Raw genomic sequence first — 137,057 nt, forward strand, 5'->3', positions numbered from 1 at the left:
AATGCGCCTGAAATTTCATTGTATGTATTTACAATGACAATAAAGTTTATTATTATTATTATTAGACAATGGAAAAGGGCAAGATAATCTCACAGCATAAGCAATGGGGGAACAGTGTAGCATTTTGCCCTTAAGCTTTGGCGGTCCAATAATCTTGCTCTAACTCCTCAGTCCCTATGCTCCATGGACTTTGTGGAAACTGACACCACAGGGAAGTCAGGTGCTCACTTGATACCCTCGGGTTTCATCATATCTTGGGGTTCTTACCAATTGTATTTGGTTCCATATATACTGCCCCACCGGCTGAGTTTCTCCAGCATTTTTTTTTGACTGCCTTAGAGACAGAAGGAACTGCAGACGCTGGTATCGAGCAAAACACAACGTGCTGGAGTAACTCAACAGGCCAGGCAGCATGTGTGGAGGAAATGGACAGGTGACCTTTCAAGTAGGGACCCTTCATCAGACTGATGGAACAACGGGAGCGCAGCAGGAATCATTGAGGGGCGTCAGTGAGAGAGAGTCGCACATAACTCCCTTCAGAGAGAGGGGAGCGTTTTCCAAGTGGGCTTACACTGAGGACATTTTGCAGTGGAGTATTAAAATGGAGACACAGGAGACTGCAGATGCTGTAATCTTGAGCAAAGTACAAATTGCTGGAGTAACCCAGTGGGTTTGACAGCATCTGTAGAGAAATCCTAGACCTAATGAACATTTCACTGGTGACTTTAACGTCACCACGAAATATCAACTGGAACGGGATTTTCAATGGGGATAACATTGGTCAATTATATTGTAAAATTGGGACGAAAATCTGCATGTTTCACACAGGTTCCGTTCTAGAAAGTCGGCATGTTGATATATCATAATGGGCAAACAGACAGGAGAGGTGTTAATTCGTTAAACTGCCCAGATGAAGTGAATTAATCAGTTGTTTGAGTCTGAGAATCGTTTCGTGGATTTCCTGCCACACGCTCTCTCCCTTCTTGGCAACCATCCTTTATTCCCCCAACAAAGTGTGAGAATTCCACACGGCCGGTCGCATTAGCAAAAGAGAACGGTCCTTGCGAAGAGCAATTGGAAACATCGCAGCGTTGTAAAAGCAGGGGAGAGGGGGTAAAAAATGAACGGACAGAAGGGAATGAAAAGGAGAATTCAGCCTCACACCCGCGGTAGCTTTGTCAGATGGGGGCCACAAAGGGTGGTATTGTATGTGTGAGAGCGGAGGAGAACCCCAGCGTCTGCTGGAGTGGTTGAATCCCACTTGATGTCATGCAGCAAAGCTGGTTCGCAGCTGCCCACAGCACAGCTTCTCTGGATTACCAAACAGGGCGAAGGCATGCAATAGCCGAGCGTGACAGCAGCTGACTTTCAGGTCAACAAAATATCCAGAATGCACTAATCCATATGCGTATTTAACCTTTTCAAAGAGAGGTGAGTGAGTTTATAATTATTATTTTTTAAACAGCATTTTTTTTGCTGCCTTTTAACAATTGAATGCAAATACTTTAAAGCGACGGTTGAAAGAAGCAAACCATTCGGCGTGTTTGCATTACATTTTGTCAGGATTTCCTGTTTTGCAAAGGACATCGTTAGTGATATAGGAATTTGGGGGAGAATTTAAAAGGCGTGGTTTTGCAGTAAAACATCTGGCGAGTAGGCTATTGTTTCATAGCACGAGGAGTGTCGATGAATTGCTCTGAGAGAACGCATTTGAGAATTTGGAATAGAAAGGCTTCTCTACTGTGGGAAGCTTGTACGCATCAAGCTTCCCGTGTGTTCTTCCAACACAATTACTTTTTTTTTCTAATGCCAGCAGGGATGGGTATAATACACTTTGATGTTTCCATATTTTCTCATTCTTCTACAAAAATACACAAATCTGAATATTATGTCCTAAAAGCCGGACATGAAGCCATATAACGCTTTCATTAATGCATTTATACCATGTGCTATTGCTCAGAGCAGGTATAACACTAGCAATTCTGTTACATCCCTTCCAACTGGCAACACTGTTCTTCGTCAGATTGGTGAGATCTGCTTTGCCTAATATGAGGCTTATGGTCTTTCAAAATATTCCGTGCAAGAACAAAAGAAGATAAATTGTTAACGGAGATCATATCTTCTAACCCATCGTTTTGCTTTTATTTTAACAATGATGCATTTATTGCGAATGTAAGTGGGATTGGTCTGAACATAATTTGTGATCTCATGGATTTCTATAACTTGTGATTGATAGAATCGTCGGGTTAGCTTTGCTGTAGGATTAAGCTTCCTCAACTGTTTAGCCAGTGTGATGTTTTCCCAACTATTTTCCACCACTGTTCCTTTGTGGTAAAGTCAGTTTATAACAGTTTCTATATGATTATCCTTAAGCAGAACAAAATGTTCTGGAGATGGTGAAGTGACTATCATTTCCAGAACAATAGAGGGCAATAGATGTAGTGCTATTTATTTTTACAAAAGGAGAAACTCTATGTGTATGAACTTGTAAACTTATAAAGCAGATTTTGTCCCCCTATTTGAGGATGGTAGGTCACCGTATGAGAGTCCAGCACTTGTAGAGATTCACACCAAGGAATACCAACCAAGCAATCATCGATACAGATCAACCCAGTTATATGAACACTTGCAAATGCCATTCAATCGCACAATCCTTGGCCTTTCAATGGAATAATGTTTGATGCATATCTTAATTTTGTTGTGTTATCACACTGAGATATGGAGCTGACAGTCTCAAGTCTTATTAATTCCATTTGAACAAACATGCGTACCTTCAGATGCAGTGAATCCCATCTTTTTGTGACGTCTTATGTACAACACTGCTTCCTGAAACCACTCCTAAAATTTATATTTATGTCCTTTTGAACTTCTATTTTCCTTCAGTTCTTCAACCAAAATTGTCCCTTAATCTACAATTTCTGTGAAAATACGCCCAAACTTGTACAACGTGCTCTCACAATTTAACCCCGTTGAGAGCTTTATCTTTCTGTCGAGGATTAAAATGTTTTTAATTGAATATAATTTTAAAGACTCATAGACAAGGCAAAATGGTCTTTTGAGAAAGAAGAGGATAAATATTTGCAAGTTCCTTTGTGGAGACAATTAAATAAGTGCAGGGAGATGCAACTACATACATTTATGTTCATTTTCTAAAAATGAGAAAGTAATCTTGCACTTTTGTAACAAATTAAGTGCCATGATTATTACATAGGCAAATCCTACTGCAAAATAACTGCAACCTGATACACAAACAGTTGGTATGATTTTGCTGGAAGGAATGTTGGCCAGAGCAACATGGGAAATTCCCTTTTAAATAGTGATAAGTGATCATGATGTTTGCCTGAACCATTAGAATAAATAATCTAAGTTGCAATTTGATACCTCATCAAACGATGGATGGAGGATCTCCACTCAGTCCACCTACGTGACCTCCCAGATACTAAATACTTTAACTCTCCCTCCCCATTCCCACACTGACCTTTCTGTCCTGGGCCTCCCCCACTGTCAGAGTGGCCCAACACAATTTGGAGGAACAACACCCCATATTTTGCTTGGGCATTTTACATTATAATCAATGAATACTGATTACTCTAACCAAGTAATCCTTGCTTTCCCTCTCTCTACGTCCCTCCCCCATCCTATTTCTCTGATTCGTTTCACTGTCCTGATTAATTTTACTGATTGTATGCCTCCTTGTCAATAGACAATAGGTGCAGGAGTAGGCCATTTGGCCCTTTGAGCCAGCACCGCCATTCAATGTGTTCATGGCTGATCATCCCAAATCAGTACCCCATTCCTGCCTTCTCCCCATATTCCCTGACTCCGCTATTTTTAAGAGCCCTGTCTAGCTCTCTCTTGAAAGCATCCAGAGAACCTGCCTCCACCAACCTCTGAGGCAGAGAATTCCACAGACTCACCACTCTCTGTGAGAAAAAGTGTTTCCTCATCTCTGTTCTAAATGGCTTGCTCCTTATTCTTAAACTGTGGTCCCTGGTTCAGTCACCTTCCCCTCAGCTAAAAATGTACCATTCTACATTTCCTTAACATTGTCTGCTTTGATCTGTCATTTACACACCTTACCCCTCCATATCTCTAGACACCCTCTCTTCTAACTTTCAGTCTGAAGAAGGTCTCAACCCAAAACGTCACCCATTCTTTTTCTCCAGAGAAGCTACTTGTCCCACTGAGTTACTATACTCCAGCAATTTGTGTTTATCCTCTGGAGGATCTTAAGGGCAGCGGACCTTAATGGTAAATTAACTCTTGCAGCTGGTTTGGCAGTAGAGTGTAATGAGAAAGTAAAATATTGTTTTTGGCCACTGACTTGCAGTGCAACTGTTCCAGAATCCCAGCTGTTAAAAGGTAGGGTATGTTAACTACTCTTGTTGTGCTTGTGATCAATTATTTTGAAGGTGAGCATGAAAAGTATTTCTAAAATCACGTATTTGCTTGTAAAACCAAGCTTCGAGAGGAAGGTCAATACATGCTGAAAGCTAAAAGAAAAACAGAAAATGAACACCCAGTAGGTCGGGCAGCATCCGTGGAGAGAGAAAAAGTTCATGTTTCAGGCGGAAACATTTTCTAGTGTTTTCAGCATTTTCCATTTTTATTTCAGATTGTCAGCATCTGCAATTTTTAAATTTACAGTTTCAATGATAATCTATAAAATGGTGAATATATTTTGACATGTATTTGTTGAAGGCAATATATGCTTAAGCACTGTGCATGTGCATGTGCTTATGCTTCTAGCCACAGGAGCAGAAAATGAAAATAAATATTATTTACTATGAATTGACAGTATTAAATAGTCTTCCAATCAATAGTGTGTTTAACAAGGAACTGCAAATGCTGGAAAATCGAAGGTAGTCTGAAGAAGGGTCTCGACCCGAAACGCTGCCTATTTCCTTCGCTCCATAGATGCTGCGTCACCCGCTGAGTTTCTCCAGCATTTTTGTCTACCTTCCAATTAATAGAGTACTGATTATCAATGTATTATGACACGAAAGGAAGCCATTCAGCCCAACAAATGCATCCAGCTCCATCTGCCCAATTCCCCATCATCTGATTCTCCTGGAGCCCCAAAACTTACTTTCTTATATACCCACAAACTTTGCCCTTTTTGATCTTTCTGATTCCTCTAGTATGTACTTACGATAAGGGGCAACTTCCAGTAACCGGTTAACCTATCAGGGCCTGGAGGAGACCTTTGGACGTGAGAAGAATGTACAAGCTTCAGTCAGACAGCACTGGACATCAGAATTGTCCCTGGGTCGCTGGAGCTGTGAGGCACTGGTGCTCCAGGAGACCAGATTACCTTCCCAAGGCAGTCAGCCAGAACTAGGATACTGCAATCAACTCGACCTCCGCCCTGCCCCCACACCCACACCACCATCTCCGACTCCCAACAGACCAATACTGCCACCTCCAACAAGACCCCTGCACCATGCAGACTTCACACCTACCCCTGCCCCCAAAGGGCTTGTGACAACACCCCAACACCACCACCAGACCACCCTACTGCCAAAGCTCTACGCATCTTTGGAAGACACAAGAACATCCCTCGCCCCATTATTTAGAGACCTAAACAATCTCCACATGCAAAGCTGCAATTAACCCCCCCCCCCCCCTCAATTCAGTGCATGTTACAACACAGCAATGCATTTAATTTTAATTATACTTTAACAGAGGTCACGTTAGCCCTGTACAACTCTATCCTTATCGCATATACAGATTAATGTGTGTAGTTCTGGGCACCCCCTTGTTGTGCATTGGCCTAAAAGTTATTGTATTTCTAAAGGTGTGTTTAGCTGCTAATGTGCATTGTACAGTATAGAGAAATAAATCACATTATTTGTATGTAGTTTCTGCTTCTCCATCCCTCCTCCCCACCCAGGTGCTTGTGGATGTGAACAAGCATAATGTCTTCATGTCTACAAGCTCCAATATTGCAGACCTAGATGATCCTAAGTACTTCATTTTGGAGCAGAAGAGGGGGTGGATATTATTGAAGGTCCTTTTGGGTTGCTGTGGTGGTGGTGGTGAGAGATGGAGAACCTCAGGGTTCAGCTAACAGGGATGGGCAGGGACCTAATGTTCAGATTGGGGAATTATTGGAGATGGAATCAGTTGGAGAGTGGCCAGGACATGATTAGGATGGAGTAAAAGTGAAGATCTGGTAGATAACCTTGAAAGGAATCTCCCAAGAGGAGCACCCATGTTCCGGACTCCATAACCATGGACCAAGTTAGAGAGGTTCCTTTTGAGTAGCACAAAAGCACGGCTTCATGACATCTATTTCCATGTAAATGACCAATGCTTGCAGCCTGACTTCTTCGAGAAAATTAAATTAAAAAGGACACAAAGGGTCCGCAATGACAAACATCATGTTTAAATACAAACAATGCAGGTTATCTCGTGAACTTGTCATACAAAGTTAAAAATAACTTTAATGGAAAGACTGCAAACATCTCAAATCTGGAGGCCAGAAGAAATACCTGTGAAACATACTGTGAAAGTCACTTTAATAACTGTTTAAAAATAGGTGAATAAATAGTTAGCTGTGAATGCATTAGAATATTTACAGGATAAAGTAACGTGTTCAAAAGCAACACAGACATTTACATTTTTTTGCATTGCTGGTTTGATAGATGAAGTCATCTGTGACATGTAGCTGACCAGAGATGAACAAAGTGGGCGGGAAAAAAAATTGGAGGCTACCTCAAATATTTCTTGCTTTTCAAGTTTTATAATCAAGTTTTTTTATGTGCAGCTTACCTTCCTAAGGATCTTGAGTGAATTCACAAAAGGCAATGTCTTTTTAATTAATCAGGTACATCATTGCTGGTTAGGCTAGCAATTGCTGTTTTGCTGATAGGATGTTGACTTGAACTGTTGGTATTGATGCGGTCTAGCCTGTTGAATATTTCTAGCACTATGTTTTATTTCAGATGTTTTGCTTCTTAATTCTTGCCCACTGCTATTTGTGACTTTTGAGGGCAGCCAGCAGCCAATCACATGCAGGTCAGCCTGGGTGAAGATGGGTAAAGATGGCTGAATTTCTGCCCTGAAAGACAATAGTGAATCAGATGGATTACTACAACAATCCAGTAGTTTCATCTTTGCTATAATAAATTTTGGATTTTAATTCTCCAATTGCCCTTCATGGATGGAATTCAAAGACTCGACTCCATATTAGTAGTCAGGGCTCTGGATCCAAAACAGTAAGTTAATCACTATGCTATTGCACCTTAGTTTAGAGATACAGCACGGAAACAGGCCCTTTGGCCCACCGAGTCCGCACCGACCCACACATTAACACCATCCTGCGCATACACTAGGGACAGTTTTATATTTATACCAAACCAGTTAACCTACAAACCTGTACATCTTTGGAGTGTGGGAGAAATCTGAAGATCTCGGAGAAAACCCAGGTGGTCACGGGGAGAATGTATAAACTCCATGCAGAGAGCACCCGTAGTCGAGATCGAACCCGGGTGTCTGGCGCTGTAAGCGCTGTAAGGCAGCAACTCTGCCGCTGTTCCACCATGCCTGTTTATGAATGTTGTCAATAGTTGGTTTTTATGGTCATCTATATTCTATACCTTTAACAATATATATATTTTTTTCTAATATCCTAAATGAAGTGGCGTCATAGCACTACATTTACATTTCCAATGTATACAATGCTGATGCATTTATGTTTTTTATGTCTACTGTATGTCTATGCATATTTGTTGATTTGAATGAATATTTGGTGCAACAGTGATCTCCTGACACCAACCAGAGAATAGAAGTATGGTGGGCACAAGGTGCTGGAGTAACAGCGCGTCAGGCAGCATCTCTGGAGAAAAAGGATGGGTGACATTTCGGGTCGGGACCCTTCTTCAGAATGGTATTCAGTTTAGGGATTACAAAAATCATTTGGATAACAGAAGGATGACATGCATCTCACAACATGAAGTTAGTACCCGTCATTTAAGTCTCTCAACTGTTAATGCATTATAAATGCTAAACTGCATTCGTGCAAGCTAAAATGACTAATGGGTGGCCCAGCATATAGTGCGTCTCCAACACCACTTCAGTCACCCGAGTTTGACTCTGAATTTGGATGCTAGCTGTGTGAAACTTAAGGGCCTGTCCCACTTTGGCGTCATTTGTGCATCATGCAGGTGGCGCGCGAAGATCTTGTGAATGCCACGAGCGACCACACGTCACTGCCTACATCACCATGCAGCATGCGCGCGTAATGCACACCATGCGCTCATCACGCGTGCGTCGTGACGCGTAAATGATGTCGCGTAAATGACGCCCAAGTCGGACAGGCCTTTTACACACACTTCCCATGAGCATTGGTATTTCCCTGATTGCTCTGTCTTTTTTCTCACATTTGAGGGAAGTGCATGTAAGTTAATTGGCTACCATAAATCACCACAATGTAGGTAGGTGGCAGGAGAATTAGCTGCTACCTGTATGAATTACAACAATGTAGTTAAGTGTCAGGAGGATCGGGGAAGTCTATGAGCACATGAGAGAAAACAGATTTTAAAAGATAAGTGGAGGAAATGAGAATAACGGGAACATTCTAAAGAGATGGAATGGACTACACCGGCCGATTGACAATCGTATATGCTAATATGAAAAGGGCAATTCTAATCGCAACACATTGAACTGCAGGTGGTGGAAACTTGAGCAAAATACAAAGTTTTGGCGGAATTCAGTGGGTCAAGCAACGGAGGAAATAGATATACCATGTTTCGGGTCTGGAACCTTTGTCAGGCTGATAGTAGTAGTGGGGAGAAAGCTGGAGAAGAGAGGTGGGAGCAGGACAAAGCTTGGCAAGTGATGGGTAGATACAGATGAGGGCGGTTTTGATTTATATAAGGGTGGAGTTAGTGACGAAGACTAGTCATACACAGCAGATATTTCCTTTGCATCCAGTACCTGCTTTACTTTTCCCAGTTCTGATGAAAGGCCAATCACCTTCTAATTTAGAAAAGATTATTCTGGTGACTATGGAGGGAGTGATAAAAAAGAATCTGATATCCCACATAGAAAGGACTTCAAGATTATGTAATAGGAAACAATATAGAAACGAAACAGAAATGGGAATTGGAAATGAAAATATTATTATTACTGAGTTAACAAACAGCCCCGCCTGGAGGGAGTTTGAATGGAAAACTAGAATGGGAGTATTTAAGACTCTTCTTATGTTAGCAAGATACAGCAACACCTCAGATTTATGCTGGAGACAATGCGGGAAGATTGGTGATCATACCCATATTTTTTGGGATTGTCCCAAATTGTATCAATATTGGAGAGACATTCAGGCGGAGATCAAGCTAATCTTGGGGGTGGATCTACCTCTGGAGCTGCATTCCTCATACTTGGAGAGACTCCAGAAAATATAGATACCAAAAATCAGACATACTTGCTTGGGGTGTTGCTGTTGCTGTTGATTGCAAAGAAGATGATCACAGTGTCATGGAGAAATGTAAAGCCACCAAATGTTCAACAGTGGAGGGAAAGACTGAAAAGTATATATTTAATGGAAAGCATAACAGCTAAACTCCAGTTAAGGACGGATGTGGACACCGGTATTACTACAACTGCCAAGACTGATTAAGGCCACGATTTGTCCATAGCCCCAGTAGAGGGGAGGAGTTCGATTGGTATTGTATATGTGTATTTGGAACCATATGTACAGACATGATTGTGACTGTGTATAAGTGAATACCTAGTGGTGATCAATGACAAAATAAGTTCTTCAAGTTGCATAAAAGTGTCTGGTTTAACATAACGGGTGATTATATATTAAGTAGGATTAAATATGATGAGCTTGCTTGGGTGCCTGTGAATATGATGCTTATGCAACCGAACTCTAAGATGATCTGATGTGATGCTGACAGCCGCTGTGTGATTTGTATATCTTGTTTGTACGTGTACTTTGTCTTGTTAATAAATGTTGAGTGCAAAAAAAAAGGAAGGTCACCAACTGAAGTGATGGTGTTGGTGGGTGTGCCTTATAGGACCAGGGACCATTGTTCTATGGCTTTAAAATAGTTTTGGATAAGGACAGGACTGGTCTGAAGACTGGTCTGCTAAGAGACAAGGCCAACTTTGGTATTAGACAGGAACTTTCTGAAGTTAGACATAAACTGCTAGAGTAACTCAATTGGTCAGGCAGCATCTCTGGAGAAAATTAATGGGTGACTTTTTGGGTTGAGATCCTTCTTTAGATTCTTTTTCAGTTATCCAAGTGATTTTTGTAAACCCTGAACTGAATACCATTCTGAAGAAGGGCCTCGACCTGAAACATCACCCATTCCTATCCAGAGATGTTGCCTGTCCCGCTGAGTTACTCCAGCATTTCATGTTTATCTTCACTGTAAACCAGCATCTGCTGTTCCTTCCTACGCACTTGCTAAAGTTGATTGGAGTAGATTTGTGAACAAAGAGTGGGATGCTTTTTAAAGAATGTGTGATGGTGAGAATTTAAAGCATGCATGCTCTTGTTTGAGTGAAGGAAAAGCAGCTGTGAATAATGAAGATGATAACACAAAGTGAAGCTGAGGAAAAAGAAGGAGATGTGGAACAGGTAGTATAAAATGTATTCCTTGAGAATTTCCACCATCGGAGATGTCCTCATTCTTCAGGGAACGGGGTTCCCCTCTTCTACTATAGATGAGGCTCTCACCAGGGTCTCTTCTCTACCCCGTGACTCTGCTCTCACTCCCCATCCCCCCACTTGTAACAAGGACAGAGTCCCCCTTGTCCTCACCTTCCATCCTACCAGCCGTCACATACAACAAATAATCCTCTGACACCTGCACCTCCTCCAACCTAATCTATTGCATCCGCTGCTTTAAATGTCAGCTGCTTTACATCGGTGAGACCAAGCGTAGGCTTGCCGATTGCTTCGCCGAACACCTCCGCTTGGTTCGCAATAACCAACCTGATCTACTGATTGCTCAGCACTTCAACTTTCCCTCCCACCCCAGCGGTATGAGCATTGACTTCGCTAATTTCAGGTAATCCCTACTTTCTCCTCCCATTCTCAGCCCACTGACTCCACCTCTTCCTTTCTTCTTTCCGCCCCGCCCCCCCCATCCTCACATCAGTCTGAAGAAAGGTTTTGACCCGAAAAGTTGCCTATTTCCTTCGCTCCATAGATGCTGCCTCACCCGCTGAGTTTCTCCAGCATTTTTGTCTTCCTTGAGAAGTTTTGAGCTCTGAGGCGCATACTTAAGAAGGAAATCAGAAGAACAAAAAGGATCAGGATATAGCTCTGCCAGACAGGATTAATGAGAATCCAGAGATTTTACAAGTATATTAAGGAAAAGAGGGTAACTAGAGAGAGAGAAAATAGGGCCGCTCAGAAAGCAAAGTGGTTATCTCTGTGTGGAGCTGCAGGACATGGGCAAGATTCTCAATTAGTATTTTCCATTAGTTTTGTCTGTGGAAAAAGGCATGAAGACCGGGAAAGTTGGGTCAAGCAACAGAGATATTTTGAGGGCAGTCTATATTATGGTCAAGGAGATGCTGAACATCATAAGCTGCATCAAAGTAGATAAATCTCCTTGGCCTGATCAGAGATATCCAAGGAAACTGTGGAAAATGAGAGAAGAAATTGCAGGTGCCTTCCTTGCGTTATATGAATCCTTGCAAGACATGAGTAAGGACAATTGGAGGGTGGCAAATGTGCCTCAATTTAAAAATGGCTGCTAGAAAAATCCTGGGAACTATAGACATGTAGTGATCATAACATCTCTGGTAGATAAGTTACTGGAGAAGATGCTGAGGGATAAGACATACAGTATTTGTATTTGGATAGAAAGAGACTGATTAGGGATAGTCAGCATGGTTTTGCCCATGGGAGGTTGTGTCACACTAATTTGATTGTTTTTGAAGGAATAACCAAGAAGGTTGACAAGGGCTTGGCCATAGGCATTTTTAATACGAATTTAAGCAAGACATTTGATATGTTTCTACACAGTAGGCTGTTGGACCGAGGGGCCTATTTCAGTGCACTTTGACCTAACTAAAATGTTGATACTGGTTTTCCTGCCACAAATGTTGCTTGGCCTGCTGAGAATTTACAGCACTTCTTTTGTTTTAATCACCTGTGATTTAATTTCTGCGTTTATATGGTACCCAAGAAATTAAGTCAACGCCATAAGATACAGCAAAATAACTTTCTTTCCACAAATTTCAAGCACTTCATTGATTAAAAAGCCGATTGCATTAACTCCTCGCTCAGTTTCCTTGGGGAAAGAAACAGATAAGCAATCTCTGACGGTATTCCACTGAAGTGTTGAATTATTGAATATCAATCATGAATCTAAACTTTTTTTTTAATTTATTTTATTAGAAGCGATTGTACAAGGATATGGCGATTGACATAACAGTTATACAATTATTGTACAGCTTGATTTTGAACGTTACATCCTAAATTAAAAAAAAATGAAAAAAAATGAAAAAAGAGAGAAAAAACATGAAGAAAGAGAAGTAAAATAAGAAAAAGCGAGAAAAAGACCCCTAAGCTACCAAAGAAGTGCAAGAGAAAAGAAAATAAATAAGAAAACAGGTGGAGATATACCTTCCCCCCCCCACACCCATCCCTGGCATTGGGTTTAAAATTTTTTAAAAAATTAAGAAACCACTATAATGTCTGACTTTAATCTTGAAAAGTTGAATAAATTAATTGTTCATACTGAAATGTCTTAGGTTATTAATGGGACTGGAAATTCAGCTTGTCACCACAGCAATGTTAAATGCATCAAATAAATGGAATTCACATTCCTAACACAACTAGAATTGTGATAAATGTTTCTTTATCATGGAAAAAAAGAGTTTGAAAGGTAGATGCTGCAGATTGCACTTTTATTGCCGCAGGTTACAAGCAGAAACAATATGTGGAGGATAACAGATATAATCAAACTTTATGGTGATTTCCGTTCCTATTTAACACTCCTTGAATACTAATAAGAATACAAGCATAACACATTGTCCCTATTGGCAACCTTCCTTAGAAATGTCTGATGGATTACTTCATTCTGACAGACCATGGGACTAGGTTGAATAAGTTAAAATCAAGTTTCTGCCTCCTGGCCAAGCTGGTTGATCATGTGTTAATTTGATCCAAGCACTTGAAAAGGAATATCCAAGTCAGTCTGAAGAAGGGTTTCGGCCCGAAACGTTGCCTATTTCCTTCGCTCCATAGATGCTGCTGCACCCGCTGAGTTTCTCCAGCTTTTCTGTGTAACCTTCGATTCTCCAGCATCTGCAGTTCCCTCTTAAACACTGTCTACAATAAAGAATTTGACTCGCCATTGACCAGAAACTTAACATTATGACCTGGGGCTATGAGGGCAGAATGAAGCCTTGGTATCCTGTAGCAAGTGACTTATTGATGTCACACAATCTTTTCAGTACCCACAAGGCACAAGTCATGACAGTTTTTTGTAATGAGTGCAACTTCAACATCGCTCAACAAGCTTGGCTCTGTGCATGAGACTGCACAAAGCATTCACTCCCTCCACCGTCAGTGCAGCATACCCGCAGTGTATTTTGTAATGGTGAACACTGCAGTCAGTCACATGCGCTGTTCTGTCACCACCTCCCAAACTTGAAATCTTTACCGCTAAAAAGAATAAGGGCAGCAGAGTGGAGTAGCTGCAGTAGGCCTGCTGCCTTCCAGTGCCAGAGACCTGGGTTCGATCCTGTCCATGGGTGTTGTCTGTATGGAGATTGTACGTTTTCTCAGTGACCCTGTGGGTTTTCTCTGGGTGCTCCGGTTTTCTCCAATACTCCAAAAACTTACAAGTTTGTTGGTTAATTGGCTTCAGTAAAATTGTAAATTGTCCCTAGTGTGTAGGATAGTGTTAGTGTATGGGGTGATTTCTGGTCGGTGTGGACTCGGTGGGCCATGCTGTACCTCTAAAGTCTAAAAGTTTCAAGATGCATGGGACCTCCACCACCTGCAGGTTCTCCTCCAAGTCACACTCCATCCTGAGATGGAAGTGTCATTGTTGGTGGATCTAAATCCTGGAACTTGCTCCTCCAATAGCACTGTGAGAGCATCTTCACTGCAAGGACTGCAGTGGTTCAATTCGTGGTTACCGCCAAATGTTCAGGGCTTGAAAGGGACGTGAGGGGCAACTTTTGCACACAAAGGGTGATAGATTCATAGAAATGTCCTTCAAATAGTGTTAATTACATTTAGATATTTACATGGATCGTAAAGAATGATTATGGGCCAAACACAGGCAAATGGTACCAGCTCAGATAGATATCTCAGTCAGCATGGCCGAGTTGGCAATGATGGGCCTGTTTCATTGCTCTGTAACACTGAGTCAATGACTGGCAATTTCCTGTCAGCAATTAAAGATGAACAATAAATGCTGGCACCGTCAGTGATGCCAAGATCACTAAAAGCGGAAACCTTTTGTAAATTCATTCTTTCGGGATAAAAAGATCAAGAAAGCACTGTAGAGGTCTTATAAAATGCAGAAAATAATTGACAACAGGATGGTGAAATGACAGAGTAATTATGATGTAAGAGTGGTTAACTTAATAAACGTCTTTTGCTAACCATTCTGATGTCCTTTCCAGAAAGCTAGATGCTTGAGATAGCATGGTGTTACAAGTCCAAATCTTTATTTTATTTAGCTTTATTATTGTACTGAAAAAAAGCTTTGTTTTGTGTGCTACCCGATGAGATTAATTGATACTATACATTAATACAATCTATTCAAACTCAAGTACAATCGATAGAGCAAAGGAGAAGATACAGAGAGCAGAATATTTGAAGGATATTTCTACAGCTTCCTCTCAGCATTGTGGTGCACCCATTCCATAGACAAAGTCTAATGTCCACAAATGGATGAATCAGATGGTACATTAGTTTATGGTAATAACGGAGGGGAATAAGCTGTTCCGGACTCCAGTGGTGTACGCTTTCAAGCTTCTGTATCCTCTGTCCAATGAGAGAACAGAGAAGTAGGCATGATTGGGGTGGGACAAGTCTTTGATTATGTGGGTTGCTTTTCTGAGTGTCAATCGAGTCAATCGAGGCTGGTATTAATCACAAAATTACTCTGGAGATTGGCAAAGGTTCTGCCTTCGCTTAGAAAAACTAATAAATGGGTAAGAGAAATTGTAAAATGTTGATGCCCAAAAAGAAACCTGCCACCTAGATTACTGATTTGAGTTAATGAAACAATGTAAACCAAACGAGAGTTGTGCATGATATTGGAAGGGAAAGATTGGGCTGGTCAAAATTAGTACGGTAGTTTGGCTGCAAGAACAATCTATAAGTATGCAGAATATATTCACATGGACATTTTAAAGGCAGGAGTGTAGATAGAATCAGTGTAACCTTTCTGCATTACATAGACTAGTTAGTAGATAAATTAATGAAATGTTATAGACCAGTTAGCATGACATCGGTGATGGGGAAGATGCTGGAATCAATTATAAAAGATGAGATAGCCGCACATTTGGATAGCAGTAACAGGATCGGTCCGAGTCAGCATGGATTTATGAAGGGGAAATCATGCTTGACTAACCTTCTGGAATGTTTTGAAGATGTAACTAGGAAAATAGACAAAGGAGTGCCAGTGGATGTAGTGTACCTGGACTTTCAGAACGCATTTGATAAGGTCCCACATAGGAGATTAGTGGGCAAAATTAGGGCACATGGTATTGGGGGTAGAGTGCTGACATGGATAGAGATGTGGTTGACAGACAGGAAACAAAGAGTAGGGATTAACAGGTCCCTTTCAGAATGGCAGGCGTGACTAGTGGGGTACCGCAAGGCTCGGTGCTGGGACTGCAGCTATTTACAATATACTTCAAATTCAGATTCAATTTTAATTGTCATTGTCAGTGTACAGTACAGAGACAACGAAATGCATGCTAATTTACTTTGAATCCCTTCATTCAAATCATTGAACGAATCCCTTCATTCAATGATTTGAATGAAGGGATTCAAAGTAAATTAGCAAATTTGCAGATGACACAAAGCTGTGTGGCAGTGTGAACTGTGAGGAGGATGCTATGAGAATGCAGGGTGACTTGGACAGGATGGGGAAGTGGGCAGATGCATGGCAGATGAAGTTTAATGTGGATAAATGTGAGGTTATCCACATTGGTAGCAAAAACAGGAAGGCAGATTACTATCTAAATGGCGTCAAGTTGGGAAAAGGGGAAGTACAATGGGATCTGGGGGTCCTTGTACATCAGTCTATGAAAGTAAGCATGTAGGTACAGCAGGAAGTGAAGAAAGCGAATGGCATGTTGGCCTTTATAACAAGAGGAATCGAATATAGGAGCAAAGAGGTCTATGAAGACCACACCTGGAGTATTGTGTGCAGTTTTGGTCCCCTAATTTGAGGAAGGCCATTTTTGCTATTGAGAGAGTGCAGCGTAGGTTTACAAGGTTAATTCCTGGGATGGCGGGACATATGCTGAGAGAATGGAGCAGCTCGGCTTGTACACTGGAGTTTAGAAGGATGAGAGGGAATCTCATTGAAACATATAAGATTGTTAAGGGCTAGGACACGTTAGAGGCAGGAAACATGTTCTCGATGTTGGGGGAGTCCAGAACCAGGACCACAGTTTAAGAATAAGGAGTAAGCCATTTAGAACCGAGATGAGGAAACACTTTTTCTCACAGAGAGTGGTGAGTCTGTGGAATTCTCTGCCTCAGAGGGCGGTGGAGGCAGGTTGTCTGGATGCTTTCAAGAGAGAGCTAGATAGGGCTCTTAAAAATAGCGGACCCAGGGGATATGGGGAGAAGGCAGGAACGGGGTACTGATTGGGGTGATCAGCCATAATCACATTGAATGGCGATGCTGGCTTGAAGGGCCAAATGACCTACTCCTGCACATATTGTCTATTGTCTACTGTCTATTGTCAGCTGTACAAGTCATTAGATCGACCATGGCTGAGGATTTTTATGGTAGTTTCAGTCACTTAGTTGTGGGATGGATTCCAGAAAGGTTCACCTGCAATGATTCCAGGAATGTGCTCGTTGAGAAAAAATGCTTCAAAAATTCAGATATTGAAAAAATATAATCATCTACTAGAGGGCTCCAAATTTCTAAAATGTATTGATACGATAAATATTGAGATATTATTTTCCATGCTTGATGAAGCTATGTCTGAGGCTAAGCTAAGGCATTTAGCGAAAGCGAGCAGAAGCACTTTCACTTATTTAATATCAAATTTTATCACAAGACAGAATATAATTTAGCAATGCTTTGAAGGGAAAAGAAGAATATGAGAGGGTTTGGGTGGAGTTCTATACCACTATTTCTGTATTTTAAGCAAACAATCATATGGAAAAAGTTTACAAGGCTGCCTGGTATTTCAGGGGAATTTCCCTCATTGTATCTCAGTGGGTTAAAAAGGAGGGGGGAAAAAATGTGATTCTATCATTAATCTACTGTTACTTAAGAATGAATCATTGTGTTGTTTACCAGCCAAGACATATATAATAGCGTCAACGAAGTTCAGACTTTTCAATTTACTTAAAAGGATCCTACCAGGCCTTGATCAATATATATTTTATGTCATGCAATGCTGCTGTGTGAAGAGTGTTTTTGCTACAGGGATTCAATTTCTCTAGCTGCCGTTACATGAAGGAGTTTGTTCATTATCTCATCAATTTATCAATAACGGTGATACACATGATTCCAAAATTCTTTCAGTCGTCAATGAGAAGTCATGCCCTGTTAAAGTGATAAAGTACATCCTGGCATAGAAAAATTAGATGCTCAGAATTGAGTTCTGAAAGTACCAATGATTTTTCTTTCCTGCACTCCGGGGTTTAGTTGTCTCGTGCATATTATTTACACTCGCTCACTCCGTTTCTGGCACACTGAGCAAAATGGAAAGCCAAGTATTCTTCCTTGAGAGTAATTTGTGCTGCATGGTCTTTACTGCATTGAGATTTTGAGATTGGTGTTAGAAGCAAAATAATTAAACTATAATTGTGGCAATCAAAATTATGCAAAATTAAAATAGGGAAAAGGTGACAAGAATATGTTCATGTAGAGGTGTATGAGAATGTGGAATGATTTTTCATTTAATTAAAGATGTTATAATGTAATTATATTATGAATGTTTGAAAAGATAGAATATCAAAGTATGTGGGAGAGAGGACAGGCCAATAGGATTAGCTTATAATAGCTGTTCCGCCTACTCCCCTGACATCAGTCTGAAGAAGGGTCTCGACCCGAAACATCACCCATTCCTTCTCTCCAGAAATGCTGCCTGTCCGGCTGAGTTACTCCAGCTTTTTGTGTCTGCCTTCAATTTAAACCAGCATCTGCAGTTGTTTCCTACATAGGGTTAGCTTATAACTCTAGTATAATCCCTATTTAGTATGGGTACAATAAACTGACTAATTCATTTCTGCCATATTTTCCGTGATTTTAAATTCCATAGAAATATTACCAAGAGCCCCGTGAGATTGGATGTATTATCACCCTGAATTATGCAGATGTCGTAAATTGAACAAATTGTTAATTTAATTTACCACTAGTTTATTAAGACGGGGGGGGGGGGGGGGGGGGGGGGGGGGGGGTTATTTTTGAAAAGTCCTTGTATGAAACAGCTTCAGTGGTGTATTGAATGAGTCATAAAATTTCCATGTTACTTCAATTGAACTCAAACAAAGCGCACCCTTAATGTTTCAATGATTGCATAAGCATTAACTGAATAAAAATTACACCCACAATCTAACTCAAAAGTAAAATTGCATTTAAATGCATGGGTGCCATGTGTTTATTCATTCCAACTGCTAATTCAAAATGCTGGTGCTGCGAAATTTGTTCCTGGTCAGTAATGGTAAATATGTTTTTGAGAAGCAACTGTGCATTTAGTGCTATTATCTTCTCTGGAGTATAATGACGCACATATCATCCTAAAATTCCTGCAATACTCAGAGAAATTGGGAGTAATTAAATCTATAAAGCAGATTGTGTCATAGATAATTTACTCATGCATTCATTTTGTTAGTTTTAATATTTTCAGCTAATCTTAAAATGTATTAATTGCGGAGTTTGCTGTAGATCAGCTGTTCTCTCTCCATTTCCATTTTGTTGCAATGGTACAATGGAGCTTTTAATATTGTTATGAATAAAGCAAATGCAATTTTACAAACAATTAAATGTATAATACTTGTGGCTTGAAATAGATATTCCAAATTTGGTCAGAATTTAAGGTTGAAACGATTAAAAAAAAAATAATAATAACCGATTCACATTTGGCACAAAGATAATATATTTGATATGCATTCAACATTGACATTACTTCATTAATTTTCTCTTCCAGCTAAATTTAAATGATTGTTTGTAATGTAGGTTGGGATTTGATCATGTCTCAGTCTTTTAAAGATTGACAGCAGGCCAATAATAAGACTTAGAAAGGGGTAAACAAGTGGTTAAGGGGTGACAACACGACAACAGTCATCAAGAAGGCTCAGCAGCGGTTGCACTTCCTGAGGGTCCTCAGGAAGCACAACCTGGACTCTAACCTGCTGCTGACCTCCTACCGCTCGTCCATCGAGAGCCTGCTGACATACTGCATTACAGCATGGTACGGCAGCTGCACCATGGCAGACAGGGAGAGGCTTCAGAGGGTAACTAGGACAGCACAGAAGATCATTGGCTGCCCTCTCCCCTCCCTGATGGATATTTACACCTCCCGCTGCCTTAGCAGGGCAAAGAATATCATCAAGGACAACTCCCATCCTGCGTTTGGACTGTTCGACCTGCTGCCCTCTGGAAGGCTCAGGAATAGTTGTTTTCCGAAAATCATAACTACTCTTAATTCACACATGCACTGACTTCACAGCCCAACACCCGGATTTCCATCTATTATATCCACGTACTGAAATTTGGAACTGTAATGTGTATTGTAACTGTAATTTTTAACATTTTTTTAAAACATTTTTATTATTTAATATAATCTTTAAACATCTACCTAAGAATACTACCTATTCATCCTTCACCATTTTGCCTTTCTAGATATGTATATAGCGCCGCAGAATTGTGCACCTATTCCCCCCCCCCTCTCCCTTTTGTTTTTGTTTTCTGTTTCTTGTTTTTTTGTACTAAATTATATGTATGCACTGAGTACGAGCTGCTTTTAATCTCATTGTACATGTATAGTGACAATAAATGGCATATCTATCTATATCTAATTGCTTCCAATGCGAATTAAAGGGCTGATTTTTGCCCTGCATTCTTGATGAAATGCAATATCAAATGGTTAAAATATCAACAACGCAATCATTTCTTTACAATGCCCCAACACACACCCACTCCTCCTCCCATCGATGTTAACACATTTATTTGGGATTTTACCAGAAGTCCATGCCCCAAGTAGCCTCTGACTCAGACATTGGAGCTGATGATATCATTGAGTGATGACATTTTAACATTATTACATATTCAGTATCTGTTGCCAGAGGAAATTAACATGCCAAAAACGGTTGAGAAAATAAGTTAGTTGTGTTTCTACATACTGTGTTGTTGATCCAAGTTCCAGATGCCGCAAGGAAACATTCAATTTTACTTCGGAGTCACGTGAGTGACTACGTGAAGAACCCCGCCAGGACGCATGCGTGTCATCGCTACATGCATTGCAACGAGTCACAGCAGGGGGAACGACGTTCCCCTTAGCGGCAGAATTTAAAAGCCGGGAACCGCAGATAAGGAGACTCTGCGTTCTTTCCACTTACTTTATCACAGGTGGAGGCATGGACAGATCCAAGAGAAACAAGAAGGCTGCGAAAAAGCTGGCGGAGGAGAACTGCGGAGTTGCGGGCAGCCAGCAGCAGCCAACGGCACACCAATCTCCCGTAATGGGAACAGCTGTGCCCAACTTCGCTCCCGCACCGGCCAAATCAACACTACGGCTGGGCGGTAAAGCGAAGCAAAAAACTGACAGAGTCGTTGACTCCGATGAGTCCGACTTTGAACAGCCGCGAGCGGCCAGTGCCCGTGAGCATTGGGGCCGGTTGGAGCGGCTTCAGGAGCAGCCGCGAGCGACCACTGCCCGAGAGCATTGGAGCCAGTTGGAGCGGCTGTTGGAGAAAATACTCCAAAGTGGCAGGCTCCGGGAGATGGAGACCAGTCACAGTGGGCAGCTAGTAAGTCCTACAGCAGTACCTCTTGTAGGGCTGCACAATGTTTCTCCCTCATCAGTGGGGAGAACGGGGGGTCAATTCTGGGCTGTGCATGGGGTGCAGAACATACTCCTAGTGTGCATGGGGTGCAAGAAAACCTATTGGATATGGTGTCCCAGTTCATTCAACCCGGCCAAACTGGCCAAAACCTGGAATGTAAAATAGCTGCAAGTATCGACTACTTGTTATTCAACCAGCTATAAGGACAGGCGTTACTGGACACCACAGCAAGACACTTACCACCAGGGAACTGCAAATCACTGAATGTTCCCGGTGTCAACCAGTGTATTTGGAAACATGTTGGAGCATCAATCAGAGCCAGGGACTTGAAACTACAGAGTTTCTGTAGACTAAGAACGCTTGCAGAGCTCCCAACGCGGGCGGCGCTGACTACAACGCGGGGTCCTGCGACTCTGCCCGGCTTGGCCTGCGGACTCAGGAGCTGCAGACTACGGCAGCGGGAGGCGGCTGACCAGAAGGTCCGGGCCGCTGAGGAGGAAGATGCTCACCGTCGGGGTTCGGCGTCGGCGTTCCACCAGCCCGGCGTGAGGGCCTGAACATCGGGCCACCCGGGGCGGCGACTGCGGGTGCTCGGAAGGCCCCGACCACGGATGAACACGGAGGGGAGGCTGGCTGGACTATGGTGCCTTCCTCACCTGGGTGCCATTTATGTTATGTTGTGGACTTTATGTGTTTGTGCTTTTTAAAATTTTTTAATTCAATTTCAATTTTATTTTTAATATGTTTTATTATTTATTTATTATTTATTATTTATTTTTATTATTTTTCTTGTGATTTTTTTTAACGATACTGCCTGTAAGGAAAATTCATTTCGTTGTCTCAAATTGAGACAATGACAATAAATTGAATACAATACAATACAATACAATACAAAAAGTTCTGAAAGTCCTAACAGCGGGAATTACGGCTTTCACCCGCACAATCAACAAAAAAGACAAGACACAAGATCACCAGGATGCACTGGCTTTATTTTGCAACTCCCAATATGAGTTAAATAGTATTAGGAAGAGTGCCATCCAACCAGCTTTAGATCCCAAATTTGCAGGACTGTGCAAACCTGGAACCTCCAAACCACGAATATTACTATTTGGAGGTGACTTATCCAAACAGGTAAAATAACTTAACGAAGAGGCTAAAACCCTGGGGCTCATTAAAGCAACGTCTAAAAACTACTTCAGCCAGAAACAGCACCCCTACGCACCCACCAGTCGGACAAGACAAACTGGTGAAAGCTTGAAGGCCAGGTACACTCAACATCGGTCTTTTTTAGGCCATGGCCCAGACCGGCCTTCCTGAAAAATGCGCAAACCCTCAACACCGACCCAACTACAGACCCAGACAATGGCGCCTCAACATCCATGGAGGATACCGAAAAAGTAGTAAACCTACCACTGGTAACCATGGAGGTAGGTGGGTCTGGTTCATTATGAATTGAAGGGAGCATGGAGGTTGGTGGGAGATTACACTTCTATCTGGAAGCATGGAATAAGTTAACTACCGACACTTATATTTTAAGCAGTATCCAGGGTTATACCATAGAATTTATACAAAAACATAACCCTCCAGTTCAGCATGTACCAAACCGAATGTTCGTGCTTTCAGGCAAAGAAAAATCAAAAGCGCATGCTGAATTACAGCGGCTATATAAAAAAGGAGTAATTGAGAAAACCCAACACGAATCACAGGAATTTGTGTCCAATATCTTTATCAAAAACAAGAAAGATGGTGGGTGCAGCATCATCATAGATATGACTAATTTGAATACTTTCGTACAATATATTCATTTCAAGATGGAAACCTTTGTTACTACTAAGCAATTGATTTCCTAAGGTTACTACATGGCAAGCATCGATTTAAAAGATGCTTACTATACAGTACCCATCAGAGGTGACCACAGATTGTATTTAAAATTCAACTGGATGGGTCAACCCTGGCAGTACAGGGCACTACCTAATGGGCTAACATCATCCCCAGGCTGTTCACTAAAATTTTTAAACCAGCCCTAGCGTTTCTGCGGAAACAAAAACACATGGTAATGGCATATCTAGATGACATACTTATTGTGGGAAAACTTTGGAATTGGCTAAACAAACGGTAACAGCCACAAAACAATTATTTGGGAAAAAACTGGGGTTTATCATCCATCCAGTTAAATCTAAATTAACGCCTTCAACCACAATGGATTATCTGGGGTTCACCATTAACTCAGTTCACATGTCAGTGACTTTGCCGAAAGGAAAGGTTACAGCCTTAATAGAGGCTTGCAGCAAAATTATTGACATCACTAAACATCACATCCATCAGACTGGTAGCAAGAATAATTGGCAAAATAGTGGCTGCGTTTCCAGCCACACAATTCGGACCTTTACATTATCGAAATTACAGAGGGCTAAAATACGAGCACTCAAAATTAATGGTGGTCATTTTGACAGACAAATGAAGCTACCAACAGAGGCCATAATGGAACTAAAATGGTGGAATGATAACATTAGGCATTGTTCCAATCCAATCATTATCAGCAGACCCTGGGGCAGCGGCAACAGATGCATTTTCGCTGCATTGGGGGAAATTGTTTATTTATGCATTCCCTCCTTTCTGCCTCATCAGTCGGGTATTGAGGAAAATACAGCAAGACTCTGCGTCTGGTATTTTGATAGTACCCGATTGGCCTACTCAACCATGGTTCCCGGTGGTACTCAACATGGTATTAGAACCATGCATCACCATCCATCATAGACCTAATTTACTGGTTCATCCCGTAACAAGGGAAAGTCACCCATGTCATAATTATATAAACGTATTAATTTGTAGAGTTTGAAAGCACCTCTACTACACCTGGGACTGACGGACCGAACAGTGGATATTATTTCAGCGGCCCACAGACAGTCCACCAAAAACAGTACTTGGTGTACATCAAGAAATGGGAAATGTACTGTCACAACAATAACATCACCCACAGATCTATGAACATCCCGTCTGTTCTGGAATTCCTGGCAAGCCTCCATTACGATGAGGGGCTCAGTTATAGTGCCATCAACTGTGCCAGAAGTGCTCTATCAACATACCTGTGGCAAGGAACAGAGCGGCATTCTGTTGGGACACACCCCCTGGTATCTAAACTCATGAGAGGCATTTTTAATGTTAATCCCCCAAGAACCAGGTACTCCCAAATATGGGATGTGAGCATTGTACTGACCATGTTAAGAAACTGGTCTCCAGCTACAGCGCTGTCCCTACAGAAACTGACTATGAAAACAGTCATGCTGATGGCCTTGGTCACGGCACAAAGGGTCCAGTCACTACAGAAACTAAGGCTGGACAACATGACTACTTCATCTGGAAATTTAACTTTTCACATCAATGAATTAGTCAAACAGAACAGACAGGGGTCAGCAGGCCTAAAAATAGAATTCGGGGCCTACCCGACAGATGATCGTCTCTGTATTGTAACACACTTGCTATTATATATGGAGTATACTTGAGGAAATTCAGAGTGTCTCCGAGGATCCTCCAGTGCTTCTACGCAGCGGCGGTGGAAAGCATCTTGTCCGGGAACATTACCATCTGGTTCGGGAATTGCTCTGCCAAGGACAAGAAGGCTCTGCAGAGAGTAGTGCGTTCGGCCGAATGCACTATGGGAACTTCACTCACCCCCCTGCAGGAACTATACAACAGGAGGTGCAACTCCAGAGCAAACAAAATCATGAGAGACCTCTTCCACCCCTGCAACAGACTGTTCCAGCCGCTCGGTCAGGCAAACGCCTCCGTTGCCATGCAGTGAGAACGGAGAGGTTGAGAAGGAGTTTCTTCCCAGAGGCAATTCGGACTGTAAACGCCTTTCTCACCAGGGACTAACTGTACAGAACGTTTTTCCTTCTATTATTTATTATGTAAAATAATATGTGTGTTATGATTGTGTTTATAATTTGTTTGGTTGTTTTGTTGTTCCGCGAGCATTGCCACTTTCATTTCACTGCACATCTCGTATGTGTATGTGACAAATAAACTTGACTTGACTTGACTTGACTACTAAGATCATCAGAGGCAAAGAAATGGCACTTTTAATCAGCTACAAACTGCTATTTCTGGCAAATTATTTATGTCTTCCTTAGTGAAGACGGAACCAAAGTAGTTATTCAATTGGTCCGCCATATCCTTGTTCCCCATGATCAACTCACCCGTTTCTGACTGCAAGGGACCTACATTTGTTTTAACTAATCTCTTTCTTTTCACATATCTAACCAGTATAACAAACCAGTAATTGAACCTGGAATATTTGCAGAAATAATTTTAAGTTCTGTAATATAATTTTACCCCATAAATAGGGGCTATAATTTGGTGTTAATAAATTTATCATTGTTTTTTCAATATCGTATTGATGTCTAATGATGTTAACACTATTCTCCCCATAATCAAGGCAGATGTGATGCATGGACTCGTTTCCATGGCATGGAATCACAGAGCTTTAAAATCTTCACGTAGTCACTCACGTGACTCCGAAGTAAAATAGTAAGATTAAACGAGAACTTACCAGTTTGAAGTTTGATTGTTATTTTATGAGGAGTAACGTTGAGAGAATACATGCACTCGGCTCCCACCCTTGATCATATACTCCACTGGTATCGTCTTCTCTAATCTTACTATGTTTAGTCATTACAGTTATCTGTGATTTCACACTGCTGCTTTGAAAAATGACATGCATACGTCCTGGCGGGGTTCTTCACGTATTCCCTCAATGTTACTCCTCATAAAATAATGATCAAACTTCAAACTGGCAAGTTCTCGTTTAATCTTACTATTTTGTTTGCCCCAAACTCCTGCCCATTTCCCATTTACACCAGCCAGACTCATGCACTTGCCTGACTGCTAAGGACCATTCATGTGTATCCCCACCCTCTTATATCTGCATAGTTCCCTCAGGATTGGAATGTTGGTCAAGCTCAGAATAGATTCATGAACTAATACAGCATGGAAACAAGCCTTTTGGCCCAAATCATCTGTATTGATTTATCTACTCTAGTCCCATTTGTCTTATATTTGGCCCCTACCCTTCCAAACCTCCATTCTGCACTATACAACCAATTCTAGTGTGCCTGCAAACTTGCTAATCATGCCACCTACATTGCCTGCCAAATCGCTAATATATACAATGAACAATAAAGTTACCGGCATTGATCCCCGTGACATACCACTGGCTACAGGTGTCCAATCTGAAAAGTAACTCTACACTTCCTCAAATACAATTCCTCCTAATTTTGTATCCAATCTGCTGTCTCACGCTGCATGCCACAATTTCAACCTTCTTGACCTGCCTACCGTGTAGGACTTTACAAAGGCCTTGCCAAAGTCCAAGTAGACAATGTCCACTGCCCTGCCCTCATCAATCCTTTTGGTCACCACAAAAAATGCAATTACATGTGTGAGACATGATCTCCACTGAGCAAAGTCATGCTGATTATTCCTGAATATTGGGGGAACGGGTGAGTGGTGGAATATTGCGTTGGGGAAAGGGTTGCATTGGGGAACCAGGCCTCCCATGTGACAGGGACCCAACGGGTCCCACTTAGTCTATTTAGAACTTAAATGCATTAAATGTAATAAAAAGGAACTGCAGATGATGATTCATACCAAAGATAGACACAAAATGCTGGCGTAACTCAACAGCTCGGGCAGGTAGCATCTTTAGAGGAAATGGAAAGGTGTTGTTTTGGATCAGTACCCTTCATTAGAACTTACATTTATGTTTGTTCCATTTGAGTTATAGAAATTGAGTAATCTTTTTATAAGGTTGAAGCCAAGAGTTTTAAAAAGAGTGGGAGAGATAAAGTTTTTAAAATATATATATATATATATGTGTTAAATGGTTTATGTCCAGTGAGGCATAATAAAGTTGCTCTTTTGAACGTACAACATATAAATTGACATTTCCTGCAATGATTTGGAGTAAAGTTTGATTTCTGAGTCACTGCAGGATCTACCTGTGAAAGCAGTCAGCAGCTTAGCATGTCCCTCACTGCTGAAAATATTTACTGCAAGTGGCCTTGGACATTGAGTTCCTGTCCTTCAAATAATTAATAATTGCACCCAACATTTTTACTTTTATCCTGAAGATCTTTTGTTAACAAAAAATTATCTAACTCTGGTATGTATTGTAAAACAAATGACCTTGCATTTGCAAAAAAGAACTTCAAATTTCCATCCTCCTCTGAGTTGAAATGTTGCATAACCATAACTGAAAGCTTTGGTTTAACAAGGGTGGATGGAGAGAAAGATAATATTGCAGTTCCCTGCGCAATGGTCTTTTAGAGGGAGGAATTCATCAATGTATTCTAAGATGTCTCTGAGAACCATGCAGGTAAATATCAGAACATGCGGACTTTCTTTATTTGCATTTGCATGAGCTTCAAGAGCATCGCTTTCCGCCTCCATAATCCATTTCTAAAAGAGAGCTTGCTGACCCGGTCCAATGATTGTTTTATGAAATCATCTTAGAAAGATCTCCTTCAATGCATTTACCTCCTTACCTTTCTTGTGTCATGTACAGTGGTAGGTGGTAGTGTTCAATGTTGTTCAGATCACAAGCAGATCATTAGAACGGAGATGAGGAAACACTTTTTCACACAGAGAATTGTGAGTCTGTGGAATTCTCTGCCTCAGAGGGCGGTGGAGGCCGGTTCTCTGGATACTTTCAAGTGAGAGATAGATAGGGCTCTTAAAGATAGAGGGGTCAGGGGAAATGGGGAGAAGTCAGGAACGGGGCACTGATTGGGGATGATCAGCCATGATCACATTGAATGGTGATGCTGGCTCGAAGGGCTGAATGGCCTACTCCTGTCTATTGAAATATCTTCTGTATATTTAAAAAAAAAACATCATGAGGTATTTTACAGACCATAGATGGAGCACCAGAATAATGGCACTTCCAACATGTCCTTGGTACTACATTTCTGTGCCAGCCTAGACAGCAAGTATCTGAAGTCGCAGGACTGCAGGATGCTCGTGCTTTCAGAGTCCTGATTCACAGTAATAATGGAGTCTGAGCAAGGTGCTGGAGTAGTTGACATGCAGCAGGGCTCTCGCTTAACTTTTTTTCCCTGTTGCCAGCCGGGCAACCTCAGCAGCTTTTTAGGTTGCCAAATGACAAATGGTCATATAAGATGGCTTGCATGACGCGTGTGATAATGTGCTCGGACGAAGTGCGTAGTTACCAGTCGGAATTATGGTCAATGAAGCATTCACATATTATTTCTGCTTCAAATAAAGTCACAAACTAAACATATTCACCAATCAAGACATGATATATACCACAATGACATGCAGCAAAATTATAATACAGTATCTCATCTCCTTTTACATATTGCAATAAATGCAATTTCTATTATTTCTTTCCACTTCAAAACAAAATTCAGGTTGGATTATTCAGTGTATGATCAACCTCAATGAGACCAAGTGCAGGCTTGGCGATCGCTTTGCACAGCACCTACACTCAGTTCACAATTACCAACCTCATCTCCCGGTGGATCAGCACTTCAACTCCCCCACCCATTCCGAATCCGACCTTTCTGTCCTGTGCCTCCTCCATGGCCAGAGTGGGGCCCCCGCAAATTGGAGGAACAGCACCTCATATTTTGCTTGGGTAGTTTTCACACCAGTGGTATGAACATTGGCTTCTCCAATTTCAGGTAGTCCTTGCTTTCTCCCTCCTTCTCCTCCCATTCCCAGCTCTCCCACAGCCTACTGTCTCCGCCTCTTCCTTTCTTTCCCCCCCCCCCCCCCACCCCCTCCCGACATCAGTCCCAACAAGGGTCTTGACATGAAACGTCACCTATTTCCTTCGCCCCACAGATGTTGCCTCACCCGCTGAGTTTCTCCAGCATTTTTGTCTCCCCATTCACACAAGTTCTGTTCTCCCAGTTTCCTCACCCACTCCCTACACATTAGGGGCAATTTTACAGAGACAAGTTAACCTACAAAGCCAATGGGATGTGGGAGGAAACCCGCACGATTGCAGGGAGAATGTGCAAATTCAACACAGACAGCGCCCGAGGACAGGATCGAACACAGAACCCTGGCGTGTGAGGCAGCAAGTCCACCAGCTGTGCCACTATATTTTATTTTCCAACACACAAACAATTATACGTTGATAACTTTTGTTACTAAAAAAAAGAAACTATCCATTTTCAGTCTTAAATCTCTAAGTGACACTATGTCCCCCTCTACAGCTACTGTATGTTTTAATTCAGTTCAAGACTATGGGGCAGCACATTGGCCATAAAGTTGCTGCCTAAAATTGCTGGAGGCCTGGAATTGATCCTGAATATGGGTGCTGTCTGATGGAGTTTGTTATTTTTCCCTTTGATCGCATGGGTTTTCTCCGGGTGCTCTTGCTTAATTCCACATTCCAAGGTTGTGCGGGAACTTTTTTCAGACCCATCCTATAACGTAATATTTTCCTTTTGTCCAGAGATTCTGTCGGACCTGTTGAGTTACTCTAGCTTTTTGTATCTATCTTCAGTTTAAACCAGCATCTGCAGTTCCTTCCTTCCTACACACACAATACTATACGATATAACTTCATTAATCCCAGGAGGTAAATTCTATATATATATTTATATACTTATATATTCATATATAAATATACATTGTTTTGTTTTCTCATTTATAACATTGTTTACAGAGTACTATGTTTACATATTCTGTTGTGCTGCTGCAAGTAAGGATTTAATTGTTCTAACTGGGACGTGAAAGAATAAAATACTCTTGACTCTAGACTTACATCGCTAAGGTGTGGGATAGAACTAGTGTACAGGTGATCAGAGGTCGGCGCGGACTCGGTGGGCCAAAGGGCCTGTTTCCACGCTGTATCTTTAAACTAAAGACACTAAAACCAGAGGAAATGGAAAGAAGGGTTTCTAGCTGAAATGTCACCCAATTTTATTCTATCCAGAGATGCTGGCTGCTCCATGGAGTTCCCCCGCACAATTAAAGCATGGAATAGTCTTCACCCTACAATAGTTACCCAACCAGACGCAACTAAATTTAAGGTAGCTCTTTTTTCAGAAAGAACCCTTTTTTGCTTAAGTCCAAGTCAAGAGTCAAGAGTTTTATTGTCATGTGTCCCAGATAGGACAATGAAATTCTTGCTTGCTGCAGCACCACAGAATAAGTAAACATAATAAAGAACAGGAGATAAAAGTTTAGTGTGTCTATATACCATAGACCATATATATTTATACAAAATTAATAAACAGATAAAGCGCAATAGGCTGTTAATTTTCAGAGTTTGGTGGTGGTGGGTTAAATTCCATTTGTAATATTTTTGGAGGACCAAGAAACCAAGAAACAAGAGTTACTCCAGCACCAGGGAGTGATTCTGCATTGGTTTTCAATGGTCACGGCGAGGCGGCGACCAGACAGCAATGGCGGCCAGATCTCCCACAATGCAAAGGTAGGGAGAATGTGGCTGACGTTTTCTTGAACCAGTTTGTTTTAACCAGTACAGGAGCAAGGAGGTCCTACTGCAGTTGTACAGGGCCTGGTGAGATCGCACCTGGAGTATTATGTGCAGTTTTGGTCTCCTAGTTTGCGGAAGGACATTATTGCTATTGCGGGAGTGTAGGTTCACCAGGTTAGTTTCCGGGATGGTAAGACTGACATATGATGAAAGAATGGATCAACTGGGCTTATATTTACAGGAATTTAGAAGGATTAGAGGGTTTTTTATAGAAACATATAAAATTCTTAAGGGATTGGACAGGCTAGATGGAGGAAAAATGGTCCCGATGTTGGGGGATTCCAGAACCAGGGGTAGGCTATTTAGGACTGAGATGATGAAAAACGTTTTCACACTGAGAGTTGTGAATCCATGGAATTCTCTGCCACAGATGATCAGCCATGATCATATTGAATGGCAGTGCTGCCTCAAAGGGTTGAATGGCCTACTCCTGCACCTATTTTCTATGTTTCTATGACACCGACCAGTTATGTGGCAGTATGCATGTGCAGGGCGGCCGATGATTCGCTGGCCATGGTTGTGCGCATGTGCAGGGGAAAGGATGTGCTGGCCGTAGCAGTGTGCATGTGCAATGCGGCCTGCCGTGCCGGCGGATGAGGAGCGGATGGAGAGCGGAGACCCGGTGGCCCGGACACGGATACGGGTGGTGGGCAGAGAAGGAGAATGACGGAGAGAGAGATAGAGAGGGAGCCCGCTCAAAGTTGCTTGCCAAGCCGGGCAAAATGGGACGGCTGTTAGGTTGCCCGACGGCACTTTAGGTTGCCATTGGCAATCGAGCAACCGCTAATTTCGAGCCCTGTGCAGTCAAACAAATGGACGCAAGCAAATGAGGGGAGAAAATTGCCAAGCTAAATGCAGTAGGATGGTGTTTACAGTAACATTAAGGGAACAGGAGGTTGTCAAATATTAGCACTCCAGCAAGGAAGCTCAAAAAACAGGAACTAAAGGAGAAAATTTGAAAATCATTTGGGAAATATCTCTATTGTGTCGTGAAAGCATGCATTTAGATTACCATAGATTAGTCATCCTGATATTTCAATACTAAGAATAGGACAAAAGATGTCACTGTGATTGAGCTATCTTTCAAAACATGTCACCATATTAGTATAAAGAGAACTGCATTTCACAAGGGAGGTAGTACAATGGTGTTCCAAAATATTTATTTTCAGGATATATAATGGAGAACCACATTGATCATGCTTGTGTTTACCAATGGGTAGAAATGTCCTGTGGTACGAAACAGCCAAACATCGCACTAGACTAGAATCTTATCCAGCATCTGTGGCAACTGATTCTTTTAAACTGAGGACTATCTTTGTTCAAAGTTCAAAGTAAACTTTATTGTCAATTCAATAAATTGGATAGAAATTGCGTTTCCCCATACTCCAAATGTGCAAGTAATATTTATAACACAGACAGACAATATACCAATAAGATAGACAATATACATTATTTAAAATATTCACAGTGTGCCAGACTGTAGTAAAATTTTGAGGTATGTTATTAAGGTTATTAAGGTGCAATAATAAAGGTGCAATATAGAAAAGTGCAAATAGCATACTGCAGACATTGAGTTAAAGTTAAATGTTCATTGAATTTTCTTGAGTGTGTTGAGTAGTCTGATGGCCTGAGGTAAAAAGCTGTTTTTGAATCTGGCGGTTTTGCTCCGCATGCTGCGGTAGCGCTTGCCAGATGGTATGAGAGTGAAGAGTTTGTGTGCTGGGTGGGTGGTGTCTTTGATGATATTGGTTGCTCTCTTGCGACAGCGAAATGGGTATAAGTCCTGGATTGCAGGTTGGGGTGATCTGGTGATCTTCTCCGCTGTCCTCACCACTCTCTGTAGTGCCTTCTGGTCAGCAGCAGAGCAACTGCCATACCAGACTGAGAGACTGCTGGTAAGAATGCTCTCAATGACACCCCTGTAAAAAGTGGTGAGGGCAGAAGGGGGGGGGGGTCGTCTCTCCTCATCCGTCGAAGGAAGTGGAGGCGTTGCTGTGCTTTCTTGACTAGGGAGATGGTATTGGTGGACCATGTCTGATCATCTGTGATGTGCACTCCCAGGAACTTGGTGCTTTTCACAGACTCCACTGCACTGCCATTGATGGTGAGTGGGGTGTGTGCTGTCTGTTTCTTCCTGAAGTCCACAGTTATTTATTTTGTTTTATTGACATTGAGTTGAAGGTTATTGATGTCACACCAGCTGATGAGTTGTTGTACCTCCTCTCTGTAGGCAGAGTCGTCATCGTGGCTGATGAGGCCCACCACTGTTGTGTCATCAGCGAACTTGATGATGTGGTTCAAATTGTGTTTGGCACAACAGTCATGTGTCATCAGCGTGAACAACAGAGGGCTCAGCACACATCCCTGTGGGACCCCGGTGTTCATGATGGTGGTCTCTGATGAGTTTTTGCCAACTCTTACCGTCTGTGGTCTGTCAGTGAGGAAGTCCAGTAACCAGTTGCATAGTGGGGTGCTGATGCCTATTTCGCCGAGTTTATTCACCAGGTGTTGGGGGATGACTGTGTTGAAGGCGGAGCTGAAGTCGATAAACAGCATCCGCACGTAACTGTTATTGTTTTCCAGATGAGCCAGGCTTAGGTGGATTGCTGTTGCTATGGCATCATCAGTGGAACGGTTAGGACGGTACGCAAACTGGAATGGGTCAAGTGTAGAGGGGAGACTGGATGTTATGTGGGCCTTGACCAACCTTTCAAAGCACTTCATCATGATGGACATGAGTGCTATGGGCCAGTAGTCGTTCAGTGTTGAGGCTGGGGATTTCTTGGGTAGCGGTATGATGGTGGTGGCTTTGAAGCATGCTGGTATAATGGCTTGGCTCAGAGAGGTGTTGTAGATGTCTGTAAGAATCTCTGTGAGTTGGTCAGCACAGTCTCTGAGCACACACCCCGGTATGTTGTCAGGACCTGCAGCTTTTCTGGAGTTCACCTTGAGTAGGGTCCTCCGCACATCAGCTGGGTCCAGGTGAAGTGCTTCATGGTCTGGGCAGGGAGGGGCTTTTGTTGGTGTGGTGGTGTTGTCCTCCTCAAACCGGTTGAAGATGGTATTAAGTGTGTTGAGGAAGTCTGTGTTGGCCTGTAGCCGGTGACAGACTGGATGCCTTGCCACAGGCGCTTGGGGTCCTTAGTGTCTGTGAAGTGTGCTTGAATTTTCTGTCCATAGGCACGCTTGGCTGTTCTCATGCCCCGGTTCAAGTTGGCTCTAGCAATACTAAGGGCGTCTTTGTCCCCGGACTTGAAAGCAGCATTCCGTGCTCTCAGGAGCTCACGTACCACCCTGGTGAACCACGGTTTGTTGTTGGCCCTCGTGGTGATGTTTTTGATGACGGTCACATCTTCCATGCATTTGAATATATATCCAGTCACAGATTCAGTGTATTCCGTCAAGTTGACATGATGGTTGGTAGTGGCAGCCTCCCTAAAAACGGTCCAATCTGTGCAGTCGAAACAGTCTTTGAGAGCTGAGGTGGCTCCCTCTGGCCATGGTCTGATCTGTTTCACAGACGGCTTGCTCCTGGTCAATAGAGGTCTGTAAGCTGGAATTAGCATAACAGAGAGGTGGTCTGAGTTCCCCAAGTGGGGATGGGGAACAGCTCTGAATGCCTGTCTGATGTTGGTGTAGACTTGGTCGAGTATGTTATTTCCCCTGGTTGCAAAGTTCACAAGTTTGTAATAATGTGGTAGTACTGTCTTCAGTTTGGCCTGATTGAAATCGCCAGCGATTATGTAGACAGAGTCCGCTCCGGGTTAGAGTTCTGCATTGAGCTGATAGACTGATACAATATAGACAGTGCGTCCTTTGTGTTCGCACTGGGTGGAATGTACACAGCTGTGATGTTGATGGCTGTGAATGAAAGAAGGGTTTCTGAAGAAGGTCTGAAGAAGGGTTTCGGCCCGAAACGTTGCCTATTTCCTTCGCTCCATAGATGCTGCTGCACCCGCTGAGTTTCTCCAGTAATTTTGTGTACCTAATGAAATGCCATTGGTGCGATGAAATGCATTCTTGCATATTAATTAAGGTAATTGTGCATTATGAACTCACTGACTTAATTCCTGACAGACATCAAAGAGATGCCAAATAATTGTCATGTCTTTTTTGTGGTTGTCGTTTCTTACAATGGGCAAGTATCTGGTGTTCCATTTTTTAAGGCAACCATCCATTGTTCTATTGCTGACCACATTTGAGAGTATGATAAAGTATATGAACTAGCAAAACTCTTCAATTGACATCTGTCATCTGTGATGCAATGTGTAACTGTTATTGAAATTATAACTAAAATAAATGTTGAATGATCATCTAAAGAAAATCTAGAGAATAGAATGAAACTTATCCTAATATAAAGGTTTGCACAGAATATTGATTTAAAAAATTGGTCTACAAATCATCCCTGGTCTATATAAACACATTAGCGATTCTATTAGTAGACTGATTTTCATGGGCTCTTTGAAAGTACTGTATGATTGGGCCTTGTATCTAGGCTTCCTGCCAGGAGTGATAGACTATAAGAAAACAGATGCTCTTTTTCTTGTGAATCCAGGAATAATTGGATGCCTTAGCAATGGCACACCAAGGCAGTCATTTATTTTTCAATTGGCTTTTGACGTAAGTAAACTGAAAACATAATAAGAGGCAGACCAAGTTCTAATTTTTTAGAGCACACTGACGATCAATTGTAGCATGTGAATTCTCTTTAAGTACATTAATATGCAAATAACTCGTGCAGATAAGTGTGACTGAAGCATTTGGTGAAGTCAAACCAGGGCAGGAACTTCATAGTGAATGGTCAGCCATTGGGGTGTGCTGTAGAGCGGAGGGATTTATGGTCCTGTCCCAATTCAGCGATTTTTTTTTAGGCATCTACAGGTGACTAGTTTGTCGCCACATGTTCGCCGGTGGTCGCCAGGTGTAGTCTCCTCAGTTGCGCAAAAAGTCGTAGCGTCTTTCTGGTCGCCGTTACATTTTCAACATGCTGAAACATTTTCGGTAACAGTGGGTTTGATGCCAATGAGCGTAGCTTGACTTCTCCTGACGTCGGTGCTGTCGTAGGTTGTCGCCAGGGTGACCTAGGTTGTCGCCAGTTTTTCAGCGACCTGCTACGACTATGACCGTCGCTGGCAGTTGCCTAAAAAATCACTAAGAGGAACAGGCCTATAAGGAGTACAGGTACACAGTTCTCTGAACGGTAGATGGGGTAGTTAAATAAATCTTTTGGTACATTGGTCTTCATCGGTCTGGGTACTGAGTATAGAAGTTAGGATGTTAAGTTACAGTAGTCCAAGACATTGATGAGGTTCCATTTGATATATTGTGTTCGGTCTTTTATCACCTTGCTATTAGATGGATATCATTAAGTTGGAAGGAGCACAGAGAAGATCCATGAGGATGTTGCCAGATGTCGAGGCCCTGCGCTTTAGTGAGAGATTGGGCAAGCTACGGATTTATTGCTTGTAGCATGGGAGGCTAATGGCCCTGTCCCACTTAGGAAACCTGAACCGAAACCTCTGGAGACTTTGCGCCCCACCCAAGGTTTTCGGTGCTGTCCGGAGGTTTTGTCAGGTCTTCCTACCTGCTTCCAGTTTCCCTGCAACCTGCGGCAACCACCTGACCTCCGGGAACCGCTGCCTAAAAAATGGGTAAGGGGAACAAAGTCTCTAGAGGTTTCCGTTACACGGTTCCCTGAACGGAGATGGGGCATAAGGGCTCTTTTATAAAGGTGATCAAAATCTGGGAGGGAAATTGATTCTGGTGAACAATCTTTTACCTAGGGTAGGGAATGAAGAGGATATGGGTTTAGTGAGAGGGAAAGATTTAAATGGAACGAGGAGCAACTTATTCACTCAGATATATGGAATGTGCTGCCAGAGGTCATAGTTGATACTGTACAATATCATCATTTAATAGACACTTGGACAGGTAGAAGGTTTAGAGGGAAATGGACTAAATGCAGGCAAATGTGACTAAAGTAGATGGTGTATCTTTGTTGGCATGAATGAGTTGGACCGTAGGGCCAATTTCCATGCTGTATGGTGTTGTAGCAGCACGATGGTGCAGCGGTAGCTTTGCTGCCTTACAGTGCCAGCGGATCGGGTTCAATCCTGACTATGGGTGCTGACTGTTTGGAGTTTGTATATTCTCCCTGTGACCACATGTATTTTCTCTGAGTGCTCCGATTGCATCCCACATACCAAAGATGTACAGGTTTGTAGGTTAATTTGCCTCGGTAAAATTGTACGCTGTCCCTAGTTGGTAGGATAGTGCTAGTATACTGGGTGATTGCTGGTTGGCGTGGACTCAGTGGGCCAAAGGGCCTGTATCTCTAAAAGCAAAACAAGTCTAAAAGTATGGCTCTACAAGGGCATGGAATCACATAAGCAGCATCTACGCAAAATCTCAATGTTTGCACCAGAATTATGACCTTACAAATGCAAAAGTGGTGGTTTTCAATGAGAAAATAGACACAAAATGATGGAGTAACTCAGCAGGTCGGGCAGGATCTCTGGAGAGAAGGATTGGGTGATGTTTTGGGTTGAGACCCTTCTTCAGAATCAATGGGAACTGCTGCAACATTAAGGACTGAAATAGATATTATGCCTCTCACAAATTATTGGATATTGGAATGATAGACGTGGACAGCCTTGGGAATCTTTAGTGTTTATGGATTTATCGACCTCCCTCATCCAACACTTCAGAGTAAGAAGAGTAGGCCATGATCATAGCAGTTGGCTTCAGCTGTGGATTCCCTGGCAACATTTGAGATGAGACTGGGGTCGTTCCAACATTCGCAAGCAGCCTGTATTCCTGTCATTAAGCCTTCTTTTCCATTCAAGACTAACACTTTCTTGCAGCAGTAATATCAAACCTGCATTGCACGTCAATTGTGTAAGAAAGAACTGCAGATGCTGGTTTAATCCGAAGATAGACACATAAAACTGGAGTAACTCGGCGGGGAGACAGCATCTCTGGAGAAAAGGAATAGGTGACGTTTCGAGGCAATTGGCAATTGGTGACACTGCTGGCTCCATGTACAGATGTGTCTCATGCAGCAGGTCTGCATTCCAGTTGTGCATTGTGTACAGTATGCACAGGAGGTTTTTACAATTACATTTGACTTCGTATAAATCCTACAGCTCAAATAAAACGTGCTGAGAGATTGAATTTCTAGGCACTGTGCTTCCTCCCTCAAGCATCTGCTGCCCATTAGAATGACTTCTGGAAACTGCCTCATGTTCTCTGCAACTTGCTGTTGAAGTGAATGATTGTTAAGTCCCCAGGAAAGACCATCGAGAAAAATGATGCATTGACTTGAACAATTCTTTGACTGTGGTCAATGTTGCAGAGAATGTCAATCGTCACATCGTGCCCTGAAATAGTCCTTGCCTAAAATTAGAATCCCTTAGCCATAGAGCTACATTGTATGATGCAGAGGTGAAATAAAAGGTAATGGAAATTGAGGGCTTGCTGTGAATTTGCATGGCGCTTGATTTTTGTTCTGAGGCCTTCTTACCTTGCACATCCAAATGGAGAGTCTTATGTCATGCAAGGGCTACTTAGCAACGCATACTTTAGGCTTGAATGATATTGATATTTCTGGCTGCAGGTTTGTATGTGTTGCATTGACTAGTCCCAGTGGCTACAATTAAATGCACGCTAATGTATGTCAATGAAGACCTGTGTGACCATTGAATAAATCCTTGCCTGGAACGAGACCGCAACAAAACACTTTGAAGAGCATTATCACCTTCACTAGCGCTACCAACAGCACTTTTCTGATGTTGCCACAGATCAGCCCACCATGTCTGCATCGACCAGCACTTTAACACTACCCTACACACACTAGGGACAATTGTACATTTATACCAAGCCAATTAACAGACAAACCTGTATGTCTATGGATTGTGGGAGGAAACCGAAGATCTCTGGGAAAACCCACGCAGGACATGAAGAGAACATACAAACTCTGTACAGATAGGACCCATAGTCAGGATTGAACCCGAGTCTCTGGCACTCTAATGTAATAGCTCTACCGCTGCACCACCGTGCAGCCCAATGTCTGAGGCTTTTGAGAGTGAGAGAGCCTTCTCATGTGGCCATCCTTAATAATGGCAGGTTTGCCGTGCTACATGCTGTGAAGCCTAATCACATGGCCCTATTGGTCCCATGTTTTAAGTGCAAATTGTGCATGAAGATGCTCAATTATAGTTTAAAATAGAAGCGCCAATTTCTGGGTGAATTCCTGCCCATTGAAAGATAGGACTTGGCACTTCATAATCAATTCACCTTGCTCCAGCCATGATTTTCAGTAAATCAGTTTCAGTTTAGTTTATTGTCACATGTACTGAGGTTTTTTTGCATGCTAACCAGTCAGTGGAAAGACAATACACGATTACAATCAACCCATTCACAGTGTACATGATAAGGGAATAACATTTAGTGTAAGATAAAACCAATAAAGTCCAATCAAAGATAGTCCGAGGGTCACCAATGAGGTAGATAGTAGTTCAGGACAGCTGCTGGTTGTGGCAGGATGGTGCGGTTGCCTGTTAACAGCTGGGAAGAACCTGTCTCTGAATCTGGATATGTGTGTTTTCACACCTTTACATTTTGCCTGATGGGAGAGGGGAGAAGAGTGAGTGGCCAGGGTGTGACACATCCTTGGTTATGCGGCTGGCCTTGCCGAGGCCAATTGTGTAAATCAATTACATAAGTCTTGAGATCATCAACAGTTTGAAGTCATCAAAAGCACAACCTATTTTCTTTATCAACAATGGATTTTGGTGCAAGGGGTGGCAATATGGTGCACCCACACCATATTGCCAATGATACATGAATTGAAGTGTCCATGGGACATCAGTGAATTTCATCCTGACTGTGCCAGGCCAACTGATCAGTAACCTGCTTGTGCAGCTGTATGTATGTATATGGGTGCTTGTTAGTGTGGGCGTATGTGTGTGAGAATGCCTGCAGCAGCTTTTCACTACAGCCATCGCTGTTCACATCTGTTTAAGAAAGAACTGCAGATGCTGGAAAAATCGAAGGTAGACAAAAATGCTGGAGAAACTCAGCGGGTGAGCATCTACAGAGCGAAGGAATAGGCAACGTTTCGGGTCGAGACCCTTCTTCAGACTGATGGGGCGGGGAAAAAAGAAAGGAAGAGGCGGAGATAGTAGGCTGTGGGAGAGCTGGGAAGGGGAGGGGAAGGAAGGAGAAAGCAAGAACAACCTGAAATTGGAGAAGTCAATGTTCATACCGCTGGGGTGTAAACTACCCAAGCGAAATATGAGGTGCTGCTCCTGCAATTTGAAGTGGGACTCACTCTGGCCATGCAGAAGGCCCAGGACAGAAAAGTCAGATTGGGAATGGGAGGGGGAGTTGAAGTGTTGAGCCACCGGGACTCAGCACTTCAACGGTGGCTCAGCACTTCAATTCCACCTCCCATTCCAAATTTCCATTTCCACCACCTCCTGTTAGAGGTGGCGGAAATGTTGGAGGATTATGTGTTGTATGTGATGGCTGATGTGGTGGAAGGTAAGGACTAGGGGGACTCTGTCTCTGCTGCGAGGACGGAGCTGCGGGGTACCGAGGAGACACAAGTGAGGGCCTCATCTATGATGGGAGAGGGGAAGCCCCGTTCCCTAAAGAATGAGGACATCTCGGATGTCCTGGTATGGAACTCCTCATCTTGGGCACTGGTGCGGTATAGACGGAGGAATTGGGAGTAGGGAATAGAGTCTTTGCAGGATGCAGGGTGGGAGTTGATGGTCCATGAGTTCTGCATGGATGCAGGAGGTAGCACCAATGCAGTCCTCAATGCAATGGAGATCGAGTATGGGGATAAGGCCAGTGTACGCCTGGAACAGGGATTGTTCAACGTACCCTACAAAGAGTCAGGCATAGCTGGAGCCCATGCGGGTGCCCATAGCTACGTCTTGGACTTGGATGAAGTGGGAGGAGTCAAAGGAGAAGTTGTTGAGGGTGAGGACCGGCTCCGCTCGGCGGAGTAGAGAGGAAAAGTAGAGGGAAATTGGATGGTTTTGCGGTCGAGGAAGAAACGGAGGGCTTTATGTCCTTCCTGGTGGGGGATGAGGTGTTGAGTGACTGAACATCCTTAGTAAAGATGAGGGGGTGAGGGCTCGGAAAGTGGAAGTCATTAAAGAGACGAAGGGTATGTGAGGTATCTTGGACATAGGTCGGGAGAGATTGGGATAGGATGGAGTCGAGATATGTGGAAATCATTTCAGTGGGACAGGAGCAGGCAGAAACAATAGGTTTGCCAGGGCAGTTGTGTTTATGGATTTTGGGAGAAGATATAATCGGGGAGCAGAAAAGGAACTGCTGAAGTTGGTTTATGCCAAAGATAGACAGAAAATGGTGGAGTAACTCAACGGATCAAGCAGCATTTCTAGAGAAAATGGATTGATGACATCTTGGGTCGGGACCTTACTTCAGACTTCAGACTGTACATGAGTTCCGATCCAAAATATCACCTACCCATATTCTCCAGAGATGCTGCCTGACCCATGTATTTACTCCACCATTTTATGTATGTCACCATATCTGGTTTGTACGTGATTTAGGCAATAAGTACTGGACTAGCAATGAGGTAACAAGCAGGTCCAGAACTGAACACATAGGCAGGAGCTTGCAGACAGCAACATATCAACGTATCAGCCAGCCAGGTGGCACAGTGGTGCAGCAGTAGAGCTGCTGCCTCACAGCGCAAGAAACCCTGGTTTGATCCTGACTATGGGTGCTGGCTGCTGGGAATTAGTATGTTCTCCCTGGGACCACATGGGTTTTCTGTGGGTATTCCGGTTTCCTCCCACACTCCAAAGACGTACAGATTTGTAGATTAACAGGACCTAGTCAGCTTTAATAATCTGTGAAGGCTTTCAAATATATTTTCAGAACTTTACTACCTTGTTATAGTGAATCCCCCCCAAAAATCAAAGAATCAATGTTATAGGTCAAGATTCCATCTTTCTCAATTAATATAAAATAGTTGAGCAAAAATACAAAGCGCTGTCGGAAGTCAATGGGTCAGGCAGCATCTGTGTAGTGAATGGACAGGCAATGTTTTTGGTCGGGACCCCTCTTCGAACTCTGTAATTGGCAGAATTCACTGAGATCAAGCCAGTTGATCTATGTTCAGATTCCAGAATCTGAATTTATTTGTGTCAGCATAAAATATTTGTTCAATTAGCTTGATATTTCCCAATACTTTACGCATGTTTTAGAATTCCAAAATGTAGCTTTCACCAGGAGATCACAAATTCAAGTTCCATTTGCTAATGTCTCCCAGCAGTGTACGGTTTCAATCACTGAAAGAATTGCCACATGATCACTTGGTCTAAAGGGGAGACAATGACATATATAATCTGACTTCATGTTCTAAGTGCATTCTGCCAATTACAAAGAAAGTAGCAGATTTAACAGGAGGAAGGATGTATGTGATCACATGTGAAAGACTAATTGTATTTTCTCTAAAAAACATTAATCATATCACTTGTGATAATGTTAATTGAAGTATTATATCTGAGCTGTAATTTATTTACATTTTAACCTTAGAGTTTGAATTACAAATATATTCTATACTACAAGATGCCCACATGGAAAAATTGAGAAAATTGAAAGAAATTAGTTCATACTGTAATTCTTGAGCATTTCATGTGAAGGCTCATTTAATGCCGTGCTGCACTTTAACCAGCTGTTTGAGATTAATCTGACTCATTATACAACTTCCTTTTTCTTCCTGTGGAAAGCACCAGGATGTAACCACTCAGCTGCCGCAAGGAATTCTCACAGCTCAGAAAATGTGAACGCACTCCATGCTCCACCCACTGCAGAAAATATTGGAAAATGAGCCCATGTAGGTTATTTCTAATGAACAGTAAATTTGTGCTTTCACTCTGGAACTTCTTGCTTCTCCTAAATCTTTTGGGCCTTTCTCATCCGGGTCCTGTAATCCCCATTATGCAGCCATGCCATTATTCATTTGTCAGTCTGAAGAAGAATTCAACCAGAAACGTCACCCGTTCCTTCTCTCCAGAAATGCTGCCTGCCCTGCTGAGATGCTCCAGCATCTTGTGTCTTATCTTCCATTGTTCATTTCTCCTATGTTAAATATGTACTGCAAATATTTGCCATTCCTTTGACTTTGTGTTCTCCTGCTATAATCCCGCTATTGATGAGCCTTGGGTAAAGCTGATATAGTGCTGTTTGCTGGACTGTAAAAAGTGAAGTATTATATCTGAGCTGTAATTTATTTACATTTTAACCTTAGAGTTTGAATTACAAATATATTCTATACTACAAGATGCCCACATGGAAAAATTGAGAAAATTGAAAGAAATTAGTTCATACTGTAATTCTTGAGCATTTCATGTGAAGGCTCATTTAATGCCGTGCTGCACTTTAACCAGCTGTTTGAGATTAATCTGACTCATTATACAACTTCCTTTTTCTTCCTGTGGAAAGCACCAGGATGTAACCACTCAGCTGCCGCAAGGAATTCTCACAGCTCAGAAAATGTGAACGCACTCCATGCTCCACCCACTGCAGAAAATATTGGAAAATGAGCCCATGTAGGTTATTTCTAATGAACAGTAAATTTGTGCTTTCACTCTGGAACTTCTTGCTTCTCCTAAATCTTTTGGGCCTTTCTCATCCGGGTCCTGTAATCCCCATTATGCAGCCATGCCATTATTCATTTGTCAGTCTGAAGAAGAATTCAACCAGAAACGTCACCCGTTCCTTCTCTCCAGAAATGCTGCCTGCCCTGCTGAGATGCTCCAGCATCTTGTGTCTTATCTTCCATTGTTCATTTCTCCTATGTTAAATATATACTGCAAATATTTGCCAGTCCTTTGACTTTGTGTTCTCCTGCTATAATCCCGCTATTGATGAGCCTTGGGTAAAGCTGATATAGTGCTGTTGCTGGACTGTAAAAAGCAACTTGAACTAAAAGGCCTTGGGATCATGGGGAATTTAGCAGCTTGGATCCAAAGCTGGCTTGGTAATGGGAGACAGTAATGGGAGATGGTTGAGCGTTGCTTTTGCAATTACAAGCCTGTAACCCATCGTATACCACACGGAGCAATGCTGGAACATTTACTGTTTGTTATATGATCTGAATGTAAACCTAGGAGGTATGATTAGTAAGAATGTAGATACCACAAAAAGTGGCGATGGTGTGAATGGTAAGAAGTGTAAAAGTTGGCAAGAGAATGATATGAGCTGCTAAGGTGGAATTTTAAAAATATGAGATGATACATTTTGGAAGGACTAATAAAATTAGGATGCATCTCTTGGATGTACTGAGGAATAGGGGAACCTTGGTGTACATGCCTAAGGATTGCTATGGGCAACAGCACAAATAGATAAGGTGGTGAAGAAGGCATACAGTATACTTGCCTTCTGAAGAAGTGTCACCAATCCATGTTCTCCAGATATGCTGCCTGATTTGCTGAGTTACTCCAACACTTTGTGTCCTTTCCTGCCTTCATTAGCTGGGACATAGAATACAAGAGCAGGGAGGTTATAGTACAACTTTGGATTATTTTTTGCTGTTCTTGTCACCACATTATAATAAGTCAATTGTATTGTAGAAGGGGCTGAGAGATTTATCCAATCTTTTCCTATTAACCATTTCCAACTCGGAGCACATTATTCCAGAAATTCAACCAGGTATCTCCTGGCTCCTCTCACAAGCTGAGGATGTGAAAGACATAATTCCCTGGGCAAATGTCCCTTTAGAGCAACACAGGATAGCTGGGATCATAGGGCATGGCAATTGCCAGGTACTTCAGGGACCACTTAGATTTACTAACGCATTGCAAACCAGGGCATCTGCCAACTAATTGAGTTAACTGCTAGAGGAACTCAGTGGGTCAGGCAGCATCTGTGGAGGGCAATAAACAGGCAAAGTTTCAGAAGGGTCCCGATCCGAAATGTCGTCTGTCCGTTCCCCTTTACAGATACTGCATGATGAGGTTAAGCAAAGAGCAATGCAATTTGAACAAATAGTGGCAAATCACGACTCATGCCATATCTTCGTTTGTTTGCAAATTGATGTTCTTTCCAGAATGACTAACATTTTTAATGTATTGTTAGTTTCTGAGGAAACTTGGCACCATTTTTCAAATGCAGCTCAATTAAGTTGTACAGGTATATTCAAAGGTAATTTCAAAAGCATTCCCCACGACAAGTAGGACAATGCCAAAGCCACATCATTATCTATCGTAGATGGACGGCTGTTATTTACCGAGCGCATGTGACTAAACTAGAAGGCGGCATGGTGGCATAGTGGTAGAACTACAGCCTTACAGTGCCAGAGACCTAGATTTGATCCTGACTACGGGTGCTTGTCTGTATGGAGTTTATACGTTCTCCCCGTGACCTGCGTGGATTTTCTCCGAGATCTTCGGTTTCCTCCCACACTCCAAAGACGTACAGGTTTGCAGGTTAATTGGCTTGGTATAAGTGTAAAATTGTCCCCCGTGGGTATAGGTTAGTGTTAATGTGCAGGGATCGCTGGTTGATGTGGACTCGGTGGGCCGAAGGGCCTGTTTCCACGCTGTATCTCTAAACTCAGCTTTGACTTATTACTCAACTTGGAGAATGGGGGGTGCAATATTTCAGATTGGAAGGAATTGTGCTTTAAAAATCATCCTTTACTCATATGGAATACCTAATTTACAGAAATGAATTGTAATACAGTGTGGGAAAATTCAAGATTTATTAATATCACATATTTACTATTAATTCAATTAGCTGTTCATACTGACATTTGACTGAGATACCTGGTTGATCTGCAGACATTTTGGCAGTCAAATTATATATCTGAGTGAGTGTTTGGATACCCAATACTGTTGTAAATTTCAAGGATTCTATCCAATAATGCAAAGGTCTTTTAAATTCAATAGAATAACATTTTGCTCAGCTTTATGCATTTGAAAAATGACTAGTAAAATGAAATGTAATAAATGACTAATTCTGGTCATTTGAAATCACATCAGAAATGTGGAAATTTTCCAGACTTCACCCTTCTGCCCTTAACTACTTTTACATACAAATTCCCAGAATGTCTTCCTTTTTGAGCATTGGGGGAAGTCAGATTATCTGCCATGTTGCCCCAGTTGTGACTATCATTGGCCACTTCTGTCACAACTTGGTTTTAATAGACCAGAAAAACCAAAGTACTGGAGGAACTCAGTGGGTCAGTCAGCACCTGTGAGGGGACTGGACAGTTAAGTTTTGGGTCGTAACTCTTGTTCAGTAGGAGGAAGAAAGCTGGAAAGGAAAGGTGGGGGTTTACTCCATTCCCTCCACAAATGTTGCCTTACCCATTGAGTTCTTCCAGCAGTATGTTTTTTGCTGAAGATTCCAGCAAGATGATTTAAAAGGCCATTAAGTTATGGGAATTAAACACTAAATTCCTTCCATTTGGCCTATAAATTCATGACAATAAGATGTAAAAATCATGTTATATTGTGAATTCTTGTGTGAATGTTATTTGGACACAGGCTATTTAAAAATGTTAACCTTTTCTTAAGAAATGAATAGATGTTTAGATCTAGTAATTGATTTTTGTTATTAGCTACAATTAGGTAACTAACCAATTATATGCTTTAATTTCAGGTCATCCAAGTAAGATTGTTTCATATTTGTTTCACAATGCTTCAATCTATAATAACTGAAAATTTCATTCAGTTCTTATGCTATGTTAAGTCAATGGAAAAGCAATAGGGAACAAGATGCTAATTTTAGAGTATGAAAATGGCCATAACATTTTTAATACTGAAGATATGAAAGTGAATTGGGTGTCAAATTAAACTTCTTTTTATGCTTTATTTGATGGGATAAATTGCAGACTTGATTTTTAAAACCTCAAAATTATGTAACATTGCTATTTTCACCGATCTGCATTCAATGTCAGATTTTCAACTATTCCCAGGCCCCTGATCATAGGGCTCAATCCTTACCAGTTTTACTGAGTCCTTCTCCCATCCATTTCATTGCTGGCTTTGATCTTTGATTCAGATGGCCTCATCATCCACACCACTTACTTTGGTTTGCTCCAACTCTCACCTTTCCCATCACCCATCCACCTCGTAGGTCCAGCCTTTGTTTCAGTGGCAATGTTCCACTATATACAAATGCAATGTACTTTTACGGTGTATTCAAGACCATCACACTACTGATGTTCACAGCAGCAGACCTATGATGATGCAATGATTAACATTAGATATTAATGCCCAACGTGCACTTGAATCTCTAGACGTGTTTATCTTCTTTGATAATAATGAAAGGAGACTGTTTTCTTTCTCAGTGGGTTTTTTCCAAATGGATACTGTCAAATTGTAAAACTGTAACCCCACAAACCTGGGAATGCATGCTCTGGGATTCTTCAACCTGTCATGCCGTGAGTCCTTCCCAGAGCTAAATTTCCTAATTTCCAAAGTTGTATCCATTTCATACATGAAACATATTCAGTGCAAATGCCAACTTCAACCAAATGTACAAATTAATAAACAGCATTACCCTGAAGTGTTAATAACCCAGGAAATTAAAAGCTGACTGCCTCACTGGTTTCAGAGCATCCACTGCATCCCAGATGTCTTGTGAATAGTTGATAGTTTATTCAAAATAACTAATTAAAAAGGAGGAAGAAACCCAGCTACTTCCTCTTTAATATTTGAAGCGATAAACCATAATCCTCTTGAAAAGTTTAATATCCTCATGTATGACACTTGGCAATGCTTAAGGTCATACTTGAGAGACTTTAATTAATGTTGCCAAGCAAGACTTTCCACTCCTGGCAGTAACATGGTGTATAATTATTGTCTAAAAATTATGTTATCCATCCAGGACAAAGAAATGTGTTTGATCAGCCTCTATCCACCAAGAAACAGGTATTTAGTGCCACCAATTTACCATGGCTGTTAACTATAAAGTGACTTCTCAAAAATAATTCAACCCCATAGCACACAGTCTTAGAAAAATCCACTGTGGTCTTTCACCAAAGATCATTCATTTCCTTCCATGATGCAGCCTTAAAGAGTTCAATAAAATGTGATAGCTAAAGAAACAAAACCGAATGGCAGAAACGATCGGCTGGGCAAGCGGAGAAACAGGATTAACGTTTGGGTCAGGGACCCTTTCTCAGCAAAATGAAAAGGTGAGAAGTGCATAAAGTTGCAGAAAGGAAGAGATGTGATGGAGAGAAGGGGGTCTGCAGAAGGGTCTAGACCCAAAACATCACCCATTCCTTCTCTCCAGAGATGCTGAGTTACTCCAGCATTTTGTGTCTATTTTTGAAGGAGAGAGGGAATGTCTACACAGATCAATGTTGTCAAGGTAACAATGAATTTAACAATCAGCAGCTGGAACAAGATGAGGCAGAAAGAATTGTACATGTAACAAATCGAAAGAGCATAAATTTTAAATAGAGATTGAGATAACGACATCTGTATACGTTCTCTGCAGTACAAATAATAATAATAATAATAATAATAATAATAATAACTTTATTTATAAAGCACTTTTAGGCAATATCAGTTACCACAAAGTGCTGTACAAGGGAAATCAACAAAAAGTTATCACAAACTATTAAAACCATTAAGACGACAAGACTATAAAAACAGTAAAAAATTAAAAGACATTAAAAGCACTAAAACAGGAACAATGTCTCAGCCAGTGTCGAAAGCCAGTGAATAAAAGTGCGTTTTTAGGGAGGATTTAAAGATGGACAGTGAAGGGGCCTGTCTGATCTGCAGCGGCAAGGTGTTCCAGAGTGCCGGTGCAGCAACAGAAAAGGCTCTATCCCCTCTGAGCTTCCGCTTAGACCTTGGTACCTCAAGGAGCAGCTGATCCGCTGACCTGAGGCACCGGGTAGGAGCATATAGGTGGAGCAGCTCAGAGAGGTAAGGCGGGGCGAGGTCATTCAAAGATTTAAAAACAAATAAAAGAATTTTAAAATGAACTCGAAAGTGCACTGGAAGCCAGTGAAGGGAGGCCAAAATTGGCGTAATGTGCTCCCTCTTTCGAGTGGCAGCATTTTGAAACAGTAATTCACGCCTTTATTACATCTCGGCTGGATTACTGTAATGCGCTCTACACTGGAGTCTCGCGAGCTTCGTTGGCTCGTCTCCAGTTGGTCCAAAATGCTGCCGCTCGAGAATGGGCTTCACCTTTGCCAGCTTCCTTAGGTGAAAGAAGCTGGACTTAACCACTGCGCCTATTTGTTTATCTAATTTAAAATCACTGTCCATCATAAAACCCAGGTTTAAAACTGTTGGCTTTACGAACACTGCAAGTGGACCCAAGTCAACAGAGGGAGGTTCATGGCAGCCATTAGGGCCGAACAAAATCACTTCTGTCTTTTTTTCGTTAAGTCCCAGAAAGTTTAAGGCCATCCAGGACTTAATGTCCTCAAGACAAGACAGAAGTGATTGTAGGGAATAATTATCTTCTTTCCTGAGTGGCATATACAACTGGCTATCATCCGCGTAAAAGTGAAAGGAGATGCCATGCCTTCTTAAAATTGAGCCCAGTGGAAGTAGATAAAGGGAGAAAAGCAGGGGGCCTAAAATTGAGCCCTGTGGAACCCCATATGCCAAGGGAGCAGAGGAGGATTCAAGGCCACCAAGGCTTACACGCATGGTTCTATCTGCCAGATAGGACCTGAACCATCCCAGGGCACAAATAATACCAGGCACATGCTTGTCAATAAGATAAATGATGAGGCATCTCAGAAAAAAAATCTGAATGAATGTACACTTCAAACCATAATGGGTAAATGACGAGGCATTTGATTCCTGATGAGGCATTTGATTTGCTTTGATTCCTGAGAGGTCCCGCTCTCCCTCTAGTTACCCTTTTTCCCCCTTATCATACACTTGTTAAAAGTCTAATCTTGTACGTTTTATATATATATAAATGGAATATTGGGACCTACTTGGTCTAGTTACTGATTAAAAGTCTAAAAAAGTTAAAAGACTTTGAAATTAAAACCACCAGCTTCAAGTGATGATGTCACAATGGCTCTGCTTGCAGTGAACAGCCTCAGTGAAGATTTCATCCTATATTTGCCATGTTATTCACGATTAAAGCTTTAAAAATGCCAACTTTCACAAGATTTCTACATTCTGATTAACATTTTTCCCCTCTAGGCAGGGGTCACTTTCACTGAACATTTTATGCTTTATTTCTCAACATTACTGATTAAAGTTTAAAAAAATCAAAATACTTTGAATTTCAAACCGACCAGCTTCAACTGATGATTTAGGGGTAATATGAGGGGGAACTTCTTTACTCAGAGAGTGGTAGCGGTGTGGAATGAGCTTCCAGTGGAAGTGGTGGAGGCAGGTTCATTGGTATCATTTAAAAATAAATTGGATAGGCGTATGGATGAGAAGGGAATGGAGGGTTATGGTATGAGTGCAGGCAGGTGGGACTAAGGGGAAAAAAAATTTGTTCGGCACGGACTTGTAGGGCCGAGATGGCCTGTTTCCGTGCTGTAATTGTTATATTGTTATATGGTTATATGATGTCACAATGGCTCAATTAGCAGGGGGGGAAGGTAAATTGGGATCATAGGATCATAAGGTCATAAGTGGTAGGAGCAGAATTAGGCCATTTGGCCCATCAAGCCTACTAGGCCATTTATTCAAGGCTGATCTATCTCTCCCTCCTAACCCCATTCTCCTGCCTTCTCCCCATAATCTCCGACACCGTGCTAATCAAGAATCTATCTATCCCCGCCTTAAATATATCCACTGCCTTTGCCTCCACAGCCTTCTGTGGCAATGAATTCCACCGACTCACCATCCTCTGACTAAAGAAATTCCTCCTCATCTCCTTCCGAAAACAACATCCTTTAATTCTGAGGCTACGATCTCTAGTCCTGGACTTTCCCACTAGCGGAAACATCCTCTCCACTATCCAAGGCTTTCACTATTCTGTATGTGTCAATGAGATTCCGCCCCCCCGCCCCCCCCCCCCCGCCTTATTCTTTTAAATTTCAGCGAATACAGGCCCAGTGCCATCAAACGCTCATCATGTGTTAACCTACTCATTCCTAGGATCATTCTTGTATCACGGATTGCTGCAATTTTAAGGATAGACTAAATGAAATGGCCCAAACTTATCTCATTTTAGGCTGAGAAGCCTTGACTGTGACAAATTAAATAAGATTCTGACATCAAATATTATAGGTGAATAAATTGCCAGTTTGGAAACATCTCCAGCTTTGCAGGTACTGAATTGCCTCCAGTGCTATTGAAGTAGTTTAAAACATTTCTTTCAAAATCAATTATACCATTTCATGCAAATGTTAAGCAAATGTTTCCAAAATATGTTACCCAAACTCATGAGGGTTTCATTGGGATTCTTCCTGGTTATAGATTGCAGCTCAATAACCTCTAGTAATATCTAATTTAAAGCAGATTGAAAAAGTAGAAGCAAGAGTGGGCCAGATAGCCATTACCTTCTGCTTTAATGTCATTATGACTGTTCATCTGCCTCATCAATTCTCCTGTCAACTTACTATAGTCTCCTTCTATTGCTGATCAGAAGAATGTCAGTCTCAATGTTGAGAATGCTAAACTCCCCACTATCCAAATTCTCAATACACTATCCATGGTCTACTTCTTTCTTGTTTTGTGGCTGACCTCTTATCTTGAGACCAGGCTATCACATTCTCCATTCCCCGGTGAAGGAAATGCTCTTTCTGTTTCTGCTCTGTGAATTTCTGCCCAGGATCTTGTACATCTCTATGAGAACACCACTAATTCATCTGTTCTCCTGTAATTATACACTAGTGTTATTCACTCTCCTCAAAAAAAATAACCACCCGCATCTCAGAAATTAATCTTGTGAGTTCTTCTTTGATCACCTGACACTGTTTCAAGTATATTAGCTGGTTGAATGGTATGAAGAAAGGTCTTGACCCGAAACGTCACCCATTCCTTCTACCCAGAGATGTTGCCTGTCCAGTTACTCTAGCATTTTGTCTATCTTCGGTGTAAACCAACATGTGCATTTCCTTCCTACACTGAATTTTAGGTTATTTTATCATAGCTAAAAATAATAACAAACCCCCAAGCGTGATCCAAGACAATTATTCTTTACAGCTGTGTCGAGTTTCCTTCAGATATGCGTTCGGGTCACATCTTATTTTGAGCTACACTGGTTTGGTACCAGGGCAATTTTGCAGGTGTGTCAGGATTCCGTGCAGTGTGCTCCTGATACACCCCACGTTTATCATCGTTACGCGCTAATGATACACATTTTGGAATCACGAGGACTCTGTAAAGCAGAAAATAGGCAGATCTTGATCCCAAAGTTGTTCACACTTTTTTTTACCCATTGTATTTGCTGCATCTTGCTACGTAAACCTATTATACATGCTGTAGTAATGCTGCTTTTTTTTTTTTAAACTCCACTGGTAATTTTAAAGTGTGTCTGTCTTGTTATCTTGCATAGAAACTTTGAGAATGGAAAATTTAGTACACATTTTCTCCAGAATCTACCTCTTCAAGTTTAATATTGACCAGAACAATTTTGCCAGGTGACAAAAGCAACATCAAACAGCTTTTTGTAACATTGGTTGAGTATATTTATTTAATCCAGATGTATGTGAACAATTCATGCTAACGCCCCCATTTCCCAGAATGGATTTATCTTGTAGTTCTGTAAAGTAAAGTGAGTAAAAAACATTGGCTCAATTTGCATAGTAACTTATTAAATACAGAGAACGGCAATAGAACATAGTTGGTATCAGATGATTACAATTGTCTACGAGTTGACTATTTTCAGCCTTTCATCATTCATGAATATTTTTGTAGAATTAGTAACAGGAGCTTCAGCAGTTTTGTTTTAATTTCTGTGAAGCAATCTATCTTTTGGATTAAATGGCAGTTTTCAATGTCGAAAGCACCTTTACGAAATGAAGTGAGTCATCCAATGATGCTAATATTTTAGATGAGTGCTGGCAAGTTAGTGGGGCCAGCTGCATCGAATTTAAGGGAAGGCAGTGAGACCTTAATAAATTAAAATAGAACAGCGGCTTCTGGGAAGGATTTGTCTGAAGATAAAAATATTTACACTTGCCTGCAGAACCTCTGCAGTGATCTAGTGACGTCAGCCTCATTTGAAACCTTCTATGCAGCTTCCCTTGATGTTTAGAGGGGGATCTTTGCTTATTCTTAAAGTGGTAACTTCTTGTACTTAATAAATATAGTCAACCTAACTTTAATAGAAACTTTAGTCGGAGGATGATGAATCTGTGGAATTATTTGCCACACAAGGGTGTGGAGGCAGTCAGTGGATATTTTTAAGTCAAAGATAGGTAGATTCGTGATTAGAACGGATGTCAGAGGTTATGGGGAGAAAGCAACAGAATGGGGTTAGGAGGGAGAGATGGGTCAGCCATGATTGAATGGCAGAGAAGACTTGATGGGCCAAATGGATTAATTCTACTCCTTATGACCTTATAACAAAGAATTAATAACCAGCAGATGCTGTTTTATACCAAAGATAGACACAAAGTGTTGGAGCAACTTAGCACAGTCAGGCAGCATCTTTGGAATAAAAGGATGGGCGATGTTTCAGGTAGGGACACTTCTTCAGACTGCACAGTTGCCCATCCTTTTTGGGACCTATTAGACAGTTCCCACAATCTTCTCAATATTTAATAGTAAGATTAAACGAGAACTTACCAGTTTGAAGTTTGATCTGTATTTTATGAGGAGTTACGATGAGGGATTACGTGAAGAAGCCCGCTCAGGGCGCAGGTGCGGCATGCTTCCAAGCAGCGGTGTGGAATCACAGACAGACACGTATTTGAAGTAACATAGTAAAGAATAAAGAGACATCAATTATCAGTTTGATCCATGTAATGAGGGTGGGAGCGGAGGGCACGTAATCCCTCATCGTAACTCCTCATAAAATACAGATCAAACTTCAAACTGGTAAGTTCTCGTTTAATCTTACTATTTTACTTCGGAGTCACGTGAGTGACTTCGTGAAGATTTCAAAGCTCTGTGATTTCAAACCGTGTAACAGTTTTACTCACTCACTACCGAAAGTTCTTGAGGAAGGAAGTGTTATTGTAATCAACCAATGAATCTGTTTTGAAAACAAAACGGTATTTATTAACAATAACAAAAGAAAATAGCTCCCCCGGGCTTTAAATTAAATATTTGCAGTTTCTATAATTCTGGCTGCAAATACGTCAGGTTCCACCAACGGCTTATGATAAAATGTTCGGAATGTGGATTCCCGTGACCATCCTGCTTTGTTGAGGATTATGTCAACAGGCACATCCATCCTTGCTGCCGATGATGTGGATGCTGCCCTGGTGGAATGAGATTTAAATATATTAATGTTTATCCCAGCAGCTTCCAATACCTGTTTCAACCATCTTGAAATGGTTTGGCTTGTTACCCTGCCATGTGGCTTTCTGTGGCTGACCCATAAGGCTCTCTCACTTCCTCGGATATTATGGGTTGTGTCAATGTAAATGTTTATGTGGGTCACCACACACAATCGTGGCTCTGGTGGGTAAGCCCGGAATGCCACTAGCGTGTTGGATGTTCCTGGCCTGGACTGTTTTATCAGACCTTGTATTGTGAAGGTGATCTGATCTGACGTTGTCTCCATGTTGTCCAGTCGAAGTTTATGTAAGGACTGGACCCTCTGAGCAGATACTAGCGCCATCAGCATGAGCGTTTTTAAAGTCAATTGCTCTAAACTGAGAGATCTTGCTGGTGGTCTGTCCCGAAGGTATGCGAGTACAATACTGACATCCCAAATTTGTGTATATCTAGGGTTGGGGGGCTTGCTGTTAAATATGCCCCTCATTAGTTTGACCACCAGCGGATGGGATCCCATGGGCTGATGTCCTGCAGGTTTGAGGTAGTTAGAGAGTGCACTACGTGCTGTGTTGATGGCACTGTAGCTCATATCTTCACGATGATGTAAATGGGCCAGGAACTCCAGAACATCCGCTACTGTGGCTGTTTTGTTAGCAGTCCCCGTTTTCTGGCAGTACGTTTCCCATTTCCTGATGCTGGTTAGGTACTGCCTCTTTGTGGATGTTCTCAGGGATGCTGACATGGTGGCGATGGTTTGTTGCGATAACCCCAGATCCAGGTAAGGTCGGTCTAGAATCTGCAACCCAGGAGATTCATGTCTTTGTGGCATGGGTGGCTGATGCCTGATACTGGGTGAGTCAGTAACCCTGGATGACTGGGGAACACCATAGGTGCTTCCACCACCATGTCATGGAGAATTGGGAACCATGGCTGTGTAGGCCAGTCGGGCACTACCAAAATTCCAGACGCTGAATCCGTCTGGATTTTTCAAAGTACCCGACTAATGAGGCAGAAGGGAGGAAAGGCATAGAAAACAAACTTTCCCCAATCCAGCGTAAATGCGTCTACCGCTGCTGCCTCCGGATCTGGTTCCCACGCGACATAGATAGGTAGTTGGTGATTCAGTCTTGATGCAAATAAATCTATATCTGGCTTCCCATATTGCTTTACAATTTTAGCGAATGTTTTAGGATTTAACATCCATTCGATGTTGTCATTGAATTTGCGTGACCTGGTGTCCGCCACTGTGTTTAGCTGACCTGGTAGATAGGTAGCTGAAAGCCAAATATGTCTTTCGACACACCATTGCCAAATCGTATTGACCAATTTGTCGCATGATAAAGATTTTATGCCGCCCATATGGTTAATATAAGCCACCACCGTTGTATTATCTATTTGTAATCTAAAATGCAAGTGATGCATATTAGATGCATATGCTTTCAAACCATAAAAGGCGCCCAACATTTCCAAAGAGTTAATGCCCAGTGTAGATAGTAATGATGATTCTGAGTTAGTCCATCTACCACCTGTGCTGGATATGGAGTTAGTTGCTCCCCAGCCTTGAGCACTAGCATCTGTTTGGAGTACTAAAGTAGCATTAGTAATAACAATAGGACTATAACTGTGCCAAATATTTTGTATCCACCACTGTAGCTCTGATATTGCTTCAGGGGGTATCGTCATGACCCGGTCATAATGACCTTTGTGCTGTTTTAGTGCCTTTATCTTTGCTCTTTGCAAATTTTGATAGTGCAAAGGTCCAAATTGGATAGCTGGGAATGCTGCTACCATTTTCCCAATTACTGCTGCCACTTGTCGAATAGTTGGTCTTTCCTTTATCTTTAAGTTATTACATGATTGTATCAATGCAATCATCTTTTCCCTTGGCAGGGTAATAGTCATTTGGACTGAGTTAATTGTGAAACCCAGATAGTCCATAATTGTGGATGGATTTAACTTGGATTTATCTGGATGTAAGACAAAGCCTAGAGTCTCTAGGAGCTGTTTAGTAGCTGATACTGCTGCTACAGCCAATTCCATAGTTTTCCCAACTATGAGGATGTCGTCCAAATATGCCATGACTATATGGTTTCGTTTTCTTAACGTTGCCATGGCTGGTTTTAATATTTTAGTGAATAGTCTTGGAGCTGAAGTAAGCCCATTAGGCAGTGCTTTATACTGCCAAAGCTCCCCCATCCAGATAAATTTAAGATATCTGCTATAATCCTTATGTATAGGTACTAGATAGTAAGCATCTTTGAGATCGATGCTGGCCATATAGTATCCTTTGGAAATCAGTTGTCTAGCAGTCACAAATGTTTCCATTTTGAAATGTATATACTTAACAAATACATTCAAGGAAGTCAAGTCAATGATGATGCGACATCCACCACTTTTAGTAAATATGTTGGAAACAAATTCCAAGGGCTCATGAGTAGTTTTTTCTATGACCCCTTTGTTTATAAGCCTCACCAGTTCAGCTTGTCCCTCCTGTTGTTCCTTGTTGGAGAGTACAAATGCCCTCTCGGGCATATGTTGAACTGGCGGTATATTTGAGATAAATTCTATTTTATACCCTCGAATACTATTAAGTATATATTTATCATCTGTGATCCTTCCCCATGCTTCTTTGAACAAGTGTAACCTTCCCCCTGTTAGTAAGTCACCCTTATTCTCGATATGCGGGTAGGAACCAGATCCACCTACCTCCATGGTTATTGGCGGGGTTGTGGTTTTTTCTTTTTGAGTGTTCTTCCCTGTCGACGTGCTGGCGATGTTGGGGGGAGGCGCATTTTCCAGGGGGTCCGCTGCAGGCCCTGACCTAAAAAAGGTTTCTGGGGATAGTGCGGCCCCAAGCTTTGACCAGTCGCATATTCGGGACGCCGACTGGTAGATGCAGTGGTGTGCTGCCGCCTGGGTGGAATGAAGAGCTTTGGTATGTTCGCTGCCGGTGGTGCCCTCATGAGGCTAAAGGTCTTAGACGCCTCCTCCATCTCTTTGAGCTGTTTGTTCAAGTCCTTCCCAAATAAAAATGAGTCGGTCTCTCCTGATGGAGCTTTGCGCAATCCTGCAAATTTAGGATTGAGGGCCGGCCTGATGTTGTCTCTTCTCAGGTTATTCAGCTCATATTGCGTCGTGCACATGAGTGCCAGGACATCCTGTTGGTGAGATGTCATATCTACGGTCTCGACACCCCGCGCATAGGCTGTTATAGCCGCCGTCAGGAGGCGAAGTATGCGCTGGAGTTTGACCTCCTGTGTCCGAATCAGTCCCCCCACGTTGCCCCATATTTGAGGATTGAGGCTCTTGACCTTGAGAGCCTCACAATTATCCGGGGCTATGTGCTCCTCAAGCACTTGGGCGAGCACCTTCTCCTGCAGTGGTTTGTTGGAGAGATGGTTTATGCTGGCAGCCATCCTAGGCTTCAGTGGTGCTCCAACCCGTGGGGTAGCGACGAATCGGCTTACGACCCCCAGCAGCTCTTCCTGCACACCCTGCTCTCTTTCGGCTCCTTCCGCCTGCCCCATACTCAGACCAGCCTGCCCCTGGTCACCGATGCTAACCTCCCATTCCTGGTCCGAGGTCGCAAAGGGAGGTGCCGGACTCAGCACCATGGAGGGGGCGCCTGTCCTGTCTGACCGAGAGCGCTCCTGCTCCCGGTAGACCATCCCCTCCAATAGCTGCTGGATGCAGCTTAGGCGGCTGTCTCTCCCCCGCTTTGGGGTGGACATTTCCTCCTCCGACGAGTCGGAATCGACCGGCCGGTTTGTCTTCCGGGTGGCTTTCCCAGCCCGCCGTGTAGGCTCTGGCGTGACTGGGACCGGCTCGGTCTGAGGAATTTCAAACCGCTGTTCAAGCGGTAGTACCGCCGGTTGCTGCCCCGCTGGAATTGACTCCTCTGGTGGAGTTAAAGCTCGGGCAGGTCTACTAGCGAGTTTTCTACGTTGGGACATGTTTCTTCCAAAAGAACCAACACCAACTCGCTCCGTTTCCCAACGCACCGTTCACTTACCTGATGGTGCGCTTTTAAAGTGCAGCTGGAGAGCCTGACTCCAGCTGCCGCCGCTGTTGCACTTGCTGGCGTAATGCCGCACCTGCGCCCTGAGCGGGCTTCTTCACGAAGTCACTCATGTGACTCCGAAGTAAAATTGTATGGTTGCGCTGTCTGCCAATGATCTCAGCAGTCTCAGGGGGAAGGTTTGTTCTGGTCCATCCATGATCGGATCATGTTGCATAAAGCCATGGGACCATTTGTGGATTGCCAATGGGTCCGTGCCAGCCAGTGATTCTTCAGGCAAGAGTAAGGGATATGTTCTAGCAAGTTGCATTTGTCAGTAGCAAGCGTGAGCAGTTGTTTGCACCCACCTGTGTATACATCCCCCATAGAGCTTCTTTAGACACCCTAGTAGCCCTGTCATTTTGTAATAAGGGTCACAAATAGTTAAGGTCCATGCATTTGATTCTTCAGTACACTAGTCACAACCTCTCTAACTGAAAATTAGATGCTTGTTCCTATTCTGTTTTGTATCTCATAATCATTTTTCAATCCATACTAATGCATTGCTTAAGATCTTAGGAGTTCTAATATTTTTGAAGTATTCTCTTTGGTTCCAATGTCAGATGCTCTCTTTTTTGGTCTTCCTCATCTGTTCCATTGGTTATTACCTCAAAAAAACATTTAGTCTTGTCAAATAGGATTGTGAGTTTTGTGAATCTATTTTGATTTGTTCTATTACTGATTTTTAAAAACTGGTAATGCATTCAATCCTCGTATGTTGCAAAAGATACTTGGCTAATAAAGTAGTTATATGTTCCATATATACACCACTCACTGTGTGAAAAATTACATCTCTGGTTCCTGTTAAATTTTTCCCCTCTGAGCCTATGTCCCCTGGTTGTTGATTCACCTACTCTGGGTAAAAGGCTCTGTGTATTTACCCTATCTATTCCCCTCATCATCTTATAAGGTGACCCCTTATCCTCCTGCGCTGTAAGGAATAAAGTCCTAGTCTGCCCAACCTACCACTTTAGCTCCGGCTCTCAAGTCCAGGCAACACCCTCGCAAATCTTCTCTGGACTCTTTCCTGCTTAACATCCTTCTTATGGCAGGGCGACCAAAACTGAACACAACACTCCAAATGCAGCCTCGCCAATATTTTGTACAACTACAACTGTAGCATTTAAGAAAACTGAATTATTCCAATTTCTTTCCCTCGTTCATCACACAGACTTTTTGCAGCCTTGCTTCAACAGTTGGCCGATCGTAAATCATCTTTGTTTTCTATCTTCCTGTGTGGCCTGTTCCTATATTTAGTATTGGTCTTTAGCATTGCATTACTGGAGATTAGATTCCTTCGCGAGTTGTTCCCTGGGGAATGTGCTGAATTTCCAAAGGTGTCTCCCACCTTGCAGGCTGTATCCGTAATTGAAGGGCCAGGGCATCCATGGGAAAAGGACAGGAGGAGAGTTGATCCCAGTGTTTCCATTTCTGCAGCCTTTCCGCCAACGTTTTCGGAGATGAGTCGGAAAAGTTTCAGATATTCTCCCCACCCTCCTCATGTAGTGACTAGGATCACACTTGAACAGTAACATTATAGCTACATTTTGAACTATGACTTTTTATAACCATATAACCATATAACAATTACAGCACGGAAACAGGCCATCTCGGCCCTACAAGTCCGCGCCGAACAACTTTTTTTCCCTTAGTCCCACCTGCCTGCACTCATACCATAACCCCCCATTCTCTTCTCATCCATATGCCTATCCAATTTATTTTTAAATTATACCAACGAACCTGCCTCCACTACTTCCACTGGAAGCTCATTCCACACCGCTACCACTCTCTGAGTAAAGAAGTTCCCCCTCATATTACCCCTAAACTTCTGTCCCTTAATTCTCAAGTCATGTCCTCTTGTTTGAATCTTCCCTATTCTCAAAGGGAAAAGCTGATCCACATCAACTCTGTCTATCCCTCTCATCATTTTAAAGACCTCTATCAAGTCCCCCCTTAACCTTCTGCGCTCCAGAGAATAAAGACCTAACTTATTCAACCTTTCTCTGTAACTTAGTTGTTGAAACCCAGGCAACATTCTAATAAATCTCCTCTGTACTCTCTCTATTTTGTTGACATCCTTCCTATAATTGGGCGACCAAAATTGTACACCATACTACAGATTTGGTCTCACCAATGCCTTGTAGAATTTTAACATTACATCCCAGCTTCTATACTCAATGCTCTGATTTATAAAGGCAAGCATACCAAATACTTTCTTTACCACCCTATCTATATGAGATTCCACCTTCAAGGAACTATGCACGATTATTCCCAGATCCCTCTGTTCAACTGTATTCTTCAATTCCCTACCATTTACCATGTACGTCCTATTTTGATTTGTCCTGCCAAGGTGTAGCACCTCACATTTATCAGCATTAAACTCCATCTGCCATCTTTCAGCCCGTTCTTCCAAATGGCCTAAATCACTCTGTAGACTTTGGAAATCCTCTTCATTATCCACAACACCCCCTATCTTGGTATCATCTGCATACTTACTAACCCAATTTACCACACTTTAATCCAGATCATTGATGTACATGACAAACAACAAAGGACCCAACACCGATCCCTGAGGCACCCCACTAGTCACCTGCCTTCAACCCGACAAACAACCATCCACCATTACTCTCTGGCTTCTCCCATTCAGCCACTGTTGAATCCATCTTACTACTCCTGCATTTACACCCAACAGTTGAACCTTCTTAACCAACCTTCCATGAGGAACCTTGTCAAAGGCCTTACTAAAGTCCATATAGACAACATCCACTGCTTTACCCTCATCAATTTCCCTAGTAACCTCTTCAAAAAACTTCAAGAAGATTAGTCAAACATGACCTTCCAGGCACAAATCCATGCTGACTGTTCCTAATCAGACCCTGTTTATCCAGATGCTTATATATATTATCTCTAAGTATCTTTTCCATTAATTTGCCCACCACTGAAGTCAAACTAACAGGCCTATAATCGCTAGGTTTACTCTTAGAACCCTATTTAAACAATGGAACAACATGCGCAGTACGCCAATCATCGGGGACTATTCCCGTTTCTAATGACATTTGAAATATTTCTGTCATAGCCCCGGCTATTTCTACACTAACTTCCCTCAATGTCCTAGGGAATATCCTGTCAGGACCTGGAGACTTATCCACTTTAATATTTTTCAAAAGTGTCAGTACTTCTTTTACTTTGAAATTCATAGTATCCATAGCTACTCCACTAGTTTCCATTACCTCACATAATTCAATATCCTTCTCCTTGGTGAATACCGACAAAAATAAATTGTTCAATATCTCCCCCATCTCTTTTGGCTCTGCAGATAGCTGTCCACTCTGTCTCTCCAATGGACCAATTTTATCCCTCGTTATCCTTTTGCTATTAATATAGCTGTAGAAACCCTTTGGATTTATATTCACCTTACTTGCCAAAGCAACCTCATGTCTTTTAGCTTTTCTAATTTCTTTCTTAAGATTCTTTTTACATTCCTTATACTCCTCAAGCACCTCATTTACTTCATGCTGCCTATAATTATTGTAGATCTCCCTCTTTTTCCGAGATGTCCAATTTCCCTTGAAAACCAGGGCTCGTTCCACTTTTTACTGTTTCCTTTCAACCAAACAGCGATGTAACGATTCTGTACTCTTAAAATTTCCCCTTTAAATGTCCTCCATTTCTCCTCTACATACTTCCCATAAAACAAAATGTCCCAGTTCACTCCTTTTAAATCATCTCGCATCTCATCAAAGTTAGCCTTTCTCCAATCAAAAATCTCAACCCTAGGTCCAGTTCTGACCCTCTCCATAATTATATTGAAACTAATGGTATTGTGATCACTGGACCCGAAGTGCTCCCCAACGCCTACCTCTGCCACCTGTCCCGTCTCATTTCCTAACAGGAGGTCCAACACTGCCCCTTCTCTAGTAGGTACCTCTATGTATTGCTGCAAAAAACTATCCTGCACACATTTTACAAACTCCAAACCATCCAGCCCATTTACCGAATGTGTTTCCCAGTCTATGTGTGGAAAGTAGAAATCTCCCACAATCACTACTTTGTGCTTACTACTAATATCTGCTATCTCCTTACATATTTGCTCTTCCAATTCTCGATCCCCATTTGGTGGTCTATAATACACCCCTATAAGTGTTGCTACCCCTTTCCCACTTCTCAGTTCCACCCAGATAGCCTCCCTAGATGAGCCCTCCAATCTATCCTGCCAAAGCACTGCTGTAATATCTTCCCTGACTAGTAATGCAACACCTCCACCTCTTGCCCCTCCAATTCTATCACACCTGAAGCAACAAAATCCAGGAATATTTAGTTTCCAATCACAGCCCTCCTGCAACCATGTTTCACTGATCGCCACAACATCATACTTCCAGGTGTCTATCCAGACTCTAAGCTCATCCACCTTTCTTACAATGCTCCTAGCATTAAAATATGCACATTTAAGAAACCCTCCGCCTCTTATTCTCTGTTTATTTCTTTTTTTTTCTTTCTCCTCTTGTGCCCGAGTGCTTCCCTTTTCTGTTTCCTGCCTCCCATTCTGTCTACTAGCTTTCTCTATTTGAGTCCCTCGCCCCAACCATTCTAGTTTAAAGTCTCCCCAGAAGACTTTGCAAATTTCCCCCGCCAGGATATTGGTCCCCCTCGGGTTCAAGTGCAACCCATCCTTTCTGTAGTCCCACCTTCCCCAAAATAAGTCCCAATGATCAGAAACTTGAATCCCTGCCCCCTGCACCAGTCTTTCAGCCACGCATTTATCCTCCACCTCGCACCATTCCTACTCTCACTGTCGCGTGGCACAGGCAGTAATCCTGAGATTGTTACCTTTTTGGTCCTTTTCCTTAACTCTCCTCCCAACTCCCTAAATCCTCCCTTCAGGACCTCTTCCTTGTTTTTTTACCTATGTCATTGGTACCTATATGTACCACAACCTCGGGTTCCTCTCCCTCTGATTTCAGGATATCTTGGACGCGTTGAGACACGTCCGAGACCTTGGCACCAGGGAGGCAGACCACCATCCTGGTCTCCCGACTGCGTCCACAGAATCGCCTATCCGACCCCCTAACAATAGAGTCCCCGATTACTATTGCCCTCTTCTTTTCGTCCCTACCTTCAGGAGCAACAGGGCCGGTCTCTGTGCTGGAGGCCCGTCCGCCCTCGCTACCCCCGGGTAGGCTGTCATCCCCATCTGTACTCAAACAGGAGTACTTATTTGCAAGGTGTACCGACATTGGAGTACTCACTCGTCCCTGCCTCTGCCCCTTGCCCTTCCTTAGCGTGACCCACATGTCTCTCTCCCGTGGTTTTGAAGTGACCACCTCCCTATAACTCCCCTCTATGACCTCCTCACTCTCCCTGACCAGAGAGAGCTCATCGAGCTGTGGGCAGAGAGTTACCACTGTAAGACTAGCAGTGCCTAAAATCAGAGATATAGAAAATAGGTGCAGGAGGAGGCCATTTGGCCCTTAGAGCCAGCACCGCCATTCATTGTGATCATGGCTGAACATCCACATTCAGTAACCCGTGCCTGCCTTCTCCCCATACCCCTTGATTCCTCTAGCCCCTAGAGCTCTGAATGCCAATTGCTCCTGAGGACTGTAGCGATCATAGGGAAAGTGCTTGGGCAAGGAATCAGTCCTGGACTGCCTTCCTCCGATAGTGGTCCTCGGCACTGAAAGGTGTGAGGGGGGATGTTAGATTGGGCACTGTCGAGGATGGTGTATTGAAACAGCCTGCTAGGAGAGAGCACGATTGCAATTCCCGTGGAGTTTGGTGCAACCTTCTAGGAGCTGCCCAAGAACAATGCCATTTTCTTTACTTTCAGTAAGAAATCCACCCACTCGCCCTTTGCTGCGCACAGAATCTGGAGCTGGTTCCCACTCGTAAGCATTTCAAAAATCTGTTGCCAGGAAGCTGGGACCCACATTTTTAACAGAAGGGCCCTGTGTGTGCATGAATTGGCCGTGAGCCATTCCACTGTCAAGCTGTATGGTTCCAGCTATTTCACGCTTTACAAACCGCTGCCACGCATAGCAATCTCTCCTGCGTCGGCACAGTATGGAGTTGCCAGTGGAGCTGAGCAATGTGAGAAAGAAACACTGTCACCTTGTGCTTCTGCAGATGCAACTGTAGGTTGATATGACGTTGCTTAGCAACCACAGCTAAGCATTGTGACAAATTTGCCCAATATTTGACCTGCCTTTGAGTGGGATTCAGAAGCTCGGATCTGCATTGATTGTAGAAGATACCTCCTCGAATATTGGCATCCTTGTAAGGCATTCATTCAGGTCCCGTTTCATTGTCCTCATGTCCCTGGCAATATTTTCCTCACCGTTTTCCTGCTATCCTTCAATTGTGGTTTATACGTCATGTGTACTGAGGTATAGTGAAATTCTTTTGCATTCAGTTCAGTTAAGTATTATTAAGCATAGCCAGTTTTAGATTAGGTACAAAGTGTATAGAAATAGTCCACTGAGACAATAAACAGAGTCGGGCAGCATCTCTGGAGAAAAGGAATAGGTGACGTATTGGGGAGAGACTCTTCTTCAGCTGTTCCTTCTCTCCAGAGATGCTACCTGACCCGCTGAGTTGCTCCAGCATTTAGTGGTTATCTTTGGCATCTGCAGTTGCTTCCTACACAATATACAAGAGTCACCAGGTTTTGGCACCATTTTCAAAGACCAATTTGCTTTAAGTGCAGCTGACCATAAAGGCCCGTTGTCCTGGCGGTGTTGCAGGGTCGGCCTGGCCAAGCAAAATTGTCGGTGTTCCCACCACTGCTCCACCTCTCTGTACCAATGCAGGCCCCGTCCGGTCTGCACGCTCGGTCCCAGAGCGGTGCTCGATTTTGAGGGTGTGGAAGGTAAGACCCCGGTTCTTACCCGCCCTTTGTTCTTTGCATCTGCTGCCACTGCCGCCATCTTCGCTCTCTCCGCCCTCCTCTACGGTTCTCCAGTCCTCTGGGGCAGGCAGGGCCTGGGCTCAGCGGCTTCCCTCTCGAGGTCAGGCTTCACGACTCCATGGTGGGTGAGTCTGGCCTGGGGTGGGAATAGACGCGGCACCATGGCCTCCCGGGATTCCTTTTTCAATGAAGTGATTAATGGCACTGGACTCGTGCTGAGAGAGCCATGGATAATATTCGAGAGAAGGTATCAAACCGTCCCACCTAACCTATGATTTACTAGCCTTTCTGTGCTACAGGATGCATTTCCACAGGGTCATGAGGAACTGCAGATGCTGGAATCATGAGCAAAACATGATGCTGGAGGAACTCAACAGATCGGGTAGCATCTGGTGGAAGAATGGGTAGATAGACGTTTAGGGACGGGACCCTTCTATAGACCGTTTATAGTAGAGGTCAGAAAAAGAGATGTGTTTAAGCACAGCAAGTGATAGGTGGATGCGGATGAGGAGATCATTGGTAGATGGGTGGAGTAAGTGATAAAGACTAGAGGTGACCAAGGGGTGTCAGATGAGAGGAGAGGAGTGAAATGTAAAGCCACAGCTGGGGATATAGGTGGAAGGGGAAGGGCGAGGAGTAGAGGGCGGGTGGAGGGAGTGGAAAAAGAGGGGCAGGATTGCAGGAGAGGGGAGCAGAAAAGGTGTCACAGGAAAAGGAAAGGGAGTATGGGAAGTATTACATAAAATTGAGAATTCAATGTTCATACCATTAGGTTGTAAGCTACCCAAGTGGAATGTGAGGTGCTGCTCCTCCAGTTTGCGTGTGGCCTCATTCGGGCAATGGAGGAGCCCGGGGATGGAAAGGTCAGTATGGGAGTGGGAAGGGGAGCTAACATGAATTCCCACATATTCCTTGAGAATTGTGCAAAATGCTGGAACTGTTTTTCCTGCATTCCCATTTTCTTCAACCAGAAGTGCAGGAACTGACCAGGAGGAGTGATCTAGTGCATGGCCTTGGATGCCGGTTTACCCAAAAGATAGACACAAAAAGCTGGTGTAACTCAACGGGTCAGGCAGCATTTCTGGAGAAAATAAAAGGTGACGTTCCGGGTCGAAACCCTTCAAAACCGAAACGTCTCCTGATCCTTTTCTCTGGAGATGGTGTCCGACCTGTTGGGTTATTCCAGCTTTTTGTGTCTAGCTTTGGTTTAAACCAGCATCTGCAGTTCTTCCTACATAGTACATGACCTTCTTATGCAAGATGCTGGGAACGTGAAATGGAGGGAAGCAGTTCTGAGGAACAAGTTGATGTAACAGCTGGCAGTGTCCAGATTAATACCAGACGCCACCCTGAATGTAGTTTTAGTTGTTTGCCCATGTTGCTGTCTCACAAGGACATGATTTTTATCACAGCGCAGGGGGAGTGGTTAGGAAGTTGATCTCCTGTATCATTCTGATTTCTCAGCGTTGGCGTTAAGAAACTTCCAAGTTGGATTCTGCATCCTCAAGCATGAAGATGTATGGCACAGCTCTGAGATTTACAGTTGAGTCAGGTTGGCTGTGAGAAAGAGATACATGGAAAATATGCCGGAGAATTAAATAGGTTCAAACATGGCGGAGGAAATTCGGTGTTGGGAAATGAGAGGAAATCGTGTAACTTGGGTACAGTATAGAAACAGGCCCTTCAGCTCCCAATGTTTGTGTCGAACATGATGCTAAGATAAATTAATCTCTTCCCACACACGATGCACATTCCTCCTTTAACCTATATATCCATGTGCCTATTGAAAAGCCTCAAATGCCACTATTGTGTCTGCTTCCACCACCACACCTGGCAGTGCACACCCCGGCATCCACCACTCTGGAAAAATAACGCCCACACTGGGGCAGTGCCAGCAGTAGAGTTGTTACATTACAGTAGAGTTGTTACATTACAGAGCCAGAGATTCGGGTTCAATCCAGACTGCAGGTGCTGTCTGTACAGAGTTTCTACATTCTCCCTGTGATCTGCATGGGTTTTCTCCGGGTGCTCTGGTTTCCTCCCATGCTCCAAAAATGTACAAGTTTGTAGGTTAATTGGCTTCGGTAAAATTGTACATTTTCCCTAGTGTGTGTAGGACAGTGTTAGGGTGCAGGGATCACAGGTCAGCGCAGACTCGGTGGGCCAAAGAGCCTGTTTCCGTGCTGTACCGCAATCTAACTAAACATATCTCCTTTGCCCCTCTGTCCATAAATCTATACCCTCCGGTCTTTGACTTTTCCATGCCGAAGGGGAGGGGGGGGAAAAAATGTTTCTGCCTATTTACCCAATCTATTCCACTCATATTTCTATATACCTGGGGTAAAAAGGAGCGGAGAGACAATGCGTGATAGGATATGATTTAAAAACTGATGGCAATTACCTTGGTAGGTTAACAAAAATGCTGGAGAAACTCAGCGGGTGAGGCAGCATCTACAGAGAGAAGGAATAGGTGACGTTTCAGGTTGAGACCCTTCTTCAGAACCTTGGGGTCACTGAGCACAGATATGTGAACTTGTTAAGACTGGTAAATGCAGAATCTAAAGCAGTGAATACTGTTGAGGTGCAACTTAAATATTTTGAATATTTCTGGGCACTGAGCACCAGAGGCAAGATCTTGGACAGAATCGAGAAGCAATTTGCCAGAATCGTTTAGCGATGCACACTACATAGTTACGTGCATTGATTAGGGAAGCTAGGGCAGTGGTTGGATTTTAGATAGAGAAGGCTAAGATTCAATTCAATTGAGGTGCTTAACTTTATAAAAGATTCTGATGGTAGACACAAAATTCTGGAATAATCTGTGTCAAAACCACCCAAAACCTATTCCTTTTCTCCAGAGATGCTGCCTGACCCACTGAGTTACTCTAGCATTTGTGCCTACCTTCAGTGTAAACCAGCATCTACAGGTCTATCTTACGCAAGGATTCTGGTAGCTTTTCTTTACCAATCTCTGGAGCGTTGATAACCAAAAGAATCACCTGATTTAAGGTAAGTGACCAAAACATAAGGATAAAGCTGTGTACAATTAGTATTTAGGGTTTATATGCTCAGCCTGAATTAGGATCGATCCTGAATTCGGAATTAGGATCGATCCGAAAGGCAGTAAGATGAACACATAAAGATAATTTACAGGGTGATTGGGCAGTAATGCCCCTGCCCCACTTAGGAAACCTGAACGGGAACCTCTGGAGACTTTGTGCCCCACCCAAGGTTTCCGTGCGGTTCCCGGAGGTTCCCGGAGGTTTTTGTCAGTCTCCCTACCTGCTTCCACTACCTGCAACCACTTGCAACTTCCGGGAACCGCATGGAAACCTTGGGTGGGGTGCAAAATCTCCAGAGGTTTCCGTTCAGGTTTCCTAAGTAGGACAGGGGCATAAGATTACCTGCATGGCCATTTGAAAGAATCAGCACAAAGTTAGTAGGCTGAATGACCTCCTGTGCTTGAGAGTTAATTCTCAATGAATTAGAGAGGCACATGAACCTTGGACTCATTCAGGGTGCAACAGTTAAGTAAAAATCCAATGTCCTTGCCACAATTATGAATGTTGACCCATTCATAGCATCAGCACACCTCCTTGTCCAGGGTGAATGTTGTCAGAATTGAATGCTGCAGCTGATAACTAACACAGATTAAGACAGTCTGCACTCAAGGGAGAAATACTTCTGATAAAATCAAATGAAGAAAAAAATATGCTTTTAATATGCTCAAATACGGGAAGAACCCAAAGTGAGAACCTGAGATTTGAAAGCATGCCGCTTTCTTCCTGTAATGTAACACTGTTAGCCTTGCCATTTGTGAGAGTATCAGTCTGATGGAGGGTCACAACCCGAAACGTCTCCCATTCCTTCTTTCCAGAGATGCTGCCTGTCCCGCTGAGTTACTCCAGCATTTTGTGTTGGTCTTCGGTTTAAACCAGCATCTACATTCCTTTACAATAAAAGAAATCCTACCTTCTGAAATATGCTGCAACCTACAGAATGTATATTTGAAACCAGATCCTCTGGATAATGGGAATTGCTTTTAACTGAGTGTATTTGCATAGATCAATTGTCTGCACAGAGCTGGTCTGGGCAAGCAGAGGAACAACTGTAGGACTGCTTGGAGTCAGTAGACTGGGCAATGTTCAAGGACTCGGCAACAGACCTGAATGAATATGCCACAGTCGTCACAGACTTCATAAGGAAATGTGTGGAGGACTGCGTTCCTACAAAAACCTTCCAAGTGTTTCCTAACCAGAAGCCTTGGATGAACCAGGAGGTCCACATTCTTCTGAGGACCAGATCCCGGGCATTCAGGTCTGGTGATGCAGAGGTCTATAAGAAGTCCAGATACGATCTTGACAAGGCTATCAAAAAGGCCAAAAGGGACTTCCGCTCAAAGCTGGTGGATGGGGCGGATGTTTCACAACTGTGGCAGGGTTTGAATGGCATCACCTCCCACAAGGTGAAACCAGGAGGCAGCTCAAGCGACAGCGAAGCATCACTCCTTGATGAGCTCAATGTGTTCCACGCATGCTTTGATAGGGAGAACACTGATGTCCTTGCTGAGCCCCCATATGCCCTGATGGTATTAGTCAGTCGCAGAGGCTGATGTCAGAAGATTCTTCGGGGTGGGGCTCAACCCTCAGAAAGTGCCTGGACCTGATGTTATACCCGGTCGAGTTCTCTGAACCTGTGCAGACCAACTGGCTGGGGATTTTGCAGACATTTTCAATCTCTCACTACGGAGGTCTGAGGTTCCCATCTGCTTTAAAAGGGCATCAATTATACAGGTGCCCAAGAAGAGTAAGGTGACGTACCTCAATGACTATCGACCAGTGGCACTAACGTCTGTGGTGATGAAGTGATTTGAAAGGTTGGTTATGGTGGATATCAACTCCTACCTCAACAAAAACCTCGACCTACTACAGTTTGCCTATTGTCACAACATGTCAATGGAAGATGCAATCACACTGGCTCTCCACTGGTCCGCACTGGACCACTTGGACAATAAAAACATTTACAGTACGTAAGGCTGTTGTTTATAGACTGCAGCTCAGTGTTCAATACCATCACCTCCTCCAAGCTGGTTACCATGCCAAGCTGGCCATCCGTGAGTCATGGCGCCAGATGGTGGAGGGCTGTACCCGAGCCGGCTGCCTGCCCCTTTTCCGGGGTTATGTCCGTGCCCGGGTGGTGTTAGAAAGGGAATACGCCCTGTCCACGAGCACCCTGGGGGAGTTCCGGGACCGCTGGGCTCTGCAGGGTGTTAAATGCATCCTTGACAAGGAGTGTAAGATAGCTGTATATAGTTTATTAAGGATATTTGTTTGCATTGTATTATGGTGGTGTGTTCTGGTTTGTTTTATTGTAGTGTAATATTATTTTTTAATAATTGAATACATTCTTTGAATAAAAAAATAAAAAAAGCTGGTTACCAAGCTCACGGAAATTGTTTTTAAAAAAATGCTGGTTACCAAGCTCACTGAACTCTGTTCGAATTGGCAGAAATACTTCTTCTTCATTAACAATCAATACGGGAGCACATCAGGACTGTGTGCTCAGCCTCCTGCTCTACTCACTCTATACTCATGATTGAATAGCCGGACACAGTGCGAACTCCATCTTCAAGTTCACTGACTACACCACCGTCGTTGGACGAATTACAGATGTTGATGAGTCAAAGTATAGAAGTGAGATCGACTGATTGACCAAATGGTGCCAGCACAACAGCCTGGCTCTCAATATCAGTAAAACCAAAAAAACTGATTGTGGACTTTGGAAGAGGTGGGATGAGGACCCACAAACCTGTTTATATCATCTGGATGATGGTGGAGAGGGTCAAAAACTTCAAATTCCTGGGCGTGTATATTTCCGAAGATCTCTCCTGGACCCAGCACACTGATGCAATTATAAATAAATCACATCAACGCCTCTACTTCCTGAGAAGATTACAGAGATTCAGTATGTCAGAATGGATTCTCTTGAACTTCTACAGTAGAGAGCATATTGACTGGTTGCATCACGGCCTGGTTCAGCAACTTGAACGTCCAGGAGCAGAAAAGACTGCAAAAAGTTGTGACCACTGCCCAGTTCAGCACCGGCTCTGACCTTCCCATCAATGAAGGGATTTATCGGAGTCGCTGCCTCATAAAGGCAGCCAGCATCATCAGTTGAAACCAGTACTTTTCTCGTTCTTGATTTAGAATTCTGTGTCACTTGAAGCCATGCTATTGAGAATTCTTTCTAAAATACACACCACTTAATCTGCACACGGGAATACTGAATATTTAAGCCAATTTAGCAGCTATGCAAACTGTGCACCATGTCAGCTGCTCTACATCGGTGAGACCAAGCGTAGGCTTGGCGATGGCTTCGTCCAACACCTCCGCTCGTTTCGCAATAACCAACTTGATCTCCCGGTGGCTCAGTACTTCAACTCCCATTCCGAATCCGACCTTTCTGTTCTGGGTCTCCTCCATGGCCAAAGTAAGGCCTACTATAAATTGGAGGAGCAGCACCTCATATTTCGCTTGGGCAGTTTACACCCCAGCAGTATGACCATTGACTTCTCCAATTTCAGGTAGTCCCTGATTTCTCCTCCCCTTCCCAGCTCTCCCTCAGCTCACTCTCTTCCTTTCTTCTTTTCTTCCCCCCCCCCCCCCCCCCCCCCCACCCTCACATCAGTCTGAAGAATGGTCTCAACCCGAAACATCGCCTATTTCTTTTGCTCCATAGATGATGCCTCACCCGCTGAGTTTCTCCAGCATTTTTGTCCACAATATATTGACAGTGTATTTTTCTGTTGTCTTCAGAAAATTGGACAGAAGGAAGGGAGTAGAGTGGGGGGTATGCGGTGGCATGAATGTGGCACGGTTAAATGAACTGCTGATTTATCGTACACCTATTTTGCACATCCGAAATATTGAGGCTGGAGGAGCAACAGCAATAAACTCCCTCTGCTGGTTAAATGTTGCTTTAACATTGGATATTTTCTACCCACAAAAAAGTCATAGTCATGCAGCACAGAAACAGGCCCTTTGGTCCAACTTGTCCATGCCGACCAATATGACCCATCTGTACTAGTCCTGCATTAGGCCCATATCCCTCAAAACCTTTCCGATCCATATACCTGTCCAAATGTCTTATATACATTTTTCAAAAATCTACAAAATCCTAAAGGTATTTGCATTGCAGAAAATAAGCTGCATTGGAGACTTAATAGCTATTAAAAATATATTTCTATATATTCATTTATAATCAATCAATAGCAATGGTAAGTTGCCCTTTTAAACAGCACTGTTGTAGCAATATTCTTTATGTTGAAGATTGTTGGCTGAATGTCATCAAGCAATTCAATCATAGAGTCATAAGACTTCATACTGGAGTTGGGCGTTTCAATGCCAACATGTGGAGATGGGGACTATGTTAGAGCCCAGCCTGAGAATGCGGAGCAGAAACACAGACAGCCAACCATGTCATCTCTGTGTGCTCGCTCTACCACCCACCAAATGGAGCTCAGGGCCGGGCAGACATTGACGCAGAGACCACAACCAGGAAGCATTGTCATTGTTCCCTTCTTGCCCAACTTGTACAAACTAACCAAAGTGTTCAATCTAAGCAAGTCCTATTTGGCTTGTATCCCTCTAAACCTTTCCAATCCACGTACCTGTCTAAATATCTTTTAAGTGTTGTTATTGTGCCTGCTGCATCTAACTCCTCTGGCAGTTCATACCATATACCCGACACCCTCTGAATGAAAAAGTTGCCCCTTAGGTTTCTATTAAATCTATCCCCTCTCAGCTTAAACCTGTGGCCTCTGGTTCTTGATTCCCCTGGGTAAAAGTCTCTCTGCATTTACTCTGTCAATTCCCCTCAAAAGTTTCTACATCTCCATAAGATCATCCCTTAGCCTCCTGCGCTCCACAGAATAAAGCTGTATCTTGGCCAATCTCTCCCTATAACTCAGGTCCTGAGCAACATCTGATAAATCTTCTCTGCACTCTTTCTAGCTTATCCTTCCTATTGGTGAGCCAAACTGAACACAATGCTCCAAACGATCACATAAAATATTGTACAACTGTAACAAAACATCTCAACTTCTATAGACAATACCCTGACTGATAAAGGACAATATATCAAAAGCCCTTTGCTTTCTTCCATGAAACTAATTCTGTATCCAGCATGAAGCCGATTCTGTATCTTATACGTAGCATTGTGCTCAGTAAAATCCTTCCCATATCTATATTAGTAAAGTCACAATTTTGTTTCAATACCCATTACACCAAAATTACTGTGACATCATCTTTTCATCCCCTCTGGAATCAATTAACCTTAACAGCATATCTACCTTGTCTGTGTTGCCTCTGTATCTCTCAGCTGAATCCATTTCATAATATTCCATGAAGTTTCTTGAATAGGCTCCTCTCAGCCATTCATTGTTAGCAACATCAAATACTGCCAAGGTTCTCCAGCAATGCAATCCATTCAAAGTATACCAGAGGACAAAGATACCACCAGACTCATTTTCTCTAGTCCTGCCCTTGATTGGCCTTCACAGCAAAACATCTAAAACCAAACACAATGAATCTGTGTATTTCATAAATTTCGAACCCATTCCTTCTATTACCAAACTTCCTGTTAATTATCTGCCCTTTACAATTGCAAGCCTGAGCTAACTTTTTATTCCACTTTCTCTTCCTCCAAACCCTACTCTCTGCTAGATCAATTTGTTCCTACCTCCAGTGGCCTGGGCCATTAAACTGTCCTTCACTGACCTTCCTTCCTGATCCAACACTCCTCAATAGACACTTCAAATTCATCTTCATCATTGACCTCTGAATTAACAATTCACTATGAACATTTGTTCATACCGCCAAACCTCTGCTTCCCTCTATTCCTTGTTTAAATGCCTCAAATCCACTATTCATCCCTATAATATCAGTGAAATTGAGTGACAGTAACCACGTTATTCCCCATCGTTGTCCTTGACTGCGATAGGACCTTTGAGTCTGACCACTCAAAGGATCTTTCAATAGGATGCTTCTGTAATCTGTTTTAGTATAAATGTCTTTGTTTGACTACATTCCTCTTGATCTTCTCATCTTTGGCTGTGTCTTCTGTTCCTTCATTATACTCTTACTTCTGGACTTCCCCAAGGCATGACCTGTTCCCAAATGCACACCATCCCCGACGATATCTTTTTGACATTGGTTATTTTCTTTTGAATATTGATGATAACCATGATTGCCAACATTATGCACCCATAATAAGGAGATGGGGGTGCAGGAGGGGCCATGATCATATTGAATGGCGGTGCAGGTTCGAAGGGCCGAATGGCCTACTCCTGCACCTATTTTCTATGTTTCTATGTTTCTATGTTGTGGACATGGCTTGTAAGCAGGATTACACCAAGTACCACTAAATAACATGAAGATCCTAGGATTCGTGAAGGCTCAATTGGCCAAGCATGGCCATTAAGCGAAAGGAGAACAATTATGTGCAAGAGATGCAATGACCGACTTGGGTTCTGAGGACCACCTGGTGGTGCTTCAAACTATAATTGATCCCCTCCAGAGTTCCACCTTATTGTCAAAGTAGGAAGGAAAATTGACCAATTATGTCTGAAGAGTTGAGGTTATTGGAGTAAAGAAAACATCATGTAAAGCACAAAATGTTGGAGTAATTCAGAAGGTCTGGAGGACATGGTTAGGGAACATTTCGGGTCGGAACTTTCTTCCAGCCCAAAATGTCACCTATTCAATGTCCTCCAGAGATGCTGCCTGATCCAGTGAGTAACTCAAGCACTTTGTGTTCTGCACTAAATTCCAATGCCTGCAGTTCCTTGTGTCTCCATGAAGCCATCATGTGGACAGTTGAAGCTCCAATCTCAAGTCCAAAGTCAGTAAAACCCAAAACAGCCTGGGTGCTAGGTTCTGATTGCTACTGGGAAAAGCTTGTTGAAAATTGATCATTTTGTCATCTGGATGAGAAATGAATCTGGATTGGTTCATTTATCGCAGGACCGATTACCATTACTTTCTGGGCAGAGGTCAGGAGAATGGAGTTATTAGTTCTCTGCACTTTCTCTTTCTTCATCTGACATGATGCCGCATTGAAGAGCTGGAAAATCAATATCTCCAGACCACACTTCATGAGCTGCAGGATCTTTTTTAGAGTAACAAACTAAACAACAGGAAAGTAATCCTATGAGAATTGCATTAAAAGTCTGGTGTGTCTTCTCAAAGCATTTAACGGATTTTTGTTTTGTACGGCAAAATAAATATATAATCTGAATATTGTGATTTTTTTTCTAAAATAATTTATCTTGATACATTTGTATTCACTTTCCATCACCATTTGATTATGTCTCTAATTTTTGTGGGAGTCGCTAATCTTCATTTAAAAGATGTATTTTTGATCGTTCTTTCTTGCTCTCGTGTCTGTTACAATAATCTCGTGTTGGATGTCGGAGGTATTCAGAAAACATTGTCAAAACGGGTTCAACGAATCTTCTGGCTCAGAATAATTATGTTCAAATTTTGATCACAAGGCTCGATGCTGGGAGCACTTTTAAACAATGCATCTCATATCTCATATAACATGGTTAAAAAAACTATTCACATTCCATCACCAGTTGTGTCTCTAATTTTCATGTGGACCAGTGAAGCTCCATTTAAAAGATCCAAATTTGTGGAACCCCAAAACAGCCTTGTTAAACAATGCATGTATTCCTTTCCCACCTGGGAGATCACAGCCAAATAACAAACTCTATTAAAAAACTTTACGGTTTTCTGACTGTATTAAAAAAACATAGAAACATAGAACATGGAAAAATAGGTGTAGGAATAGGCCATTCAGCCCTTCGAGCCAGCACCGCCATTCAATATGATCATGGCTGATCATCTAAAACCAGTACCCCGTTCCTGCTTTTGCCCCATATCCCTTGATTCTTTTAGCTGTAAGAGCTAAATCTAACTCCCTCTTGAAAACATCTAGTGAATTGGACTCCAGCATCAATTCACTAGATGTTTGATGCTGGAAAAAAAAAAACATGCCGTCACGGGGAGAACGTACAAACTCTGTACAGACAGCACTCGTTGTCAGAATCAAACCCGGGTCTCTGGTGCTGTAAGAATGCAACTCTACCGCTGCGCTACCGGGCCACTCAGTGCTGTGCCGTGCAAAATGTGATGTGAATTAAAAAATTAGAATGAATGCAAAATTAGCGTTAATGGGTCGTCGAAGATCAGCGTCGACATGATGGAACAAAAGCCTGTTTCTATGCTGTATCTCCCCAACTTGTTAACTGGGATTACAGGCATTCCCCGACTTATGTAATGCGACATATGTAAACTCGCACTTACATGAGCATTCTGCAAGCTACTAACGTCCATGTGATCTCTGCGTTAGTGCTCCCCAGTGGTCTCCACATCAGGCAGTACATTTACGCCTGCACAGTAGCACTTCCAGTTCCGACTTGCATAACACTCGAGTTACGCAAGCGCCCGCGGGTTGTAACCCTTGTGTAAGTCAGGGAGCGCCTGTATAGGCCAGTGGGCAGCCCAACGAATGCAACCCCAAGTGATTTAGCCTCTCAAGCTTCTTCCCTCTTCTCTCATCTCTGACCTACTTCTGGCCTTGTACATCCAGCAGAAGTCTCCCTTCGGGAATTAATGTTGAATCCAACAATTGCAGTTAATCAGATATCCAAACCTTTCCATCTTCCGTTTCCAACATCCATCATCTTTTTCCCTCTGTCCTATCTGTTGATGAATTTTAATTATTTTATCTGCACATCTTCTACACTTTTTGTTATTCAGTCATTTATTCTTTCACAGACTCCCTTGTGTCATTCATTCTCTCCTGCCTTCAACTAGTATTATTATTATTATTGAATCGTTGAAAACTTTAGCAACGCAGTGGTGCTGGTTTCCGATGGGCATTCCTCACAATGCTATTTACGACAGTGATTGCAACTTTTGCATTGGCTCACTAGGAGCTCATCCGCCCTTTGACAGGTCTTGTTTTTGGTCCTGCTGGGGGTTCACAGCCCTCTCCTCACCTGGCAAACCAGATGGACGAGACGGTTTAAGGGCCTGTCCCACTTTCACGATCTAATTCACAACCTCTGGCGAGTTTGCCCTTGACTCATACTCGCAGCATGGTCGTCACAAGGTCGTAGGAGGTCGTAGGTAGGTCGTGATTCTAGTTGTAGGTACTTGTAGCATCAAGTAGGTCGGGGCAATTTTCTAGCCTGTTGAAAAATGTCCACGAGTAAAAAAGGTCATGAATTTGGTCGTGAAAGTGGGACAGGCCCTTTAAGTCGCCGATTATCTGACCATGGAGCAGGTAGCATGGGATTACATAGCACCCGTGGCGGAGGGGAACTCCCCCCTGACCTGGCATCAACACTGATCTAGAACTTCCCTTTTTGTTCTCATTCCTCTCTTCCCCTCCAATCAGGGTGCTCTGGTTTCCTCCCACATCTCAAAGGCATGCAGGTTTGTAGGTTAATTGGCCTCGGTAAATTGCCCCCAGTGTGTAAGGAGTGGATGTGACATGGGATAATATAGAACTAGTGTGAACGTGTGATGGTTGGTGTGGACTCGGTGGGCTGAAGGGACTGTTTCCTTGTTGTATCTCTAAACCAAACTAAACTAAAACTGAAGCAGCATTGTAGGTAATATCTACACCTCGAGGACTGCAGCAGTTCAAGACGACAGTTCACCACCACCTTCTCCAGGGCAACTAGGGATGGGGTAATCAAGTACTAGCTCAGCCTGCACAGCCCACATCCCTTCAATAAATGTAAACAAAATATCTGTGTGTGCCCCCCCTCTTTATCCTCCATGTTTAGGACTGTGATGAGGAGAAATTCTTTCACACAGGGTGGTGTGAGATGCAGTACCATTGTGATTCAAAACTGATTGATTGATTTACAACTTTCAAGGAATTGAGGAACTTGGTGATGGATCAGGGAAGTAGCATTATGGTGGATAGTTATGGTGGATCATTATTTTGGTGAAAATGAAACGTGTTATGGAAGAAAACGTGCCTAATGTTATGGCGGAGACAATTAAGCAGTTGGAGACCAAATATATGAGAGAATGACTGCCTAAAAATTCTTACTGTTTTTGATTATTTTCAGAACACTATAGTTCTTTCATTTAAAATTGCATTTATAACATAAATTATAAAATGTCTGTTCTCTTTAAAACATAAGCTGACCTGTTTCAGCTAATATGATATCTTGATATTAGCAACAAATATGTGGTCACAAAGTGTACAATTATGGCTCTGGTGAGATTTATAATTTTGTAGCTCCATTTAAGGAATGTGAGGCTGTTGGTGCTGCTTATTCTGTATATATTTGACATATATTAATATTAATATATTGATTTATGTAGATTATATTTTATTGCACTTTATTTTCAGGCATTGCTATGTGGAAACCTGTCAGCAATGACTGATGTTGAAACCTCGTATGCAGACTTCATTGCTTCAGGACGGACGGGCCGGAGAAATGCACTGCACGACATCCTGGGTTCTCCATCAGGTGTAAACACGAGTGATTTAAGCCTTAAGTTAGCAGAGCTGAGTATTGACAAAAAAGGTGAGGGTTTACCACCAGACATTCAATTGGCTGTGCTCCCTGTAGATCGGCTCATTAATCATTGTCGAGGTATAATCTTGTTTTTATATGATGGACTATGCTAGGATATAACTAGTGGTTAGAAACATAGAAAAATAGGTGCAGGAGTAGGCCATTCGGCCCTTTGAGCCAGCACCGCCATTCAATATGATCATGGCTGATCATTTAAAATCAGTACCCCATTCATGCTTTTTCCCCATATCCCTTGATTCTTTTAGGCCTAAGAGCTAAATCTAACTCCCTCTTGAAAACATCCAGTGAATTGGTCTCCACTGCCTTCTGTGGCAGAGAATTCCACAGATTCACAACTCTCTGGGTGAAAAGGTTTTTCCTCCTCAGTCCCAAAGTGCTTATGACCCCTGGTTCTGTACTCCCCCATTTTTCCTGCATCTAGCCTCTCCAATCCTTTAAGATCTTATATGTTTCTATAAGATCTCTCCTCTCATCCTTCTAAGGTTGGCCCAGTAAATCTGTCAAGAGGTTTAGGTGATCGATTGTTTAATTGTCATATGCACCGGGACTGATACAATGAAAATGTATTACTTGATGCAGCTTTACAGATGCACTAAACACAACATAATAAATAAATACACAATAAATTGCTGCATGACCCACTGAGTCATTCCAGCACTTTATGTCTGCCTTTTAAAATAAATTATGTTGATAATTTAGGTAACAAGACCTTAATTGTGCAAGTACACAGTGCAACCTTATAAGAATTCCACAGTAGTTCAGTGCTGAGATCAAGTTGTGGTGGGGGTTGTGTCGGTTCTGGAACCTATCACTGTTTATTAATCTCGTATGAGGTATTGATCTATTAATTAGTGACTACTGACCCATATTATTTACAATACATGGCACTGGAGTATTCTAGGAGGATCGCAAGGCTTTATTTTACCTTTTCTAAAATTGGATAAAGATTCTGGATCTTTACTGGATGTGACAGGTTTTTGTTATATTTTCTGCACTAGCTCGCTTTGATTGAAGCTGAATAGCTGTTTTTCTACATTGTATAACGCATGGCCCAGGCTCGAGCACCAAAACCATCACATACTGATACTTGCGGCGAATGGGAGGAGGTGGTCCTAATATCATCACTCCGGGTTGAATATGAATGAAAGCATAAGAGGGCATTGTGCCAAATCAGAGATATATTGAAAGATAAACAAACCAGAACCTTTCACAGTAGCAGAAAGATGGGGCCCCTGAAGGAGCAGAGAAATTGAAAGGTACATGTAGAGTGATCGGAATGTTTAAGAAGGAACTGCAAATGCTGGCAAATCGAAGGTAGCTAAAAATGCTGGGGAAATTCAGCGGGTGAGGCAGCATCTATATTAGGTAACATTTCCGAAATAGGGAACATTTCGGGTAGAGACGCTTCTTCAGACTGATGTGAAGATGGAGGGGGGGTTGGGTGTAGAGTGATCGATGTAAGTTCAGTAATGGGTGGGGGCGGGGAGGGGCGGTTATATAAAAGAGCTAAAAGTTAACATTCACAGAAACGAGGAACTGCAGATATTGGTTTATACCAAAGATAGGCACAAAGTGCTGGAGTAACTCAGCGGGTCTGGCAGCATCTCTAGAGAAAAAGGATAGGTGACGTTTCGGGTCAGGAGCCTTCTTCAGACTGCAAAACTTCAACATTTATAGTTGGGTGAAGCTCTGGTTTGATCCCATCCTGTTCAGTTATGGACTCTTGAGCCTTGAGAGGTATATTTTTTTCTGGGTTGGTTTCCTGACTTTAAAGATAATTTCTTCCTATTCTAGTTCTGTAGATTCTGAAGTGGCTAATGAATCTAATGTGATAGCTCAGATTCTTACACAGACAGGACTGGGCGGAGGGATAATTGGGCAGTCTGTAAGATGTTGCACTCCTGGCACTGTCTATGTTAAGCTTCCATGTGCTCCCAATGTACGGACTGGTGATACTCAATGTTATTCCGTTCTTCTCTACCCAGAGTAGACATGGGTCAGGCCTTCTTGGAAGTTAGTGGGCATATTACTTTTTTATTGGAAGAAACTTCAAGATCTTTATCTTTTCCTTCCAAGCATTTTCCTCCCATCCCTTGCCATGATGGCGTTTGAAATATGCTATGTTTCAAGAGCCTGATGCTGGGCCTACCCACTAGTGCCAACTAAGTGTCAGCAGGGCCTTAATATGATTGTAATAGATTCTCAATCAATTTGCTCACGATTTACTGTGTTTTTGAGGGCTGGATTAGCTGCAGGAGGCACCTCAAGGCATTGGAACAATACAGCCAGGACTATCAGTGCAGAATCCTCTAAATCCACTGATAGGATAAACAAACTAGGAAATAAATATTGAAATGAAAAAAGGAAAGCAGAAAACACTCAGCAGGTCAGGCAGCATCTGTGGAAACAGCAATAGTGTAATATTTCCAGTTACGAACCCCTAATCAAGTTTTGACTGGAAACACTAGCTCTATTGATTTTTCCATAGATACTGCCTGAGCTGCTGAATGTTTCATACAGTTTTGTTTTGTTTCGTTGAGTTTAATTTAGTTTATTGTACCGAGGTACAGTGAAAAACTTTTGTTCCATGTTAACCAGTCAGCGGAAAGACGATACATGATTGCAATCGAGCCACTTACAGTGTCCAGATAGATTTAGAAGTGTGGGGCAATTGTAATATATGATTATAGATCTGCTTCTGTGGCTAACACACAAATAGTCGCCTGGGTTGGGTGCTATCTTAGATTTTCTATTTTTATTCCTGATTTCCAGCATCCGTGTGTGTGTGTGTGTGTGTGTGTGTGTGTGTGTGTGTGTGTGTGTGTGTGTGTGTGTGTGTGTGTGTGTGTGTGTGTGTGTGTGTGTGTGTGTGTGTGTGTGTGTGTGTGTGTGTGTGTGTGTATGTATGTGTGTATGTTGTCTGTCCATTCCCTCCACAAATGTTGCCAAACCTACTGAGTTCCTCCAGCACGTTGTGTTCTAGATTAGTTACTCACAACTATTTTACAAATTTGCTCATCTTCTCCAAATAACCTACTTCGGTGCTTGTAATTTGAAAGTCCAATCTTTGATGCCATTAGAATTAAATTCAACTGTTCAATACATGAATGCACACTATATTATGCAAATGTTGATTTAATTGTAGAATTTAACCCTGTGATTAGACCCAACCATTGGGCAAGGATATCGCGTATAGAGAACTTGCATAAATGGTATAATAAGCAAAAGATAGGCATAAAATGCTGGAGCGTCAGGCAGCCTCTCTGGAGAAAAGGAATAGGTGACGTTTCGGGTCGAGACCCTTCTTCATGCTTCCACTCTAGGCTTGCATGTTGTGACCTGGGCAATGAGCCCGATGTGGGACATGTAGATGCTGCCAACGATTAGGTAGGAGGTTACTGAAGGGCTACTTTGTAGGTAGTTTGTGGAGGTGGCGCACTCCTTCCATGAATGCTGGACTTCCACCTGCTCCCGTGAATAAATGAGCTCTCAATGCCATCCAAGGTTTGAATGCTCCTTCATAATATTCCATGAGCTTTGCAAATTACTTGCTGTAGCAGCATCTAAATCATTTGCAATTTATGTCCCCCAGGACATTGGCTTCTTTCTCTGTATTTATATATTCTTACTTCTTCCAAAATAAACACTCACTCATTTTACTCACGTTACATACCGTTTGCTAGATCCTTATCCACTTACTTAAATTTGTCTATTTTCCTTTGTAACCACATTATGACCCCGTTACTTTCCCCCTTATCTCTGTGTCAATGCCACATTTGGCAAGCATGCCTTCAGAGCTTTTATTGAAGTAATTAAATTGTAAGATGTTGATACCCAGCACCAGACCCTGTAGCACTCCACTCATTGCACCATGCTATTTGAAATAAGGCCCATTTATACCTACTTTCTTTTTCCTGTTAGATAGCAAATCATCTGCGCACACTACTAGTGCGTTACCTCCTACACAATCAACTTTTGTTTTCTGCAATAATCTTTGTGGTACTTTATCTGATGCCTTCTGCAAATGTAAGTACGCTACATCCACTGATTTATCATTATTCACTCCAAAGTTGTATTCCATGTTGGGAGACATTGGACTTGGTTATCCTTACTCCTTCCCAACCATACCTTTCATCGTCCCAGAGGATTCCTTTCTTTCCGATCATGGTATTGAAGTTGCCCAGTTGAATCCGTTTATCTTCCCATGGGTGGGCTGAGTGTTTTTCAGGCTAGAAGACCTCCTTGCCTACATTCTGATACTAATGACCATAGTGTGCTGGTTATATGTCAGAGGTGGAGGGTCATGAGAAATTCACATCCCACAAGGGGTAGGGTTCTTGACAGTAAAACTCACCGTGTAAAGATAGCTTTCCCCTCCCAGCTTTCCTTTACAGAAGTGGGTGTACCCACTACTTTGTTCTTTGAGCTGGCCATTCTATAAGGTCATGTGATAGGAGCAGAATTAGGCCATCGGCACATTGTCTACTCTGCCATTCCATCATGGCTGATCCATCTCTCCCTCCTAACCCCATTCTCCTGCCTTCTCCCCATACACCTGTACTAATCAAGAATCTATCTATCTTTACCTTAAAAATATCCATGCACATGGCCTCCACAGCCTTCTGTAGCAAATAATTCCACAGATTCACCACCCTCTGATATTCTACCAGATATTTCTTGCCCTCCATCAAACCCCATCCATCTACCTATCCTCCCTTGCTTACTTCCTTGGCTTCCTCCTTCCTTTTTTTGGACGCCGGTCTCTTCTTGGATCGCCTATTTCCACCCTTTCCCCATTCCTTACCATGCCCTCACTTCCTTTCTAGCCTTAACAAACCTGGCCAAGAAAGCTTGTTATCTGCAAGAAATTAAAACCCCTGTTAACCGCTTGAAGCTGTCTGAAGGACTTCTGCCCTGTGGTTTTGCCGGAGTTTCGCATTGGCTCTTTAAGTCCACGTTCACACTCCATGCAAGTTAGGATCATGCTACCACCTAGTGTGCTGCAGACGGATTGAGTCCGATTGTCTTCTTTGCCAGTCGATGGGGTCAAATTAGTCCTCAACCCAAGAGAGGGCTCACACCTCCCTGTGATTGGAAGCTGCAATCCTATAGACAGGGATAGAGACAATATTTAAGTGCCCCTCCTCCCGTTCCTATTATACACCTTGCCATACTGTTCTTTTATTTATTATACAGGTGGTTCTGCAATAATGCAATGGTTGCATTGCTAAGAAGCCATGCATTATAGAAAATTATTAATAGAAAAGTGTGAATAGAAACACTCGCTGGTCACTTTCTATGGCCACCAGTGGTGAAACTGACAGACAGTGTTTATTAGGACATTGTGATGTCTACTTACTGCAGGAGGTTAGATAGAAAGGTTTGTTTTTGCCCCTCACTATTTTCCCGCAGAAATGGTAAAATCATTCTTCTCAGCTAAATCTTTTCAGCAGCATTTATAAATATTTCTAACTTCTTCTTCCTTTTTATTAGAAGGGGATGCTGAGAAGGAAACACAGACAACAACAAACCAACCTTCTGGATCTCAGGAGACACAAGAAAAGGTCAAAAGCTAATCTGTCAAACGCTTCTGGAACTTGTTGATTCTGCTCAGCACTTGTGTTTCCTAACGTCATCAGAGATCACAAGCAGAGAGCTTAAGAATTTGGAAAATGAGCACCTTCAAAGATGGGCATTTAGTTTATAGACAATGTAGTGTGTGGACTGAATATAACACAAGATACAAACTGGATTCTACCTTTCTCTTCCTCAATGGTTGAAGAGTTGTGGAACTGAACTATTTAAGCAAAATAATGTGATTTATAGGTCAATTACATCTGCAACTAGATTTGGAAGGATGATCTAACCAATTGATAATCTTTCTGGTTATTACAGTATGTCAATTGGTCAAGACAGAGTAACCTATCAGATTTAAGGAAAAAAAGATTTGGTGATTCATAAAGGAATACCAAGTGGACAATAAGCTCTATAGTGGGAATTATGATAAGGTTTTCATTTGATATTTGGAGGTGACCAGAAGTAATGCTCTACTGATGCCCGAGTGCTCTCACTCCTGTTTAACGGAATGCATGTCAACTAGAAAGTGTGTTTGGTCAAATGTAGTGAAAAGGATAGAACTTCTGTAATATAACTGACGTACATGGTACTTGCAGTAATTATTTGTAAAGATTTGCTTTAAAGTCATTGATGTTGTACAGTTTCCATTAGCTTACTAAAATGTCAAAGTACTCCTTGCTGGGAGTGTCTGGTTCTTGGGATCTTGTAGTTCACTATATAGCAACTGTCATGTTTATAAGCCAAACATTCCCAGAGACACACATAACTAATTATTTAATTTGTAAAATATTCCTTCATCTCAATTAACACCAGAGTTTATGGAGAGCAAAACTGTATTGGAAGAATTCCTTTTGTCCATGATGACTTTTGTCAGCGTTAATTCAAATATTAAAAAGTAACGATATTATAAACTAAACATTGCATGTGTATTTATAGATGTTTTCACAAGATTAACTCCTTAAGTTGGCAGAACTCTGTATATACTTTCAATGGAATGTTTCCCAGTAACACCCTTCAATGTACTGTGCTATTTTAATCTTGCTTCCAACAATACAAGTTGTCATCCTTTTTACACCTTTGTTGATTAATGTACTAGCCTGTTGAACAAAATATTTGAACTAAACTCTATTATTTCTACTGGTAATTCTGCTGCAAAATTGGGAACTTTTCCGTGCAAAGTAAATATGTTGCTCTCCAGCAAACTTAAAAGGACATCACATTTCTAGACTTTTAAATATCTTTCTTTTCCAAGAAACAAGTAATTATTATGTACTTTTAGAGCTTTGTAAACCTTTGATACACTTTCTGTATTTCTTTTTTATCTGTCAACCATTTGAGATTATGAAATATAGTTTTACTGAAGATTGTGAAAAACTAACCATGTACTGTTTGCAAATTAAGTGTCCGTTAACCTTGAACAAACATCATCTTGTGAAACATATGGCTATAATGCATAGTTTTAATTCTTCTATTAACATTTTGATTGCTGATTATTTTTTAAAGCCTAGTAGTTGTATAAGCTAATTTTGCACTGCTATCCTAATAATTATCGTATGACTGTTAGGAGGAAGCTTCAGATGATTAATGAAAATAAGCAATTTAAATGCGAGCTAGTTTAAGTCCCAAGGTCCTGAAGTACATTGTCAATATAAAACATGTATTTTTATGATTTCCCACAATGACTAACATGTTGGTATCCTAGTTTAGTTTTTATCAGTGAAACCTCCAATGTTCGACTCACTTTTGTATATATTTTTAGTGCCCCTTTGTATTTTTAAATGTTCTTTTAAACAAGTCAAATAAATCCACGTGTAATTGTGATCCAGAGAACATATCAAATATTTTTTGAAGTCTTTTAGTGGATTTCCATTTCCATTCAGTCTTTTTAACAGGATCAGAATTAGCCAGACAAGGTGGTGTAAAGTGGGCAAATTGCAGACCAACCCGTTGCTACACATTTCTCCTGATTTTCATTTACACTAAAGTCAATGGAAGCGAAAATTGAAAGATATGTGTAAGGGGTAGCTGATATCACGTTGCCAATGTTAAAATGATCATTGGTGTCCTGCATTATTCAATGAATTTGATCCATGTGAAATGAGAAAAAGTGGTTGGAAAAAGCAGTTACCAGCTGCTGGTGATTGTATGTTTAGTATTCTGTATGTATTTTCATGAAATAAATTTGCACTTGTGCTTATAAATGTGAATGAATTGGCACTGTCCTGTAGCAGACATACATCTCAGTCCCTACACACTATGTGGCAACCAGACTTCAAACATCTGTCAGATTGCTCAGAGATTATTGGTAATATATTGCCATAAACTAATCATAGCAGTAAAAACTACTCCACAAGTAAATCTATGAATAAGAGAAAGTTATTTTCTTCTGAGCATGGTAAGTGCTCAGCAATTAATCTTCTGCACTATGGATTCCAGACCACCTGCACAATGTTCTCACTGTGAGCTTTTCATATTGCAGGCCTGTGTTGGAGTCATTAAGCAATGCCCGTATTTTGCCACTAACCAGTTTGGGTGGCCATTGCCTTTCTGCCTCAGGAAAACATCTTGCAAAACTAACTCGTGAGGGCGGCACAATGGCCCAGCGGTAAAGTTGCTGCCTTACAGTGCCAGAGCACACATTCGATCCTGTCTGTGGGCGCCATCTGTATGGACTTTGTACGTTCTCCCTGTAATTGCATGGGTTATCTCCGGCTGCTATGGTTTCCTCACACACTCCAAAGACATACAGGTTTGTAGGTTAATTAGCTTCTGTAAATTGTCCCTTGTGTGTAGAATAGTGCTGGCGTACGGGTGATCACTGGCCAGTGCAAACTCAGTGGGCCGAATAACATGTTGTCATGCTGTATCTCGAAAGTCTAAAAGGTAATATGACAATATTCTAAAATCTTTTACAGGGTGATCTCAGCATTATAAAGGAAGGCATTAGTATAATGGTCTGTTGTACATTGGGAGGCACTGCAGTACTGCAATTCTCCTAACTCTACCATTGTGAGATCTGGTGGAATCTGGCTCTTGTCCTTCAACAACAAGCTGCCTACCTTGGATTGTTCAAGTGGAAAGATACAAACATGAAGTCATACTTTTGGATAAAAAATGCCTTCTACCTCCAATGTTATTCTGAAACACTCTGCCATGCATTGTTGACAGGCACAAAACAATAGTTAATTTAGCTGTTCAGCCAGAGATGTGGCTAAACCATAAAAGGAAGTAGATGTAGAAGCAACCAACTGCAAATGTTAATTTACAAAAAAAAATCCTAAAGTGCTGGAGTAACTCAGCGGGTCAGGCAGCATCTCTGGAGAACATGAATAGGTGACATGTCGGGTCAGGATCTTTCTTCACGCTGAGTAGGGTGGGAGAAGAACAAAGTCCAGCGAGTGAAAGGTGGAGACAGGACACAGGTGAGGGAGGGTTTTGATGGTTGGACAAAGGCCAGAGATGAAAAGACAAAAGGTGTGAGATGGGGATTCAAGAAGAGTGAAAGGGAAGGAATATAGATGGAGGGAGGGGAGAAATGGGTGGGAGTTCAGGAGGAGCACAAGGAACGGTGGGGAGGGGGGGGGGGGGGGGGGGTGTTGGTTAGTTAACTATAAATTGTAAATTAATTGTTCATACCGTTAGGTTGTAAGCTACCCAAGCGGAATATGAGGTGTTGTTCCTCCAGCTTGCGTGTGGTCTCACTCTGACAATGGGGGAGGCCCAGGACAGAAAGATCAGTACAGGAATGGAAGAACATGTTTTCCTTTATATAATCTTGCTCGCAATAAAAACACACACTTCTCTGCTGAGGATTTTTTTGTTACAATTCGTGGACTGACCAGTTGCAAGGAAATTGCTAAAAATGGCATGGTTTAATATATTGACTAATAAACTACATACATTAAGAAACATCAATATATATTGAACTGTGTTATATTCCTCATAATTACACATTATTTCATTGCCATTCTCCATTATCTGCCATCCCTGCTATTTATTAGTGGGTGGAGGAAGAATAACTAACGATGACTAAACTTCACCAACAGTGAATATATTGTCAGAGAAATTGCCAAACTCAAAATTATGGAAACAGAAATGTGTGGGCAACATGTGGGCACAGGAACATGTTTATAAAATGAACCATTACAAGAAACAAATCTCATCGAAGGGTTTCAAAAATGCTTCAAGAGAACAGAAGCCCATTTACCAATATCAATAAATATCAATAGTTGGTTTCAGTCATTGGTCAAGTCATACATGGGGTCATAACTGTAAGACTTGCCAATTCATAGTTTTGCATTCCGTCCACGAGTTAATTTAAACCAAATCAATAGGCTTGTTTCTGGTGACAAAAACCTCAATGGGTGCATGTTTAAATTTGTTCAGATGAAAGATGACTATCCTGAACTATCCATTCTTTCTCCACTTGTTGGTACTGCTTGACCTGCTCGGCACCTCCAACATTTACGGTTTTTGCTTTGGATTTCCAGTAGTTTTTTCTTCGTGGATGCAGGTGTATTAATTATAAGCACAACAGGTACGTTTCATCCAGTGCAAACTAAATAACCTCTGTCTGTTCCTTGTAACTCTAGAGGCTTGCCCTCTGAGTGACTATACTGTGGTCCGTTAACCTTGTGCAGTGACTGTAGCTTCTTTGTCTCTTTGGCACTCTTGCTCTCTCTTGTTTGTTACCTGAAATGATTTTACTCTTAACTCCGCAGGGTGTTGAATGCATCCTTGACAAGCAGTGCAAGATAGCTGTATAGTAGTTTATTAAGGATATTTGTTTACATTGTATTATGGTGGTGGGTTCTGGTTTTTTTTATTGTAGTGTAATATTATTTTTTTAAATAATTTAATAAATTTTTTGAATTAAAAAAAAAAAGATTTTACTGTTCAGTCTTAGGGCATATAATGGTCTCCTGAGCTATCTTATCCTACCACTCAACTGCAGATCTTTATGTTTTATTCAATGAATTTAATGTTTTATTCATTAATTCATTAAATGTTATGTTTTATTCATTATCCCTGGTCCTTCTTTTTTAGGCTGGGCTAACCTTGATCTGGGACTGTCACATAACCTGTCACATACTCTGCTGTAAATATCCATGCTTCGCTGGTGAGGCCTTCATCCCCTATTGTCCCCTGCTTAATTCACTTTTTTAAAAGATATTGTCCTCCATTCCTTGTTTTGACAATATTTTGTCCACAGCATCCATTGTCTCAAGTGCAATATTTCCCCAACACATCATCCTATATTCACTGTGTGCAACTTTTAAAAATTCCTTCTTTGACCCTTTAGTGCAGATTATATTATTTTAGATTTCATTGACCATCATGCTTTTCTGTTTGACCTTAAATAATATTAATGAGAAAATATACATAATTTTACAATCTATTCAAATATTGCAATGACAACAATGATTAGAACACTAAGATAGACCACAAACAGTTCTATTTCAACGTACACTATACATTTAGGAACCTAAATATATATTGCATTCCTTGAATTTCTTTTAACATCAAGAACTCTTAGTAAAGTTGCTAAGCATTAATGGCAGCACAGTAGCACAGGTGGGAGAGCTGCCAGAGGCGCAGCTTTGTATGCAATTTGCATTTTCCCCGTGACTTCCACTAGATACTCCAGTTTCCTCACACATCCCAGCAATGTGCAGGTTGGTAGGTTAATTAGACACTGTAAATTGTCACCAGTCAATATAAAACCTAATCACAGAAAAATAATAAGATATTCAAAACGCCAGCCTTTCAAAATATTTTTGCACTAATGAATCAACGGAGATATGCATATTAACCAACATATCATCAAAGTCTGCTACTTAATGTAATTGATTTTTTAGTTTTACAGGCTGTTGAGAGAGACTAGAAGCACCATGTTCCACCACTAATAAACCTCTAGCCTTTCCTAAAGGATACCATTGATGAACAGTATGGAGTCAACCTATGCTCATCGTTATCACACCATTAGCAGACCAACATCCTAAACAAGCCTGCGGCCATTCCTGTCCAGGTCAGGGGAAAGAAAATCAAACATAAATTCCAACTGAATAACAAAATACTTTATTCTTGAATATTTAATAACTCTTACTGAGTCCTCAACATCAATCAAAACGACCCCTCTCTACCAGATGAACTGAACGAGTTCTACGCACGGTTTGAGGTTAAAAACAGCACCCAGACACGTGCACTACTGCCATCTCCCAGTGACCAGTCGCTCAGGCTGTCCGCAGCTGGAGTTAAAAAGGCCTTTGCCAGCATCAATCCACGCAAAGCTGCAGGGCCGGACAACATTCCTGGATGCGTTTTAAGAGACTGCGCCGAGCAACTGAAAGCTGTCTTCAGACATTTTTAACATCTCACTCAGCCAGGCAGTAGTGCCCAACTGTCTTAAGAGTGCCACCATCGTCCCTGTCCCGAAGAAACCAAACCCAGCCTGCCATAATGACTTTCGACCAGTGGCTCTAACACCCATAGTAATGAAGTGTTTTGAGCGACTGGTTATGCAGCATATCAAAAATAGTCTACCTGCCGACCTAGACCCACTGCAGTTCGCCTACAGAGCCAACCGATCCACAGAGGACGCAGTCTCAACAACACTGAACCTCGTACTGTCACACCTTGATCGGAAAAATACTTATGCCAGGATCCTCTTCATAGACTTCAGCTCTGCTTTTAACACAATCATTCCGTAGCAGCTGGTGGAGAAGTTGGAGCTATTGGGGGTTGATGCTGGCACATGTAACTGGGTCCTGAACTTTCTATCGCAACGGCAGCAGACAGTCAGGGTGGGCAGTAGGACATCAAAAACCATAGCTGTGAGCACTGGCTCACCCCAAGGCTGTGTCCTAAGCCCCCTGCTGTTTAGTCTGCTTACACACGACTGTGCTGCTAGACTCAACACCAACTTCATCAACAAGTTCGCTGATGACACAACAGTGGTGGGTCTCATCAGTGACAATGATGAGTCGGCGTACAGGATGGAGGTGGAGCTGCTCACAGGATGGTGCAAATCCCACAACCTCATTCTCAACGTGGGAAAAACTAAGGAAATGGTGGTTGACTTCAGGAGGGCGGGAAAACAACACCATACACCTTTGCACATCGATGGAGCCTTTGTGGAAAGGGTCAGCAGCGTGAAGTACCTAGGACTACACCTGTCAGATGACCTGACGTCCACGACCAACACCACAGCACTGGTCAAGAGAGCCCAGCAGCGACTACACCCTCTCCGAAGACTACGTAAAGCAGGTCTCCCCACTACACACCTACGAACTTTTTATAGGGGGACAATCGAGAGCACACTAACCTACGGCATCACTTCCTGGTTCGGGAGCTGCAAGGCATACGACCGGCACCAACTAGACAGGATTGTGAAGACCGCCATCAGGATTATTGGTGCTCCACTCCCTTTCCTGCTGGACATTTACAGGAAGAGATGTATCAGCAGAGCCATCTCCATCATCAAAGACCCCTACCACCCATCGCATCACATATTCTCCATCCTGCCATCTGGGAAGAGGTACAGGAGCATTAGCTGCAAAACCAGCAGGATGCTCCTCAGCTTCTTCCCGCAGGCTATAAGACTGATAAACGGACTGCCCCCTGCCAAAGTATCGCGCACCAACCACCAACCTGGGCACTGCAGCAGAGCCACTGTCGTGCCGCTGCCGATCGGAACGCCTGTTGATGTTTAGTAGAGTGTTAATTTGTTCATGATATATGTATTTTTATTTCTATTTTTTTTTAATGCACACTGAATGGACACTGGTTGAGCAACGTTTTTTTGTTTCCTCTGGGTATGTGAATACTCAGGAAATGACAATAAAGATATACAATACAATACAATACAAAATAGTATTTTTGGATGGATTCTCTGTGAGATTCTTGTCTCTTCATTCAACTTTTTCTGGACAACAACCCTGATGTTTGTGGAAAGTGTTATTAGTTTCTGATGCAGCAGGCCATAACTTGAGTGCTGACTTTTCCAAAAATAAATTTCCTTGTGAAACAAACAAATTTCCTTTTGGAACAACATGTGATGCTCCCTGCAAATCAAATGTGGGGGAGGAACAGGTCAAGGGAATTGTCCCAGGCATGAGAAGCTATGTCCATTGTGACTGATATTTAAAGAGCAACAAACATTCGAGGATCCACTTATTTACACTCATGCAATACAAGCTCCCCCACGAATTTCATTCCTCAAGTATTCAAGAGAATGTACAGGTTAATTTAAACTCGAAGAATAAAACCACCAATCAATCTTACATCTTTCCTCTTCGTGTTCCATAAATCCAGACTTTCTCATAGATGCTACCTGATATGTTGAGTATTCTCTTCAGAATCACATTTCCAAAGCTGCCATGCTCAGCATATTACAATTGCAGTTTGATTTGTGTTTCTTTTTTTCGATTGCTCTTATTCACCTCTACTTCCTCTGCTCCAGACTGATTTGATTTATAGGAATTTATCACCCTCTTTTACACAGCATCAATTGCATTTGTGCCACTTGTTCAAAACTTGGGACCACAGACATTGTCTTTGTTGTCTCTAACCCTCCCCATCTGCAATTTGAAATATGTTTGTTACTTTTCAATTCTGATAAAAGGTTATTGTGAAAAGTGATAATTCTGAATCTTTCTCTGCAGACACTGTCTGATCTGTTCAGTGTATCAGGCTTTTTCTGTTTTATTTCAGATTTCGATCATTTTCAACTTTTATGCTGAAGATATTGTTCTGGATTGTTATAAAATTCTTTTGAAATTAAAATACCTGACAAGTCTATTTAAGCAGGGTTGACATAATAAAATAATATTTACATTACATCAGCAGGCAAATCAAGCTTTAGTTTAGTTTCATTTAGAGATACAGTGCGGAAACCGGCTCTTTGGCCCACCGAGTCCGCACCGACCATCGATCTCCACACATTAACACTATCCTACACAGACTAGGGGGAATTTATACTTATACCAAGCCAATTTACACTTGTACCAAACCAAGATGTCAAAGAAAAACAATGTGGTGGCAGGGAGAACGTACATACTCCCTACAGACAATAACCGGGGCTCCGGCGCTGCAAGCGCTGTAATGACCGCTGCGCCACCGTGCCACTCACCTGCATCATCTTCCCACAATTTAAACATCTGTGTACCCTGCAATTAACTGTCACAACATCCTAGTTTTCTGGAAATTCTGTCCATGTCTATGCCTGTTCCCCAGCTTCCTGTGATTGAGGCATTTTTTAAACGTTGGTGGGAGCTTACATGGACCACCATTTCCTCAGTGAGAAAAAGGGCATTATCTTTAATCCAATCTGGCCATCATAAAGAAATGAGATGACATATTCTAGCTACAGGAAACTGGCAGTTATGATACTTTAATCTCAACCAAATGATGAATTCATCAGTCACTGTTATAGGCACCTAAATCAACTTTTCTGTCATTGTTATTTATGTATCATTCATAAGTATCATATAAAACAAGGGGTTAGGTGCAAATCAGCTCAAATGTATTATGATTGAATAGTGGGGAATGCTTTGATGAGCGAAACAATATTCAGATTGAAGTCAATACTCTCTGTATTACCTTTGAATTACCTCTGAATTTTATCCCCGATACACTTTAAAATGTAAGGCATTTTGTTATTCCATTCCATACGCCTCATACAGTTACTGAAGGAGCTCTGCCTTTTCTTCTGGCTGGAGGAAACTTAAGGTTCTGTCAAATAACGCAATATGAAATCTTTTTGCAACATAATGGTATTTTCACAAGTTCAAGTTATAGGAGTAGAATTAGGCCATTCAGCCCATCTCCGCCAATCAATAATGGCTGATCTCTATCTAACCCTAATCCTATTTTCCTGCCTTCTCTCCATAACCTTTGACACCTGTTCTAATCAAAAACATGTATATCTCTGCCTTAAAAATATCATCTGACTTGGCCACCACAGCCCTCTGTGGCAATGATTTCCACAGATTAACTACCCTCTGACTAAAGAAGTTCCTCCTCACCTCTTTTTTTAAAGAGCGTCCTTTAATTCTGTGACTATGACCTCTGGTCCTAGACGCTCCTACCAGTGGAAACATCCTTTCCACATCCACTCTATTTATGCCTTTCATTATTCTGTACATTTCAATGAGGTTCCCCCTCATTCTTCTAAACTCCAATGAGTACAGGCCCAGTGCTGTCAAACACTCATCATATGCTAGCCTACTCATACCTGGAATCATTCTTGTAAACCTCCTCTGGACCCTCTCCAGAGCCAGCACATCCTTCCTCAGATATTCCACAGATTTTGTTGTACAATCATTTAAAATTATTTGTTTTACATGAAATGTTGAAAATACTTTCTGAGTTCCAGAGTTGTACATTTTTCTCCTCTTTAAAGCTCCATTGATTAAAGTAATGACAAATGCTATTTTTATTTTATTCTTACCTAAGCCTCAAGATGGGCTAACATTTGTTGGAACAGCATATCCAGCCATTGAATGGCAGTGCTGGCTCAAAGGGCCGAATGGCCTATTCCTGCACCTATTTTCTAGTTCTTTATGCTTGAGTATATGGCAATAAAACTCAACCACTTGAATTTGAAGCATTCATGCATGGTGGAGGTATGATGTAGTCATAGAGTAATACAGTGTGAAAACAGGCACTTCGGCCCAACTTGTCCACACCCGCTAACATGTCCCAGCTACACTACTTGCTTTTGATCCATGTCCCTCCAAACCTGTCCTATCCATGTATCAGTCTAACTGTTTCTCAAATGTTGGGATAGTCCCTGCCTCAACTACCTCCTCTGGCAGCTTGTTCCATACACCCACCTCCCTTTGTGTGGAAAAAGTTACCCCTTAAAAAGTTACCTCTTAAAAATACTTCAAACAAAAAACATGGAAATCATACTTCTACAATGCACTAAAACATGATTTTAATACATCAGTCAAAAAGTCCCTCCCACACCCTCCCCCCACTCAGTCGCTCCACTCTCTCGCCAGGTACCCCCCAAGGCCAGTGATCAGTGATCGCTCGGACCCCCACTTTCAAAAACGCTCCGCTGCCCCTGGTTCAGACGGAGAGCACTGTCAGATGTGAGTGGGGAACTGAGGCCAGTTGTCCGTGATGTCTGGATCCCAAAGCTCAGCGCTTCGTATTTCGGAGTTGGCTAATGTTATTAATTTGTAATTAGCCTGATTTGTAATTAGTTGACAAAACCTTAATATATTAATCCGGAATATCCAGGAGGATGGGATAAGTGTAATATTAAAATGACATGCAAGGTGTCAGGCTGTCTGTCACAACATACTGCCCCGATAACCCATTATTTCCTTCAGTTAGATATTGGGAAGGTAGCACTATTGTCATTTGCCACTCAACTATTATGTTTGCTTACCTCACCGACTATTTCTAACCCCCCTCAAATTCCTTTGACAGGTTGAATTGAAATGTCCCCAATCTCATTGTTTTATTAATTGAACACATAGGTGAACATCCTCAAGCAGTGTAATCAGTTGGAAACTGATTCAGATGCGATGTTTAAGAGCTTGTTCAAAGATGGGACATATTTTAAAGGAGTGACAGAGATACTTGCAGGGGAATGTGTGAGGAGGTTATTATTTGTCTTTAGTTTTAGCTGAAGATTCAATGTTTAATATAGTAATTGTGCTGATACTGACTCCATCCAACCATGTAATGAATATCATCCATTCCAGAGGTTTTATTTTTCTGATGCCATTTAAACTTCACTTGGATTTCAATCACTTCAATGTAAAAGTAATTGGGAATGGGGAGCGTTGGAACAAAAATTTGCACTTGGTACATATTAACTGTAATATAATAATGTATGCATGTTGGTAGGTGCAATCAAAACAAATATATTTTTATCATTGTTGTGAATACCACAGAAAATATTATGTACTCTCAAGATCACATTAAATTGAATATTATTGCTTAAATATATAGTTATTGCACTTTGCATTTCGGAAAAGTCCCAGCTTAGAGGAAGACAACATCTTACTGAAAATATTGAGGGTGAAAATGACCAGGACAGTTTGTTAGGAAAATGATGGAAATGGTAACAGAATACTTATACAGCTGAGTAACTATAATGTTATGGATGAGAAATTGTGTTCAACAAATTGATGACATTTGACAAAGTAACTAGCATGTCAGATAACAAGGAAGCCAATGGATGTTGCAAATTTTGTTATACAAAATTTGGCCCATGAAGTGCCCCATAAAAGATTACCGCATTAGATAAGCACCTGTGGACTTGAACATAATAGGTCCAAGGGGTCAGATAGGGGGCTTTATGTGTGGGCCTGATATATTGTCAATGCAGAAGGGCTAGGAGCAAGGCCAAGTGTGCATCCAGAGGCAAGGTCTGGAATAGTACTAAGTGTGCAGTCAAAGCTTGGACAATGGGAGTGTTCAGCAGGAAAAAAACTAAACAGTTTCCCCCTCCCCCCCCCCCCCCCCGCCCCCCACATTTACACATTTAAAAATACTATTAAAAAACACCAAACACTACATTTAACTAGACAAAAAATAAAAAAAGACAGACAGGCTGTAGGGGCCGCTGCAACGGGTGAGTCGCGCAGCGAAGTGCCCCATATAAGATTACCGCATTAGATAAGCACCTGTGGACTTGAACCATAATAGGTCCAAGGGGTCAGATAGGGGGCTTTATGTGTGGGCCTGATATATTGTCAATGCAGAGGGGCTAGGAGCAAGGCCAAGTGTGCATCCAGAGGCAAGGTCTGGAATAGTACTAGGTGTGCAGTCAAAGCTTGGACAATGGGAGTGTTCAGCACTGAAAACTTAAGCAGGTAAGCAGCTATGATCAGGGTAGAATAGGGGACAGGTGTAAGGCTGGACCCAGGGTCAGGAATGAGAGAAGGTACGCAACTGGAGTCAGGGTCAGGAGTAGTACCAGGTGTGCAGTGAGACCCAGGTTGGTCAACATGGGCCAAGTGCTTGATTATAATCTGATTTCCATACATGAATATACTAAGATCATTCATGTGCTGCACCTGTTGATCAGAGCCTGGCTCTACTGTGGAATATAATTAGGAATGTATTTTAGCCTAACCTTATTCATAGCTAATTCAATTTAAAGCATAAATATTGCATTCAAGTGCAAGTTAAAAGACTTGCTATAGTATGCACCAGATTGCACAATTTTAAGCTGAAAAATGCAAAAGCAAAAGCTCCGTACCAATGGGAGGGGGGACACCCCCCTCCCACACCATCCCCCACTCCCCCCCTCGGTTGCTACGCTCCCTCGGGCTTGGTCTCTCGCATTTTCTCACTCCCAACTCTCACCCAATGTTGGCAGCCCTGTCAATAGTTCACTATTTCAAGAAGTCAGACTTTATCGTAATATACCTTGTAAAATGTAAAACTCTGTCCTAAAAATGGAATTCACTATTCCATGATACATTGAGGTTAATAAAGAGATACTAGGACCTGCTAACATTCATGCATCTGAGAATCCTCAAGGAATTATATGTGGAAATTAGTGATGATTTTTAGTGATTAGAAATGCTTTTGATGTTAAGAGTTCCATAAGCACAAGATAAACATCTGAAGAAGGACAGAATTGAAAATTGGAGAACATAAATGCATTATAATGAGGGGTTAGGAGCCACTATGGCAATTACAGATCAATTAGCTAAGTAGAAGTTGAGGCATCTTAAATAATGCCATTAGTGGAGATTTAATGATTGCACATATCAAAGGACACAGCCGGCATGAATTCAACTGTAAAGACATCTCACTGGATGCACTGTGAGGCGAAGTAAACTATTGTTCATGGATATTTCAAGCAAACAGTTCTGTATGAAAAGGACTTAACTTGTTTACAATGTTTTTTATGTGTGAATAACCAGGTCTCTTCCAATGTAAGGTAGCGGGTGATCATTAGTTACACCCATCAAATGAGATACTTCTGATTTCTATTGTAATCACCTGCAGTCTGCTCCATATAACTAATTTTGATCGTGAATGTATACCTTGTAGTGCGTGGGTCTCAAATGAGACAAGTAGTCCGCAGTTTGAGAAGCACTATACTTTATTTCCTCCCGGTTCAGGGGAAGACGAAACCAGGCAAAGATGGCACCCAAACCCTGCCTTTTATACCGTCCGGCTAAGGACCGCCTCCGGACTGCACCACTCCTGTGCCGAGGGGTTCGGCAGTATAATGGGACGACCCTTAGGAGCCGCCACAGGACCCCCCCCCCCAGAACCAGAGGCACAAAACGCACCGGCGGGCGCACGACCCGGCCGGCCCGCGTGCGGAAGACAGCAGATCCCGGGGCTTGCGGGGGCGTAGGTGGAGGGACAGGTCGAGGGGCCGGCGGGAGGACAGGTGGAGTGACAGGTGGAGGGAGTCGTGAGGGGGGACGCCCTCGGGGCCGAGGTTGAGCAACCAGCACCGGCTGGTCAATGTCCAGGTGCGCCGGCTTTAAACGGGCAATCGACACGGCCTCCGGCCGGCCCCCCATGTCCAGGACAAAAGTCGACTGCCCGTGTTCCAGCACCCGGAACGGGCCCTCGTACGGCCTCTGAAGTGGCGTCCGGTGGGCATCACGGCGCAGGAAGACGTATGGGCAGTCCGTGAGGGCCATTGGCACGTGTGGGCGAAATGACCCATGGCGGGATGTCGGGACGGGTGCGAGCCTGCCAACTCGCTCACGAAGGCGTTGAAGGGTGGAGGAGGGCGTTTCCTGCTGCTCCGGCGCCGACGGCACGAACTCCCCGGGCACTGTGAGTGTCGACCCGTAAACCAGCTCCGCCGATGATGAGGCCAAGTCCTCTTTGGAGCGGGTCCGGATGCCCAGCATGACCCACGGCAACTCGTCCATCCAGTCCGGGCCGGTGAGCCGTGCCTTCAATGCCGCCTTCAGCTGCCGGTGGAACCTCTCCACCAGACCGTTAGCCTGCGGGTGGTAAGCCGTGGTGTGGTGCAGCTGCACCCCCAGCAAGCGAGCCATGGCTGACCACAGCTCGGAGGTGAACTGTGGCCCCCGGTCGGAGGAGATGTGCGCCGGCACCCCGAAGCGAGCAATCCAGTGCGCGGACAACGCACGAGCACACGTAGCCGATGAGGTGTCAGCCAACGGAATGGCCTCCGGCCACCGCGTGAAGCGGTCCACCATGGTCAAAAGGTGGGTGATGCCCCGGGACGGTGGAAGGGGCCCCACAATGTCCACGTGGAGATGGTCGAACCGCCGGTGAGGTAGACCGAACTCCTGGAGAGGTGCGCGGACATGGCGCTGGATCTTTGCTGTCTGACACGGGATGCAGGTGCGAGCCCAATGGGCAACTTGCTTGCGCAGACCATGCCACATGAAGCGAGCTGCCACCAGTGCCGTTGTCGCCCGGATTGATGGGTGAGCCAGTCCGTGGATGACCTCGAACACTCTCCGGCGCCAGGTGGCAGGGACGATGGGGCGCGGCTGACCGGACGACACATCGCACAGGATTGTCATACCCCCAGGACCGAGAGGGACATCCTCAAGACGGAGTCCGGAGATGGCAGTCCGGTAGGTGGGCACCTCGTCGTCCGTGAGCTGTGCCGCTGCCAGAGCAGAATAGTCCAATCCGGGCGCCACCTCGAACACGGCATTTATAGCAGGGCGGGACAATGCGTCGGCCACCCGGTTCTCTTTCCCCTTGACGTAGCGGATGGCTGTGGTGTACTCGGAGATGTAAGCCAACTGCCGCTGCTGACGTGCGGACCAGGGGTCGGAAACCTTCTGCAGGGCGAAAGTGAGCGGCTTATGGTCGGTGTAGGCGGTGAACGGGCGGCCCTCCAGGAAGTAACGAAAATGGCGCACAGCCAGGTACAGAGCCAGGAGCTCACGATCGAACGCACTGTACTTGGTCTGCGCGCGGTTGAGGTGCCGACTGAAGAAGGCCAGAGGCCGCCAAACTCCGCCCGTCAGCTGCTCCAGTACAGCACCAACTGCCGACTCCGAGGCATCCACAGTGAGAGCAGTCGGGGCATCTTCCCGCGGGTGCACCAGCAGCACGGCCCGAGCAAGGGCCTCCTTCGCGCCGTCGAAAGCTGCCTCCGCCTCGTGGGTCCACTCAACGCTCTTCTGCTGCCCACCCGCCAGAAGTTGATACAGGGGCCGCATGATGTGGGCCGCGGATGGCACGAAACGATGGTAGAATGCCACCATGCCGACAAATTCCTGCAGGCCACGCACCGTGCGTGGGCGGGGAAACCGACGGACGGCGTCAACCCTGTCAGGTAGGGGAACCGCGCCCTGCGCAGTCACGCGGTGGCCGAGAAAGTCAATTTCGTTGACCCCAAAATGGCACTTGTCCAGGTTGATGGCCAAACCATGCTCGCTGAGCCGCTGACAGAGCTGTCGAAGGTGAGCGCAGTGTTCCTGCTGCGAGCGGCTGGCCACCAGGATGTCGTCCAGGTACACGAACACGAATTCGAGGTCACGACAAACCCCGTCCATGAGGCGCTGAAAGGCCTGTGCAGCGTTCTTGAGGCCGAACGGCATCCGAGTAAACTCGTAAAGCCCGAATGGCGTGATGATAGCCGTCTTGGGTACGTCATCCGGGTGAACCGGGATCTGGTTATAACCCCGCACCAGATCCACTTTCGAAAAAAATGTGGCCCCAGCCAAATGGGCCGTGAAGTCCTGGATGTGGGGTACGGGGTATCGATCCGCTGTTGTTGCAGCGTTCAGCCGTCGGTAATCCCCACAAGGTCGCCAGCCCCCACTTGACTTAGGGACCATGTGGAGTGGGGACGCCCAAGGGCTGCTCGAAGGGCGGACGATCCCCAAGGCCTCCATCGTGCGGAATTCCCGCCGTGCCAGACGCAGTTTATCTGGTGGCAGTCGTCGTGCTCGTGCATGGAGGGGTGGGCCGGTAGTCGGGATATAATGTACAACTCCGTGGCTGGGGGTTTCCGAATGAAACTGCGGAGTGAGAATGTCCGGGAACGCAGCCAAGATTTGTGCGTATCGGGAGTCCACGGACGCCAGTGGCCGTCCCACCGGTTGACCCAAGCGCAACGTGATCGGCTCCATTGTAGTGGCGTTGACCAAACGCTGACGCCCGACGTCCACCATGAGGGAATGCGTCCGGAGAAAATCGGCCCCGAGCAATGGTTGGGAGACGTCGGCAACGGTAAAGTTCCATGAAAAATGGCAGGAGCCGAGCACGATGGGAACCATGCGCAGTCCATATGTGCGGATGGGGCTGCCGTTCGCCGCGGTGAGGACGGGCCCCCGCTTACCGGAACGAATGTCGGCCAGCGAAGGGGGCAGGACGCTGAGCTCCGCACCTGTATCCACGAGGAAGCGAGTCCCGGAGCGCCGATCCCAAGCGAAAAGGCGGTGAATTTGGCCGGCCACCGCGGGGACTATTGGCAGCCGGCCCAGGCGTTTCCCGGAAACGTGCACGGCTGGCGGCATTGTCGTGCTGCAGCACCCCAGCGCTGATGGAAATAGCACCAGCTCCTTCTGTTTGTGTTATTTGGAGCTTGCCTGCTCCTGCTGGTGGTGCCTGCAGCTTGCTGGCGCTGGACTGTAGGTGCAGTACCCCTCACTGCCGCTGGGGGTAATCGAGCGGGCCGTCGGGCTGGAGCTGTCACTCCTTCCACAGCTCCCCCGCCCCACCGGAGGAAATCGGGAGCTGCTGGGCTGACGTCATCGGGGTTCCTGCCGACGGCCAGCGCGTTGACGTCACCGGCGTGCCTGCCGACGTCCAGCGCGTTGACGTCATCCGGGCGCGTCGACCTGAGCGCGACCTCGTCTCTGCTGACGCCCAGCGCGCTGACGTCATCAGGGCGCGCCAACCACATGGCGTCGGCGCGCCTCCCGAGGGCCCGAAGATCAGCAAACGAGGCGTCGGTGAGTTGTAACCGAATGTAGGCCGGCAGCAGATGCAGGTAAGTGTATTCAAACAACAGGCACGGCGTGTGCCCGTCTAATAATGCCACCATTTCCTTTAGGAGGGTAGATGGCCGCCGGTCGCCCAGGCCCCCCATATGCAGGATCCTACCTGCCCGCTCCATCCTACTTAGTCCGTAAATTTGGAGCAGGAGCTGTTTCAGGCCGAGATATTTATCATTGTCCGGGGGGGCTGCGAGGAAGTCCGATACTTCTTCCACCGCATCCTGGTCGAGGGCTCCCACCAGGTAATAGAAGCGCGTGGCATCGACCGTGATGCCCCGCAGGTTGAACTGGGCCTCCGCCTGCTGGAACCAGATGAGCGGCCGTGTGGTCCAGAAGCTGGGCAGTTTCACGGAGACCGCGTCCAGAGACAGGGTCGGGCTGGCGTGTGAGGAGGTAGGGCTTTGTTCGGTCTCCATCATGATGCCAATGGAGCGTCGGGGGTCACCAATGTAGTGCGTGGGTCTCAAATGAGACAAGTAGTCCGCAGTTTGAGAAGCACTATACTTTATTTCCTCCCGGTTCAGGGGAAGACAAAACCAGTCAAAGATGGCACCCAAACCCTGCCTTTTATACCGTCCGGCTAAGGACTGCCTCCGGACTGCACCACTCCTGTGCCGAGGGGTTCGGCAGTATAATGGGACGACCCTTAGGAGCCGCCACAACCTCATATAATAAAGTAACATAATTTCCACAGTTCTTTCATTGTAAAATGTAACACCACAATCTCCAATTTTACCAGTGTCTGAACTTATGCAGGGAATTTCCTTAGGCATTGCGATGTAATACGATACGATAGAATTGTATTTATCCTAAGAGGGAAATTGGTCAGTCAACCGTCATAAAGCACAACAAGATACATGAAACGTGAAATTAAAATTATAAGTGAGTGGAAAGTCCAGATTTGAGGATGTGCAAAGATTGGGGGAGGGTGGGGGGAGTCAGTCGACCCCATGTCAGAAGGGGGAGGAGTTGTACAGTTTGAAAGTCACAGGGGAAAATGATCTCCTCTAGTGTTCTGTACTGCATCTTAGTGGAACAAGTCTGTTGCTGAAGGTACTCCTCAGTTTAACTAGTCTGTCATGGAGGGGGCAAGCTGTATTGTCCAGGATGCTCTGCAATTTAAGCACCATTGATGCACCAATCTAGTAAAACTCTGGACAAGTTACACAAACAGCAGCCAACCAGAGGAAGTCTACAAGGAAATTCCAGATGAAGTATGGCCATTTTGAGTACAGTATTTGGCCTGTTTAATATTGTAATATTCAGTTCAGTTTAGTTTATTGTCACATGTACCAAAGTACCGCAAAAAGCTTTTGTTGTGTGCTAACCAGTCTGCAGAAAGACAATATATGATTACAATCAAGACATTTACAGTTATAAATACATGATAAGGGAATAACATTTAGTGTACGACCTGTGTTATGCATCTGGCAAATCATGTTCGTGAAGAAAAGGCTCTTTGCATTCTTCATTAACTTAGTGCTCAACAGAAAGTCAGTCTTCAAGTAGAGATTCATTCAGCCATAGCTTTCATCATATGCATTTTCCTAACTGGTTTCAACAACTGCGATGCCATTAACACAGGGAAATGCCCCATGAGGTAGATGTATTATCAAATAACATAACACTGAGCCATAAAGAAGAAGTCTGAACAGATAAACAAAATTTGGGCAAAATGATATGTTCCAAGGAACAACATGGGAGAAAGATGGAGAGGTTTAAGCATTTGAATTACGTCTAAGCATTTGAATCACAGTTGTTCAAGACTGCCCTGGAATAACAAAGATTAAAGATATTAAAACATTGATGAAGGTGGACAGTGTCAGGTAATGCCAAGGAGCCATACCTCAGTCTTTGTATGGCATTGGCATGCTCTCAAACTCTTCTCACTTTAAATATCAGTTCTAAAATGTTTCAGACAACCGTGTCAGACAATTGACTAGGAAATGCCCAGGGAACAGAATCGGTGGCAGGGACTGCAAACAATGGCCACACTTTTCCCAACATTTAAACAAGAGGAAAATTCTGCTCAACCATGTTACAAAATAGTTTATTTGTATTTAGAAACAATAGCAAGTATCTTCAACATCCATGTGGAAACTGATGCTGGTCAAGGACTGTAGGCCTTTGATCTTGGGAGCCACAGAAGTTGCAGCAACAGGTCCATTCCCAAAGTAGCTATTGACTGCATCAAGATAGGGCGGCACGGTGGTGCAGCTGTCGAGCTGCTGCCTTACAGTGGCAGAGACCTGGGTTTGATCCTGACTACGGGTGCTTGACTGTGTGGAGTTTGTACGTTCTCCCTGTGGCATCTGTGGTTTTCCTCGAGATCTTCGGTTCCCTCCCAAAGTCGAAAGACGTACTCGTTAGTAGGTTAATTGGCTTGGTATAAATATTAAATTGTCCCTAGTGTGTGTAGGGCAGTGTTAATGTGCAGAGATCGCTGGTTGGTGCGGACTTGATGACCGAAGAGCCTGTTTCCACACTATCTCTAAATTAAACAAAACTAAACTAATCAAGACATCCCAAGTCACAGTGCTTAGAGCCATAATGTTTTGGAAACTGTTGCCAAGAATCAGCATTTAGATGAGTAATAGGGAAGGAAAGAATAGATCCTTAAGAGACACCAGAAGTAACAATGAATGCAATGGCTTTCTTTTCAAAATAATGATTTAATAAATGAGTTCACTGATTTGTTTCTCAATGCCAATAATGTGTGAATTTGCACATTTCCTGAATGAGCCTAGCTGCTGTGGCAAAGTCAAATATCAAAAAGTAGATCAGCAGTACTGCAATAATGTTAACATTTATTGATAGAAAGACATTTGGTATTACAGGCCACATCTGGGTTAGGAACATCTGATCTATGGACACCCCTGCAAACATACAAACTCCTATATATCATTATTAAATTCAAAAGTCAGTCATATGTATATGAACAATGTACATTCATTCATAAAAAGAGCAGACCTAGTTTCCTCTCTCTTTCTGTCTCTCTCTCTCTTACTTCCTCACCATTTTTAGTAATTGGTCTTTCTTGTTTGCCTTATGAATCTTTGGTGGCAATCGTTACAGGAGGCGTGGTCATCATATCAAGTGTATTTTCTGACATGGGTAAAATTGACTTATGAATGTCTATAAAAACAGAACACATTATTTACCCGAGGATGGCTTATTTGAGCTGCACATTTCAATCAATAAAGGCTGCACTGAGCCCATGAATAAGTAATGGAATAAACTTCCATCAACAGTAAATAAGAGACATTTCTTTCCACATACTGTTGTCATGAATTCTGCATCTGAAAAGTTCATGTACTCTGCTGCTATAGTATAATCAGTGTGTATTGTTGAATTGAAAACTAATGGATCATCTGTATTGAGTGAAAAGTTTGCTTTATCTTTTATGAATTTGTAAAATAAATGCAGTATCATAAAATTAACATACTGTGAACATTTCATCATGTATTGTTTCAAAATTAATTTGATGGTAAAGTACGGCTGTTTGGTTGCATCGCAGACTGCATCTTAAAGAATTTATATTGACATTCTGTTTTTAAAATTCAATTCTGTTTGGAATATTACAAGTTGTGCCTTGTCCCAAAACCAATCTGTAACCAAACTCTACCTAATTATGCATTAATTCCATTGGGTAGCCAAAATACACTGATCAAAGACTTAAAACGATTATTCGAGTGCCCTTATAAAAATAATAGTTCCTAATCTCTCAACTTAATAACTTATCTCTGATTTTATGGTAGTGCTTCCCGTCATGGATGCTGCTACCAGCAGATAAAATATTTCTATCTATACTAAAGTATCATGCAGGGGAGACATAATTAAACTGAGCCGCTGCTTATGTAATAGAATGAAAAATCTAAGATGGAAGCCTCCTAATGCATATTTCATTACATCCTCCAATTCAACAGGAACGTTGCAGAGAATAAACCTGATCTGCGATTTCCAATGGGAAATATATGTGAAAAGATATCAGTTTTGCTTCCAACTACTAGAAAGGTAATGTTTCCAGGCACACAAACTTCTATGTAACATTCCCTAAAAAAACGACGATCGCCAGATTTGCTTCAAAAGTAAGAGAAAAGTAAGAAAATGAAGAAATACCATTATCGTGCAATATTTGCATTCAGAAAGGCGAAAGGATGAAACTGCAAAGTGTGCCAAGAATTAAGTAAGGTTGCCACTGTGCGAGTATTAAAAGTTCAAGCACATACATAATATTTCTCAAGACTTTAGACTTTACTTTAGACTGTTAAACTAAGCAGATTAATTTTGTGAATAATCTGATGAGTAGTGAGTTTTTATATGACTGATACAAATACATTGTGAAGCTGTCTGCCAATCTGCCAAATTCTACTTTTTGCTCCTACTGTCAACTGTGAATGTCAAGTGTGACTTTGTGCCTGCAAGTGATTGTTAATTGTTGGAAAATTAAAGACTTGTTAATCTTCCATTTACAGTAACATCAAGAGGGTTTGGGGATTTAATGTTAGGTCTCGGATTTCATTGAAAGCAAGGTGAAAAGAAAGTAGAAATTGAAGAATCAGATGCCATGGGTTGGAAATATGCAATATGGTACCTTGTACTGTTGTTCTACCTATTTTATTAAAAGGCTTATTGACAGCAGTAGCTTGGAGCATGTCATCTACATGCTGGAGATTCAGAAGCATGATTTGCACTTTAGAAAATTAATATATCACATCAGCCTGGCTGGCACTTTTTCTGAATTAGTTTGGAATCCAGCTGATCCATCAAGTGTACCAGCAGCAGAAACAGGAGCTAACCCCAAGGCTTTGGTTTGGAGAACTGTTCTTCAGCACAACAGAGGGTACAGAGGGTATGGCTCCTGGGAAGTCATGCTTGACATACACAGTCAACAATCAAACAATGTGCTTCAACATGTCTCAGATGGCTTTCAATGTCATTGCAGATTGTGGCAAACATTAGCTGCCTTTGAAACAACGCCTTGTGACTCCACTTTAGCCATGTATCTCAAAGCTCCATCCAAGCTACGACCTCAGCATCCTGCTGGGATTTGCAAGATGCTTTTGACGTGTTCTCCTAATCGGCAGCTACAGATGCCAAGGACACATGACGATGTGTTTGTTGGGGCCGGAAACTGTGCCAACTGATGGCAGCCAGAAGGAAATTGTTCTGAAGATTGTGGCTCTAACTGGTTCCACTTAGACACAAGATGTCAGCAAATGTAAGCATCTGACAAAAGCAACACCTTGAGATGATTAATGAGTGTTTTCGTACAGCAAAGTAATTCCACTTCACCAAAATTGCATCATAAAAATGTGCGAGATTCCTGAAAAATGACGATGAGGTATTCATTCCTGATCTCTACATGCCTCAAAACAGAAATATTACTCGGTTGCTCCGAGACAACGGGAGACTATTTAAAGTATGGCTGATGAAACTAAGGAATCATTCTTGGTAGCGAAACAATCAATGGCAACAAAGATCACATATATCATCAAAAAAGCCTTGGGCAGAATGCAAATGCATTTGGGGTAACTAGAGAGATCTGGGGAAGTAATAGCCAGAGTCTCCGGAATGGCCATTGCATGCTCTGCTTCACACAACATTATGCAACTGAACCTGCAGGAGGAAGGTGCAAAGCATAGGTGTACTATAGGTGCAGCAATGTATAGTTTCCACCAGTGTGGCCATTAAGCCATCACCCCCCCAAATTTTTTTTTTTTTTTTTTTTTTGTTTATTTTATTAGAAGTTAATACAGCACAAAACAGTACAGTGGAACCTAATTTTAGGTGCCAACTATGTAATACCGTAATCCATTCTATGTACAACCTCTAGTTTTATGTTATGAGAAGGAAGTAAGCAAGACAAGAAAAAGAAAACAATAGAAAGGGGAAAAAGTGGAAAAATAGATGGTAGAGAGTAGAAAAACGTGAAGTGTGTAAATAAAAAATAAAAAAGGAAGAGAGAAAGTGGAAAGTAGAAATAGAAGAGAAGGCCCCTTAAAAGAGAATTTTTCAAATCTGTATTCGGAGATGTAGATCTATCCAAAAGCATTTTTTCTCTGCCTTTTACCAATGGAAACAACTGAAAAAATCTAGTAAATCGTGTCTCATCATCATGGTTCCGATTTGTCTGCCACAATTCACCATGGCTACATGCAGGAAACATTATATAACCTTATGTGTGTTAGACTCTGCTTCGAAAATTTGGCTCCACTGATTTCAAGGAACCCGTTAATCGATGAGGTAGATGCAAAGATGGGCTATTTTATAAAGATGAAATTCAGTGCTATTCTGATGGAGGGAGTATGAGTACTGTAAGTTTTACAATCAAGCAAGAAACTAAGATTGAAAAAATATTACACAGGCTGCATCTGCAACAGTGGCTGAAGAACACGAAAAAACAGTGCTTGATGTTTATAGCAAGGTCAGGGTTCATGCTCAACAGGATAGTATCGACATGTCAAATCAAGGTACCAGCCATTCACGACAGAGATGAGTGGAAATGTTCTCACCTGGAGGGTGATGATTCATTGGAATTTTCTACCGAAGAGGGTGTTAAAGCTCAGCTGCTGAGTAGACTCAAAAAATAGGTTAACAGATTTTTAGACATTAAGGGAATTTATATAGGGTTAGTGTACAAAAGTGAAACTGAGATAGAAGATCAGCAATTATTTTAATGGAATATCTGGTACAAGGAGCTGGGTGGCTGACATGTTTCTAATGAAGATCGGCACAAAACGCTAGAGTAACTCAGCGGGACAGTCAGCATCTCTGGATAGAAGGAATGGGTGATGTTTCGGGTTGAGACCCTTCTTCAGACTGAGAGTCAGGGGAGAGATAAGGAAGGGGGAAGGTGTCAAAACGAGGCATCAAAAGAGATGAGGCTCAAGGAAAATGTAGAATAGATCATTGTTAGCTAGGAGAAGGTGACAACAAAATAAACAGAGATATAATGTAATTAGGGAGACAGTCAGACTGGTCAGAGAACTGGGAAGGGGGAGGGATGGAGAGAGAAGGAAAGCAAGTGTAACTTGAAGTTAGAGAAGTCAATATATCATACCGCTGGGTTGTAAGCTGCCCAAGCGAAATATGAGATGCTGTTCCTCCAGTTTGCGCTGGGCTTCACTCTGACAATAGAGGTGGCCATTATGTTCTCAATTATGTTTTTAAGTGAAGGCAATGGGAGAAAAATGCTTTACAACCCCTGCATATTGTCATAATGAACAAGATGGCTGATGCACACGCAAGTGCACCACCATCTCAATTTTTAACATCAATGTAAATTACTCTTTTTTTTTCTCACATAAATTTTAGTTCCAGAAAGGTGACACTGAGATAGATTTTATTATATTGCAATATCCATTTACCAAATAATAAACTTATTTAACATTAGTTTCAAGGGGAGAGAAAGGCAAGGTACAACATTAGGGTGGTCATATAAAAGATTTACACAAGAGGTTGGAAACTCCTTATTTACACAATGATGATTAGAATATGAAATTATGTACTATGAAATATACCTAAGAGCTGGTGAATAATTTTAGAATGTAATTAAGTAGTTGTTGATAATGCAAAATATTAAAGAGTCAAGACTCAAGTCAAGAGTCAAGAGAGTTTATTGTCATGTATCCCTGATAGGACAATGAAATTCTTGCTTTGCTTCAGCACAACAGAACATAGTAGGCATTGACTACAAAACAGATCAGTGTGTCCATATACCATTATATACGTAATACATCAATAAATAAACTGATAAAGTGCAAATAACAGATAATGGGTTATTCATGTTCAGAGTTTTGTCCGAGCCAAGTTTAATAGCCTGATGTATGTGGGGAAGTAGCTATTCCTGAACCTGGTCGTTGCAGTCTTCAGGCTCCTGCACCTTCTACCTGAAGGTAGCAGGGAGATGAGTGTGTGGCCAAGATGGTGTGGGTCCTTGATGATACTGCCAGCCTTTTTGAGGCAGCGACTGCGACAGATCCCCTCGATGGAAGGGAGGTCTGAGCCGATGATGGACTGGGCAGTGTGTACAACTTTTTGAAGTCTTTTCCTCTCCAGGGCGCTCAAGTTGCCAAACCAAGCCACGATGCAACCAGTCAGCATGCTCTCTACTGTGCAACCAGTCAGCATGCTCTCTACTGTGCATGCTGGTAGCATGCATGAGGAGCTAGTATTAGTTTAGTTTAGAGATGCAGTACGGAAACAGGCCCTTTGGCCCACTGTCCGCACCGACCCGCAATCCCTGCACACTTGCACTATCCTGCACACATTCGGGACAATTTGTTAAATTTTTATACCAAGCCAATTAACCTACAAACCTGTACATCTTTGGAATGTGGAGGAAACCGAAGATTTCGGAGAAAACCCACGCAAGTCGCGGGGAGAACGTACAAACTCCGTACAGACAAGCCCCCGTAGTCGGGATCGAACCTGGGTCTACTGGCACTGTAGGGTAGCAACTCTACTGCTGCGCCACCGTGCCGTGGACGATTTCTTTTTGGGAAAGGATTTTTATGGTTGAATATGAACCGTAATGGCCAGACTAACAGAGGACCTTGTTTCTAGAAGGTAACCAGGTCTGCCTCATGTGAACAGGTAAAACACAGAACTGTGACCATGAATAGTAAGATTAAACGAGAACTTACCAGTTCGAAGTTTGATCATTATTTTATCAGGAGTACGTTGAGGGAATACGTGAAGAACCCCGCCAGGACGCATGCGTGTCATTCTTCAAAGCAGCGGTGTGAAATCACAGATAACTGTAATGACTTAAACATAGTAAGATTAGAGAAAGAAATACCAGTTGAGTATATGATAATGGGTGGGAGCGGAGGGCACGTATTCCCTCAACGTACTCCTCATAAAATAATGATCAAACTTCGAACTGGTAAGTTCTCGTTTAATCTTACTATTTTACTTCGGAGTCACGTGAGTGACTACGTGAAGATTTCAAAGCTCTGTGATTTCATGCCGTGGAAACGAGTCCATGCATCACATCTGCCTTAAAGACTGTAGGAGGAATTGTGTCAACATAATTTAGACATTAATCCGACATTGAAATCCGTGAAATTTATTAACACAAATTATAACCCCTATTTATGGGGTAAATGAAATTACAGAACTTAAAATTGTTTCTGCAAACGTTCCAGGTTTCATGACTGGTTTATTATAAAATAGTTGGAATGTTTTTTCCCCTGACCATCCTGCTGCCTTGAGGATTTGGTCCATTGGTACATCCAACTGCATAGCTGCCGATGTAGCTGCAGCCCTGGTGGAATGAGATTTAAAATATTAGTATCCACCCCAGCCTGTGTTAGAACCTGTTTCAGCCATCTTGAGATGGTCTGGACCATCACTTTTTTGTGTGGTTGCTGATGGCTGACTAAAAGTGCCTTCTCATTGCCTCTGATGATTTTCGTTTTCTCCATGTATAACGACAAATGTCTTACTATACAGAGACGATCATCTGTTGGGTAAGACCTAAATTCTATATTGAGGCCCACTGATCCCGGTCTGTTCTGCTTCACCAATTCATAAATATGAAACGTAATATTTTCAGATGAAGAAGTCATGTTGTCCAGTCTTAATTTATGTAATGACTGTACCCTTTGTGCCGTGACCAATGCCATTAGCATGACTGTTTTTAATGTCAGTCTATGTAGGGACAGAGCTGTTGCTGGAGACCAATTCCTGAGCATCTTCAGGACAATATTCACATCCCATATTTGGGAGTACCTGGTTCTTGGGGGATTGGTATTAAAAATTCTCCTCATAAGTTTTGTTACCAGTGGGTGAGTCCCAACAGAGTGACGCTCTGTTCCTTGCCATAGATAAGTTGATAAGGCACTTCTGGCGCAGTTGATGGCACTATAACTGAGCCCCTCATCATAATGGAGGCCTGCCAGGTATTCCAGAACAGACGGGATGTTCATATCTCTGTAGGTGATGCTGTTTTTGTTACAATACATCTCCCACTTCCTGATATAGACCAGATACTGTTTTTTGGTGGACTGTCTTTGGGCCGCCGAAATCATGTTCACTGTTCGGTCCGTCAGTCCCAGCTGTAGTAGAGGTATTTTTAAACTCTACAAATTAATAAATTCAAATAGTTATGGCATGGGTGGCTATCCCTTGTTACGGGATGAACCAACAACACCATGTTCAGTATCACTGGGAACCATGGTTGAGTAGGCCAATCGGGTACTACCAAAATACCAGTCGCAGAGTCCTGCTGTATTTTCCTTAATACCCGACTGATGAGGCAGAAAGGAGGGAATGCATAAATAAACAATTTCCCCCAATGCAGCGAAAATGCATCTGTCGCCGCTGCCCCAGGGTCTGGTTCCCATGAAACATAATTTGATAACTGGTGATTAAGTCTGGATGCGAATAGATCGATATCTGGTGTTCCATATCATGCTGTAATATCAGCAAATACTTTTTTATTCAACATCCATTCGGTGTTTTCATTAAATATGCGTGACCTGGTGTCTGCCACTAAATTTAGTTTACCTGGTAGGTAAGTAGCTGATATCCAAATATCTCTCTGGATACACCACTGCCAAATTGTATTAGCCAGATTGTCACATGATGTCGATTGGTTTCCACCCATGTGGTTGATATATGCTACCACGGTGGTATTGTCAATCTGTAGTCTAACATGCTGGTGATATGACCCAGTACAATATGACTTTAGGCCATAGAATGCACCCAACATTTCCAGGTAGTTTATGCCCAGTGTGAGTAATAATGATGCCTCCTGAGCAGTTGATCTACCTCCACAGCTGGAGATGGAATTGGTGGCACCCCAACCAAGTGCACTGGCATCAGTTTGTAGCACCATTGAAGGGTTGCTGATAATGATTGGTTTGAAACAAAGCCAAATGTTATCTATCCACCATTTTAGTTCCATTATAGCTTTGATTGGTAGCTTCATTGGTCTGTCAAAATGACCAGCATTGATTTTGAGTGCTTGTATTTTTGCTCTCTGTAAATTTTGATAATGTAAAGGTCCAAATTGTGTGGCTGGAAAGGCAGCCACCATTTCGCCAATTACTTTTGCTACCAATCTGATGGATGGATTACTGATGTCAATGAGGTTATTGCAAGCCTCTATTAAGTCTATAGCCTTTCCCTTTGGCAAAGTCACCGACATGTGAACTGAGTCAATGGTGAACCCCAAATAATCCATTGTAGTGGAAGGCGTTAATTTAGATTTAACTGGATGGATAATAAACCCCAGTTTTTCAAATAACTGTTTTGTGGCTGTTACAGTTTGTTTGGCCAATTCCAAAGTTTTGCCCACAATAAGTACGTCATCTAGATATGCCATGATCATGTGTTTTCGTTTCTGTAGAAACGCTAGGGCTGGTTTCAAAATTTTTGTGAACAGTCAGGGGGCTGATGTTAACCCATTTGGCAGTGCTCTATACTGCCAAGGCTGTCCCATCCAGTTGAATTTTAATAAACATCTATGGTCACCTCATATAACCATATAACAAACAATATAACAATTACAGCACAGAAACAGGCCATCTCGGCCCTACAAGTCCATGCCGAACAATTTTTTTTTTCCCCTTAGTCCCACCTGCCTGCACTCATACCATAACCCTTCATTCCCTTCTCATCCATATGCCTATCCAATTTATTTTTAAATGATACCAATGAACCTGCCTCCACCACTTCCACTGGGAGCTCATTCCACACCGCCACCACTCTCTGCGTAAAGAAGTTCCCCCTCATCTTACCCCTAAACTTCTGTCCCTTAATTCTGAATTCATGTCCTCTTGTTTGAATCTTCCCTATTCTCAAAGGGAAAAGCTTGTCCACATCAACTCTGTCTATCCCTCTCATCATTTTAAAGACCTCTATCAGGTCCCCCCTTAACCTTCTGCGCTCCAGAGAATAAAGACCTAACTTATTCAACCTATCTCTGTAACTTAGTTGTTGAAACCCAGGCAACATTCTAGTAAATCTCCTCTGTACTCTCTCTATTTTGTTGACATCCTTCCTATAATTTGGCGACCAAAATTGTACCCCATACTCCAGATTTGGTCTCACCAATGCCTTGTACAATTTTAACATTACATCCCAGCTTCTATACTCAATGCTCTGATTTATAAAGGCTAGCATACCAAAAGCTTTCTTTACCACCCTATCTATATGAGATTCCACCTTCAAGGAACTATGCACGGTTATACCCAGATCCCTCTGTTCAACTGTATTCTTCAATTCCCTACCATTTACCATGTACGTCCTATTTTGATTTGTCCTGCCAAGGTGTAGCACCTCACATTTATCAGCATTAAACTCCATCTGCCATCTTTCAGCCCATTTTTCCAAATGGCCTAAATCACTCTGTAGACTTTGGAAATCCTCTTCATTATCCACAACACCCCCTATCTTGGTATCATCTGCATACTTACTAATCCAATTTACCACACCTTCATCCAGATCATTGATGTACATGACAAACAACAAAGGACCCAACACAGATCCCTGAGGCACCCCACTAGTCACCTGCCTCCAACCCGATAAACAGCCATCCACCATTACCCTCTGGCTTCTCCCATTCAGCCACTGTTGAATCCATCTTGCTATTCCTGCATTTATACCCAACAGTTGAACCTTCTTAACCAACCTTCCATGAGGAACCTTGTCAAAGGCCTTACTAAAGTCCATATAGACAACATCCACTGCTTTACCCTCGTCAATTTCCCTAGTAACCTCTTCAAAAAATTCAGGAAGATTAGTCAAACATGACCTTCCAGGCACAAATCCATGTTGACTGTTCCTAATCAGACCGTGTTTATCTAGATGCTTATATATATTGTCTCTAAGTATCTTTTCCATTAATTTGCCCACCACTGAAGTCAAACTAACAGGTCTATAATTGCTAGGTTTACTCTTAGAACCCTTTTTAAACAATGGAACAACATGCGCAGTACGCCAATCCTCGGGGACTATTCCCGTTTCTAATGACATTTGAAATATTTCTGTCATAGCCCCAGCTATTTCTACACTAACTTCCCTCAATGTCCTAGGGAATATCCTGTCAGGACCTGGAGACTTATCCACTTTTATATTTTTCAAAAGTGTCAGTACTTCTTTTACTTTGAACCTCATAGTATCCATAGCTACTCTACTAGTTGCCCTTACCTCACATAAATTCAATATCCTTCTCCTTGGTGAATACCGAAGAAAAAAAATTGTTCAATATCTCCCCCATTTCCTTTGGCTCTGCAGATAGCTGTCCACTCTGTCTCTCCAATGGACCAATTTTATCCCTCGTTATCCTTTTGCTATTAATATAGCTGTAGAAACCCTTTGGATTGACTTTCACCTTACTTGCCAAAGCAACCTCATATCTTCTTTTAGCTTTTCTAATTTCTTTCTTAAGATTCTTTTTACATTCCTTATACTCCTCAAGCACCTCATTTACTTCATGCTGCCTATAATTATTGTAGATCTCCCTCTTTTTCCGAACAAGATGTCCAATTTCCCTTGAAAACCAGGGCTCTTTCCAATTTTTACTGTTTCCTTTCAACCGAACAGGAACATAAAGATTCTGTACTCTTAAAATTTCCCCTTTAAATGTCCTCCATTTCTCTTCTACATCTTTCCCATAAAACAAAATGTCCCAGTTCACTCCTTTTAAATCATCTCGCATCGCATCAAAGTTAGCCTTTCTCCAATCAAAAATCTCAACCCTAGGTCCAGTTCTGACCCTCTCCATAATTATCTTGAAACTAATGGTATTGTGATCACTGGACCCGAAGTGCTCCCCAACGCATACCTCCGCCACCTGTCCCATCTCATTTCCTAACAGGAGGTCCAGCACCGCCCCTTCTCTAGTAGGTACTTCTATGTATTGCTGCAAAAAACTATCCTGCACACATTTTACAAACTCCAACCCATCCAGCCCATTTACAGAATGTGTTTCCCAGTCTATGTGTGGAAAATTGAAATCTCCCACAATCACTACCTTGTGCTTACTACTAATATCTGCTACAGGTGCACAACCTTTTATCCGACGATCCAAATAACGAAAACCTCCGAATAGCGACATTTTTTCGGTCCTTGAAGAAAGGTCCTTGAAAACGTTCACCGAGGGCGGCCCGCAGAGGTGACAGCGGAACCTTGTCCGGTCGGTCCTCGAAGAAAGGGGAACTAAATCCCCATTCATAAAAGAGAAGGTGAGGGTATATTGCGCGGGAGGGTTAATAATTGACAATATGCTGCTGCAATATGCAATATGCTACCTGCCAGCTGCGTTAAAAAGTTCCCACGGTAGACTCACGATACACAGTGTATCGTGAGTCTTGCGTGGTAACTTTTTAACTCAGCGTGCAGGCAGCAGTAGATTGTCGCTCCCTTCAATTTCACCCCACCTACACCCCTCTGCTTCCCGGCCATGTGTGTGACCCCTTCCCTCCCCTCTCCAGCTCCCCGCTCATTGCACCGGCGCGGGGGCTTTGTACTGTCTTCACGTCGCGATGCTAGCAGCACAGTGCCAGTCACCGGAGACGTCAGGACCAACGGAACACCGACCCCCAGGCCCACTGCAAGCACGGAGATCCCAGATCAGCAACTCCAGCCCAGCCCCATTCCAACTCCAGAAGAACACGCTCCCCGTATGGGCAGAAGCTGATGGTGTGCAAGAATAACGTCTTGTTCTTGGGTCGCGCAGCTCGGGCTGTGGGCGAACTGCCACTTGTCGCCATAGCGGCCCATCGGGGAGCGGATTCCTCTGGAGTTGGAGGGGGGTATTGTGCTGTTTGATCGCCCCCTACTATTCCAGGGACAGGGAGACAGGACGTTCAGCGAGGGCGGCCCGCAGAGGTGACAGCGGAACCTCCGGTCGGTCCTCGAAGAAAGGGGAACTAAATCCCCATCCATAAAAGAGGTGAGGGTATATTGCGCGGGAGGGTTAATAATTGACAATATGCTGCTGTCTGCCCGCTGAGTTAAAAGTTCCCACGGTAGACACGATACACAGTGTAGGCAGCAGCAGATTGTCGCTCCCTTCAGTTTCACCCCACCTACACCCCTCTGCTTCCCGGCCATGTGTGTGACCCCTTCCCTCCCCTCTCCAGCTCCCCGCTCATTGCACCGGCGCGGGGGCTTTGCACTGTCTTCAAGTCGGCGATGGCTGCAGGTCAGTGCAGTCACCGGAGACGTCAGGACCAATTGGACGTCGACCACCCGGCCCACCGCAAGCACGGAGATCCCAGAGACCCACAGCCAACAGCAGCCCAGCCCAGCCCCGCTCCAACTACAGGGGAACCTGGGTTGCGGATGACGGGGCGCAGCTCGGGGCGTCGTAGGGGCCCATCGGGGAGCGGGTTCCTGTTGGTCCTGACGTCTCCGGCCACCTGCTATCCTCCGGGAACTGTACCGCCCTTGCAGGAGAGTGGGGTTGTTTGCAGTTGCAGAGGGAGGGGGCAAGGGCGGTACAGTTCCCAGTCTCAGCTCCAGTCCAGGGGAGTGGCCGGAGACGTCAGGACCAACGGGACAGCGACCCCCAGGCCCACTGCAAGCACGGAGATCCCAGAGACCCACAGCCAGCAGCAACTCCAGCCCAGCCCCACTCCAACTCCAGAGGAACACGTAGGGGCAGAAGCTGATGGTGTGCAAGGTGTTCTTGGGGTGGCGCAGCTCGGGCTGTGGGCAAACTGCCACTTGTCGCCGTAGCGGCCCATCGGGGAGCGAATTCCTCTGGAGTTGGAGGGGGAGGGGAGTATTGTGCTGTTTGATCGCCCCCTGCTATCCCAGGGACAGGGAGACACAGCGGCTTTTTAGACTGGTGGGCAATCACTTCCAAAGTTCTGCCCACACAGTCAGTACACCTCTCCTACACTGCATTTCATACAAACATTTATTCTGCAAAAAAAAACCACATTGAAGACTCAAGCTCGCGACCGAGTAACTGCCGGGATCAAGGCGACCTTGCGGATATGAGCCGAACACTCTACCACTGAGCCAGCCATTAAAATCTACGCAAAAAAATTTCCATTCCGAAGACCGACAAATTCTGAATTACGAAAAGTGTCTGGTCCCAAGGCTTTCGGATAAAAGGTTGTGCACCTGTATCTCCTTACATATTTGCTCTTCCAATTCTCGTTCCCCGTTTGGCGGTCTATAATACACCCCTATAAGAGTTGCTACACCTTCCCACTTCTCAATTCCACCCAAATAGCCTCCCTAGATGAGCCCTCCAATCTATCCTGCCAAAGCACTGCTGTAATATCTTCCCTGACTAGCAATGCAACACCTCCACCTCTTGCCCCTCCAATTCTATCACACCTGAAGCAGCGAAATCCTGGAATATTTAGTTTCCAATCACAGCCCTCCTGCAACCACGTTTCACTGATCGCCACAACATCATACTTCCAGGTGTCTATCCAGACTCTAAGCTCATCAACCTGTCTTACAATGCTCCTAGCATTAAAATATGCACATTTAAGAAAACCCCCGTCTCTTATTCTCTGTTTATTTCCTTTTTTTTCTTTCTCCTCTTGTGTCCGAGTGCTTCCCATTTCTGCTTCCTGCCTCCCATTCTGTCTACTACCTTTCGCTATTTGAGTCCCTCGCCCCAACCATTCTAGTTTAAAGTCTCCCCAGCTGCCTTTGCAAATTTCCCCGCTAGGATATTGGTCCTCCTCGGGTTCAAGTGCAACCCATCCTTTCTGTACAGGTCCCACCTTCCCCAAAAGAAGTCCAAATGTTCCAGGAACTTGAATCCCTGCCCTCTGCACCAGTCTTTCAGCCACGCATTTATCCTCCACCTCGCTCCATTCCTACTCTCACTGTCGCGTGGCACAGGCAGTAATCCTGATATGGTTACCTTTTTGGTCCTTTTTCTTAACTCTCCTCCCAACTCCCTAAATCCTCCCTTCAGGACCTCTTCCCTTTTTTTCCCTATGTCATTGGTACCTATATGTACCACGACCTCAGGCTCCTCTCCCTCTGATTTAAGGATATCTTGGATGCGTTGAGACACGTCCGAGACCTTGGCACCAGGGAGGCAGACCACCATCCTGGTCTCCCGACTGCGTCCACAGAATCGCCTATCCGACCCCCTAACAATAGAGTCCCCAATTACTATGGCCTTCTTTTTTTCCCTAGCTTTTGGAGCAACAGGGCCGGTCTCTGTGCTGGAGGCCCGTCCGCTGTCACTACCCCCGGGTAGGCTGTCACCCCCATCCGTATTCAAACAGGAGTACTTATTTGCGAGGTGTACCGACATGGGAGTACTCACTCGTTCCTGTCTCTGCATCTTGCCCTTCCTTAACGTGACCCACATGTCTCTCTCCCGTGGTTTTGGAGTGTTCTCTATAACTCCCCTCTATGACCTCCTCACTCTCCCTGATCAGAGCGAGGTCATCGAGCTGCTTCTCCAGGATCCTAATACGGTCCCTTAGGAGCCCCATCTCGCTGCACCTGGTGCAGATGTGGATGTCTGGAGGGCCATCCGACACCATGACCTCCCACATCTGACATCCAGAACAGTATACTGCTCTGACTGTCATTCTCCCGCCTTACCCTGGATCTGATACCAGTATAACACAATAGGAACTGCTGGGAGAAATCAGCAGGTATCTGACTCACAACAGCTGCTCCCTCGTGACCTTTAAACTGCACCTTTATTATATAAACAAAAAGCACTGTACCTTTAGCCCACTGTACCCTTGGCTCACTGTACCTTTACTAAAGAACTGCACCTTTAACCCACTGTACCTTAACTAAAGCACTGCCCCTTTAACCCACTGTACCTTAACTAAAGCACTGCCCCTTTAACCAGAAAGCACAAATGCTTGAATATAGGCACTGAATAGTAAGCATCTTTTAAATCGATGCTAGCCATTAAGTAACCTTTGGAAATCAATTGTTTAGCAGTAACAAAGGTTTCCATTTAAAAATGAATATATTGTACAAATGTATTCAATTTAGTCAGATCTATGATGATGCGACAACCACCATCTTTTGTGTTTTTGGTAAATATATTGGGACACGAATTCTAGCGGGTCGTGTTGGGATTTTTCAATTACATCTTTTGCGTAAAGCCGCTCTAGTTCAGCATGCGCTTCTGATTTCTCTTTACCAGAAAGTACGAACATTTGGTTCGGTATATGTTGAACTGGAGGGCTGTACTTGTGTATAAATTCTATTGTATATCCCTGGATACTGCTTAAAATATAAGTATCGGTAGTTAACATGCTCCATGCACCCAGAAAGGAGTGTAATCTCCCCCCAACCTCCATGCTCCCTGTATTTTGTAGGGAACCAGACGCACCTACATCCATAGTTACCAGTGGCAGGTTTACTTCTTTTTATAAATCCTTCGTTGATGTTGAGGCGGTGGTGTCTGGGTTTGGTTGATGTTGGAGGTTCGCGTATCTTCCAAGAAGGCCGGCCTGGGCCATGGCCTAAAAAAGACCTCAGTACGGGACCTTCGAGGTTTCACCAGTCGGTCTTGTTCTACTGGTGGGTGCGTAGGGATGCTGTCTGTGGCTGTAGTGGGTTTTTGATGAAGTCCCTTTTATGAGTCCCAGGGTTTTTGCTTCCACATCGAGCTCCTTGACTTGCTTCGATAGGTTACCTCCAAATAGTAGTATCGGTGGTTTTATGTCCCCAGGTTTGCACAGACCCGCGAATTTCAGATTTAAAGTGGGTCGGATGGCATTCTTCCTGATGCTGTTTATCTCATATTGAGTGTTGCAAAGCAATGCCAGTGCATCCTGTTGGTCCTGGGACATGTCCTTCTCATCCACTGTGCGGGCGAATGTTGTTATCCCTGCTGTTAGGAGTTTTAATACCTTTGGGAGTTTGACATCCATGCCCTCCAACTCCTATTCCAATATGTTTCCATATACAAGTATTGGCTACTGGAACATTCAGGGATATACAGTTGCCCGGTGCCAGGTGTCTTGATGTGGTGTCCAATACAGCCTGTTCTTGTAGCTGGTTAAAAGACATATAGTCTATACTGGCAGCAAGCTTTTGCTCCAGGTTTTGGCCAGTCTGGTCTGGCTGTATGAAGTTGGACACCATGTCCAGCAGATTTTCTCGTTCCTGCATCTCCTGCACACTTGATTTTTCTTCTGCGAACCTCTCTTCAGGATCAGCCCAGTACTGACCCCCAGTGCTCCCTTCTGATGAGGGAGAAGCACTGTGCAGCCCTACAAGAGGTGCTGCTGTGGGTTTTCCATAGAGCCCACAGTGACTCGACTCCATCTCCCGGAGCCTGTCACGTTGGAGCAAATGCTCCACACACCGCTCTATTAGGCTCCAGCGCTCACGGTCACTGGCCGTCCGCGGTTGCTCAAAGTCGGACTACTCTGAGTCCACGAATTTGTTAGTTTTTTGTCTTGCCTTACCGCCTGGCCGCAGAGTGGATCTGGCCAGTGCGGAGGCGACATCGGGCACAGCTGATCCCATTATCAGTGATTCAAGTGCCGCTGGCCGCTGCTGGCTGCCCGCTACTCCGCGGTCCTCCCCCACCAGCTTTGTCGCAGCCCTTGTTGCTTTCTTAGACTTGTCCATGCTTCCCACCTGTAAGTTGGTATAGGAAACACACAAAAAGACCGCAGAGTAACTCTTACCTGCTGGTTCCGGCTTTTTAAAACTGACGCTGCGGGGGAACGTCGTTCCACCCCGCCTGACGTTTCGCAATGCGTGTAGCGATATGACACGCATGCGTCCTGGCGGGGTTCTTCACGTAGTCACTCACGTGACTCCGAAGTAAAATCAGCTGCCCAACAGCACAAAATAAACGCATCTATTCCACCTGCGATGCTAAGAAATGGATTATGGACACATTCTGCATTCATAATACTTATGAATGTTTTAAAATGCTACCAGTTGAATAAACAAGACTTACGTAACGATTGGGTGATTTGCATAGTCAGGATCACAAGCTCCTGTGAGCACACTTGCGTGAGGGTATGTCTTTTGTTTGATAGTAGAGCCAGCCAACCAATTCAATGCAGGATTGAAAATAAATAATTGTGAGTTAATCACTACATTGTCAAACCACGGAATACCAATATTTTTGAATAATTCATTGGAATAGGTTTGCATCTATGGGTTCTAATAACGTACTTTGATTATTTTGTGCCACTGATTATTGTCTCTTCAAATGGCGCCCATTGTTTGTCCTTGTATCACAGAACAATCATTATTATTCATGAAAATCAAATACACATAATGTAAGGAAATTCTGGAACGAGGAGCTAAAAGGCTGCTGTCAAGAAGTATGTTTTTTTCAGTCATTGATGTAACTGAAGCTTTCAAGTAGAGTTGGACTGAAAAGGGCAAATTATTCATTCCAACAAAGGGTTCCAATCACAGGGCCACAATTTTAAAATTCAGAATGTAGAAGGAATCTAAAATAAAATATGATCCCAGGGCCTTAGCCATAGATAATACACAAAGACATTGTGAGACTGGTAATGTGGTAAAAATTCCCTGCTGCCGTGACTCTTACTTTGACTCCAAGCCCAATACACCTGACAGGAAGAGGAGGAGGAGTGGGTGTATGGAGAAGCATAAGACAAAGGACAAAGGACATTTATTGCCACATACACCAATTGGTGCAGTAAAATTTGAGTTACCATGCAGCACACAAATAAGATAAACACAACACTATAGAACTTAACATAAAACATAAAAACATCCCCCCACAGCGGAATAAGCGTTTCCCACTGTGAGGGAAGGCAACATAGTTCAGTCCTCTTCCTCTTATTCACCCATGGTCGGGGCCTATTGAGGCTTCCGCAGTCGCCGCAACGGCAGCCCGATGTTTCAGGCACTCTGGCCGGGATGATGGAACTCCAGCATCGGAACAGAAGAACACTCAGCGGCATGGAGTTCCGAATCGGCCGTTTCGGCCACAAAAGGCTGGTACATGTTATCACCCTACAATTAGCAGACTGCTTTTTGCCAGATGCAAGGAGTCATAGTTTAATCTTTGCATACACCATAAGCGTGAGTTGTCTTTCAGGAACCTTGAATGTCAGAGCTCACTGCATATGAGCAGTCTGTGTATTTTAATCTCTAGCCAGCTGCTTTGTTACAAATATTTTAAGCAATGAATTACTTTGCTAAAAACAGAATCGAATATGCACTTATTTTCAATTTTATTTTATTTAAAGTAATTAATTAAGGGACAGAAGTTTAGGGGTAACATGAGGGGGAACTTCTTTACTCAGAGAGTGATGGCTGTGTGGAATGAGCTTCCAGTGAAGGTGATGGAGGCAGGTTCGTTTTTATCATTTAAAAATAAATTGGATAGTTATATGGACGGGAAAGGTATGGAGGGTTATGGTCTGAACGCAGGTGTATGGGACTAGGGGAGAATACGTGTTCGGCATGGACTAGAAGGGTCGAGATGGCCTGTTTCCGTGTTGTAATTGTTATATGGTTATAAAGTATCCATTCAATTAATGAGGTGTTAACCATTTTAATTTGCATATGGGTCAATCCTGTCAACCAATGAAGAAGGGTTTCGGCCCGAAACGTCACCTATTTCCTTCGCTCCATAGATGCTGCTGCATCCGCTGAGTTTCTCCAGCATTTTTGTGTATCTTCGATTTTCCAGCATCTGCAGTTCCTTCTTGAACCAATGGTAAATAACTGGCAACCCTTGCCAGAAGCGTGTTTTAGCATCAGAGAAAAGTACAACGCTGAAAATGGCCTTTTGGCTCACCATATGCAAGCGGACTGTTTTGCCGATCAACACTAATCCTATTTGCCTGCATTTGTTCTGTATCCTTCTATGCCTGTCTAAATGTCTCTTCTCTTACCTCCATATGGATTTGCTTGAGAAGTAATACAGGATCCTTAATGATTGGGTATCCATGGCTAATTCTTTCAGCATTTAAGAGTTCCACAGCCTATCACAGTAATAATTTCAAGAGGAAAAAATGTTACCCTTCAAAATACCCACTTTAGAACTGTAAACAGATATACACTCAAAGTTTCCAAATCAATCGAGAACCTTAATTCTTAGAAATTCAAATGCAATTATTTCTTAGATAATCAAAATGCAATTCTTTCTATTTCAAAGCTGTTCCATGTCATTCTAAAGATTGAGTCGGGTAGTTCTGGGGTTGAGCTATTCTGGTGTTCTGATGACCTAATGTGATTTTGGAGCATTGCAATGGAATTGGTCTCTTACTTTTAAGAATGCCCAGCAGTGGCCATCTGATCTCCAAAATGCAGAGCAGAGCAGTTACTCCTAACAGATTACCCGATTGCCCCACCCAGTACTACATCGAAATCTTCCCTAAAATTTCAATTTCTAATCTCTGTGTTGCCACTCAATCATGATCACCTGCATGAAATAACATCCCATCAGTATGCCCTTGCAATTGCTTGAGTATCAGGTCATGACCCACACCTCCAATCTGCTAACCCTTGACTGGCCATTCATGACCTCATGTGCAGATCTCCCACATTCACAGTCAAAAGAATTTCAGAGCCCATCACCGAAATATGCTGATCCTGCAATCAAAAGAGATAAATGCAACATCTTCCCCACCACACCAACAAATCATTCAATGATCCCAGTGACTCCAATCGCACTCACCATCACCCTTCTACCCCCACCCAACTGGCCTTGGTACTTTGAGCCTTCCTAAACCAAGGCTGTGAAAAGTCTTGAATTCAAAAATGTGCAAAGGACCATCCCAAAGACTTGGGAATAACTGAATTCTACAACAGAAAGTCAACACTTGAAGCGATCATAGGCATCCCACTTGCTTGTCCATTTGTGCATTTTATTAAGTGCTGTAAAGTTTCTTGGCAAAATTGTTTGCAAGCAGCACATATGCATGGAATCGGAGAAAACATTGAATTGAATTAAATACTTTATTGTCGCATGTGACAAGTCACAGTGAAATTCTTTGCTTGCACACCCAAGGTATGCAAATGGACATCCACAAAGGGCGCTTACAAAGTTACAAATTCTCCCCCCCCCCCCCCCCCCTCTCACAGCAGTCCATTGTTCTTCCCCACAGCGGTCCCCCCATGCCAGGTCTATCAAAGCATGAAGGCTGATATTTTTGAAATGCAGTGAGGCATTTGTGTCTAGAATTAGGACACTATTCAAAATAACTACACCATCCCCATGTTTTACGCCAACAGGTTGAAAAATAGATTAATTTATCTTTTATTTTATTTCCTTGCAACAGCCACTTCACGTTGTCAATGTCGCAATAGGGAATGCATGTAAAAGCAATGTCATGTATGCAAAGTCAAAATGGTACTTCATTAAGACAGACTGACTGGTCAATCTCCTCTATATTATTTTCCCACCTGACTGCGGAAAATAATGTATAGATTTTAATTTTTTTACATATATATCAGTGTTAACCCCTATTCCTACTTATAATTCGGATTTGGGGTTGACACTGAATTATGCCAAGGAATATCTGCTTTGGTACAAATATGATACAATCCTGCAGGATGATCTGCTGACTAAGTTGACACTCTCAAGAGGGACCTGCACCTCTGTGGAGCAGGTCAGCAAAGGGAGAAGATGGATGATGACCTGCATTTGACTGTGTATCTGACCAACTTCCACCTGGAATGTGAGTGCCAGAGGGTGGGGGTGGGTGCAGGGGGGTGATGATCCTTCTCTGGAGCTGACTGATTGGGGTGTGGGTTCAAGGGAAAAGTGATCAGCGATAGGATATTAGCAGCAGGGTGAATACATGGAAGATAAAACAGTACAGAACAGGAACAGGGTCTTTGGCCCACAATGCCTTTGCCAAAATGACTCCAAGGCCAACTTTTATCCACCTGTAGTTAATCCATATCCCTCCATTCGCTGCATATCGATGTGCCATCTCAAAAGTCTCTCAAATGGATGGTGAATGATCAATAATTTGAACATTTGAGAAACCTTTCCTGAAGAAGATGGAATATTCCTACTCCCAAGTAGTGACCCAATTAAATATGGGTCTCTTAGCCCACATCAAGAATGGCCTCAATCATCAAGTTGAGTTCAACTTCATTATTCATAGACCATGCCACTTAAGTGATGTTGAAACAAGCATCGCATGGTGTTTGACATCACTGTGCATGAGCAGTGGTCTCTCCATTCACCCCTCCATATCCATTACTAAAAAGCACAACTCGTCCTCTATAACCTCACCTCTCAAATTACTTTTGAAGGTCCGACTTCGCCAGCATGGATAGTACGATGAACATCATATTTCACAGCCATCTGGAGGTGGGGTTAGAAATAAAATCAAAATTACAGGAAATTATGTTTAACATTGCACCTTTTCTATCCTCTCTATAATGCCTCATGTTTGTATTCTGTTTTTAGCAATTGGCATCCTAAGAGAAACACAAAGATGCATTTTTCACATACATAAATATGCAATCCTAGATTATCCTTCAACGGAACACTGCAAATTTATGACTCCCTGCACACAAATATATCCTATCAAAATCCTTTGAGTGTAATCCTTTGCTGATTTATATTTGTGCTAATCTAGATTTCCAAAACTAATTGTATCCAATTGATATTCTAGATGAAATCAGATAATCTGCAGAATTCAGTTTGCTGGCCTGAAAACTTATGATAGACAGAGGTACATTTAAGATCATCTGAAGAGCTTTACAATTCTGCTTTTAAATGCGCAAAGTCAGCTCCAAGTTGATATAAATTAGTGTTACATTACTGCGGTGTGGGTTTCCTTGCCCAGAGTTTATATAGGAGCCTACTTCTGTGAATTCAGTTTTTGCTGTGTCATCTTTTATATATTGACCAACAATGTGATATCTCCCATTTTCTCAGTGCAGTAGAACGCTGTAGCTACTAGAACTGCTGCCACACAGCTTCAATGACCGGATTTCTGGTGTTGTCTGGAATATGTGTGTTCTCACTTTGACCGCACAAAGTTCCTCTGGATGCTGCCGTGTCCACAAATATCCAAAAAATGTGCGGGCTGATAGATGAAGTGGCCATAGTAAATTGCCCCCAAGTGTTCAGCAGTTTAGTTTATTGTCACAGTGAAACGCTTTTTATTGCATGCCAATCAGTCAGCAGAAAGACAATACATGTTTACAATCAATCCATTTACAGTGTATGGATACATGATAAGGGAATAACGTTAGTGCAAGGTAAAGCCAGCAAAGTCCGATCAAGGATGATCCAAGGGTCATCAAAGAGGTAGATAGTAGTTCAGCACTGCTCTCTAGTTCTGGTAGGATGATTCAGTTGCCTGATAACAGCTGGGAAGAAACTGTCCCCAAATCTGGTGGTGGGTGTTTTCACACTTTCACGCTTACATAAGTGTGTAAATGAATCACTGAATCTGTGAGCTCTTGATGGGCCTGAGAATGGAGCACATGTAGTACATTGATTACATGTAGAGTAATCCCATTCCCCACTAATGCAGAACAATTAGTGAGGAATGAGATTCTCTGTGAGCTGGCTGACCAAAATGGCAATATGGAACTAGGGTAAATGTGATTTCCAGTTATTTGCCCAGCTTTATTGGCTTTATTTATTTCATGATATAGTTCTTCACTGTAGCGCAGCGGTAGAGCTGCTTCTTTATAGCGCAAGAAACTCAAACCTGATCCTAACTATGGGTGCTGTATGTGTGAAGTTTGCACATTCTCCTTGTGACCACGTGGGTTTTCTCTGGATGCTCCGGTTTCCTCCCACATTCCGGAGGTCAGGATTAAACCTAGGACACTGGGGCCTATGAGACAGCAGCCCTTCTAGCTAGGTCACTGTGCTTCTCCAATAGTGTGGAGGCATTACAGAACAACATATAAATAGTATTTGTCTCTCTTTTTACATATTTTTATGCAGGAACAGAACTGATCGTGATTGAAAGCATTGTGAAAAATAAACAAAAACTGCAATGTGAAATCCATATGGACATCCTACATTATATGCCTGTTTGTGGCCTGGAGAGGAATCACAGTTCAATAACTCATCTCCTGCTAGGTCAATTCCCACCACACCATCCTTTTTTTCTACTTCTTACAAAGCTCCACAACTTCAGTGGACCAAGCTGAAGAAGCAAAGGCCAAAATCAAAGTTCTGAACAGCTAACCACTTATTCACTCTGATTTTGAACTAGATCACATACGGATTTTACACTGTTCAAGTTCAAGTTCAAGTGAGTTTATTGTCATGTGTCACTGATAGGACAATGAAATTCTGTCGGGAAAACAAGGACATTTCTGCATTTACATTTCATGAGTTTCTATTGCAAATTGCAACAATATAGTGGAAACATCTCAGTGGAAAAAAAACCTTCCATGCAACAGAGAATTGATCACACTTTGATGCCAAAATTCTTGATTGATGATCTTAACAACTTCATCTGGACTTACATCACCCCTAGGAGACAAATTACATTTAATATTCTGATTAAAACTAAACCTTTAAATGAAAAGAAAGCCTTGAATTTTACTTTTGTTCATGATGATGAAGCGGTGGAGCTGGCTAATTTGAAGGCTTATTGCACAGATGAGAAAGGGATAGTGAACATATGCCAGATTAAACAACTATGATGGAAATGTCCTTGTTTGTTTGAAATAAGTGCACAATAAAATTAAAGCTATGCCACGTGCTCCACTTAAGAGGTTCAACGTTTGCAATCACCAACCAGTCTGCTGCACATTTAGTACAAACAACCCATGAGATCCGACTGGAAATCAGGCAACACCATGGGTGGCACAGTGGCGTAGCGGTAGAGTTGCTGCCTCACAGTGCTTGCTGCCACACTCCAAACACATACAGGTTTTTAGGTTAATTGGCTTGGGTTTGTATGGTTTGTATAGTTGGCATAAGTGTAAATTGTCCCTGGTGTGTGTAGGCTTGTGTTAATGTGTAGGGATCGCTGGACAGGTGTGGACTCGGTGGGCAGAAGGGCCTGTTTCCGCACTGTGTCTCTAAATTAAACGTAAACTAAAAACACTGCAAAAGCCGACACTATCGTCATTGACCCCAACAACGATCTCCACAGTTTACAGACAACATAAGGATATCCAAGATCATTCACAATTTCAGCAATCTAAGCTGCCTTTACCATTTTAACACTTCCAACTTCAGGCAATAAGCTGTTAAAATCATCACATGATTATGAAGGATTTGAAAATAAAGAGGAAAACTTTAAAAACAAATTGTCAACGAGGCTGAAGCCAAAATAGTTTGTTAGAGGGTCAATGAGACAGCGTGTGTTCCCCGTATAATTGATGAGCTTAAATTTCAGGCAGATAGAAAGCAGAAAGCCAACCAAAAGAGCACTGTAATTGGGAAACGCAGTGTATCACCACATTATTGCAGGTCAGGCAATAGAAATTCTCCCTCATGGAAATCACAATTACCATAAACATTTAGCTACGCCATATTACCCTTACACTTATGTGACAAATGAAATAACTAAATAAATGTGAAATACAAAATCACAGCAAATTTGTCAAGTTTTATCAAGTGTGGAAAATCACAAAATGGACCGTTTTCGAGGAACACAACACTTCCATAACACAGGGTGTACTGAATTTGGAGAGGAACAGAATGGGGTAAATGGTATTCAAATTGTTTTACTGTAATTCTGGAGATTAATTCGGTTTTAAAATATCTGAAATTAAAATATTAGCCTCAGTAATGACGGCTGCGAAGTTGCAAAAAACCTGACATGTGGCATTTCCTGACTACTTTTAAGAAAGGAAATGGCCATTTTTATTCCAAACTGGCCCTTCCCTGACTCCAGTAATATATCAAAAAGGCCGACACTTAACCACCTTTTAGTAATACACTTGACTTTTATCAAAACCAAGACAGAAAATGCAGTAAGTTTTCAGCAGGCTGGGCCACTGTGCAATGAGAATAGTTGTTTCAGGCTGGACACTCTATCAGAACCCTTAACCCCGTGTTTCACTTCCTCCAGAAGCGGTCTGATCTGCTGAGTATTGCCAGCATTTTCTGTTATTGTTCTAGATTTCCAGCATCTGTAGCTTTTCTTTTAATTTTCAATTTAGCTGATAATTGTACTGTGTTTTAGAACATTTCACAGAAACAAATCCTTTGGCCTACAATATCTGTACCGAACATGATACCAAGTTAAACTAATCTCTGCCTGCACGTGATCCATATCCCACTATTCCCTACATATCCATGTGCATATTGAAATGCCTCCAAAGCACCACTATTATATCTGCTTTCACCACCACCCCCTACTCAATCTCAAACTCCCCTAGCACATTAATATACCCCGCATTGATCTCACTAGGGCAGTGGGCAGGTGCTGTAGATCTGTACGGGAAGGTAGACGCTCCAGCCCCCACGAGTCTCGGGCAGATGGGGTTCTTCAGCCTGGGAAGGCAGTCCACCCTGGAGAGGGAAAACTCTGATTTAAAACCTTCACTGCCTTGTGGCAATATCCAGTCAGAAAAGGCTCCTGGAGTAAACCTCAAGAAAATCTGGAGTCGGAGCCGCTAAGGCAGTTTGCCGTTGTCTACAACCTTGCTCTGGCAGCTCCTGCGACGGTGCTGGTGCCAAACTGTAACGGCCCTGCTGTTCCTTTAGATCGATCAGCAACATGGAGAGGGGGACGTGCTGCATGGGCAACAGCCTGTCTTCCATATGACATCGCCCAGGCTTACATCCGACCAGGATGCATCACCCATGGTCAGTCATGACCGAGGGGGGCCTACTAGATCTCACTATCCTACCCTTCACCTTGTTGAATACAGTTGCAAGTACTCATTTAGTACCTCACCTATATCCATAAAGTGCTTCATTTATCCATGAGTTGCCTACCTTCTCCATGGTTACCCTTTTATTTTTTATGTACATGTTAAAAGCTTTGGAATTTATTTTAATCCAATTTGCTCATTATCCCTTTTGGCCATTCTAATTGCCTGGTTGAGTTCTGTACAGCTTGCATTATATTCCTCAAGGACACTAACTGATTTCATCTTCCTAAACCTTGCATGTTCTTCCTATTTCTTTTTGACCAAATGTAGAACCTCGCTGGTCATCCAAAGTCCCCTTACTTTGCCATCGTTATCCCTCCTCCTTACAGGAAGATGTTGGTCCTGAATTCTGATTATTTAAGGCATTCCTGACTGCCACACTCTCAACATGCATTTTACAACTCTGGCTCCTTTGGCAGCACGCTTGCCTGAGTCAGAAGGTTGCTAGTTCAATTTCCATAGATAAAATTTAAGCAGTGCACCAGCAGTGCTGCACTCTCATTGATAATTTATTTCACATGCAATTAAATGCTAAACTGAGGCAGTGTCTGCTCTTAGGAAGGTGACAAAGATAATATTTTGAAGGAAACCAAGTGAGTTATCCTCAGTTTTCATGCTCATGTTTTATCCATTGATTAAGAATAAATATGCAGATTCTCTGATCTGAGTGCAGTGTTGTTTATCTAGCTTATTATACATTAAGTGTTTTATATATTTAGAGAATTACCACAGTAGTTATATTGCTTCAATGGGTTTGGGGGGTTTGGAAGTGGAAACAGTGCCAAAGGCATTGAAAACTTTCTTTATAATATAGCTTTAAGCAATATAAACATTGTTATTGATTATTTTAGGTCTTTCTCCGTAACGTGGTATAATTAAACAAGTGGTGTACCCAAAATTACACTATCTTCCAACTGCAGTTGGCAAATGGCATATAAACGATTAGACAAACTTGTTTTCATTCACAATCCAATATCAAGCAACATGTGAAAATTAAAAATACCTGCAGACATTGGAAATGTAAAATAAAAACAGATAATACTGTGAATACTCAAAAGGTCAGGCCGCGTGTGTAGGAAGAGAGCTCCTGTAAACTGTTTCCCTGCCACAGATGTGGCCTGACCTGCTGAATATTTCCAGCATTTTCTGTTTTTATTTTGCAACACCCAGCTTGTTATTCAATAAACTTTGTTAAATATTCCCATAATAAGCAGAGTTAGATTTAAGGGAGAACCGAACTCTGATCCAGATGTGCTAGAAGTAAGTGTGGTTCTCAGAACCGGGTGAGTTCCAAGGGAGTGCAAGATACAGAACTTGTCAAATTTCAGAGGTGAGATGGAAAGCTAACTAGGTTAGAACATGGAACAAAGAACAGTACAGCACAGGAACAGGCCCTTTGGCCCATAAGGTCTGGGCCGAACATAATGTCAAATTAAATTAATTTCCTCTGCCTGCACGTGATCTATACCCCATGCATATCCATGTGCCTATCTACTTCCATCATCATGCCTGGCAGCGCATTCCAGGAGCCCCACCACCCACTTGACCAGTGGAACAGACTCGATGGGCCGAATGGTCTAATTCTGCTCCTATATCTTATGACCACACTTGGTTTAAAACTTTCCCCTTTAATGTTCTGGAAATGAAGAGGCCGCATCTCATGCACGAAAGCTGTCGGCAGCTCTATGGAATTCTGGGGAGGACCCCCCCCCCCCCCCCACACACACACGTACACACAGCGGGACCGATCTTATATTTTTAAAACTGTCTTTGAAATTAAACGTAATTAGTGATGTTAAGTGAGAAATAATTCAATTCAATTCAATGAAAAACAATGGAATCAACAACCTGGCAGTCTGGGGTGCCAGACCAGGCGGGGCCAGGAAGCATTTGGGCCAGGTGCAAAGGCGTTGTGAGGTCAGTAGCTGGGCCACCTTACTATTTTTTTAAAATGTCAGTTTGGTGATAAATTTTAGTAAATATCTCTGGAAATAATCGATCAAATTTATAGAGGATCTGACTCACTTCTAACTCTCCTCCCTCTCGGGCAAGAGCCAATCAGTGTTTTCTCCTGCTTCTCTTTGTTGCTGTTGCTTCCAAATCCACGGGAGCTCTAAGTAAGGTCTGCCTGTGCTTTGCCTCTCCTTTTCAACTGTTTTTCCCTGGAACTGGATGCAGCAGGAGTGGCTCTTTCTGCTGGTGCGACTTTGTGCTGGTACACACAGAGCATGACTGTATCTCCTTGTTGATGTCGTCTGTCATTGTCGGCCAGAAAACTATGTCTCTTGCTCTCCGTTTAGTAGCTTCTGCACCAAGATGCCCTCTGTGCATGATGCTGATGTACTTCTTTTGTAGTGACAAAAGAATGACTGCTTTGTGACCCTTCATGATGACCCCATCTTCAATAGTTAGTTCTTCTCTAAAAGGAAAATAAGGGCGAACAGCATGTGAAAGATTGCGCTGTTTGCTGGGCCAATCATGTCTGATGAAAGTGCTGAGTGGCTGCAGGGTTATGTCATCTGCTGTGTGGCTCTTTGAAGGGAGAAAAGGATATGTAGTTGATTGTCATGGCATCAAAACTGTCCTCCTCATCAGCATGCTGATTTCCACTTTTGTAGATGAGGGTGATTCTGTACTTTTGAAGTCTTAGCAACATCCTTTGAAGTCTTGCCGGTGCTGCATGTATGGGCTTTTTCAGTATGGTGACCAGGGGCTGGTGGTCCGTTTCTATGGTCACTGGCTTGCCATAGACGTAATCATTGAATTACACACAAAAACCACTTCCAACAGCTCTTTTTCAATTTGAGCATATCTGGTTTTGGTGTCAGTTAGAGTCTGTGCAACATATGCTACGGGGTTTCCTTCCTGCAAACATGCTGCACCGATCCATACTGTAAAGCATCACAGGTAATTGTCACCGGCTTGCTGACGGCATAGTACGACAGAACAGGTGTGCAGGACACGTGTTGCTTTAGTGTCTCAAAAACATTTTGCTGCTGTTCATTCCAAGTCTTTGTGTGTGAGTTGTCACAGTGGAGCCGTCAGCTGACTGTATTATGGAATGAATTTTCCAAGGTAATTAACTATCCCCAGAAATCTTTGCAGAGCTGGGACATCTGCTGGCACTGGCATTTCATTGATTGCTTTTGTTTTGGAAGGGTCGGCTTTGAGTCCTTCACTTGTGAATACGTGTCCAACATAGCTGACCTGGTTCAGCTGGAACCTGCACTTGAGAGTACCTCTCTGGCATGGTTGAGCATTTTTCTCATGTTGGCGTTGTGCTCTTCCACGTTTTTACCTCCAAGGGTTATGTCTTCGACTATGAACACACAGGGATATCCAGCAAAAATCTGTTCCATGGAGCGCTGGAACACTTCACTGGCAGGGGTGAGTCAGAGTGGCATCCTTAAAAACCTGTAGTGATCAAAAGAAGTGTTAAAGGTGGTTAGCATTGAAGATGTGTGGTCAAGTGAAATCTGCCAAAAGGAGTTCTTAGCATGTAAGGCAGAAAACACAGTTGCATTTGACATTTGTGCAGCCACTTCTTCCACAGTGCGCATAGGGTGATGTAGCCTTTTTAAAGCAGTGTTCAGGTCTTTTGGATTAATGCATATTCTGATTTCCTGTTTGTCCTTTTTTGTTGGTGGCAACCACAGATGACACCCAATCAGTTGGCTCAGACACAGGAGTGATGACACCCAATTCCTGCATCCTGTCTAGCTCAGCTTTGACTCTATCCTCCATAGCCACATGAATGCGATGTGCAGGACGAACAACGGGTCTCACATCTGGGTCAAGTGTCATGCGATAGGTTACAGGCAGCTTTCCAAGCTAATCAGTGAAGAGATCGCTGTATTCTGTTTGAATTTGATGTAACAGATCATCTTCAGTGGGGCTCAGCTGGTGAACACCTTTACGGAATGAGACCAACCCCATTTTTCTGCATGCACATAGCCCTAGCAGTGGCAGAACATCCTCTTGGACAATGTAAAATGGCAATGTGTATGGTGGTCCCTCTAGGTGGCACTGGAACTTAACCATACCAACAGTTTTGATCTTACTGCCCCCATATGCAACAAGGTGTGTAGCTTTAATGCATGCTCTTATTTGATCTTCATCCTTTTTTTCTATCTGTGCAACAGTTGAATCAACAGTCATTTGCAGTGTTATTCCACCAATATAGAATGTTTCATCAGCACTGTTGTCGTCGTGGTCAGGTTTTAGCTGGTGAACAGTCATCCTAGGTCCTTGCCTGTAGTAGGCTTGTTGTGTGGACTTGCAGCACCTTTTAAAATGATTCAATTTTTTACAGGCATGGCATTGTTGACCAAAACCTGGACATTTGTCTCTTTTAGCTACATGACCACCTCCACAGTTGCTGCAGTTGGCTATACACTGTGTCCCAGATTTTTCAGACTGGTTTTTCATTTTTATCTCAGGCTTTTGTTTTCTCATGAACCTAGCCTGGACTGCATCAACATTTGTGACAAAGTGCTGTGGAGAAGCCAGCGTTTTGTTGTGCTCTTCAGTCATCTCATGAATTTGACAGATTAAGACAGCCTTAACTAATGCCAAATTACTATCACACAGTAGCACCTTTCTCAAATTGTCATTATTGATACCACAGACCAGTCTGTCTCCAATAAGCTCCTCATAGAATCTCCAAATTTGCAGCGTTTTGCTTTCATCCTTAAATCACTGACATATGATTCAATTGTCTCACCAGCCTTTAGATTCCGTGTGTTGAACGTGCCTTTCCATTGTAACATTGGTTTGAGGGATGTATATCTCCCGAAATTTCCTCTTCAGGCATTCAGGATCCTCTTTGGATTCCGTGGGAACAAGGATGTCTCCTCAGTGGCCGGGCTCCCTCACTTCCCCAGCGTACACAAATGACTGTGCACGTTCAATGGCCTCTGGTCCCGCTAGATTGAGGAGAATGTATGCTTGAGTGTGGGCTGGCTTGTTAGAGTGTGCCGCCGCAATGAAAATGTCATATTCTTGTTCAAAAATCCGCCAGTTTTCGCCGATGTTACCGTCAAAGACGAGTAGGTCCAGCCTCCAGAACCCATCCGCCATGTTGACCGTTAAGCTGCTAGCTGTGTCGTCTAGCAGGCCTCGCTTGCAAAACACAAATCCTGGTTGAAAAAACACAGTCCTTGAAATTTACAGAATAAAACTTCTGGCACCATGTTTGTGGTTCCATAAATAATGTCAAGTTATTTAGTTTCAAACCTGGTTTACTAACTATCGAGGATGCAACATTACAGATAAAGCCGCCATCACCAAAAACACCTGTTGACGCTCCCACACCATGGGTAACCCCCGCATGCGCAGGTTAACCTCTTCCAGGTACGGCGTCTGCAATAACTCAACATAGACTGTGAACACGGTGACTGATTTACATCTGCACTTCTGGATCTCCTGCTCTACAAACACGCCCTAGAGCCCTGCCATTCACTCTGTAGGTCCTGCCCTGATTAAACTTCCCAAAATGCAATACCGAACACTTCTCTGCATCAAACTCCATCAAACTCCATCAACTCCAGGACAAGGGGTCACAGCTTAAGGATAAGGGGGAAATCCTTTAAAACCGAGATGAGAAGAACTTTTTTTCACGCAGAGAGTGGTGAATCTCTGGAACTCTCTGCCACAGAGGGTAGTTGAGGCCAGTTCATTGGCTATATTAAGAGGGAGTTAGATGTGGCCCGTGGGGCTAAGGGGATCAGGGGGTATGGAGAGAAGGCAGGTACGGGATACTGAGTTGGATGATCAGCCATGATCATATTGAATGGCGGTGCAGGCTCGAAGGGCCGAATGGCCTACTCCTGCACCTAATTTCTATGTTTCTATGTAACCATTCCTCAGCGTACCAGCCCAACCGATCCAGATCCAGCTATTTTGACAACCATCTTTTCTATCTACTATACCGCCCACTGAAAGGCCCAGTTAAAGGGTTGTCCCTGTGTAAAAGTGCTGAGATACAACTAACAAAGGATGCAAGCATACAAAGATATTAGAATCTTGAGCAAAACAAAGTAATGTAATAACTCAGCGGGTCAACTAGCATCTATGGATAGGCCTGAGTTCAGACC

At 43.0% G+C, this 137,057-nt stretch overlaps 1 protein-coding gene across 2 annotated transcripts; it reads left to right on the forward strand.

The window, feature by feature from the left end:
* The first annotated feature begins 642 nt into the window (after positions 1 to 642).
* Positions 643 to 86,973, forward strand: pkia (cAMP-dependent protein kinase inhibitor alpha). 2 transcript variants are annotated; one of them, XM_055634534.1, is made up of 4 exons: positions 63,296 to 64,564; positions 65,858 to 65,948; positions 78,523 to 78,700; positions 84,206 to 86,973. In XM_055634534.1, the coding sequence occupies exons 2-4, from the start codon at positions 65,925 to 65,927 to the stop codon at positions 84,286 to 84,288; spliced, it is 285 nt and encodes a 94-aa protein (XP_055490509.1). In that variant the 5' UTR covers positions 63,296 to 64,564; positions 65,858 to 65,924; the 3' UTR covers positions 84,289 to 86,973. The 2 variants fall into 2 exon arrangements, with proteins under 2 accessions (XP_055490510.1, XP_055490509.1); XM_055634535.1 differs by lacking the exons at positions 63,296 to 64,564; positions 65,858 to 65,948 and adding an exon at positions 643 to 1,431 and having other exon boundaries at positions 84,206 to 86,971.
* The last annotated feature ends 50,084 nt before the right edge of the window (positions 86,974 to 137,057 follow it).

The sequence above is a fragment of the Leucoraja erinacea genome, chromosome 4 (genome assembly GCF_028641065.1).
Source record: "Leucoraja erinacea ecotype New England chromosome 4, Leri_hhj_1, whole genome shotgun sequence".
NCBI lineage: Eukaryota > Metazoa > Chordata > Chondrichthyes > Rajiformes > Rajidae > Leucoraja > Leucoraja erinaceus.

Coding starts and splice junctions, on each gene's coding strand:
- pkia (XM_055634534.1), top strand. CDS start 65,925: ATGGAGGAGCCCGGGGATGGAAAG. Junction 65,949..78,522: donor AGGAGCCCGGGGATGGAAAG/GTCAGTATGGGA, acceptor CTTTATTTTCAG/GCATTGCTATGTGGAAACCT. Junction 78,701..84,205: donor GCTGAGTATTGACAAAAAAG/GTGAGGGTTTAC, acceptor CCTTTTTATTAG/AAGGGGATGCTGAGAAGGAA.